The sequence below is a fragment of the Magnolia sinica genome, chromosome 4 (genome assembly GCF_029962835.1).
Source record: "Magnolia sinica isolate HGM2019 chromosome 4, MsV1, whole genome shotgun sequence".
Taxonomy (NCBI): domain Eukaryota; kingdom Viridiplantae; phylum Streptophyta; class Magnoliopsida; order Magnoliales; family Magnoliaceae; genus Magnolia; species Magnolia sinica.
The window spans coordinates 19,718,167-19,862,345 of NC_080576.1; the positions used below are offsets into that span (position 1 = coordinate 19,718,167).

Consider the following 144,179-nt stretch of genomic DNA (forward strand, 5'->3'; position numbering starts at 1 on the left):
ACATAGGCGACAACACAAATTATCATATTAAATTAATAAAGTGATACAATTGATAATCTAATCGTTTTGGGATATCATCAGTGGACCATGTACCCAATAGATCAATAGTCTACAGACACATGTTACACATGCAACTCTTGAAATGATTTTAGATGTAATCCAAGCTTTCACCTTGGATTTCAAACCCCCCGGGGTATTTGAAACCTCTAGTTACTGCATGGTGCCAAACATACCAAGGGATTTAAAATTCCCTCAAACCCTGTCCAAATCCATGGTACCAAACGAACCCTAGAATCCAGCTCCAATAAACAGATTCCATTACTGAGGGGCTGAATTTATGTTAGTGTTGGGAAAGGAGTTGAAAATGAATTCCAACATAATCCAATTCTCAAAATTTGCTATTTTCTTATCATTTTCCATTCCTAAGATGGTTTGCAACATTCAAGAGATTTGTAAGTTCAAATTGGATTTAATACAATATTTTTGTTAGAGAAATTATTTAGATAGCCAAATCCTTCCTTCTTTTCCATCAGTGAATAATTTTAATTTATTCAATCAACAGAAAAAAGTAAATAAATAGAAAAAATTACAAAAGACGAGAAAAATATTTCAAACTCCAGATATAAAGATTAGTCCTAACAAGACAAGTTATGAATATCAATTACCACAGCCGCATCATGAGTCATCATTTCCAAGTTCACACCAACATGTCACGTGTAGAAAATCCAATCCGTCCAAAGGTTGGAAACACCATGATGATCAACCGAAATGAAATCCAGGCTGATTCAATTGGGACATAAAATAAACAAATCGATGGAAAATCAATGTTATGGCCCACCCAATAAGTGGATCAGCCCACATTTTGTATGGATTCAATATTCTACAGATGCGACATTTTGACAAGGAAAGTGGCAATATCATAACTTATGATACAATCATTCTATCTTATCAGTTCTGGTTTGTTAATGTTCTATCTGATCAGTTCTAATTTGTCCTACTTAGTAATTTTTATAAGACGACAGGCGATGCCTGTCGGTAGTGTGCCACGCACCAAACACATTCCATCTATTGTACCATGTCCAGGATCCGCATTGCACATCGCCAATCACAAAAGACATTTTGAATAAAAGCAAAGCTAGTGCTTTTCAAGCCTTTTTCCTGAGTAGTGCTTTTCAGTTCCTCTGTTTTTTTTTGGTTTTGTTTTTTTTCAATCTCAGGCTCTTGTTCCATCTTTCCTTGGAGGTTTGTTAAGCCCACATGCTTGTGGAGCAGTTCCCACTCAGGCAAGTGGGTATGCCCCATGTGGCACACATGTAAGGGATCTGAGCTTTCCATCAGGTGGCCCACAGGGTTATGATCTCCTGGCCTAAAATCAGGTTGCTACAGTGAACAAAACAGAAGGATGCTTTTTCCCCTCTTCTTAGCTTATTTGTTGGCCACCTAATGAAGGGGTTAAGAATATTTTCATTTGGGATATTCTTTGGGCATGCGCGGTCCAAGGTGGGGCCCAAAATACCAACAACTGAGATTTGAACCATGGGTTCCACTCATGCAACCTGAAAAGAAAATAGTGCCCAAATAAACTTTCAGCCTAAATACTATACAACCAACCACTCACTTTGATTTTTGAAAAATGCATTCTTAACATCCAACTGATAGTTAATTCACTAGAAAGAAAAAGTCATACAACTTATAACAATTCATTAATACTCTACTTGTATCACATATTTCCTCATCCCTACGGGGATGTGAGGTCGAGACCACATTTATCACCATCGCTATAGAAGTTAGACAGGGCTAGCTAGAAACATACCTGATATTTATTTCTTTTCATAACAAAATCTTAAATCTACATTGGTTATGCATTTGAAAAAGCAGCTCTCGTTTCCCCTCTTTATGATTTGTGAGTGTATGCTTGTGTATATTTACAAAATAAGAAAGAGGAATGGAGCTCCTGTCTTTATTGTTTTATTCTATCTATATTGGTTTGTTTGGGAGGATAAGTTGCAGGATGCTCATCTGTCAAGATTCCCATGCTTGCAACATAAGGCTGAGAAAAATCATCGCTGAAGCCATCATCACCCCCATCGTCGGCGCTGTCAACTAAACATAGGAGAGCGGCTAAGAATCTCCTCTGTGCATGTCCACGTAAAAAGGAAGGACATCAGAAGAGAGCGGTTCCAGACTTGGGGAGCCTGTCGCAATTTGCACAAACCCATCCAATCTGCTTCTTCTCGTTGTCATAGATTACCATGAGATCTTGTAGTGAGATGTCTGTGAGATTGCCATGAAGAGGAAAAGCAATCAATTCGCAGGCATGTAGAATTAGAGAGTTATTAAATGTGCTACATTGGAAGAAACTTTTTTTTTTCCATTCGACCAGCAATGGTATGGGATTTTAAGTACCAAAGCCAGTGATCTGTGGACCCCATCATGGGATGGTGGACCATTACTTAATATCTCCAATATCCAATGATCCACATAACAGGGAAGCCAATCAGGTGTGGCCCTTACCATGGGGCACACATGCATGTATTCTACATCCATGCCGTCCATTCGTTTTTCCAGATCATTTTAGGGCATGATCCCAAAAATGAAGCAGATGCAAATCTCAGGTGGACCATACTCAAGGAAACAGTGGTGATTGAACGTCCCAACATTAAAAACTTCCTAGGGTCTCGAGAAGTTTTTAATGATCAATCACCACTGTTTCCAATGGTATAGTCCACCTGAGATTTGGATATGTTTCATTTTTAGGTTCATGCCCTAAATGATCTAGCAAAACGGATGGACAGTGTGGATATAGAATACATGCATCAAGGTGGGCGCCACAGTAAGGGCCTCACCATCTTGGGTGAGGCTGGGGCCACACTTAATCCGCTCCCACAAAACAGGTCCATCAGATGGACAATTTGGATCACTAAAGCTGGCCCCACATGTACAGTTTACTAGGTGGATGAGAGAATGCTCAGTGCTAAGCATAGTTCAAAAACTTGAAATCTCAACTCGACTCTATGTTCGGCAGGGTTGGGTTGACTCGAAGACTTGGGTAAGTCTTTTATCTGACATTAGTTGCATGTGGATAAAATATAAAAGTTTTGAAGAAACATCAAATAACCAGCCTTTGGCATGCTGTTTGGACACGTCAGTTCACCTCGAACAGGTTTCAGTTTCAACTCCCATCTCTTACCTTTTGTAAGCAGACAAATTTCCAGCAAGTGACTTGATTCAAATCATTGCAATCCTGACTTGCGAGTTCCATGGTGACTAGGCCCAATATCTCATCAAGTCAAGTCGGTTCAGCTTAGATTCGAGTTGAGTTAACAAGTTTTAGAACTATGGTGCATCTTTTGTGCAAGTTTTTACCTCCAATGAGGTTGAGATCTTGCAGTCCAATTTCAGTGCCATTCAGAATCCCCAAGCAAACATTGCCATGCTTCTGAAGAAAACAACAACAACAACAGCTTTTAGAAGTCAGTTGAGCAAGATGCAGCAGCAGTCATTCACTTTCTGCTTTTTTTGCTTTTTTCTTTTTCTTGCTTAATCTTTGAAGTTTGAGAAGTGCTTACTGAGATGATCAGATAACCTTCAGGAGGTATTTCAAGCACAGCTTTCTTGCCATTTGCAAATACCAGTATCAAGGGCTTGAAGTATTTCTTGACTTCGCGTATGGATTTGAACCTCGTAGCACCTTTCCAACACAATGGAAGTTCCCTGTCTTTGACCTCTTCCAATGGTTTTTCAGATAAACTTTTCTTCAACTTGAAACAGTAGCATTGAGTCAGTTCCCATCTAGATGGAGTAGAAAATAAAGTTGATAAGACTTGCAGGCCGCATTTGGATTCACTATCTAATCAAATTGCAATAACTAGTTTGATGAAGAGGAATTAGCAAAATTCACAATGAGAAAGCAGCCCTCAAGTTGCAGTTGCATTACTTTCAAGCCCCAAATTGAGAGCAAGTAATTGTGATTGGAGCCGTAGCAACCCTCATCGAACTAATTGTTGCATCTGGATTCAGTAATGCATCCAAACGAAGATCAACATCCATCCTTGTTTTCACTCACTGCGTAAACAAACGCTTGGTAAGGCTGCGAAGCGAAGTAAGTGTAGGTGCTCCCACTGTCAAAAACTACCAGAATATAAACACCCATAGGCTGCTCTCCAAAGAAGATATTAGTGGGACCTGGAGTGTAGTGTGTACTGGAAGAAAGAACGTGGGACCCGTTAAAGGAATAGAGATTTTGAGTAACAAACAAAAAAGTACTGGTGGAGGACGACGAGGCTTACTGAAATAGATTGCGAGACATTGGTGTCCAAGTAACCCCTGAAGAAGGCACAATGCTGTCTCCAATGAATAGATATCCATCACCTTTTCTGCTGAAACAGTGGCCAATCACATTTCTTACAAGCCTGAGAGCTCGCAGCTGAGATACAATGCTAGATTTGCCATTTCCAAGGCCAAGAACTCCATCAATCAAAGTGGAAGTTGAACTGGAACCTCTTTGGTTGTACCCACATCTGTAGATGAGAACCAGAAAACAATGTCTTATATAAGAGAGAGGAGATAGCACAGCAGTGGCAGCACAGAACTCAAATGACTGTTTGGACATCCGCACATTCACGAATTAGGCGATCCATGAATCAACTCATCTGTGAAACTGGGGCAGATGTTTGGCAAAATACAAAGGGACAAGTTGAATGATTATTTCAATTGTGAATTGAGCATTCAAGAATTGCGTGGGAGTACAAAAATGACAAAATGTAGTTAATTGTTCATTACCCAAAAGCTAGAGTTTGAGCGAGAGAGCCGTAGGACATGCGGAGTTTGAAAGTGTCCTGTGTAAGGAAACCAGCAGAGGAGCCATGGTCAGCATACACGACCTTGTAGTAACATTTATCATGAGGATTCTCGCATTTGTTAGGGATGGTGGAGGGGACGGAGGCACAAAGGGCTTCCTCACAGAAGACGAACTTGTTCTTCACAGGCTTGTAAGGTGGGTGGGGACCCTGCCAAACCAGAAAAAAATAACAGAGATAAGAGATAGGGATAGGAAGCAAGGACTAGAGAAATAGCACCATTTATGCAGGCAATGAAGATTGTGTTTATTTTACCGTGGAGCAGCTGACACAGGGGGCATCACATTGGACCCATGTAAGGTCGCTGCCTGTGTCGACATCAAGAAAGTACGTCTTGGGTGGATTTCCAATGCTGACACTAGCGTAGTATAACCTGCATGGTATTGTGATAGCAGGGGCTGTTTGATTTTCTAATTACATATGTAAATACAGGTAAATATGCAATCATTACTTACCTCCACAAAAAGCAAAAAAAAAAAATCATGCCTTGTGTCGTATTTTGTGTTTCAAAGTGAAATAAATCATTATTTTAAATAATAGAAAATTTTCCTTCAAAATGATTTTAAAAAACAACAGGTTTTTTGTCTTGTGATGTTGCAGGTTTAGTCCCACATCAGATTGGCAAAAGAAATTTGTTGAGTATATAAGAAGAGGTTTTTGCATTGGACTTGAGCCCCTTTCAAGAGGCATGTGAATTTGGTTGTGTGGGGGACAATGCCATTAGCTCCAAAATATGTCATGAACCATGCACGCGTTGGGCTGGGCCCTGGACGTGGCACGGTGTGGTGTCTGTGTGCCAACGGTTGGCCAGAACAATCATATTTCCCAACAGTCGCCTCTTTCGAAAACCAGGGGATGCTTCTACACCCTTTCATGGCAACCATTGAAGTCTATAAAAGAGACCTCTCTGGTTCGTTTTTTGTACACATTCAAATCATTAAAATCATTTTGTTTTCTACAATTGCTGCTTTCAAATCAACTTCAAGCCGAGTGATTAATCACACCTCAATTCCAATAAGTTCTATCATTTATTTTACTCAATTTTCTTCTTTCTAATTATTTTCTTTTATTATCACTATTTATTGCTTTGGAATTTCCAAAATTACAGATCTACAACCTTCAAATTCCAACAGTTTGAAGCCCGGATTTTGAACTGTTTGGTCTGGGCTTTCAAGCCACACATATTCAAAAATTTGCATTTGCTAGGCCTAGGCCTGGCCCATTGATAGCCCTAGTGGCCCACCTTATGAGTGGAATAACCTGATTTTTGTCCCCAATTATCTTCATGGTGGGTCCAACCATTTTAATGGTATTAATGTGCTACATAAGTAGCATGATGTCTGGAAAGACAGTACAGTACCACTTCTTGTTCATTGAATTTTGCAATTCGATTCACTTGTGCGTCCAAACCCACTTTTGAGATCACCCTAAACGTACAGCAGAACCATTATGGGGGCGTTTAGATACATATAAAATCATTTAGTTGTAAAGGGTATAAAGGTAAAGGCATTACAAGGGCTACTCGGATGCCTATAATTGCATGTAAACACTTCACAACTTGTAAAGCCTTTACAAACTTCGATTCTAAAGAGAAACCTGGCAACTTCGTAAAATTGGATTGTAAAGGGAGCATTGGAGCTCCACCATGAACTATGTATTACATCCAATCCTTTCATTATTATTATTTTCCTTTAAAAAAAAAAAAAAAATTTTGCCTCCGGCCCCAAAATTTAGAAAATCTAGAAATCAAGTGGGCCCATAACAACAATCTAGACAATTTTATTGGTAACATATGTGTCACAACTGTTCCTTTTGGTGTAGACTACGTAACTGCCGAATGGCCATCTAACCAGACCACAACCGGAAATACAACCCACATTGGTTCCCACAAAAAATCAGAATTTTTTAATGGTAAGCATCCCCTTCCAAATATCGCTTGTGGTGTGGCCCACCTCATCATTAGAATGGCCCATCTATGTATGATGCTTCTTACACGTGCACAAAAAAAAATGTACACTTGGCATATTGTTATTAGTGGCATACCTAGTAGAAGTTTCTCCTCAAAAAAGGGCATTTGAATCCGTGGGCCCACTTTTGTGGTCCACTTAATGCCTGGTTTAGTATAAGGATCAGCCTTTGCTTTATTTTATTAAGATGGATTCAACCCAATGATCCTTCTTAAATGAAATCCTTATATGTCATTTGAAAATTTTATAGGGACTTCCCGCTATAAGCTTAGTGTGAATAGCCCGTTATAGACTACAAACACTTTATCAATTATCCAAACATGGATAAGTATTTCCCCAGGGAAATGGAATTGGAGGTAAAAATGAATTGGGTGTAAATAGCTTAATTAGTTGTGTTTGGATGGAAGTAGGTGAATTGCATTTGAAATTCAAATATTCGCTTTGTTGGATGGGAGTAATGAAAGAAATTAGAACGCATTAGAATTTTTTAATATATTCACATGAACATATGTGATATCCCAAGTTAGCTTTGACATCCCTGATTAGTGTACAAATGTGATATTTAACAAAATGATTGTAATAAGCCCATTGAAATATATACTTTTCCCAAAAATGAGGAAATTTCAAGCCTCGGGTGGGCTACAAACTTAAGTATCACAAACAAGCAACTTGCTAACATTTTTAAACAGTTCATTTAGATGGACAACCTTTGAACAGTTTAGATCATTCTATTGGTGTGATTTTAGTGATGTAACCAATAATTGGATTGTTTCAGAGTATCGTCAAGGTGTCACATATATGGCGAACATATGCGCAGTAACACCTTTGTTTACTCATGCGCCTTTCCAAAAGAGCTCAAAAAACACATTTCAATTCATTTACTTCCTAATCTTCATTTCATATATATGCCCAATTGCCCATTTTCTCAATGCCATTTCATTTTCACACATTTACTCCCATCTAAACACACCTCAAATGTCATTTACCCCAATTTACTCCCAATTCCCCCAATTTATCTCCATCTACTCCCATATAAACAGCCAAAGCTCAAAGCTAAAATAGCTTGATTGTTTTAGGCATCAAAGTGAGTATCTATTCCATGAGTATATCTTTTAAAAAAAAAAAAAAAATCAATTTGGAAATAGTGGGCCCTAATCTCGATCGGGTAAAAACAAGATCTATACCAATTGCAAATCGAGGCAGAAAAACAGAGTAAAATGAAATTCGACTTTACATTGTTTCCATTTTGCAACTGACCCGAACGGAAAGCAGACGGGTAAATCCCAATTAGCAGTGATTCCAAACAAGCCCTTACTCGACCGCTTGGATGCTTGCCAAAACGGACGTGGATTCCCTGCGACAGGAAGCTAGGTGTGGCCCACCATGATGTTTGTGAGAAATCCACCCCGTCCATCTGTTTTCCAGATCATGTTAGCACAAAAATGAGGCAGATCTAAAACTCAAGTGGGCCGTACGACAAAAAACAGTTAGGATTGAACTCCACCGTTGAAACATTCATGAGGCCACAGAAGTTTTGAAGCAGGCTAATATTTCTTTCGTTTTCAGTTAATCCCAGTATTAATGACCGTATATAAACATCACCGTAGACCCCAGGGAGGTTTCAACGGTAGGAATTTCCCTACCTACATTTCCCTGTCGTGCGGCACACTTGAGTTTCGGATCTTCCTCTGTTGGTGTAACATGATCTGGGAAAACGGATGAACGGTGTGGATTTCTCAGAAACATCATGATGAGCCGCACCTAGCTTCCTGTCGCAGGCAATCCGCGTCTGCCAAACCCGCAATTTCGGCACGAATTTTGAAGTGACCCACAAAAAATCAAGGCCAGATAACTCCTCTGATCACGTTTTCGGACCAACCCAAACGCCGAGAGAATCAGTTCGGCATCCGTTTCACAACACTAACATCACAAAAATCACAAAATCGGATTTAGAAGGACATCCAAACACGCCCCTTTAACTTCCAATTGAAAATAATAACATCACTTCTAATATACAAGAAAGAGTGCTTTTACTTGGATTGAGAGAGAAGAGAGTACCCGGCTGGGTATACATTCCCAATGATGGGGAAGACGGATGAACCTAGACCGTTGGATGATGAAGATGAAGATGAAGATGAAGATGATGATGGTGATACAGTCTGCCTTTTCTGCGTGTTGGTTGCAGCCGAGCACGTTTGGAATGTCAGCAGCAGCAGCAGCAGCAGCAGCAGCAGAAGAAACGGAAAAGACTCTTTCTCGTCCCTGCTCATTTCTCTCCCCGTTTTTAAAGAAATAACCCCACGAGAACTCACTTGCCTTCCTCTCTCTACGACACGAGTCCTAGAAATGCGCTTTGTACGAGGGATTGCAACTCTCTTGTCAGTGCTTCTTCATTTATACGATGAAGTGGGCCCCACATCAGTATCTGTCTTGGACCACAAGAAAAGAGCACGCGGTGCGGTACTATGAGATCTGGACCATCCATCACGGGAGAGGAGGTTCTCGTTTTGCATCTAACGCGGCTTGGGATTCTAATGTGTGTGTTGAAGCCCACTGGGGCCCATGAGTAGTCCAGTGATCGCAACCGTCCATGTTTTGAACTCTACGCTACACAGACTGCCGAACGGGTGATTGTGACCATCGGTGTCAAAAGAAAACATACTATGGTTGATTGGACGTTCAACGCTGGCTTGTTTAAACCGTAAATAATGGTAAACGCACCATCAAGACACTTGCCAGGGCTTGGAAAAGAGGGGCGCCTGTGCTTTTTTACGCTTTTTACAGACGCCCCCTGTTATCCATCCACGGAAGGACCTAAAATTGAGAAGATTGGATAATTTTATCCTAGATATTTTCAGCCCCATACATCTATGATGAATCCGAATAGACCAACGGTCCGGATTAGAAAATAATGGGACCCAGTTGTAGAAACTAAAAATCTGAGCATACTAAGTTATCCGCAGCCGACGACCATATAATTACTTGTGGCGGCTGCCGCGTGCCGAGGACGCGGATTAGCTACTGAACCCGACAGTAGCCTGTCTAGCTACCGAAGTGACGTCACCACGTTCTTTGGGCCCCACCATGATGTATGTATTGTATCCACACCATCCATCCATTTTTAGAGATCATTTTAGGGTATAATCCAAAGAATGAGGCAGATCTAAATTTCAAGTGGACCCCACCAAAGCAAAGAGTGGGGACAGTTTCCACCGTTGAAACCTTAATACTGGGCCATCATAATGTTTATTTGATATCCAACCTGTTTATAAGTTAATACAGACATGAAAGAAGGGAAAAAATAAATATTAGCTTGATCGAAAACTTCTATTGCCCAAGGAAGTTTTTAATGGTAAGCGTTCAATCCCCACATTTTTCTGCGGTGCAGTCCACTTGACATTTTTACCTTCCTCATTATTTGTCTTATACCCTCAAATGATCTTTACAAATGGATGGACGGTGTGGATACAACACATACATCATGGTGTGGCCCACGGAGCGTGATGACGTCACTTCAGTAGACTGGCGATTTCAGCAGCCAATCGGCGTTCGAGTGCCGGGTGCCGACAGTCAAAGTTACCCTTATTTCACTCCAATCAAACGGGACGCGGATTTCCTGCGAAGGCATTTCGCAAGTTCCCGCGCAAGATGCTGGGTGGGGTCCACCTCCATATTTCCATGTTTGTGCGAAACTTACTCCGTTCATCCGTCTTTTAGATCATTTTATGACATTCGATTAAAAAAAAAAAATGAGTTGATCCAAGACTCAAGGGAATAGTGGGGATTCAGTTAGAACCGTTGAAACATTTTTATGGCCATAACTGCTTTTTTTTTTTTTTTTTTTTTTTTTTTTTCACTTCTTCCAAGTGGTAATGCCCTTATAGACGGTTTTGATGGCATTTAAAAATCATGTGGAGCCCAAGAAAGTTTCAATTGTATATATTTCTTTTACCAAATTTCCCTCTCGTGTGGTCCACTTGAGTATTATATCCACGTCAGTTTTGGTTTTTTTTGTCTAAAATGTGCTCTCAAACGGATGAACGGATAGATTTACTACAAACATGGCGGTGGGCCCTACCCAGCATCCCTGTGCAGAACTTCCGCGGGGAAAATCCGCGTCCAATCAAAGGAAGACAGGAATGATAGCGGATTGGCTGGTGTACCTCACACCGGTTATATAGCTGCTGTATTGACTTCAGTGTCTTATGGGGTCTAATCATGAGATATGTGTCATATCCAAACCATTCATCCATTTGGCAAGCTCTTCTTAAGACTTGAGATGAAAAATAAGACATATCTAATTATCAACTGGACCACACCGCAAAAAGCAGTGGAGGGAGTGAATCGTTTACCATTGACAACCTTTTCAGGGTCACAAAAGTTTTGGATCAATATAAAATTTATTTTTCCTCTTCATTCATTTTTTATGACCTTATGAACTGATTGAATGGAAAATAAATATTATGGTGGGCCCTACAAATTTTTTAACAATGAAAATCACGATCTCTACTATTATTTATGGTGTGGTCCATGTAATCTTTCCAAATGTTTCTTTTTCCGATAATGCTCTAAAATAGATAAATCGATATAACCGTGAGGCTTATAAAGCTTTGATCTCTTTTGAACCGTTAGTACAACTCAAGCTCAAGGAGCATCCGTGCTAATCTTCGCAAGACGCGTACCTACGGCAGCTATATAGCTGGTGTATGGTATACCAGCCAATCCGCTTCCGACAGGAATCGGATTCTGGTGCTACTCGTCCAGTACCAGTACCGAGGCCGGTATCGGTCGGTGCTGGAAGAAGTTGCGGGGGCCACACGATGTGTGTTGTGTATCCAACTGCCCACCCATTGTCCCAGCTAATTTTAATAAGCGGTGATCCAATGCTCACCATTAAAACCTTCTCATGGCCCACTGTAATATTTATTTGCTATCCAACTGGTTGATTAAGTCACTTATATCTAAATAAAGGAAAATTATAAATACCAACTTGATTCAAAACTTTCGTGGCCACTAATTTTTATGGCATAGCTAACCTGAGATTTGGATCTACCTCATGTCTTTATTCACGTCTTAAAATGAGCTGAAGATATGTCAATGGTAGGGCTCATAGATTGGTGGGCAAACCATCTTACCGAAATTAAGTCCAATCCAACAATTTCATTAACAATGACGGGTTATGATGCTATGAGAACATGTTGCGATGTATTTGTTTTATTGCGGCATATCATCCATTTTGCCGGCTTATTTTCAGAAGTCAGATTCAAGTCTCAACTCAAGTGGGACACACCGTTGGAAAGAGTAGTGATCGAATGCCCACCGTTAAAAGTTTCCTGGGGTACAAAAGTTTTACATAACGTCCATGTTTGTTTTCCCTTCAGCCAGGTCAGCTGATGACCTAATCAACGGGTTGAATTGCAAATAAACATGGGAGCAGATTAGCCGTGACCTGGGTAACACCTTAGTGGGTGTTACGCGTACAGTGGGGCCCACCTTGATGATTTATTGTATATCCATGCCATTTATCTGTTTCTCCGGAACATTTTAGGAGGGGCCGGGTCCCAAAAATTATACAGATCCAAATCTCTGGTGGATCACACCACAGGAAATAGTGTTGATTGAGTACCTCACCATTAAAATTTCCAAAGGTCCCATCATAAGGATTCGGTATTGTTTATTTGTAATCCAGCTCGTCGACAATGTCAAGAAAATATAGATGACGGAAAAATACAGAGATGAACTTGATCCAAAACTTGTGTGGCCCATAAAAGTTTTTTTTTTTTTTGGTCATTCATCACCATTTCTAATGGTATGGTTCACCTACGATTTGGATCTTCTTAGGAGTCGTTTCGCACCATGGATTAGAGGGGGTTAGAAGGGATTGGAGGGGGTTTCAAATCCCCTTGGTTGTTTGGCGCATAAAGTAATTGGGGGTTGCAAATCCAGGGGGTTTCCAATCCCCTCTTTGAGGGGGTTTGCAATCCACGGTGAGACCTTGGATTACACCTAAAATCATTTCAATAGTTGCAGGTGTGACGTGTGTCATTGTACACTATCATTCTATTGGGCACATGACCCACTAATGATGATTAACACTGTCTAAACATTGTCCAAGTAAATCAGCATCGTCCAAACAATGTTTAGCATCATCCAAACATTATCTGTCACGCCCCAAAATTCGAGTACAGAGTGTGCACCCTGTAACATCCTGGATTTTCACTGTTTTAAAATTTCAAAAATCCTTGAATTTTTTTTAATTAACTTATATTATCACTTACTGACCGTTAGCACTCAACGTTAGCTTATACACGAGTGGTCCAGTCTGGTCACGATCAGACCGTGTGTAGGCCATCAAGTTAGATGATCGGTTTGTACTCGGCGACAACTTGTGTAGGCCGTGCAGCAGCCGAGGAAGGTCAGAAAAATCTAAAAATTTGATAAAGCATAGATCTTATTGGGCTTGTGATCTATCGCGGACCACGGACCCAGTGGACACCCAAAAATAAACTATTCAGGCCGTCCCAACGGCACTTGCCAAATGCAACCCACCAATGCCAGAATTGGAATCTGGCACTGGTAAATAAAACTGAGATTTCAGGCATTTCAGCCGTCGGATTTCTTCCAAATTTACGGTAAAGGTCTAATGTATTTGTCTACGCCCACCCACAAAATCTGGGTCCCGATCGTGGTATGGTGACCGTTGATCGCGAATCGGACCCGTGCGACCAAACCTCATATCCGATCATCCCCAAATTTTGCATGACCCTTCATCAGGTCATGGAGCACTTATCCTATAAGTTTCATGGCCTGATGGCCACCAAAACTGCCCCATCAAATCAGAATGGACCCCACAGGGTCATTTAGAGACCGAAACCATATGATCAAACCCTATATCCGTTAATTCGTTTGTTCCCAAACTTTGCATGACCCCTCATCGGGCCATGAATCACCTACCCACCAAATTTGATGGCTAAGGGGGGTGCTAGGGCTGCCCCAACGCCAATAGGGAGTCCTAGAGCGCCATTGTGGGCATTTTAGGAAACTTGGGGCCAATGGGCCCAATTCTAGGAAATAAACCCTATCTCTCTCCCTCATAACTTCTACCATTCTCTCCCTCATAACCTCCACCATTCTCCAACAACTAGGTTCTCTCCCTCATAACCTCCATCATTCTCCAACAACCAAGTTCTCTCCCTCATAACCTCCACCATTCTCCAACAACAAAGCTCTCTCCCTCGTAACTTCCACCATTCTCCAACAACCAAGGAGAGTAAAGAGAGAGAGAGTGAGGGAGAGCAAGGTGGACCATAGATAAGGTGGGACATGATTGTTAGAATTGTACGGAATTGTACGTTTGGTTTTCTTATGATGTTGTTCTTGCCTATCACATGATTTTGTGTATGGATGATTATATGCTCATGCCTTGTTGATTTTTTCCATGTAGTATTGCTTCTTAGTATGTATGATTCATTACTCTTGTGCACATGATTTCTTAAGAGGAGGGAAGTGCGTAACTTCCTCACCAACCCACACAATTCACATACACCTTGTTTCATAATAATGATAGCTTGTTTGTGAGAAGTATGTAATTCGTATGATTGAAATGCATGAAAACGTGATATTGTTATGCTAGTTGATGACCTGGATAGTAGGCAGGATATGGATCATCATCATACCCTTGGGTTGGTCAGGAACTTGAGAAGAGTGAAAGTGGTTCCGTTGGTAGGACCGCCTTGAGACTAAACTCATGGATATGGGCAAGTGCGTGTGGGCGACAGTAGTTAGACTACATGGGTCGCTTGCACCTGATGCCGTCCTGCCACGTACTTGCCTGGACTAGTGTGGTATAGTCTACGTGCTGACCAACCTTGTTTGTTAACCCTGAATGCTCACATATGTATGGAATCTGGAACACCCTACTATCGTTGTAGCCCATTGATAGCGAGTTGAATATCGATCCATAGTCTCGTGAGCTGGGCATAGTGGAATGAGACACTGTGTCTGAGCTGTCGACCTATACTAGGGTGACGTGTCTCCCCGTAGTGACCGCGAGCTATCCCAGTTCTCAGTACTCCCCATGTGCTTGAAGTCGGGGATGGAAAACCCGACGGGATCAAGGATTGCGGAGTCTCCGCCTCACACGTTGGGAGTCTTGGCCTCGCAACTAGTTCAAGGCATTGATACGTGGGGTGTATCAGATTCCTCAACCTGCTGGATGAATGGACTTAACTAATAACTCAATTAACACAATCGCATTGCATCACACTAGTTAGGGTGGCGACTCGGTAGTCGAGGTCGCTCTGAGGGAGTGTGGTCATAAGCGATCGTTAGATGGAGTCGTTTGAGGGAGTGTTGTGGTGAGGGCATGCATCATATCATATATCATGCATACGCATTAATAAGATTAGTTAGGTGTTTATGAATGATTGTCTTTCATTAAACGCATAATATAATTGATGCCTGTTACAATTTAAGACTAATAGCACCCACTGAGTTGATCACTCCCACTCTGGGATGGTGTTTTAAAACACCAACCAGACTCTCTCATAGACGCAGGTGATGCAGAGTATGAGGATCCTGGCGGTGCGAGTCTTGAGGAGGAGGACAAGTTGTCTTACTTCCAGTCGATGGGCGGTTCTCCACCGGCCTAGTAGACAGATTTGGAATGCTGGGTGTTGGACTCAACTCATCATTCTTTTTTGACATATTTTTGTGATTTTGTTGGGCAACGCCTTGTGCGACTCATTCATATTATTTTGGACTTGTATATTTAGCCTTTTTCATCTCAGTAGACTACTAGTTGTGGTTGTGTTTCATGTTTCAAGAAATTCCATATTTCGCATCTAAACCTGATTAAGCGTAAATTAGTAAAATCGATTATAAGTGATACCCGGGAACTTGGGAGTCGAGTGTATGCACAACCCCCAATTTCTAAGGCATTACAAGATGGTATCAGAGCAATAGTTTGGAATCCCTTGGGCCATGGGTCATGAACTCACTAATGCATCCGCTGACTTGAGAGAATACACAATATAAAACTCAACAGGGACTTAGAACGTTAGGAACCATCCCATACCCTGAACCAACAATTGTAAACGAATAGTAGGACTTCCAAGGAGTTAGGAATGGGTAGCGAGAGAGGGAATAGTGATGCTAGAGAAGGAGATCCAAGAGTCTTACAGTGCCACGACTCATTCTCAGGCAAGAAATTGGGAACTTGGCGGTAAGATTCGATTCGATTAACTAGAAAATTTACCTAGTTTAGTCCACCAAGTTCCTAGGGCCCGTTGGGCCAACTGAAATAGGTGGGATCAGGGTGGAATGAATTTTAGAGTAACGATAAATGCAGGTAAGGTATTGTCCCTGGAATGAGTGCATCCCATGTTCTATAATGCCCCGTTGGAATGTATTCAATTAAAAGTAAATCCCGGGTCTTCCTTCCCAATTATGCTTAGAAATTCGTCATCCTGGGATTTGGAAATCCCACATTACACCTTCCAACGCAAGGCTCATTTAGCAAAACCTGTGAAGTAAATTTGAGTCACATCCCACACTCGTTCCAGACATGTCATTCCCAATCTTGAGTTAGGATTGGCATCGTAATCCCATTAGTACAGCTTAATATCACTGGCCAAATAGGCCTAAGTCCAAATTTCTCTCCCCAACCTATCCCCTTAAAATCTTCACCTATCAACACTCTGTCCTTTAGTTTTTCTGGGACATTGATAGAAACGAGCCGGTGACTGAACGATTCGACAGTCAAAACCATCGTCCAAAATCAAATGAGTGAGTATCGGGCCAAATTTGATAGTTTCGACCCATTTGGGGGTAAAGAGTTAGGGGTGAACAAAAATTTACCGAAAATAGTAAAACTGAAGAAAAATCAAATTTTAGCCCCTAAAAGGGAGAAATTTTACAAAAATATAGGCCCATTGCGTAGAGTAGCTTCTCCTACCCCAAATTCATATATGGCAAGTCGAATAACTCATTCCAGTTTGCAAGATATGCTCATCGCAAGTTGCCCCCGCCGGGAGATAGAGGGCTGGCGGGACCCCGCCCGCACGACCCCGGCTGACCGCCAGACCCCACCCGTGGACCCCGCCTAGGTGTCCAGTGACTTGGTGGGACCCCGCCGGAAATTATTGTAATTTTTGGTCAACTTCAAAAATCTATATCTCCTTTGATATAACTCCAATTTAGGTGATTCGAAAGCTAGATTGAAGCTTAACAAGTTTAGTTTCATATAAAAATAAAATAATAATAAAATAAAAATTATAATATAGTTAAATTTAGAGTGAATTGACAACTATCTAAAAATTATTAGTTTTAGACGGTGGTTACTTCTAGAATTTTTATAATTTATTTACAACTCCAAATGATATAAAATTTGGTGGGATGACTTAAAACTTGATGGTAAATCATTATAAAAATTTTAAAAATAATCCAGTTACTAAAAGTATAAGAAACGTTACAAGATGGGTCCCCTCCTCCATTTCAATGCACACACGAGTGAGGCCCATTTTCCTTGCTATTTAGGACTATATAGAGTCCATAAAACCTATCTCTACTACTCCCATTACCCTCCACCATCCCTTCTAAACCCTAGAGAAAACTCTCCCTCTCCCAATCTCAAAACCCAATCCCCAAACCCACCATCTTCTTCTTCACTCTAACCCATCTCAATCCTCATTCTCTCAAACCCTTTCCAAACTTTTCTCAATATCATTTCTTCAACTCATTCCTAATCACTTCTCAACTTCCATCCCTCAAATTCATTTTCTTAAAATCATCTCATTCAACATCTTCAAACCTATCTTCTCCTCCTTCACAAACCCATCACCAAATCCATTCTCAACACCATCTCAAACTCATTCACCAAACCTATTCTCATTACCTTCCCCTTCAACAAAACCCATTCAAAACCATCCACTCATTCACTCCCATAAGCTTATTTACAAAACCCGATGATTTGTAAAAATTGATTTTATATACTTTAGCATAGATTGATCATTAGATTGTTGCAATTGAAATTTTTTTATATAAGGTTTGATAATAATCAAGAGGCAACAATTTACTATCCATTTTCAACTTCATTTTACCCCAATTATTAATCTTTTCCATTCTCTTCCTTTCATGGGCCAATTTGGGTTGTTGCCACCACACAAGCACACCCTTTGAGGTTTGTGGCCATAAACTTTAATTAATTTCTTTCCATTCTCCAAAGCTTTCTAGATAAAGAAAGTTGTTATAGATGTTATGTAGTCCACATAATCAATGGGAATTAAGTTGCCTCTAGGATCCAAAACATCGACCTGGATGATGTGATCTGACCCTTCAATAGCTTAAGCTAGGTATTCCATCCGATAAGTTGCCCTTGTTGTCTTGTTGGAGCTGTAGTAGAAGTTGAGTCTTGATTGACTCTATTAACTCTCTCCAAATCACCTTCATCACTTCCTGAGCCTTGATTTGCTGCAGCAAAGGGGAGGAGGCACCCCCGTCTGCGTCCGACCCAGAAGAATAGTAGCTTAACCTAACGGAAAATTAGTAGTTTGTTCGAGTCAGATAGAATTGCTTTCATATGTTGAAGGATAGTTGTAACCTTTCTTGCTTTGATTAGGCTATATTTCCCTTAAGTTTGTGGTATCTAGTGATACATGTAATCCATACTGTAGGATGTAACTGGCCATGTCAATGGTTTTTTTTTTTTCAATTCAACGTGAATGTATGGATTGAAATTCTCTTGTCATTTTGTAAATGTTTGCATGTATTATTGCCAATAGACTAGTCATGTCTTTTCATATTAAAGTTTAACATTGGGTGTCTATTTGAGAAATAATTATAATCGTGCTAGGGATCATCCCGTGATTGAGTTTGATTACATATATATATATATATATATATATATATATATATATTTGTTTAAGTTATTTTGGTGTAATTAAGTTAGGACCCTTAAGTAGGATTGAGTTTCATAGTTTAATACTCTGTAAGCTCATGTTAGAGGGAGACTACTGTAAAATATATTGAGTTTTCCTATTTTCTTATGAACTTAAGGTTTAAGCAACATCGAGAAGATAATATCCTTCATCTTTGCCTTCCTGCGTCTTTACTAGCGTAATTAGCACTCCAAACCTCCAGAATACCTTAGAACCTCAACTATTCCTTCATTTTTGAAATTTATGAAACCAAAGTGTAGTATGCAATTAATCCACTACCCATAAGATTGAAATGATAATTCATATAAAATTTTGTGCCTTTAAAAAAAAACTTTTTAGGATGATCGTTGCCCATAGGCATGTTGGGAGAATTATTAAACTCCAAATTGGATATAAATTAAAACGAGGACTCTTGTAGACCAAGACCCAAAGGACAACCTTATAAATAGGAGATTTAAACTTTCTAACGATGGTCGTTCCGTAAACATTTAGATTGATTAGACTACGGAATTACGGAAGTATACGTCTGCGAAGCATTCACGGCTTGACCCAATTCTCAATTCTAGGCGACTACCAATGGATTCACTACTTTGACCGAGCAGAAGACCAGGACCCATCAGGACGAAGAAGGGATACGATGAGCCTTCTACCCTGGTCAGGTAGATGATCGACGTATCAGGTTCAAGCCCACTGCAACCGTCTCTCTGTATTAATCTAACATTAAAAATAAATATTTCACTCTAGATAGAGGGAAGCCATCGCCATGAATCTAAATCTTTAAAAATAAATAGGTAAATAAATAAATTTTAGTAAATCATCAGGGTGAAAAAGTTTTAAGGGGGGTAGATCACAATGAGCTAGGGTAGCGTATTTATTATATACCCTAAAACGTATATAAACCCGAAACTAATAAAACTTAAGCAAACGAACTAATAATATCTTTATTTATTACCTTTAGGCAATTTCGGGGATGAAATTGTTTTTAAGGGGGGTAGATTGTAACATCTTGAATTTTTACTGTTTTGGATTTTCAAAAATTCTTGAATTTTTTTTTAATTAACTTATATTATCACTTACTGACCGTTAGCACTCAACGTTAGCTTGTACATGAGTGGTCTAGTCTGGTCACGATCAGACCGTGTGTAGGCCATCAAGTCAGATGATCAGTTTGTACTCGGCGACAGCTTGTGTAGGTCGTACAGCAGCCGAGGCAGGTCAGAAAAATTTAAAAATTTGGGAAAGCATATATCTCACTGGGCTTGTGGTCCATCGCAGGCCACGGACCCAGTGGACACCTAGAAATAAACTATTCAAGCTGTCCCAATGGCACTTACGAAATGCAACCCACCAATGCCAGAATTGGAATCTGGCATTGGTAAATAAAATTGAGATTTCAGGCATTTCAGCCGTCAGATTTCTTCTAAATTTACAGTAAAGGTCTAATGTATTTGTCTACGCCCGCCCACAAAATCTGGGTCCCGATCGTGGCATGGTGACCGTTGATCGCGAATCGGACCCGTGCGACCAAACCCCATATCCGATCATCCCCAAATTTTACATGGCCCTTCATCGGGCCATGGAGCACCTATCCTATAAGTTTCATGGCCAGAGGGCCACCAGAACTACCCCATCAATCAGAATGGACCCCACATGGTCATTTTGAGACCGGAACCATATGATCAATGTAAGACCCGTGTCCTAATCCGTACCATTCCGTTGGCTTCCGCGGTTCTTTCGGTCAAATTTTGGCAACCTTCGCACCATATCCGACGTTTGTGCGCGATCTTAAGCCAGGTCCTGCACACCGACGTCGGCTCGATCCAAAACTTATGTCTTGGCGATCGCGTCATCACCGCGGTTCCAACGCTGTGACTTGCGCACCGAACTGATACCCAGGTAAGAAGATGCCGATCTACTTTTATTCCGAAGAAACACCGTGTGTTACGGATTTCGAGGGAATCTCTACACAATTAGTCCCATCAATCAACCATTAATGCAACCATACCTCAAGTACAACAACCCATCCCTCTTTCTCCTCAAAGTCAACTCTCTCTCTCTTCACCCATCCCTCTTTTACTCACTTTTTAAACCAACCCATGCTTCATTAATTACACCCATCACTCCATCACCTCATATCACTCCCATCCTCTCATTTTCTCTCTCATTTTCTCAAATCTCTCCAAGCAACCAAGCCTCTCACGTCCAACACTTCTCTCCCAAACCACAAGTGTGGTCCACCTTCTCATCTTCCATCTCAACCATCTAAACCCCATCAACCTCCATCAAAGTTGAAGTTAAGGAGCATTGGAGTCTAAGGGACCAAGAAGAAGGAAGATAAGGTGGGTGATTTGCCATTATTTTAAATTTTAGGGCCCACTTGTTGGTGGGACCCATTTGGATGTATGTGATTTAATCAAGAGGGCCCATAGTGGCGGGGTTCCTCTATCTCACCGTGTATCTCTCTCTCTATCTCTCTCTTTTTCTTTCTTTGTAATGGTGTGGATCCCACCAATATGTGTTACATCTCCCCCGTCCATCTACATCAGACGGTGTGGCCCACTCTATTACAGGTGATGATCCGCACCATCCACTGTTTGGATGGGCCCAATGCATCTTTATAAATATATATATACATATATGTTATATTTTATATAATATATGTATATAATATATAATATAATATGTATTTATATACATATATAATATAAGGTATGTATTATATATATATATATATATATATATATATATATATATATATATATATATATATATATATATATATATATATGTATGTATTTATATTGGTGGGCCACATCCACGTGGGGCTCACTACAATGAAGTGATTATGTAAGTCGTCCAGCGTCCAGGGACGCTGGACGTTGGCAACGTAAAGTGTAAACTGGCATTGCTGTGTGCTTTGAAAAAAAAAAGGAGAGAGAGAAAGAAGTGGTGGACCACTCATGCAGGCCCCACCTTGATGTTTTTATGCAATCCAAGCCGTCCATCCTCTTCCTCAGATCATTTTAGGCGTTGAGCCGAAAAATGATCTCAATCTGAACTTATGGTGGGCCATAGCATAGCAAACCAGTTTCCTACCATTGAAATACACCCCGATGCTGCTGTACATCAGAAAGCTATTCAATATTGGTCTCGATAGATTTCGAGCCATAGGGGCCAATGAATGGTGTGGATCTGGCTGATGTGGGCCCCGTCTGTGAAAAACCACAGAAAATCGATTTTAAAAAAAAAAAAAGAAAAGAAAAGAAGAAGAAGTAGCAAGCAGCAGTACTGCTGCTGCTGTCAGCGCTTACGCAGGCGCTGCCTGCGCTGGACGCGGACGGACGGACAGGCTGGGGTCACGGCCCCATCTGTGGGCCCCACTTTGATGCGTTCAACCATCAGCACCGTGCATTTGATGGGTCCCCACGGACTAGCCGTCCATCCTAAAAATCAGCCTTATACGGAACTCATGTGGGCCATACCATTTAAAATCATGTGAAGACATGCCAAAACATATAAAATCACTTGGTGAGGCCTACCTGAGTTTTGAACGTTGCTAAAACTTGGTTTGGACCGTCAACTAGGTGGGACTCACCTAATGGGCGGGCTGGATCTGTGGACCACATCACAGTGGGCCCTAGGTTGGGTGGCCTCATCAACGTTAATGGCAAATAAACATTACTGTGGGCCCCGGTCTGAATGACCTTAACAATGGGTTGGATGGGAAATAAACATTATGGTAGGCCCCTCATGGGACCCACTTATGTATGTGTTGTAAACCATACCCTCCATTAGAGTGGGCTCCATCATGATGCATGTATTTCATCCAACTGTCCAACCATTTTGGAGATAATTTAAGGCCCATTTTATGAGGCCCATTGTGATGTATGCAAGCCCATGTGACTAGGCCCATGTGGATGCATTTGTGGCCCGTCATTGAGGCCTACCTTGATATGTATCTGTGAGACCCATGTATGAGGCCATTTGATGTATTAGAGGCCCAATGGGATGTACATGAGGCCCATTTCATGATTTATGTGTTGACCCTTATAACGGGTCACGCCTTGGGAGCAATGCTGGTTTGACGTCCACATTGATAATGTTGGTTAAATGTCCGCATTATAACTCTCCCCAAGGCCCACTGATAGGCCCATACTTGTGGTAAGTAGGCCGTCTAGGCCCATCTCCGTTATACACAGAGCTCATCTCTTTATACATGTTTAGTATAGATCCATGATTCATGATCATCCGCATCATATGTATGCCTGATGTGAGGAGTGACCGATCATATCATATGCCTTCAGGCGGACTGTCTATGGGCTCCCTGATAGGCGGAGTTGCCCCATATAAATGCATGGTACACACAGGACTGTTGCATGACTGATAATATGATTCATACACTTGCATTTGTGTGATTGTAGTTACTATATGCCCTAGCAACATCAGGGCCATAGCCTTCACAGACACATCGTGGATGGTTGGGTCGGATACCGGAAATGTTTGGTTCTAGCATACGGGCGCCATAGACGTCCCTGGGTGAAAATTCCTAAACCCGATGGTACCAGAGGATGACTCCAACGTCGAGACCGAGTGGATATATGAGCGCATGAGGGCCGAATACTAGGAGGCCGTGTCTCCCACTGTGTCGTGGTCGGTTGGAAAGGAGTGTGGCCTTACTCGCCCGAGGGTAGGGGGCAATACTAGGCTGAGTTTGACCAGCTCGCGAATGGGTCCGCTATCGACGTGCCGGATAGGTATTGGTAGACTATTGGCCAGGCGGATAGTGAGGTTTCTTACGCTCACTTGGACTGTGCGGCTAGGAGAGCGACAGTGACATTTGGAGTGTATTGAACCCTGGTGATTATCCAGAATGAAAACTGTACTGATACATGATGAGGACTGGCATGCTTGAGTTGCATCTCGCATCGCATGGCCGTATTATGGCCGATAGCATTCATATCTTGTACCGCATAGCCTTGGTACGGCTGATTGTATTCATGTGCTTATTACCATGATTTTCGCATTACTCTGACCTTGCATTTTGAGCACGCTTATATTGCGCACATACTCACACCACCCTCTAAGCTTTCTGTAAGCTTATGCACGATTGATGCGTGCAGGTGACGCCAGGACGCAGTTGCAGCCATAGTCTCGCTATAGTTGGAGCGTGCAGCCGAGCTTCTGGAGTTTTGTTTCTTTTGTTACATTGTATTTTTCCTTTCAGTCGCTTTGTACTAAAAAGTTTTTGATCATATTGGATTTTGTGGTGGTGTTCTTGTGGTTATTGTTTGTGGGTTATGCTTTTGTTATGCTCATTATGAATCAGACTGATGACTTGAAATCCTCCTTGTAGTATCCCAGGATCGGAACCTGGTGAATGGGTGCCGGGATCCGAAAATGGGGTTCTACGGAGGCTGTCGGCGCCGGATTCGACGATCGGGAATTTTGTGAGCTCGGTTTCCGAGTTCGGGGCGTGACAGAAGTTGGTATCAGAGCATAACTCGGGAATAACCAAGAACAATATTACATGTCTACTATAAATGATTAAGTCCTGAGTTCGGATAGCCTAGCGATATTTTATTACCGACCCTTAACGAGCGTGCCTTCGAGAGTTTTCAAAGTTGATAGGCGCCTTTGCTCTTTCCAAAATTCCAAGGTCGTTACAGAGAGTGACCCGATCGACTCCCGCACCACCACCGGATACTTCAGCTCCACCACCTGCGGCTCCCGCATTACCACCTACGACCCCCGCTCCACCATCAGAGATTCCCCATCCTGAGGATGTCGCTCCTCTACCAGAGATTCATACCGCACATCCTGAGGGTGCCGCTCCTCCACCAGAGACGAGTGCGGATCCGACCGTATCCGTGAGTGCTTCCCGATTGCAGCAGATGTTGCAGGCCGTGACGGCCGCAGGGGCAGAGCAGACACCCGGTTGTTTCACCGGCCCAGAGAGCAAGAGCGCGCGAGTGCCCTACTTCGAGAGTTCCTACAGCTTGATCCTCCAGAGCCTGATCCGACTGTGGCCGAGAGATGACGCTCCGATATGGAGAAGATCTTCGATACCATATCATGCACGACCGATGAGTTCGGTTGGCGGTTTCTTTTCAGTGGCGAGGCCGAGCACGTGGACCTCGGTTACCCACGCGTAGGACCCGACTATGTCCGGACATGGGATGATTTCATAGACCGATTTGAGGAGCAGTATTTCCCGACCATGTCGAACAACAGCGCGCACTGGAGTTCAAGACTCGTGCAGGGGGACATGACCGTGGCACAATACGCGGCTGCTTCATGGCGCTATCGAGGCTCGCGCCATATACGGTTGATGATGAGGGGCGGAAGGCCCGCCGCTTCGAGAGGGCTTACGTTACGGCCTTCGAGGCCGTGTGATTGACACGAGCTTCCGACCTTTCAGTCAGAGTGCGGAGGGCTGATCTACGAGACAGAGTGGGGTCGGCGCGCAGCCGACAGAGGTCGAGGAGGGGTCGAAGAGGCAGACTCCTCCGAGCTCCCAGCAGCCGACGACCACAGAGGTATAGGAGCCACCCACTGCTAGAGCACCAAAGAAATCGAGCACCTCCGCGCCACCCCGGCAGTGCCATTCAGGACTTGTTTTGATGTGGTGGGACAGGCATCGCTTGTGAGTGTCCTCGCCTCATCTGCAGGCCGAGAGGATCACAGGCAGCCTCATCTACATGCCGAGAGCACCACGGCGGCCACGGCGGCGACCTCAAGAAAGCGGATCCTCCAAAGGAATGACCCCACAAGGACCACAGCCACCTCAGCCGCCGAGACCCCAGCAGCAGCAGAGGCAGCAGTATAGGCCGCCACAGAGGCGGCAACAGCACCAGGGACCGCAGAGGGGACATGCACCTCCCCAGCCAGCTCAGGCTAGATTTTACGCGGCTCAGCAGAACACGCAGTCATCCGGAGGAGTCGTCGAGGGTATACTTCCCGTCTCTTCATACATCGCTCGAGTATTATTTGATTCTGGCGCTTCTCACTCATTCATGTTTGAGGATTTTTGCCGATCGACTAGATTGCCGACAGAGTCTACTAGTGAGGGATTGACTATATCGACGCCCTTGGGGAGGACCTCAGTATTGGGCCGTTTCTGTTCATCTTGCCCGGTTCTTGTTGGTGATATCTTTTTGCCCGCTGACTTGTTTGTGCTGCCGATGACAGATTTTGACGTTATCTTGGGCATGGATTGGCTTGCCGAGTACCACGCTATCTTGGACTATTCTGCGAGGACAGTCACATTCTGCATACCAGGCTTGCTGCAGTTCCAGTTCATTGCCGAGCCCAGAGGAGAGCCGTTATCTTGCTTGATGTCTTGCGCCGTTGAGGAGCCTGTTGCCATTTGTATTGATCAGTGGCCGATTGTCTGTGACTTCCCCAACATGTTCCAGGAGATTCTGGGATTGCCTCCGCGCCGTCATATTGAGTTCCAGATAGACCTTGTGCCCGGTACTGCGCCTATCTCAAAGGCCCCGTACCGTATGGCACCGATGGAGTTGCGTGAGCTGCAGCGTCAGTTGGACGAGTTACGTGAGTTGGGATTTATTCGTCCGAGCAGTTCGCCTTGGGGAGCGCCGGTACTCTTCGTTAGGAAGAAGGATGGCTCGTTGAGGCTCTGCGTAGATTACCGCGAGCTCAACCGGGTCACGATTAAGAACAAATACCCGCTGCCGAGGATAGACGATTTATTTGATCAGCTGCAGGGTGCACAGTTCTTTTCGAGGATTGACCTATCATGATGTATGTGTTATATTAAAATCGCCTATCAATTTAGCGGGCTCATCTTAACGCTTGAGATGAAAATTAAGACAGATACAACAATCAAGTAGACCACACTGCAAAAAGCAGTAGGGGATTGAACGTTTGCCATTGAAATCCTTTTGGGGTCACAAAAGTTATGGATCTGAATGAAATTTGTTTTTCCTCTTCGTCTAGGTTTTTTTGGCCTTATGAACAAATTGGATGGAAAATAAACGTTATGGTTACCTATGAATGTTTTAACATTGAAATTTATTATCCACGCTACTATTTGTGGTGTGGTCCATTTGAGCTTTTGATTGCTCTAAAATGATTTTGAAAAAGTGGGATAAAATAAATACATTATTTTGAAGGGCATGTAACTTTCTCCTTTGAACTGTTCATACAACTCAGAGCTCGAGGAGCGTCAGCACTTGCCTTCACAGAACACGTAAGTAATCCAGCTATATAGTTGGTGTGTGGTACACCAGCCAATCCGCTTCCCCTGAAATAATAATCCAAAATGGATGGATCAAACACGTACATAAATGTGGGAGTCAACACCCAGATCCACAGCTCAACTGGTAGACCACCATGGTGTGTACTAACAAGCTAACCCAAAAAAAAATGATAAAATAATAATAAAATAAAATAAATAAATAATGTGGGAGTCACATAGCACCGTCCAGTAGACACGTAGCCACTCGCAGTGTTACTACGCAATCCCTTGTATCCATCCTTAACCCTAAGGCAAGGACCTTCCCAACCATCTATTCCCACTCACAAGGTGGGGCCCACCACCCTTTCCCACGCGTCTTCTACTTTTCAGATTCTGTCGGATGGACGCGGCCTTCCTGCGAAACGCTTTGGCAGGAAGTTCCCGCGCTGGGAACTAGTTGGGGCCACTGCAATGTTTACGAGAAATTTACCCCGTTCATCCGTTTTTTGTGTTCGTTTTACGATATTGGGTAAAAATGAACCGGATCCATTGCTTAAGTGGGCGGATGATGTGAGAATTGAACGTAGTTGAAATATTAGTGTGGCTAAAGAAGTTTTGAATCATGTTAATATTTGTGTTTTCAGTTAATCCCAGTAGGAATTAGGTTACGAATGGTATAGATGGCATGTAAACATCACTGTCGACCCCGGGAAGGTTTCAACGGTAGGAATTTTCCTCACCACCTTCTCTTTTAGTGCGGCCCACTTGATTCTTGAATCCTGATCAATTTTGGTTTGACATTCGAAAATGAGCTCAGAAAACGGATGGACGGAGTGGATTCCTTATAAACATAACGGTGGGCAACATCTTAGTTTCCAGCGCAGGAACTTCATGCGAAAGGCTTTCGCAGGAAATCCTCTGTCACTGGGCGGACTTGTCTCTTAGTGGCGGACCACTGAGTCCCGTGTCCTATATCCAGAAGCTATACACGCGGTACATCTGTACAAGATCCTGACCGTTCATCAGACAGATCCTGAAGCAGATGGTTTGAAGATGAATAAAAAAAGAAAAGACAAAAAGATCACGCTTGTGGGATGATCCAAAGCCCAATTTTGGCCACCGATCAGATGGTTCAAATTGTCCGATCGGATTGACTTTTGATCCATGGGTCGAAGAGGTATGTGCGCGTCGTGTAGCCTTACTCATCTATGCATGCACACATGCTAAATATGGAACATGTGTACAATATCTGAGCCTTCAACTGGGATCCTCAGGTAGGCCCCACCGTACAAAAATAAACTGACCGTCAAAGCATTTTTATTTTTTTTTCTCTGGCCATTTTTTTGTTTTGTACTGTGGCCCAACTAGCTTTCAGGTCATAAAATATAAAAACCTACATGAGTAAAGCTCACGTCCTGCGCGCCGATGTGCAGTGCTACAAACACGTGTGGAAAAGAGTCCCGTTTTACATCCGATACGGCCAGCGTGATGCTTGTGCGGTCATCCACCTTACGTTAGGTCAAGCGGTTAGCGTAGCGAGTTATTCACTACGCTTAGTCGTACTGAGTAAACTCTATGAGGTCTACCATGATCTATGTATTTTATCCTATCCATCCATCCATTTTATGGGATATATTCATGACTTGAGAAAAAAAAGAGGTATACTCAATGTTCAAATGGACCACATCACAGGAAACAGTTGAATTGAACATCTACCCTTGAAAATTTTTTAGGGGCTACTGAAGTTTTGGATCACGATTATATTTGTTTATTCTCTTTACCCATGTTTGTATGATCTTATCAACAGGTTGGATGACAAATAAATACCACTATGGGGCCTAGAAAGGTTTCAACGGTTGGTATGATCCACTTGATCTTGGGATATTCAACAACTTTGGGTTCAACCCCTTGAATGAGATGAAAAAACGGATGCGCGGCATGAATAGACTACATACATTCGCCTCACTGAGTTTACTTAGGGCGTGTTTGGACAGGCCCATCCCACGGGATTAGATTGTAATAGGGTGGATTGCATTCAATGATGGCTGTGTCAGTGGATTGCAGGCAATCCCATGGGATTGCTAAATCCAGAGAATCTACCACCAAGTATGTTTGGCTCGCCTGGTCGATCCTGGGATTACGCCCAGCCAATCCCTTCCAATTTGTTCATCCAAACATGTCCCAGGCAAAAATCATGGGATTAGGTGGGATTAGGAGGGATTGGGTGGATTTCAAGGTAATGATGGTGATGTCAGTGGATTGCTGGCAATCCCATGGGATTACTCCAATCCAAGCAAAATTTCATCGTGCTTGTTTGGCACGCCCGGCCAATCCCGGGATTACTCCTTCCAATCCCTTCTAATACAATCTAATCCAATCCAGCCTGCCCGGCCAAACAGGCCCTTAGGGGATTCATCTGGTCCTGTGCCAATTCCACTCCATGTTTGGGAAGAATGGGAAAGCTTGGAATTACATTAAATGGAATTGCATTGGGTTCTGTGCCAATTTTATTCAATGTTTAGCAAGTTGTGTAGGTCCCACCATGATGTGTGGGCTATATCCACACCGTCCACCCATTTATTGAGATTATTTTAAAGCATGGGCCAAAAAATGAGGTAAATCTAAAGCTCAAGTGGACCCCACCATAGAAAGCAACAGGAATTGAATACTTACCGTTGAAAACTTCTTTGGGGCCACATAAGTTTTAGATCTACCTCATTTTTACGCCAATGCCATAAAATGAGGTTACAAAACAAATGAACAGTTTAGATATAACACGTGTATTATTCTCAATAATTTCAAATGATGGTGGGTATATTCATTCAATATACCACCATATTATCAACAAAGCATGGCATTAATTTTATACCATGGTATTAGGGGACAATCCCTACCATGGGTAATAATTACGTTTTGGGACGCGGATTTCCTGCGAAAGCCTTTGGCAGTAAGTTCCTGCGCACGGAACTTAGGTGGGGCCACTGATGTTTGTGAAAAATCCTCCCCATTCATCCGTTTTGGGAGTTTATTTTAGGGCATATTGCCCAGAATGAACAGTATCGAAAGCCCAAGTGAGCCATACTAAAGTAAAATGTGGTTAGAGAAATTATTACCGTTGAAACCTTCCTGAGTTCAACAGCGATGCTTAGATGCCATCCATACTGTTAATAATGTCATTACTATTGGGATGAACTGAAAACAAAAATATTAGAAGAATCAAAACTTCTATAACCCCACAAATATTTCAACTGTGGAAGTCCAATTATCAAGTTTTTGGCTCACTTGAGATTTGTATACGGTGCATTTTTGGCAACATGTCCTGAAAGGAACTAATAAAAAAACGGAGTGCAGGAACTTCCTGCGAGAAGCTTTGGCAGGAAATCAGCGTCCTACCCCTACCGTCTCTAGCCGCGAACGGGCAGTCTTGTGGGCAAGCGGATCGTGATGTATCTGTTTATCCACACCATCCATCTCTTCTCTCAGATTATTTTAAGGTATGTGCAAAATTAATGCAACCCAAGATTATTATTTGGTGTGGTCCACTTGAGCGTTGGATCTGCCTCAGTTTTTTGCACATACCTTGAAATGATACGAGAGAATGGATGAACGGTGTGGATAAACAGATACATCACGATGGGTCCGCCCATCGTTATCCCCACTGTTTTCTGTGGTGGGGTCCACTTGAGCTTTGGATATGCCTCAATTTTGGGTTTGAGATGAAAAAATTTGATGGACGGCATGGATAAGCCACATACATTCAAGGTGAGCCCAATAAAGTTTACTCAGTACAAATCCACTTCTATTTCTCATTACCCAAATACAACACCCTCAATCTCTTTCACTACAAAAGGATTTTTCATTTTTATTTTTTTCTCTAAGTGAATAATTTATCAAATCCACGTATGAGAAGAATATATCTAACTCTAGATATAATATCAGTCCCAATGAGGCTGGTTGTGAATATCAAATACTCGGGCTGCATCATAAGTTAGTAATGAAATCTAGGCTGATCCAATTTTCCCTGAGCAATGTTTTTCAGTTCCTCTGTTTTTTCAATCTCAGGTTCTTGTTCTTTCTTTAGAGGTTTGTTAAGCCCACGTGCTTGCGGAGCAGTTCCCACTGTTAGGCAAGTGCAGACGCCCATGTGGCACACAGTCGAGGGATCTAAGCTTTCCATCAGGTGGCCCACACTGTTCTGATCTCCTGGCCTGAAATCAGGTGGCTACCAGTATACAAAACAGAAGGATGTTTTCCCCCTCTTTTTTTGTTCATTTGTTGCCCACTTATCTTTCCTTCAGGCATCATACAGTTTTAGCATTCCTAATCCATTTAAGAGATTGTGCGTGTATCACAGGCTAAGCGTATCCCACAAATTTGAGACCAATCAGTGGGGCCGCCATTGATGAGTGTTCGATACCGTCGAAAATTTCTGAAAAATCATGTTTTGTCTCTGAATAATTGAAGTGTTAGTTCGATGCCATCGACAGGGCTTTGATGGTATCGACAGATTCTGCACAGATTTTTCGCTCCTATGATTTCAAAGGGTGTAGTAAGTGTGAGATTCGAGATTGTTTGAATCGAAGAAAATCTTTTTCTTTGTAATTTCTGTAATTTCTACTTTCATAGTAATCATCTGTCGTTTCGTGCCATGGTTATTTTTCGAAAGGGTTTTTCCAAGTTAAATCACTACATCTCCCTTTTGCTTAGTACTTTTAGATTGCTATCATTGATTCATCTATGTGTGCTTGTGCAGTTCCCCTAACATCTAGACCGTTGAGCAATTACGCCCACCTTATAAAACTCTTATACTCCACTCATGCAAACCTTTTTTTTAAAAAAAAATAGTGCCCAGATAAACTTTCAACCTAAATATTATACAATCACATCTTTTTTATTTTTTCGAAAATGCATTTTTAACATCCAATTGATTTATTATAAAAGAAAGAGCTATACAACTCCTCACAATTTACAAAAGTTCACTTGCTTGATGCATTTGATTCTTTCTTTTTCATTCACAAAGATGGCAACTGATGTCATTAATACTACTTGTATCGCATATTTCAGCATGCCTACGGAGATGTGAGATCGAGACCAAATCCATCACCATCTCTATCCATATTAGACAACACTAACTAGAAACAGACCCAACATTTATTTCTTTTCATAAAGACATCTTAAATACACGTTGCCTAATGCACTTATGAATGTATACATATGAATTTGCAAAAATAAGAAAGAGGAATGGATCTCCTGTCTTTATTGTTCTGCTCCATCCGTATTGGTTCGGTCAGGAGGGTAACTTGCAGGATGCTCATCTGTCAAGATTCCCATGTCTGCAACATAAAGGCTGAGAAAAACCATGGTTGAAGCCATCATCGCCGTGATCGTCAGTGGTGTTGGATAAACATAAGAGAGAGGCTAAGAATCTCCTCTGTGCGTGTCAACTTAAGAGGAAGGAAATCAGAAGAAAGCGGTTCCAGATGTGGGGAGCCTATTGCAATTTTCACGAACCCATCCAATCTTCTGCTTCTCGTTGTCATAGATTACCATGAGATCTTGGAGCGAGATGTCTGTGTGATTGCCATGAAGGGGAAAAGCAATCAACTCAAAGGCAAGTAGGATTAGAGAGTCATTAACTGTACTCCATTGGAAGGTTTTTTTTTTTTTTTTTGGGTTCGACCAGCAATAGTATGGGCTTTTAATAAACAAAGCCAGAGAACTGTGGGCCCCATCATGGGATGGACCATTACTTAATATCTCCAATATCCAATGATCATAGCCAACAGAATGGACAACTACTGTCAAACAACCATTTACTTCAAAAGCTTAAGCTGTCAGAGTGTGGTATATCAATGTATATCAAAGGACTTTATCACTTTAACACCCCCCCGCACGTTAGCGAGGCATATTTGCTGCTCTTAAGATTCGAACATAGGACCTTCCGCTCTGATACCATGTCAAACAACCATTTACTCCAAAAGCTTAAGCTGTCAGAGTGTGGTGTATCAATGTATATCAAGGGACTTTATCACTTTAACAACTACAAACAAACATCCACACTTAATAGGTGCCCACTTGGGTTATCTCCCACACAACAGGTCCATCAGATGGACAGTTCATATCACTAAAGCTGGCCCCACATGTACAGTTTACTAGGCAGATGAGAGAATGCTCAGTGCTAAGCATAGTTCAAAAACTGGAAATCTCAACTTGACTCTATGTTCAGGCAGGTTGGGTTGACTCAAAGACTTAGAGCCTTTATTTGACTCGACTCGATATCTAAAAATCAACTTAATAATGTTTATAAATATTTTACATTTGTTGTATGTGGATACAATCATCTAGAGTCACATCGAGTTGAGATTGAGTCACGCTGACTTGTGAGTTCCATGGTGACTCAACCTGAAATCTCTTCGAGCCAAGTCAGTTCAGCCGAGTTTCAAGTCAAATCACCAAGTTTTAGAACTATGGTGCTTTGCTTCTTTTGTTAAAGTTCTTACCTCCAATGACGTTGAGATCTTGCAGTCCAGCTTCACTGCCATTCAGAATCCCCAAGCAAACATTGCCATGCCACTTAAGAAAACAAAACATCAACAACAACAGCTTATTAGAAGTCAGTTGAGCAAGATGCAGCATCAGTCATTCATTTTCTGTTTTTTTTTTTAATTTTATTTATTTATTTATTTATTTAAATTCTTATTATTTATTTATTTTTTCTTCCATAATGTTTGAAGGTTGAGTAAGTGCTTACTGAGATGATCAGATAACCTTCAAGAGGTATTTCCAGCGTAGCTTTCTTGCCATTTGCAAAGATCAGAATCAAGGGCTTGAAGTATTCCTTGACTTCGAGTATAGATTTGAACCATCTCGAACCTTTCCAGCACAAAGAAAGTGTTTCGTCTTCGTCTTCGGACACTTCTTTCAGTGGTTTTCCAGATAAACTTTTCTTCAACTTCAAACAGAAGCATTGAGTCAGTTCCCATCTAGATGGAGTAGTTCATAAAGATGATAAAACTTACAAGCTGCATTTGGATTCACTATTGAATCAAATTGTAATGATTAGTTTGATGAAGAGGAAATTACTAAAATGAATGAGGAAGCAGCCCTCAAGTTGCAGTTGCATTACTTTCAAGCCCCAACTTGAGAGTATGTAATTGTGATTTGGAGCCTAAGCTGCCCTCAGTATGAATGCTAAGAAAGGTACCATTTCCACTCATTGAACTAATTGTTGCAACTGGATTCAGTAATGCATCCAAACAAGGATCAACATCCATCCTTGTTTTCACTCACCGTGGAGACGAATGCTTGGTAAGGCCGCGAAGCGAGGTAAGTGTACGTGCTTCCACTGTCAAAAACAACCAGAAGATCTTTCACACCAATAGGCTGCTTTCCAAAGATGATATTCATGGGACCAGGAGAGTATTTTCTGCAAGAAAGAACACGGGACCCATTAAAGGAAGAGGGATTTTGAGTAAGAAACAAAAGTACCAGTGGAGGACGATGAGGCTTACTGAAATCGATTGCGAGACATTGGTGTCCAAGTCACCCCTGAAGAAGGTATGATGCTGTCTCCGAAGAATAAATATCCTCCACCTTGTCCGCTGATACAGTGGCCAATCACATTTCTTACAAGATTGAGTCCTCGCAGCTGAGATAAAATACTAGATTTGCCATTTCCAAGGCCAAGAACTCCATCAGTCATACGAGTGGAGATTGAACTGGAGCCTCCTTGGTTGTATCCACATCTGTAGATGAGAACCAGAAAAAGACATCTTATATAAGAGAAAGGAGATAGAACAGCAGTGGCAGCACATAACTCAAAAGACTGTTTGGACATCCGCGCATTCATGAATTGGGCAATCCATGAATCAACTCATCAATGGGGCAGATGGAACATTTGAGAATTGCATGGAGTACAAAAAATACTGAAAGTGGTTAATTGTTCGTTACCCAAAAGTTAGACTGGGTTGAGCGAGAGAGCCGGAGGACATGCGGAGTGAGAAAGTGTCCCGCACAAGGACACCATCAGAGAAGCCACCGTCAGCATACGTGATCTGGTAGTCACATTGATCATGAGGCTCCTCGCATGTATAAGGGATGAGGGAGGGGACGGCTGGACAGAGGGGGTCCTTACAGAAGACAAGCTTGTTCCTCGCAGGTTTGTAAGGTGGGTGGGGACCCTGCCAAACCAGAAAATATAACAGAGATAAGAGATAGGGATAGGAAGAATTTAGGACTAGAGAAATAGCAACATCTAAACAGGCAATGAAGATTGTGTTTGTTTTACATCGTAGCAGCTGACACAAGGGGCATCGCATTGGACCCATGTAAGGTCACTGCCTGTGTCGATGTCGAGGAAGTACTTCTTGGGCGGATTTCCAATGCTGACGCTAATGTAGTATAACCTGCATAGTATTGTCATATTAGGGGCTGTTTGTTTTTCTAATTACATATGTAAATACAGGTAAATACGCAATCATTACTCAACTTCACAAAAAGAAAGAAATCATGGCAAGATAGAAATGTGTCGGACTATAAAAATTAGGTAAGGGTTCAACCCAGTTTTTATCAATTTCTGATAGATGGAAGAGCTCTGAAATTGAATTGCAATTTAAGTTCTAATAAAGTGGAAATAGCTGAATTTGTAATTTCCTTCTATAGCATTCATGTTGAGGATCTGCTCTCCAAATTGAAATCTTGTTAATTTCAGGTTGGAATTGAAAGAAATGTAACTGTAATTTAACTGTAATTTGAGGGATACTTCCTCACTATGGATACTAGGAAATGTTGTTAATTGAAAACTGAAACTACACAGACAATGGTATTGGCATCTTTTCCACCAACATTCCACGTCTGTGGGACTAAGTACCATGAAAATGGAATGGGAATGCCCCCCCACCCAGAAGATAATCCTCCTTGAAAATCAGGCTGATTTACCCATTAGGTGGGCCACACTTGAATCTTAATCCAGACTGTAGACTGTATGTTGATTTCATAGGTGGGGCTTACTGTGATGTTTATGAGAAATCCACCCCGTCCATCTGTTTTGTTAGATCATGTTATGACATTGGCCAAAAATTGAGGTAGATCCAAAAATCAAGTGGGCGGCACGACAGGAAACAGTGATGATTGAACTCCAACGTTGAAACATTCATGGGGCCACAGAAGTTTTGAATGAGGCTAATATTTTTGCGTTTTCAGTTCATCCCAGCAGGAATGACTTTATTAACGGTATGGATGGCATAAAAACATCACCGTCGACCCATGGAGGTTTCAACGGTTGGCATTTCCCTACCCACTTTTTCCTGTCGTTCGGCCCACTTGAGTTTCGGATCTGCCTCAATTTTTGGGCCCTCGGCGTAAAATGATCTGGGAAAATGGATGGACGGGGTGGATTTCTCACCAACATCACAATCGGCCTCCTCCCCAAACCCGCAATTTCGACCCGAATTTTTGAAGTGAAAGAAACCCACAAAAAATCAAGACCCGATAACTCCACTGATCACATTTTCGGACCAACCCAAACGCCGATAGAATCAGTTCGGCATCCGTTTCACCACACTAAAATCACAAAATCAGATTTAGAAAGACATCCAAACACACCCCTTCACTTCCAATTGAAAAGAACAAAATCACTTCTACTATGCAAGAAAGAGTGATTTTACTTGGATTATGAGAGAGAGAGAGAGAGTACCCGGCGGGGTATACATTCCCGAAGATAGGGAAGACGGAGGAACCTGGACTGTTGGATGATGAAGATGATGATACTGATAGAGACTCCCTTCTCTTGGGTTGCTGCGTGTTTGATGCAGCCGAGCAGGTTTGGAATGTCAGCAGCAGCATCAACAACAGAAACACAAAAGCCTCTTTCTCCTTTCTGCCCATTTCTCTTTCCCTTTTTTTACAGAAATATCCGAAGCAGAGATCACTTGTTTTTACTCTCACGGACACGAGTCCTGGAAATTCGCTTTGTACGTGGGATTGCAGGTACTCTACTCAGCTCTTCTTCATTTATAGCGAGTGACGCGACGATGATGTGGGCCCCACATCAGTTTCCGTCTTGTTTCCATGACTTAGACATTGCGGATTTTCTTCGAAAGTCCTTCCCACGAAGTTCCTTCGACGGGAAGCCAGGCTAGGTAGGATTGCGGATTGGCTGGTGATATGGTTGGTGTGGGTACGTGTCGCGCGAAGAAGAGCGTTGCTGCTCCTCGAACTCCGAGTTTTACGAACGGTTCAAAGGAGATCAAAGTTACATGGCCCCCAAAATGATGTATTTATTAAATCCATACCGTTGATTCATTTTGTGAGATGATTTTAGATCATTTTATAAAAAATTATTCATATCCAAACCTTGAGTGGACCACACCAGAAATAGCAGTGGAACAATGATTCTCACCGTTAAAACATTCTCAGCGCTCATCATAGCGTTTATTTTCCATCCAATCTGTTCATAAGGTCACAAAGACCTAGATGAAAAGGAAAAACCAAGATCATATCGATCCAAAACTTCTATGACCCCAAAAGGGTTTCCATGGTAAATGTTTAATACCCCTGTGCTTTTTTTTGTTTTAATGTGGTCCACTTGATCGTCGGATCTATCTTAATTTTCAGTCGAAGCCTTAGTAAGAGCTCGCCAAGTGAAATGACGGTTGTGATATAACACATACCTCATTATGGGACCCACATAACTTGGTGACGTCAACACACCAGCCACATTGGTGGTGTGTGGTACGCCAGCCAATCCGCTTCCAGATAGGTGGGACTGGCTATTGAACTGACGTTACCAAGTTCTGTCGACCCAACATGATGTATGTTTTGCATCTACACCGTACATCTATTTGGAGAGATCATATTAAGGCATGAGCAAGAATGAGTAGATCTAAAGCTCAAGTGGACCCACCACGGAAAACGGTGGGGAGAGTGACGCCCGCCGTTAAAAACTTACAAAGGCCACAAAAGTTTCCGATCAAGCTGATATTTGTATTTTCCCCTCTTTCATGTGTGCGTTAACACATGAACAGGTTAGATCTCAAATAAATAAAGATAGACCTTTGTAAGATTTCAAGGGTGAGCGTTACTCTCCTCACTGTTTTCTGTGGTGGGTCCACTTTATCTTTGGATCTGAATCATTCGTTTGATCTTTTGATCTCTCCAAATGAACGAACGGTGTGAATATAACACATACATCATGGTAGCCCACACATACGTCATGGTGGCCCCTACAGAACTTGGTGAAGTCAATTCGGCAGTAAGTCTGGCTACTCAACCTAATCCACATCGATTTATGAGAAATCGACTCAGCTTTTTCATTCTTAGAAAATCATATGAGGATATGTATAAAATCTAAAACTCAAGTGAGATACGGGTAAGGAAATAGCTACAGTTGAACTTTCTCTGTTTCTACGGGGATGGGTATATGTCATCCATGCGGTACATAAGGTCCCAATGGGATGAACCGAAAACATAAAAATAATACCTTGATTCAAAACTACCGTGGACTTATAAATGTTTCAACATGGATACCACTTGCGTTTTGGATATGCCTCAATTTTAACATCATGTCCTAAAATGATCTAGAAAAGCGATGTGCTGGATCTACTTCTTGTAAACATCATATTAGGACCCACCTAGGTTCCCAGAGGAACTAGTGGGAAAGCATAAGCAATTAATCCATTTCCTCCTTAAGTTGGCAATAGGTTTGTTATCTGTCATATGCGGTGTGCATGCATGCTAGAATTGATATAGCGGCTCAATTCAAACCGATCAATTTTAATCCCATGTGTTGAAATAAGCTAATATGCACAATAGGAACATATATGACAAGAATATGAGAAGATTGATCGCCTACTTAACCACTTTTAGAATTTTCTAATGATCAGGTTATCATCGAAGGGTGAGTTTTTTCTTTCGAAAGTAGGTTGCGTTTTGTTTTTCACAAGAAACTATTTTTTTAGTATATTAGTGCAATCAGATAAAAGAAAAAACTTAAAATTAATCATTAGAAGTGATTGTAAGAATGTATCTCTTAAAAGAATGGTTTAATATTGAATAAGGATTAAGTCCAATGTATGAGCGTTGAAATAAGCTAATATGCACAATAGGAACATATATGACAAGAATATGAGAAGATTGATCGCCTACTTAACCACTTTTAGAATTTTCTAATGATCATGTTATCATCGAAGGGTGAGTTTTTTCTTTCGAAAGTAGGTTGCGTTTTGTTTTTCACAAGAAACTATTTTTTTAGTATATTAGTGCAATCAGATAAAAGAAAAAACTTAGAATTAATCATTAGAAGTGATTGTAAGAATGTATCTCTTAAAAGAATGGTTTAATATTGAATAAGGATTAAGTCCAATGTATGAGCGTTGAAATAAGCTAATATGCACAATAGGAACATATATGACAAGAATATGAGAAGATTGATCGCCTACTTAACCACTTTTAGAATTTTCTAATGATCAGGTTATCATCGAAGGGTGAGTTTTTTCTTTCGAAAGTAGGTTGCGTTTTGTTTTTCACAAGAAACTATTTTTTTAGTATATTAGTGCAATCAGATAAAAGAAAAAACTTAGAATTAATCATTGGAAGTAATTGTAAGAATGTATCTCTTAAAAGAATGGTTTAATATTGAATAAGGATTAAGTCCAATGTATGAGCGTAGACCTGTATTACAACTAAGAACTATCACTAAGAATTACTACTAGTGGATTACCGCTACTTTTATGATAAACCAAGATAAAAGATAGATTTGTTTTGATTTGACGGTATGTTGTTGATTGGGTTCCTTGCTCTATTGATTTCCTTTATTACCTATAGATTTCTCATGTTACTCTTCTTTAAATGTTTTTGTCATTCAATTCATCAGTTATGGTAATTGAAGAGTCTTCTCTCTAGATAATTTTTTTGTTACATTTCTTCTTTTTTATTGTTCATCTCCTCTCAGTCAAGCTCTATGTAACGACCTAAATTTTGAGAGCCAAGTAGATACTCGACTCCCAATATTCTGGGCATCACTTATGTTTTGCAGAAGTGAGTTTTATGCTTCATTTACTTGACATGTGAGCATTTGATGAATTAAAATGGATCATGCAACGTACACTAAAAGGAATGTAACTTTAATTCAAAATACGACTATCAATAAGACATGTATAGGCTTAGTGAATGAGACCGCGTCCCAGCAAAACTCCTCCTTTGATTCCACGGTCGCCTCCTCTAGCGCATTGGACTCCAAGGTACTTGCATATAAGATAGAGTCTGTTTGGTGTTTTAAAACACCGTCCCAAAGTGGGAGTGAGTGATCAACTCAATGGTTCCATTAACATCAAGTTATACAAGTTATCAATTCCGCAAGTACAATTAACGATAAAACAACTTAAACGTTCAGTTCCTAGATACTCTTATTAATGCACATGCATGCTATTATGAGATTATGCGTGTCTTCTCAATCTAACACTCCTTCATAGTGACTCTGACTCCTCATTCGTAAATTGTTAACACTCCATCATCACGCGACCACAACGCTCGAGTTGCCATACATATACTAATGCAATTCGATAAGTGATCATGTTAGCCGAGTATTTAGTTAAGTCCATTCGTCCAGCAAAATTGGGGAAGCTGAGACGCATCCACTTAATCAATGGCCTTAACCTGATCGCTAGGTCCAGGGTGGTCGTGGCGGCCCCATGTTTGTGATCCTTGATCCGTTTGAGTTCGTCATTCCCAGTTGAACACATATGATAGGCAATGTTTGTTAATAAAGTTTGCTCGCGGTCACTACGGAGATGCTCGTCACCACAGCGTAAACCAACAGTGCGGATACGGTTTTCCATACTACCATGCCCGGCTCTCGAGACTTGGGGATCGTATTGCTAACAGTTATAAGTGGGTCTTTTAAGGGTGTGGGGTGCCCCAGATTCAAGCAAATGTGATCATACATGGTAAACACATATAGTTGGTCGGCTAGTAGATTAGTTTAGCTGACTTAAGTGAATTACGACGCAACCGGCGTTGGGTGCGAGAATCCCGTGTAGTCCGACTACTGTCACTTGTTCACATTCGGCCTGGATCAGTCCGCCTGACCTAGGTTAGCCGACCTAATGGAGCTACCCTCGCGAGTTTTACAATTAGCTGGCCAAACCAATTATCCAATTAGCTGCAATAAAACAGTATGCCTCATACATTACTTATTTCAAGAGCATGAAAGAGTTCGTATCAGTAAATCAGGATGTCCTATTTAATTCAGGCATTCTATCGAACATATGAGTGCACTACTCAATTTGTCACAAATTGCAACGTTAAAACAAGTAAGTGCATGTGTCAGGGGATAATGTAGAGCATGGGCAAAATTTTTAGTAAATCCAGCCTACTCTAGCATTAAATTCATGGAGGACAATCAATATAAGGGGTGCTCACTGATTAGTATGCAATCACATTTTCACTGCACAATCATTATTTGCGACATAGGTTTAATAATTGACAACCTAAAGGTAATGGTCCGCACCTATAAGTGGTTTGTCAAATTTCTAACACTGCTCCTAGGATTTGGGTCCATAGATCGACGCATTAGTGCCCTGCACCGATGAGAATAGTTTGCAGGGGCGTATGCAAATGGCCTCTAAGGCCCAAATCACGAGATGGGTTCGGTAATTACCTCTTTCTTATTGTCAAGTCGTTTCCTATAGCGTGACGCGGTTGTAGGTTATGTTGCAACCCGTGGTGGTAGGAAAAATCTCTCAATTCATCTCCCTCACATGCCCCTTCTCACCTTCTCTTCTCTCTCCCTCTCCCCGCTACAATAAAATTCGCATGGGTGTGAGGGAGTGAAAATTCGGGCTATTTATAGCCCCAGATAGGCGTGCAAATGACCCTGGAGTCTCTTTCTTATGAAACTTGTCCCTAGGAGGCTCTCTTTGGCCTATAAGGCCCCCTTTGGGGGCCAGCTGGCCTATCTGTACCAAGGGGCAGGTGCCTCACCATGGGATCTATGGTTAGTCATGGTTGGGCAGAGATCGAATGTTTCGATTAACTGCGGGGACTATTCACGATAGACAGTCGTCGATGATCAATCGAGGATGCGGCTATACCTATACGGATGCAATCGGGGAAATATCTTTAACTCGTCATTTTAGTCGAAAAATATTGGATTCAAGTGTCTTGGTTGAAAAATGTTAAATTCTGCCATCTTGATCGAATTTAGCTGTTCGAATTTGACTATTTTAGTTGAAATTGATTACCTAGACCGAAAAACATTAAACTCAGCTATAGCAATGGAGAATGTTGGCTAATCCATTCCAAATAATACTCATGGTAGAATGAAGTGATAGTATCATCGAGAATTTATATGTATTTCCAATCCTCACTTTTTACTGTAGTGCAGCCCACTTGAGTTCTGGATCTCCCTCGTTTCCGGGAGCCATGTCATCGGTAGATTTCTCACAAGCGTTATCATGGCCCCTAACTAGCTTCTTGTTGCTGGAGGTTCCTTAATTAGAGTGGTTTTCGTAAGCAATCCATATCCAGAAAAAGTAGACGCGGCGTCATCCAATGAGAGCTGGACCATCCATCACGGGAGCGCGGAGGTTCTCGTCTGGCCTCTATCGCTATTTACGATTCTAACGTGTGTTGCCACGCACTGGAGCCCACATGCTGAGTAGTCCAGTAATCGGAACTGTCCGTCTTATGACCTCTATGCTACATAGACCACCGAACGGGTGATTGCGATCATTAGTGTCAAAAGAATAAATTCGATGGTTGGTTGGACGTTCTAACCTGGCTTGTTTTAACCGTAAGCAAGGCCTTCCAAAAGAGAGTGACCCCTCTGTATTTTGCAAGCTTTTTCATTGGCGCCTTTGTTTTCCATCCACTGAAGGTTCTAAAATTGAGAGGATAGAATTGTTTTATCTTAGAGAAATTTCATCCATGGTACATCCATGATGAATCTGAATAGACCAACGGTCTCGATTAGAAAATCATAGGGCCCAGTTATATAAACTTAAAATCGGAGCATACTGAGTTAATCCCCAGTCGAAGACCATGAAAATACACGTGGCGGCTACCGACAAGTAAAGAAAATCTTGTTATTATGAATTTACATTCCCAATTTCACTCCCAATCAGACAGGACTCGGATTCGGTAGTGACTCGGATTCGATCGGCACTGGCTGCAAACCTGTTACCAGTTACCACTTACCAGGGTGAGACCCTGACCGTATGTGGGGCCCACCTTGATGTATTTGTTGTATATCAATGCCATCCATCTGTCTTTCCATCTTATTTTAGAATGTGATCCCAAAAATTAAGATCCAAATCTCAAGTGTACCATAGCACTAGAAACAGTGATGAATGATCATTAAAAACTTTTTGTGGGATACAAATGTTTTGGATCAAGCTGATATTTGTATTTTCCCTTCATTCAGTTCTTCTTGACATTATCAAGAGATTAGATGGCAAATAAACATTGCTCGAGTGGTCACCCCGGAGCCCAACTTGGGTAAGACCTCAGAACTAGTAATGTGGGTGAGATCCCGATGGCAGTGACTACCTTAGTGTGTTCATCATATATTCAGGCTGTTCATCTATAGATGCAAATTTCAAGTGAACCACAGCACCAGAAAGAAACAGTAGTCATTGAAGACTCACCATTAAAAACTTCACCGTGTCTACCATAATGTTTATTAAACATTCAAACTATAGATAAGTTTGCACAAATCTAGATCAAATGAAAAAACAAATATCAACTCCTGTAAAACTTAATTATTTTATAAAAAGTTTTTAATGATCAATAATTATTGTTTCTTATAATGTGGTCTACTTGAAATTTGAATCTAGTTCAGTTTTAAAACGACGGGCTAAAATAAACTAAAAAAATAAATGAATAGCATGAATATACAATGAATAGATCGATGTGGGCTTCTATAGTGAGGATCTCACCCCCATCCCTTGTTCTAGGTGCAACTCAACTTTATCCATACATTCCATCAAATTTCCCAACTCATAATGAGTGATCTAAATCGCATGAGAATCACACCATAGAAATATTGGTGATTGAATACTCACCATTAAAAAATTTCTAGAGCCCACTGTAATATTTATTTGCAGTCTGACTTGCAACCCTAAATGAAAGGAAAACATAAATATCAGCTTAATACCAGACTTTAGTGAGCCCCCGTGCATTTTTAATGGTGGCCGTTCACTAACCTTTGTTTCCCATGGTGTGGCCCACCTTAGATTTGGATGTACCTCATTTTTAACACACGTCCTAAAATAAGCTGGAAAAATGTATGGATAAAGCGGATAAAACATATATATCATGGTAGGGCCACAAGGCTTTTTAAGCACCGTCCTCCGTGTTCCAAGGGTCTCACTACCAATCCAGATCTCGTGCACATGTTTTAAATTTGGCATGTGTGCGTGCATATGGATGAGTAAGGCTGCACGTCGTGCATATGAAGTTTTAGTAGACCTCTTCGACCCATCTATCAAAAGTCAATCCCAATGAACAATTTGAACCATCTGATCGGTGGCCTAAAATTGGAAGCGGATTTGCTGGTGTACTACACACCAGCAATATAGCTGGTGTGGGTAGGCGTCGTGCGAAGACGAGCGCTGATTATCCTCGAGCTCCGAGTTGTACTAACGGTATAAAGGAGATCAAAGTTAAATAGGCTCCAAAATGATGTATTTATTATATCCACACCGTTCATTTTTTGAGATCATTTTATAGCATGAGCAAAAACATTAAGCATATACAAAGCTCAAATGGACCACACCAGAAATAGCAGCGGGGATGATGATTTTCACCATTAAAACGTTTGTAGGCCCAACATGACGTTTATTTTCCATCCAATCTGTTCATAAGGTCAAAATGATTTAGATGAAGAGTAAAAATAAATATCATATTGGTCCAAAACTTCCATGACCCCAAAAGGGTTTCAATGGTAGACGTTCAATCCCTTGCTACTTTTTCCAGTGTGGTCCACTTAATATTTAGATATGTCTTATTTTTTGGTTCAAGCCTTAAGATGATATCTAAAAGTGAATGGACAGTTTGGACATAACAGATACCTCATCATGGAACCCACAGAACTTGCTGACGTCAATACACCAGCTATGTGTGGTACACCATCCAAACCGCTTCCCTAAAATTGGGCTTTGTTAGATTTTGAAAGTTATGGTCCAATTTCGGAGGAGAAGCTCTTCCACTTAAATTGTTTGGATCGTCCGACGAGCATGATTTTTTATCTACAAACCATTTGCTTCCGGACTCGTCTGATGAACGGTGAGGATGTTACACACATGTTCCGAGTACAGCTTGCGGGTATAGGACCCGAGACTCGGGTTCCTCCACTGGGAGCTGATTATAGGGTAGTTAGTAAACTCTGTGGGCCCACCGGGACATATCTGTCTTATCCACGCCATCTATACGTTACAAGTTCATTTTCGGGCATGAGCTCAAAATTGAAGGATATCAAAAGCTCAGGTGGGCCACACCACAGCAAACGGTGGGTATTCAATACCCACTGTTGAAAACTTCGTAGGGCTGCATAAGCTATTGATCAAGCTGATATTTGTGTTTGCCTTTCATCCATGTCGATGTGACCTTATTAACGGATTCGATGACAAAAAACATGCCCTAAAGATTTCAACGGTGGGTGTCAGGCGAGGGCTGGTGGGTCCCACATTCTGACGTGGGAGAGATGGATGGAGAGCTTGGGGACTAAGTATGGTACTTTGACTTGCTACAGGGATTGGGGACCTTTTCTTAATGGGTGCTTATGCATTCACGGCGCGGATTAGCTGCGGCCTATGATCTAGACCGTCGGTGAGACCTAGACTGTGGGGCCCAATAAACAGGTTGGATGGCAAATAAACATCGTGAGCCCTAGGAAGTTTTTAACGGTGGACGTTTAATTACCACCGTTTCTTTCCTATGTTGTGGTCCACTTGAGATTTGGATCTTCTTGGGTTCATGCTCTAAAATAATGATCCAAAATGGATGGACGGCATAGATGAAACACATACATCACTGCTGGGCCCACAGAGCATCGTCCAGTAGTGACATCCCTACTGTCAGTGTCACTACGCAAATCCCCATCCCTTGTATTCATCCTTGATCCCCAAGGAAAGCCGTACATCCATTTCTCTCCACTCACAAGGTGGGGCCCATCAGCCCTCTCCACGCATCTTCCGTTGGCTGCTTTTCAGATTCTGTCAAAGGAAGACTTGTCAGTTAGTGTAGGAGTCCTTAGTTCCGCGTCGAATATCTAGAAGCTGTACACGCGGACATTTGTAGAAGATCCTGACCGTTCATCGGACGGGTCCTGAAGCAGATGGTTTGCTGATAAAAACAGATCACGCTCTCAGATCATAAGATATAAAAGCCCATGTGTGAAGAAAGCTCTTATCCTGCGTACATATGGTCAGTGTTACAAACAAGCGTGGAAAAGAGTCCCTTTTCCCTCCGTCACCTTAAGCGGATCGTGTCCTGCCCCTGCAGTCTAGGAAGCGGACTGGCTAGTGTACCTTACACCAGCTATATAGCTGGTGTATTGACGTCAGCAAGTTCCATGGGTCTGATACGAAGTATGTGTTATATCCAAACCCTCCATCCATTTGGTGATCCAGTCTTAAGGCTTGAGACGAAAAATATGACAGATCTAACTATCAAGTGGACCACACTGCGAAAAGGAGTGGGGGATTGAACATCTACCATTGAAACCCTTTTTAGGGTTACCAAAGTTTTGGATCAATATGAAATTTGTTTTTCCTCTTTATTTCGGTTTTTATGACTTTATGAACAAATCGGTTGGAAAATAAATGTTTTGGTGGGCCTTACAAATTGTTTAACAGTGAAAATCATTATCTCCACTGCTATTTGTGGTGTGGTTCAAATAATTTTTGGATATGATTTATTTATTACATAATGCTCTGAAATGATCTTTAAAAATAATTGAACAATGTAGGTATAAGAAATACATCACTATGAGGCCATGTAACTTTGATTTCTTTTGAAACATTCATACAACCTGGAACCCGAGGAGCATTAGCGTTCTTCTTTCACTAGACGTACCTCCAGCAGCTATGTTACTGGTGTGTGGTAGACGATCCAATCCGCTTATGCAGTCTCTAGCCCGGAACGTACTATATACGTGGGGGAAGCGGATTGGCTGGTGTACCATACACCAGCCATATAACTGCTATATTTTTGTCAGTAAGTTTTGGGGATCTCATAATGAGGTATGTATTATATCCAAACTGTCCAATCATTTGGTGAACTTATCTTAAGGCTTGAGACGAAAAATAAGACAAATCTAAAAATCAAGTGGACCACACTGTAAAAAGTAGTAGGGGATTGAATGTCTACCATTGAAACCTTTTTAAATAGAAGTTTTAGATCAATATGAAATTTGTTTTTCCTCTTAATCCGGGTCTTTGTGACCTTATGAACAAATTGGATAGAAATAAATGTTATGGTGGGCCTACAAATGTTTTAACGGTGAAGATCATTATCCCGCTACTATTTGTGGTGTGGTTCATTTGATCTTTGGATATGATTCATTTTTATGGATAATGCTCTAAAATGATCTCGAAAAATGAATGAGCAGTGTGGATATAATAAATACATCACTATAGGGCCCATGTAACTTTAATCTCCTTTAAACCGTTTGTACAACTCGGAGCTTAGGAGTGTTAGTGTTCATCTTAGCACGACAAGCGCCTACACCAGCTTTACAGCTGATGTGTGGTACACCAGCCAATCGGCTTCGGTCTATTGGAATTGGTGTGCCACACAGGGCTGGTGTGTTGACATCACCAAGTTCTATGGGTCTCATCACGAGTAGTGTTATATTAAACCATCCTTTTATTTGGCAAGCTCATCTTACACCTTAAATCAAAAAATAAGACAAATCCAAATATCAAGTGGACCACGCTGCAAAAAGCTGTGCGAGATTGAACATTTACAATTGAAACCCTTTCGACGGTAACAGAAGTGTTGGTTCATGCTGAGATTTGCTTTCCTCTTAGTCCAAGTCTGTGTAACCTTGTAAATGGATGGGAAATAAACATTATGGTGGATCCTATGTGTGTTTTAACAGTGAGAATCAATGTTTTAATGTAAGAATCATTGTCACCACTGTTATTTCTGGGTTGGTCTGCTCAAGCTTTAGATATTAATCATTTTTGATGATATTAATCATTTTTGATAACATGCTCTAAAGTAATCTGGATGAAAGGTCTAAACATGATAAATACATCATTTTACAATCCATGTAACTTTGATCCATCTGAGCTGTTCGCACAACTGGAAGCTCAATGAGTTACAGCGGGAAGCGGATTAGCTGGTGTACCATACATCAGCTATATAACTCATGTATCGATGTCAACTGTAGGTCCCATCAAAAGGTATATGTTTTATCCAAATTGTTCATCCATTTGGCAAGCTAGTCTTAAGGCTTGAGCCTAAAAATAAGACAGATCTAAGGATCAAGTAAACCACACTGCAAAAATGCAGTAGGGGATTGAACTTCTACCATTGAAACCCTTTTGGGGTCATAGAAGTTTTGGATCAATATGAAATTTGTTTTTCCTCTTCATCCAGGTCATTGTGACCTTATTAACAGATTAGATGGAAAGTAAACGTTATGGTGGGCCCTATAAAATTTTTAACGGTTAAAATCATTATCTCCGCTGCTATTTGTAGTGTGGTCCATTTGATCTTTGAATATGATTTATTTTTTGGATAGTAATCTAAAATAATCTCGAAAAAATGGATGAACGGTGTGGATATAATAAATACATCAATGTGGGGCCATGTAACTTTGATCTCCATTGAACCGTTCGTACAACTCGGAGCTCGAGGAGAGTCGGCACTCGTCTCCGCAGCAGCACGACATGTATTTACACCCGTGTGTGTTTAAAGCATAAGCCCAAAAAAATAAAACAAATCCAAAGCTCGAGTAGGCCATATCAAATATGACTCTTGCATTTAATTCAGCAGAATTTTCTATTTTGGTGCGGTTAACTAGAGCATTGGTTAGTTATTTTCGAGCTTATACCTTAAAAATGATTTCAAAAAATGGATGGACAATATAGATAGATAAATACATCAAAGTAAGCCTCACACAGATCTGCCAGCAATGTAAAATGCATTTAGCTTCCAACAGATTTTCCGTACACCCATTTCCCATTTTGAGAATTTAAATACATAATCATCGATTACAAATCCTTTAATATATTAAAAACTGAAATACAAAGCAAAACCCGCAGTTCTACAAAACTACACACGTAAGTAGATAATAGGGGTGTACACGAACCGAGTTAGCTCAGTTAGCTCGCGGACTTAACTTGAAAAAGCTCGATTCAACTCGGTTCTAAGCTAAGTTCGAGCCAAGTCGAGCTGATTTTTTAAGCTCGAAAAAATTTCAAATGGAGTTCGAGCTTGCCTGAGCTCGACGTGACTCAGATCGAACCCCAACTTGAATCGAACTTAGATCGAACTAGTTTAATGACTCGTTCACTTTGATATTGATGTTGCTCACCAAGTGTTTGATGAAACGACTCAATGAAGTGTTGGCTAATGGTAAGGAAGGTATGTATATGAAACAAATACTATTTTTTCTTGATTTTGATGTTGCCTACAAGGTGTTTGATAAAATACTTGTAAAACGGTTGTTGCTGTTTTACATACAGTGAGAAATTGAAAGTGCACAGCATGTGTTTGTGAAAATGTTGCAGAGGCTCGATTTTGTCTCGAACTCGGCTTGAACTGGCCCAATCTGTTGACTGAACTGAGTCGAGTTAGTCAGTCAAGCTCGAAGTCGAAGCCGAGCCGAGTTCGAGCTGGGGTCAGCTAGTGGCCGAGCCGAGAGTAGCTCGACTCGGTGTACACCCCTAGTTGATAGGAGCTTCGATCATATCAAGTGTCATTGATGTCTGTTGATAGGATTAAATCCATCTTTGATCATATCAATTTAAACTTAGAAATTTTCTAATAAGCAAAGGCCAAAATTCATAATTTTTCCAATGGAATCAAGATCAACAAACCCGGTGGTTACAGGAAGATTTAAGACATCAAACAACACTGATGAATGACCCATATTCCCATAGATGTGCCTTGCCAGCATGTTTGAGATGAATATGTTTGGGGGTGGAGCTATGGCATGACATCAAATATTATAAGTTTACTGGCCCAACACACGATTTACGACATCATGTGTGCCATGTACAGGACTTGGACCCCACCACGAAGATGATCAGTTGCTAAAAGATCAGGCAGGTACGCTCATCAGATGGCCCTCACCCTATACAAAGAACAATGGACAGTTCAAAAAGAAATTCCCCATGCCAAACACATGGCGTGCATGTGTGCCCCGCTTGGTAAATGAACTGCCTGGAAATTTGTGCTAGTGAGGCCCACGCCATGCTAAGTTCAGATGTCCCACACACTTTCTAAGTTGGACCTTGTGCATAATGTAAAGGTGCGCGTTGGGAGACTAACATAACAAGTAGGAGTGGCAAGGGTGTATCTGTTTATCCATGCCGTCCATCCCTTTTCTGACATCATTTTGGGATCCAACGCTCAAGCAGACCGTGCCAAGCTTACTATTTGGTGTGGTCCACTTAAGCATTGGATCTACCTCATTTTTGGGCTCATAGAAAAGGGATGGACGGTGTGGATAAATAAATACATCACAGTAAGCCCCCATAGATCTACCATTTGTGTTAGAGATGGGTAGGGTAGGACATAGTTTGCATCCGTGGCAATGGTCGCCACTTGGATTCGGTAGTGTCCCATTGGTGCTAGAAATGCTGTGGGCCCTACCATCATGTATGTGTTTTATCCACGCCATTCATCCATTTTCCTAGCATATTTTATATAATGAGCCCAAAAACGAGGCAGATCCAGCGTTAAAAACTTCCCAAGGGCTACAAAAGTTTACAAAAGTTTACATCAAGCTGATATTTAATTGCGTTTTCCCTCCCGTTATGTAGGTTGTACATCGAGTTGAGTGAGTTGAGGTGGGCTAAGGTTGGCTTGACTCGTCCATGCTCTCTTCGAGCTCGCCCTCGAGCTTACCATTGGAGCTTGGCTTCACTCCCCCGTGCTCCCCTTGAGCTCGAGCTCAAGCTCGAGTTAGGGCCCACCCTCGACCTTACCATTCGAGCTCTCAACCCCAACCTAATCTCAACCTTATTCAACATGATCCCCAAACCTTTCAATTTGCAAACTATATCTTTAAAAACCCAAATCTCAATTTTGGGATTTAAGGTTTTTCTATTTTCTGTGAGAGTCCAAAGAGCTCCAAGGATTTTGAATAGATATCCACCGAGGAAGATGGTGATCCACTCCCTGCGTCGTTGCATTGTTACTAATGATACACTGTTCTATCTGATCTTTTTCAACAGGCGATGCAATCAGCATCTAAACTTACACTGCTCACCATGGATTACAAAGGGCCTCAAAATGCGATATCATCGTGTGATTCTGACCTTTTGTCTTGTGGGCCCCTAGGCTCAGATAAGATACTCTTATAAGAAATCGGACCATCGCAACATTCTTTAACTTTCTCGGTGATGGCTACAAACGGGACAGCATATGCAAAAGAACGATCGAATATAAGCAAAGGTAGTGCTTTTCATGCCTTTTTTCCTGACCAACGCTTTTCAGTTCTGTTTTTCAAATCTCAAGTTCTTCTTCTTTCCATGGGAGGTTTGTCAAGCCAGCGCACTTGTGGAGCCCTTCCCATTGTGAGGCAAGTGCACATGCCCATGTGGCAGACGTGGAGGAGATCTGAGCTTTCAGTGAGGTGGCCCACACGGTTCAGATCTCCTGGCCTAAAATCAGGTGGCTAAAGTGTACAAAACAAAAGGATGTTTTCCCCCCTTTTTAGCTCATTCGTTGAATACCAATAGAAAGGGCCGTCCAAAGTGGGGCCCTAAACACCAACAATTGAGATCTGAACCATGGGCTCCACTCATGCAAATTGTCTGATCGGATTGACTTTCGATACATGGATCGAAGAGGTACGGGCGCGTCGTGTAGCCTTACTCATCCATATGCATGCACACATGCTAAATATGGAACATGTGCACAAGATCTGAGCCTTCAACTGGGGCGGACGCGGATTGCGTCCTACCCCCACACGTCTCTAACCACGAACGGTCAGTTATGTGGGCGAGCCCACCGTGATGTATCTGTTTATTGGCGCCGTCCATCTCTTCTATTAGATTATTTTAAGGAATGTGCACAAAATTAATGCAACCCAAGCATATTATTTGGTGTGGTCCACTTGAGCGTTGGATCTGGCTCAATTTTTTGCACTTACCTTGAAATGATACGAGAAAATGGATGAACGGCGTGGATAAACAGATATCACGACGGGTCCAGCCATCATTATTCCCACTGTTTCCTGCAGTGGGTCCCCTTGAGCTTTGGATATGCTTCAGATGAAAAAGTGGATGGACGGCGTGGATAAGCCACATACATTCACGGTATGCCCAACAGAGTTTACTCAGTACACAATACACTTCTATTTCTCGTTACCCAAATACAATATCCTCAATCTCTTTCACTACAAAAGGGTCTTTCATTTTTCTTTTTTTCTCTCGGTGAATATTTTATCAAATCCACGTATAATAAGAAGAAGAAGAAAAAATAAATAAAATCAAAGACAGGGAAAATATATATCTAACTCCAGATACAATATCAGTACCAACGAGGCTGGTTGTGAATATCAAATACTCGGGATGCATCATAAGTTAGTAATGAAATCTAGGCTGATCCAATTTTCCCTCAGCAATGTTTTTCAGTTCCTCTGTTTTTTCAATCTCAGGTTTTTGTTCTTTCTTTAAAGGTTTGTTAAGCCCACGTGCTTGTGGAGCAGTTCCCACTGTCAGGCAAGTGCAGATGCCCATGTGGCACACAATCAAGGGATCTGAGCTTTCCATCAGGTGGCCCACACTGGTCTGATCTCCTGGCCTGAAATCAGGTGGCTACTAGTATACAAAACAGAAGGATGTTTTCCCCCTCTTTTTTTGCTTATTTGTTGCCCACTTATTTTTCCTTCAGGCATCACGCAGTTTTAGCATGCCTGATCCACTTAAGAGATTGAGCGTGTATCACAGTCTAAGCGTATCCCTGCAAATTTGAGACTGATCAGTGGGGCCCACCAGTATGCCCTTAGGAAAATCTAGTGTTGTAATAGATGTCTTAAATCAAGTTTGTTATTGGGTCTGTCGATGCAATCGTCAATCTATTGAACAGTCCTTGATCCCATCGATGTTTTTTGGATTTTCTTCAGTTGGTCGCTGGACTAACTGGGCTCTATTTCGATGCCAATGATGAGTGTGGCATCAAGAATTTCTGAAAAATCATGTTTTGTCTCCAGACAATTGAAGTGCTAGTTCGATGCCATCGATAAATTCTGCACAGATTTTTCACAAAATTGCGAAATTGCGGAATTTGTTTCTGATTTCATTTGTGATTCTTTCCAAAGCCACACACACACACACACATAGTATTCTAAAGGTTTCTAAATTTTCCTAGGGTTTCAAAGGGTGTTGCAAGTGTGAGATTCGAGATTGTTCGAATCAGGTAGGCTCTTTCTCTTTGTAATTTCTGCTGTCATAACGATCATCTGTCACTTTGTACTGTGGTTTTTTCACAAAAGGGTTTTTCCATGTTAAATCACTGCGTACTTCTCCCTTTTGCTTGGTGCTTTTGAATTGCTATCCTTGATTCATCTGTGTGCTTCCGCAGTTTCCCCAACATCTAAACCGTTGACCAATTAGGCCCACCTTATAGAACTCTTATACTCCACTCATGCAAACCTTTTATATATTTAAAAAAAATAGTGTCCAAATAAACTTTCAACCTAAATATTATACAATCACGTCTTTTTTATTTTTTTTGAAAATGTATTCTTAACATCCAGTTGATTCACTATAAAGAAGGAGCTATAATACTCCTAATAATTTACAAAAGTTCACTTGCTTGATGCATTTGATTCTTTCTCATTCACAAAGATGGCAACTGATGTCATTAATACTACTACTTGTATCGCATATTTCAGCATGCCTATGGTGATGTGAGACGGAGACCAAATCCATCACCATCTCTACCCATGTTAGACAGCACTAGCTAGAAACAGACCCAACATTTATTACATTTCATAACAACATCTTAAATATACATTGCCTAATGCACTTATGAATGTATACATATGAATTTGCAAAAATACGTAAGAGGAATGGATCTCCTATCTTTATTGTTCTGCTACATCCGTATCGGTTTGTTCGGGAGGGTAACTTGCAGGATGCTCAACTGTCAAGATTCCCATGCCTGCAACATAAGGCAGAGAAAAACCATCGTTGAAGCCATCATCGCCGCGATCGTCAGTGGTGTCGGATAAACATAAGAGAGAGGCTAAGAATCTCCTCTAGGCATGTCAACTTAAGAGGAAGGAAATCAGAAGAGAGCGGTTCCAGACGTGGGGAGCCTATTGCAATTTTCACGAACCCATCCAATCTTCTGCTTCTCGTTGTCGTAGATTACCATGAGATCTTGGAGCGAGATGTCTGTGTGATTGCCATGAAGGGGAAAAACAATCAATTCAAAGGCAAGTAGAATTAGAGAGTCATTAACTTGTACTCCATTGGAAGATTTTTTATTTTATTTTATTTTATTTTTTGGGTTCAACCAGCAATAGTATGAGCTTTTAATAACCAAAGCCAGTGATCTGTGGGCCCCATCATGGGATGGACCATTACTTAATATCTCCAATATAAAATAATCATAGCCAACAGAATGGACAACTGCAAACAAACATCCACACTTAATAGGTGCCCACTTGGGGTATCTCCCACACAACAGGTCCATCAGATGGACAGTTCAGATCACTAAAGCTGGCCCCACATGTACAGTTTATTAGGCAGATGAGAGAATGCTCAGTGCTAAGCATAGTTCAAAAACTCAAAATCTCGACTTGACTCCATGTTCAGCCAGGTTGGGTTGACTCAGAGACTTAGGTGAGTCTTTATTTGACTCGACTTGATGTCTAAAAATCAACTTAATAATGTTTATAAATATTTTACATTTGTTGTATATGGATAAAATCATCTCGAGTCACATCGAGTTGAGATTGAGTCACACTGACTTGTGAGTTCCATGGTGACTCAACCTGAAATCTCGTCGAGTCAAGTCAGCTCAGCCGAGTTTCAAGTCAAATCACCAAATTTTAGAACTATGGTGCTTTGCTTCTTTTGTTAAAGTTCTTACCTCCAATGATGTTGAGATCTTGCAGTCCGCCTTCACTGCCATTCAGAATCCCCAAGCAAACATTGCCACGCCCCTGAAGAAAACAAAACATCAACAACAACAGCTTATTAGAAGTCAGTTGAGCAAGATGCAGCATCAGTCATTCATTTTCTGTTTTTTATTTATTTTTATTTTTTTTTAAATTCTTATTATTATTAATTTTTTTTCTTCCATGATGTTCGAAGGTTGAGTAAGTGCTTTCTGAGATGATCAGATAACCTTCAAGAGGTATTTCCAGCGTAGCTTTCTTGCCATTTGCAAAGATCAGAATCAAGGGCTTGAAGTATTCCCTGACTTCAAGTATAGATTTGAACCTTCTCGAACCTTTCCAGCACAAAGAAAGTATTTCGTCTTCGGACACTTCTTTCAGTGGTTTTCCAGATAAACTTTTCTTCAACTTCAAACAGAAGCATTGAGTCAGTTCTCATCTAGATGGAGTAGTTCATAAAGATGATAAAACTTACAAGCTGCATTTGGATTCACTATTGAATCAAATTGCAATGATTAGTTTGATGAAGAGGAAATTACTAAAATGAATGAGGAAGCAGCCCTCAAGTTGCAGTTGCATTACTTTCAAGCCCCAACTTGAGAGTATGTAATTGTGATTTGGAACCTAAGCCGCCATCGGTATGAATGCTAAGAAAGGTACCATTTCCACTCATTGAACTAGCTGTTGCAACTGGATTCAGTAATGCATCCAAACAAGGATCAACATCCATCCTTGTTTTCACTCACCGTGGAAACGAACGCTTGGTAAGGCTGCGAAGCAAAGTAAGTGTAAGTGCTTCCACTGTCAAAAACAACCAGAAGATCTTTCACACCAATAGGCTGCTTTCCAAAGATGATATTCATCGGACCAGGAGAGTATTTACTGCAAGAAAGAACACGGGACCCATTAAAGGAAGAGGGATTTTGAGTAAGAAACAAACGTACCAGTGGAGGACGACGAGGCTTACTGAAATCGGTTGCGAGACATTGGTGTCCAAGTCACCCCTGAAGAAGGTATGATGCTGTCTCCGAAGAATAAATATCCTCCACCTTGTCCGCTGATACAGTGGCCAGTCACATTTCTTACAAGATTGAGTCCTCGCAGCTGAGATAAAATACTAGATTTGCCATTTCCAAGGCCAAGAACTCCATCAGTCATAAGAGTGGAGGTTGAACTGGAGCCTCCTTGGTTGTATCCACATCTGTAGATGAGAACCAGAAAAAGACATCTTATATAAGAGAGAGGAGATAGAACAGCAGCGGCAACACATAACTCAAAAGACTGTTTGGACATCCGCGCATTCACAAATTGGGCAATCCATGAATCAACTCATCAATGGGGCAGATGGAACATTTGAGAATTGCATGAGAGTACAAAAAATACTGAAAGTAGTTAATTGTTCGTTACCCAAAAGTTAGACTGGGTTGAGCAAGAGAGCCAGAGGACATGCGGAGTGAGAAAGTGTCCCGCACAAGGACACCATCAGAGAAGCTACCGTCAGCATACGTGATCTGGTAGTCACATTGATCATGAGGCTCCTCACATGTGTAAGGGATGAGGGAGGGGCTGGCCGCACAGAGGGGGTCCTTACAGAAGACAAGCTTGTTCCTCGCAGGTTTGTAAGGTGGGTGGGGACCCTGCCAAACCAGAAAATATAACAGAGATAAGAGATAGGGATAGGAAGCATTTAGGACTAGAGAAATAGCGACATCTAAGCAGGCAATGAAGATTGTGTTTGTTTTACATTGTAGCAGCTGACACAAGGGGCATCGCATTGCACCCATGTAAGGTCGCTGCCTGTGTCGATGTCGAGGAAGTACTTCTTGGGCGGATTTCCAATGCTGACACTAACGTAGTATAACCTGCATAGTATTGTGATATTAGGGGCTGTTTGTTTTTCTAATTACATATGTAAATACAGGTAAATACACAATCATTACTCAACTTCACAAAAAGAAAGAAATCATGTCAGACTATAAAAATTAGGTAAGGGTTCAACCCAGTTTTTATCAATTTCTGATAGACACAAAGGCATGTATGCTCGCCTTGGAAGAGCTCTGAAATTGAATTGCAATTTTAAGTTCTAATAAAGAGAAAATAGCTGAATTTATAATTTCCTTCTATAGCATTCATGTTGAGTATCTGCTCTCCAATTTGAAATCTTGTTAATTTCAGGTTGGAATTGAAAGAAATGTAACTGTAATTTGAGGGATACTTCCTCACCATGGATACTAGGAAATGCTGTTAATTGAGAACTGAAACCACACAGACAATGGTATTGGCATCTTTTCCACCAACATGCCACGTCTGTGGGACTGAGTACCATGAAAATGGAATGGGAATGCCCCCCCACCCAGCAGATAACCCTCCTTGAAAATCAGGCTGATTTACCCATTAGGTGGGCCACACTTGAATCTTAATCCAAACTGTTGATAGTCCGTTGATTTCATAGGTGGGGCCCTATGAGATGTTTGTGAGAAATCCACCCCGTCATCCATTTTGTAGATCATTTTAAAACATTGGCCAAAAATTGAGGTAGATCCAAAAAAACAAAAGTGGGCCGCACGACCGGAAACAGTGAGGATTGAACCCCACCGTAGAAACATTCATAGGGGCACGGAAATTTTGAATCAGGCTAATATTTTTGCGTTTTCAGCTCATCCCAGTAGGAATGACCTTATGAACGGTATGGAGAGTATAGTCACATCACCGTGGACCCCATGGAGGTTTCAACGGTAGGCATTTCCCTACCCACTTTTTCCTGTTGTTTGGCCCACTTGAGTTTCAGATCTGCATCAATTTTGGGGCCCTTGCCGTAAAACGATCTGGGAAAATGGATGGACGGGGTGGATTTCTCACCAACATCACAATGGGCCGCACCTAGCTTACTGTCGCAGGCAATCCGCTACTGCCAAAACCCGCAATTTCGACCCGAATTTTTGAAGTGAAAGAAACCCACAAAAAATCAAGACCCGATAACTCCTCTGATCACATTTTCGGACCAACCCAAACGCCGATAGAATCAGTTCGGCATCCGTTTCACCACGCTAAAATCACAAAATCAGATTTAGAAAGATATCCAAACACACCCCTTCACTTCCAATTGAAAAGAACAAAATCACTTCTACTATGCACGAAAGAGTGATTTTACTTGGATTATGAGAGAGAAAGAGAGAGTACCCGTCGGGGTATACATTCCCGAAGATGGGGAAGACGGAGGAACCTGGACCGTTGGATGATGAAGATGATGATACTGATAGAGACTCCCTTCTCTTGGGTTGCTGCGTGTTTGATGCAGCCAAGCAGGTTTGGAATGTCCGCAGCAGCATCAACAACAGAAACAGAAAAGCCTCTTTCTCAATTCTGCCCATTTCTCTTTCCCTTTTTTACAGAAATATCCGAAGCAGAGATCACCTGTTTTCCTCTCTCGGACACGAGTCCTGGAAATTCGCTTTCTACGTGGGATTGCAGGTACTCTATAGTCAGCTCTTCTTCATTTATAGCGAGTGACGCGACGATGATGTGGGCCCCACATCAGTTTCCGTCTCGTTTCCTTGACTTAGACATTCCGGATTTTCTTCGAAAGTCCTTCTCAGGAAGTTCCTTCGACGGGAAGCTACGTGGGATTGCGGATTGGCTGGTGTGGGTACGTGTCGTGCGAAGACGAGCGTTGCTGCTCCTCGAACTCTGAGTTTTACGAGCGGTTCAAAGGAGATCAAAGTTACATAGCACACGGAATGATGTATTTATTATATCAATACCGTTCATTCATTTTTGGAGATCATTCTAGATAATTATACCAAAAATGATTCATATCCAAAGCTTAAGTGGACCACACCTGAAATAGCAGTGGCACAATTATTCTCACCGTTAAAACATTCGTTGGGCTCATCATAGCGTTTATTTTCCATCCAACCTGCTTATAAGGTCACACAGACCTGGATGAAGAGTAAAAACAAATATCGTGTCGATCCAAAACTTCTGCGACCCTAAAAGGGTTTAAATGGTAAACGTTTAATCCACCGCAGCCTTTTTCAGTGTGGTCCACTTGATTTTTGGATCTGTCTTAATTTTCAGTTAAAGCCTTAGGACGAGCTTGCCAAATGAAATGACGGTTGTGATATAACACATACCTTATTATGGACCCACAGAACTTGGTGACGTCAACACATCAGCGACATTGGTGGTGTGGTACACCAGCCAATCCGCTTCCAGATAGGTGGGACTGGCTATTGAACTGACGTCACTAAGTTCTGTGGGCCCCACCGTGATGTATGTTTTGTATCTATACCGTTCATTTATTTGGAGAGATCATGTTAAGGAATGAGCCAGAGAATGAGTCAGATCTAAAGCTCGTGTGGAACCCCTACAGAAAATGGTGGGGAGACTGATGCCCGGCCTTATAAACTTATAAGGGCCACAAAAGTTCTCCATCAAGCTGATATTTGTGTTTTCCCTTCTTCTTCTTTAATGTGTGCATTAACGCATGAACAAGTGATCTCAGATACAGATCACGGTGGACCTTAGAAAGATTCCAAGGGTGGGCGTCACTCTCCCCATTGTTTTCTGTGGTGGGTCCACTTCAACTTTCGATCTGCCTCATTCTTTTGATTTTTTGATCATGCCTTAAAATGATCTCTCCAAATTAATGGACGGTATGGATATAACACATACATCATGGTGGCCCCCATATAACTTAGTGAAGTCAATTCAGCTACTCAACCTAATCCGCGTCCGTTTGCGAGAAATCGACTCAGCTTTTCATTTATACAAATTCATTTAAAGATATGGATGAAATCTGAAACTCAAGTGATACACAAGTAAGGGAAGTTGAAATTTTCCTATTTCCACGGTGATGTTTATATGTCATCCATATGCTAATAAAGTCCCAATGAGATAAACGGAAAATATAAAAATAATACCATGATTCAAAACTTATATAGACTTATAAATGTTTGAACAATGGATACCACTTTTTTAGATATGTCTCGATTCTAACATCATATATTAAAATGGTCTAGAAAAACGATCTTCTCTCATAAATAGCAGATTAGGACCACCTAGCTTCCAGAGGAACTACGGGAAAGCTTAAGCAATAAATCCCCTTCCTCCTTATGTTGGCAATAAGTTTATTCTTAGTCACATGTGATGTGCATCCATGTTAGAATTGATATCAGGGCTTGATTCAAACCGATCAACTTTGATCCTAAAATTGATAGCCTACTTAACCACTTTTGAAACTTTGTAATAATCAAGTTATAATCAAAGTGTGTGGTTTTTCTTTCGAAAGTAGGCTGTGCTTTAACAAGAAAGTATTTTTTAGTATACTAGTGTAATTACTCCAAATAAAATAAAAAACTTACAATCAATCACTAAAAACAACTGCAAAAATGCATCTCTTAAAAGAATGACGTAATATTGAATAAGGATCAAGTGTAAACGTAGACCTGTATTACAGCTAAGAACTATCACTAAGAATTACTACTATTGGATTATTGCTACTCTTAGGATAAACCAAGATAAAAGATAGATTTGTTTTAATTTGATTGTACGTTATTGATTGGGTTCCTTGTTCTATTGATTTCCTCTGCTACTTATAGATTTCTCATGCCGCTCTTCTTTAAATGTTTCCGTCATTCAATTCGTAAGTTATAATAATAGAAAAGTCTCACTCTAGATCATTTTTGTTACATTTCTTCTTTTTTATTATTCATCTTCTCTCTGCCAAGCTCTGCCTCTTGCACATTTTGGCTGTGTACCCACCCAACTACTCTCCGCATCTTTTTGCTCGTCCTTTGTTCATTGTGCTTCTCTCAGCCATCTTCCATGTTTCATATCTTAACCACACCAGCTTCTGAATTCTTGGTCATAATTAGCTTCATGATATCCCAGTACTCTCTGAAAGATATATATTTCTTGCATGGACACGTTTCATTTCCCAATTAACTTGGCCATAATTAGGCTAATTAGTTGAAAAGGTAAGGTCAACGTTGATTTGTTGATTTTTATTTTTTTTACACTGACGCTTGTGGAATTTCACCACATATGGATACTCAAATCCTTGACCGGGTGTTGAAACTCCTGAGAGTCTACCTCCCGAGCAAGAGTAAGGATCCAGATTCTTTAGCACAATGTAGCTGTTTGGCTTTTGGCTTTGTAAAAAAAAAAAAAAATGCCAATCTCGACTATCTTAATTGAACTTATCATTTTGGTTGAAAAAGTATTGAATTGGATTATCTTAGTTGAAAATTGTCAAATTCAGCTATTTTTGTTAAATTTAACCATCTTAATTGAAAAATGTCAAATTTAACCATCCTGGTTAAAATTAATTATCTTAACTGAAAACATCAAATTTAGCTATAGCAATGAAGATTATTTTTTCAGTACATTATAGACAAAGCTTATAGAGACTAGGGTGATAGTAAGATCGGAGGTTTCTGTGTATTTCAAATCCTCACTTTTTACTATTGTACAACCCACTTAGTTTCGGATCTACCTCATTTCGAGGAGCCATGTCATGGCATCACCAGGCAAAAGACGGTGGGTGGATTTCTCACAAACGTCATCGTGGCCCCACCTAGCTTCCTGTTGCTAGAGGTTCCTTAAGAGTGGATTTCGCAAGCAATCCACATCCAGAAAAAGTACACGCGGCGTCGTCCGATGAGATCTGGACCATCCATCACGGGAGCGCGGAGGAGATCTGGACCATCCATCGCGGGAGTGCGGAGGTTCTCGTCCGGCCTCTATCGCCTCTTACGGTTCTAAAGTGTGTTGCCGCGCACTGGACCGAGTAGTCCAGTAATCGGAACCGTCCATCTTATCAACTCTATGCTACACAGACCATCGAACGGATGATTGCAACCATTAGTGTCAAAAGAAAAAAATTTGATGGTTCGTTGGACGTTCTACCCTGGCTTGTTTTAACCGTAAGCAAGGACTTCCAAAAGAGAGTGACGCCTCTGTATTTTAGAAGCTTTTCCATTGGCGCCTTTGTTATCCATCCATTGAAGGCCCTAAAGTTGAGAGGATAGAATTGTTTTATCTCAGAGAAATTTCATCCATGGTACATCCACGATGAATCTGAATAGAACAACGGTCTGGATTATAAAATCATGGGGCCCAGTTATATAAACTTAAAATCAGAGCATACTGAGTTAATCCCCAGTCGATGACCATAAAATACCTGTGGGCCAGCGGCGGCTACCGACAAGTAAAGAAAATCTTGTTATCATGAATTTACATTCTCTGTTTCACTCCAATCAAACAGGACTCAGATTCGGTAACGACTCGGATACGATCGCGATTGGCTGCGAACCTGTTACCATTCACCAGGGTGAGACCTGACCGTATGTGGGGCCCACCTCGACGTATTTGCTGTATATCAGTGTTATTCATCTGTCATTCCATCTCATTTTAAGGACCTGATCCTAAAAATTAAGATCCAAATCTCAGGTGGACCATAGCACTAAAAACAGGATGAATGATCATTAAAAACTTTTTGTGGGTTACAAATGTTTTGGATCAAGCTGATATTTGTATTTTCCCTTTATTCAGTTCTTCTTGATCTTGAATGGAGAATAAACATTGCTAAAACCTAAAACTCTTATTTCCTATGGTGTGGTTCTCCCGACATTTGGATCTACTTAATTTTCAGGACCACATTCTAAAATAGCCTGGAGAAATGGATAGACGTAGACCCTGACTGTAGGCCCCCATGTTGGTTCCAGGTTGCGTCATCAAGGTGGGCCCTACAGTCAGGGTCTCATCCACATCGTTAATTCCAGGTTGCAGCCAAATCACATTCCTCGATTACCCATGTCCATAGTGGTCAGTGCTCGAATGGTCACACTGGAGCATGACTTGGGTAAGACGCTAGAACTAGTGATGTGGGTGAGACCCAGATGGTAGAGACTACCTCGGTGTGTTCATGGAATATTCACGCTGTTCAGCTGTAGATACAAATTTCAAGTGAGCCACACTACTAGAAACAGTAGTCATCAAAAACTCACCATTAAAAACTTCATAGCGTCTACTACAATATTTATTAAACGTCGTGCATATGAAGTTTTAGTAGACCTCTTTGGCCCATCTATCAAAATTCAATCCCACCGGACAATTTGAACCATCTGATCGGTGGCCTAAAATTGGAAGCAGATTGGCTAGTGTACTACACACCAGTGATTTAGCTGGTGTGGGTAGGTGTCGTGCGAAGAGGAGCGCTGACAATTCTTGAGCTCCGAGTTGCACGAACGGTTCAAAGGAGATCAAAGTTAAATAGGCCCCAAAAATGATGTATTTATTACATCCACACCGTTCATCCATTTTTCGAGATCATTTTATGACATGGGAAAAAACATTAAGCATATACAAAGCTCAAATGGACCACACCAGAAATAGCGGCGGGGATGATGATTTTCACCGTTAAAACATTTGTAGGCCCAACATGACGTTTATTTTCCATCCAATCTATTCATAAGGTCAAAATGATCTAGATGAAGAGTAAAAATAAATATCATATTGATCCAAAACTTCCATGACCCCAAAAGGGTTTCAATGGTAGACGTTCAATCCTTCGCTACTTTTTCCATTGTGGTCCAGTTAATATTTAGATATGTCTTATTTTTCGGTTCAAGCCTTAAGATGATATTGAAAAATGAATGGACAATTTGGATATAACACATACCTTATCATGGAACCCACATAACGTACTGACGTCAGCTATGTGTGGGCTTTGTTAGATTTTGAAAGGTATGGTCCAATTTCGGAGGAGAAGCTGTTCCACTTAATTTGTTTGGATCATCCGACGAGCATGAATTTTTTTTTTCTACAAACCATTTGCTTCCGGACTCGTCTGACGAACGGTGAGGATGTTACACACATGTTCCGAGTACAGCTTGCGGGTATAGGACCCGAGACTCGGGGTCCTCCACTGGGAGCTGATTATACGGTACTTAGTAAACTCTGTGAGCCCACCGGGACATATCTATCTTATCCACGCCATCTATACGGTGGGACATATCTATCTTATCCACGCCATCTATACGTTACAAGTTCATTTTCGGGCATGAGCTCAAAATTGAAGATATCAAAAGCTCAGGTGGGCCACAACACAGCAAACTGAAAACTTCGTAGGGCTGCATAAGCTATTGATCAAGCTGATATTTGTGTTTGCCTTTCATCCATGTCGATGTGACCTTATTAACGGATTCGATGACAAAAAACATGGCCTAAAGATTTCAACGGTGGGTGTCAGGCGAGGGCTGGTGGGTCCCACCTTCTGACGTGGGAGAGATGATGGAGAGCTTGGGGACTAAGTATGGTACTTTGACTTGCTACAGGGATTGGGGACTTTTTCTTAATGGGTGCTTATGCATTCACGGCGCGGATTAGCTGCGGCCTATGATCTAGGCCATCGGTGCGACCCAGACCGTGGGGCCCAATAAACAGGTTGGATGGCAAATAAACATCGTGAGCCCTAAGGAAGTTTTTAACGGTGGACGTTTAATTACCACCGTTTGTTTCCTATGTTGTGGTCCACTTGAGATTTGGATCTTCTACTTTCTTGGGTTCATGCTCTAAAATAATGATCCAAAATGGATGGACAGCATAGATGAAACACATACATCACTGTTGGGCCCACAGAGCCTCGTCCAGTAGTGACATCCCTACTGTCAGTGTCACTACGCAAATCCCCATCCCTTGTATTCATCCTTGATCCCCAAGGAAAGCCGGACATCCATCTCTCTCCACTCGCAAGGTAGGGCCCACCAGCCTTCTCGACGCGTCTTCTGTTGACTGCTTTTCAGATTCTGTCAAGGGAAGACTTGTCTGTTAGTGTAGGAATCCTTAGTTCCGCGTCGAATATATAGAAGGTGTACACGCGGACATTTGTAGAAGATCCTGACCGTTCATCAGACGGGTCCTGAAGCAGATGGTTTGCTGATAAAAACAGATCACGCTTGTTGGATCACCCAAAAGCCAATTTTAGGTAACGGATCAGATGGTTCAAATTGCCCGATCAGAATGACTTTTGATACACGGGTCGAAGAGGTCTACTAAAACTCCATATGCGCAGCGTGCAGCTTTACTCATCCACACACACACATGCCAAATACGAAACATGTGCGCAAGATATGAGACTTCTACTGGGATCATCAGGTAGGCCCCACTGTACAAAAATAAACTGATCCTCAAAGCATTCTTTTTCCCTGGCCATCTGTTTATTTTGTATTGTGGCCCACCTGAGGAAAGCTCGCATCCTGCGTACATGTGGTCAGTCCCTTTTGCCTCCGTCACCTTATTCCCGTCTCTTTTGTAAGCGGACTGTGTCCTACCCCTGCAGTCTCGGAAGCAGATCGGCTGGAAGTTTTGGATCAATATGAGATTTTCTTTTCCTCTTCATTCGGGTTTTTATGACCTTGTGAAAGGATCGGATGGAAAATAAGCCTTATAGTGGGCTTTATGAATTGTTTAACCGTGAATATCATTATCTCCACGGTTATTTGTGGTGTGGTCCAGATGATCTTTAGATATGATTCATTTTTTACATAATAGTCTATAATGATCTCTAAATATGAATGAACGGTGTAGAAATAATAAATACATCACCATGGGGCCATATAACTTTGATCTCCTTTGAACCGTTCGGATAACTTGGAACCCGAGGAGCGTCAATACTTGTCTTCTCACGACACATACCTATAGCAGCTAGCTGGTGTGGGGCAGACGACCCAATCCGCTTCCTTCAGTCTCAAGCCTGGAACATACATATACGTGGGGTAAGCGGATTGGCTTGTGTGGTACCGGCTATATAGTAGTTGTATTTCTATGAGTGAGTTTTGTGGGTCTCATCATGAGGTATGTGTTATATCCAAACCGTTCATCCATTTGGCAAGCTTATCTTAAGGCTTGAGATGAAAAATAAGATAGATCTAACAATAAAGTGGACCACACTGTAAAAAGTATTAGGGGATTGAATGTCTACCAGTGAAACCCTTTTAGATAGTAGTTTTAGATCAATATGAAATTCATTTTTCCTCTTAATCTAGGTCTTTGTGACCTTATGAACAAATTGGATAGAAATAAACGTTACGGTGAGCCCTACTAATGTTTTAATGGTGAAAATCATTATCCCGCTGCTATTTGTGGTGTGGTCCATTTGATCTTTAGATATGATTCATTTTTTGGATAATGCTCTAAAATGATTTCGAAAAATGGATGAACGGCGTGGATATAATAAATACATCACTGTGGGGCCCACATAACTTTAATCTCCTTTGAACCATTCGTACAACTCAGAGCTCGAGGAGCGTCAACATTCATCTTAGCACGATAAGTAGAGTTGGGCATAATTGACCCGATCCGATAGATCCGACCCGATCAGACTTGATCTGGCCCGTTCCGAACCGAACTAATGGCCTAATCGGTGCGGATTGGGTAGGACCATCCAGATTCGACGTTTTTTCAGATCGAGATCGGGTTGGGGTCAATCCGGACCGATCCGATCCGGAAATCTGGTGTGAATGGAACCAGACCGATCCGATCAGATTCGATCCGGAGTTGTTCTTACCAATAATTCTACTTTTGTTAGTGGTATGGTCCACTTGACCTTTGGATATGCATCAGTTTTGAATGCAACCACTGAAATCATCTGAAAAAACGAATGGATGGCGTGGATAAAACACACGCATTCACGGTGGGCCCCAACAGATTTTACTTAGTATAATAAATAGATGATTTGTTGGTGTACCATACACAGCTGTATAACTGCTATAGGATAGCTGATGCAGGCGTAGGCGCGTAGCTTAGGTACGTGTCGTGTGAAGACGAGCACTGACGCTCCCTCGAGCTCCGAGTTGTACGAACGGTTCAAACGAGATCAAAGTTAAATGGGCCCTACAGCGATGTATTTATTATATCTACACCGTTCATCTATTTTTAGAGATCATTTTAGAACATTATCCAAAAAATGAATCATATCCAAAGATCATCTGGACCATACCATAAATAGCAGTGGAGATAATGATTTTCACCATTAAACAATTCGCAGGCCCACCATAACGTTTATTTTCCATCTAATCTATTCATATGGTCACAAAGACCTGAATTAAGAGGTGAAACAAATTTCAAATTGATCCAAAACTTCTATGAAGTTGTGACCCCAAAAAGGCTTTCAATGGTAGACGTTCAATCCCTTCAGTGTGGTCCACTTGATAGTTAGATCTACCTTATTTTTCATCTCAAGCCTTAAAACAAGCTCGCCAAGTGGATGGATGGTTTGGATGTAACACATGCCTCATGATCAGATGCACAAAACTTGTTAACGTGACCTGTCAATGCAGCAATAGCCTTTCGTGCACGGCACGTTACAGCTGCAAGCCGTGTATAGCACGTCAATGCAGCTGTAACACCTCAAACTCCAAGTTGTACGAACGGCTCAAATGGGGAACAGTGTGGTCGGTGGTCTGTGGGCCCTAACATGATGTATGTGTTTCATCCATGCTGTCCATCTATTTTTCCATGTCATTTTATGGTATGAGATAAAAAAATGAGATATATCGAAATCTCAAGTGGAACATATTACAGGAAACAGTGTTGAATGAACGTTGACCATTAAAAAACTTTTGGGGGCCATAAAAGTTTTGGATCAATCTGATCTTTATTTTTTCCATTCATCTGGACCTCTATGACCTAATCAACGGATTGGATTTCAAATAAACAGTACATTGGGCCTTAGGAGGATTTTAATTGTGGATATCCAATCACTATTGTTTTCCTATGGTGCGGTCCACTTGAGATTTATATCCCTCTCATATTTTGGGCAAAGTGTTAAAATGATCTTTAAAAATGGATGAATGGAATGGATTAAAAACACACATCATGGTGGGTCCCACAGAGCATTGACCACTAGCCACAGGCAGGTGGCAGGGAGTAGCCCATCCGTTTCTGCTGAAATGAGATAAACATTACATGGGCCTCATAATGAAATATTTATTATATCCATACTGTTTATCCATTTTTCATGATCATTTTAGAGCATTTAGAAGAAAAAAAAAAAAGAAGAAGAAGAAATCATATCTAAAGCTCAAAAGAACCACACTGAAATTTGCAGCGAGGATAATGATTTTCACTGTTAAAAAAGTCGATCTAAAACGTATGCAACCCTATCCGAGTCAGACTCGGTTCAAGTGATGCCAACCGTGTGTCGGATTAGTTCGACTTCTATGTCCTGGATCCGGACCCAGATCGGATCGGGTTCGGATCAACCTAACTACGTTTTAGACTGAATCGGGTTGGACTCAATCTGGTTCGACTCAGTCCAATGCCCAACTCTAATGACAAGTGCCTACACCAGCTTTACAATGGGTGTGTGGTAGACCAGCCAATCAGCTACGGTCTAGTGGGGTTGGTGTACCACACACTACCAATCTAGCTGGTGTATTGACATCGCCAAGTTCGGTGGGTCTTGTAATGAGGTGTGTTATATCAAACCATACTTTTATTTGGCAAGCTTGTCCTAAACCTTAAACCAAAAAATAAGACAGATCCACATATCAAGTGGACGACGCTGCAAAAAGCTGTGCAAGATTGAACGTTTACAATTGAAACCCTTTTGGAGGTCACAAAAGTGTTGGTTCGCTCTGATATTTGTATTTTCCTCTTCATCTAGGTCTGTGTAACCTAAGTGAACAAATTGGATGGAAAATAAACATTATGGTGGGCCCTATGAATATTTTAATGGTGAGAATCAATGTTTTAATGTGAGAATCATTGTCACCACTGTGATTTCTGGTTTGGTCCACTTAAGCTTAGATATTAATCATTTTTGGTAACATGCTCTAAAGTGATCTCATAAAATGGATGAAAGATGTGAATGTAATAAATACATCATTTTACAGTCCATGTAGCTTTGATCTATCTGAGCTGTTCGTACAACTGAAAGCTCAATGAGCTACAACGGGCCGGAAGCGGATTGGCTGGTGTACCACACACTAGCTATATAGCTCATGTATCGATGTCAACTGTAAGTACCATCACGAGGTATGCGTTTTATCCAAACGGTTTATCCATTTGGCAAGTTAGTCTTAAGGCTTGAGCCTAAAAATAAGATAGATCTAAAGATCAATGGACCACACTGCAAAAAGCAGTAGGGAATTGAATTTCTACCATTGAAACCCCTTTTGGGGGTCACAGAAGTTTTGGATCAATATGAAATTTGTTTTTCCTCTTCATCCAGGTCTTTGTGACCTTATTAATAGATTAGATGGAAACTAAACGTTATGGTGGGCCCTATAAAATTTTTAACAGTTAAGATCATTATCTCTGCTGCTATTTGAGGTGTGATCTAGTTGATCTTTGGATATGATTTATTTTTTGGATAGTAATCTAAAATGGTCTCGAAAAATATATGAACGGTGTGGATATAATAAATATATCAATGTGGAGCCATGTAACTTTGATCTCCATTAAACCGTTGGTACAACTCAGAGCCTGAGGAGAGTCAGCGATCGTCTGCACAGCATGTGCTTACTAATTGTGTGCGGTACACCAGCCAATCTACTTTCAATCCAATACTTACTATTTTGGCCGAAAACCTCACGCACTAGTAGACATCACAACCGTCTATAAATAGTAAGTTTACTATTTATAGTAAGTTGCGAATTCTAGGTGTTTTAGTTGTAATTTGCTTCTGATTTCTCTCGTATCGTATTTAAAGAATTGTGAACTCGTTTATTTTATTCGTTAATCAATTCGGAATTTTATAGAATTTATCTTCTATTTTGTCAGCTTTCTTTCTTGTGGATTCAGTTTCGTGGATGCGGGAGACCGTGCTCGACCTCATCACCGACACTGAGCCATGGGCAGATCAGCTTGGTCCGACTCAGTGTACACCCTTAGCTGGTAGGAGCTTCGATCATATCGAGTGTCATCCATGTTTGTTGGTAGGATCAAAGCCATCTTTGATTATATCAATTTAAAATTAGAAATTGTCTAACGAGCAAAGGCCAAAAATCATAATTTTCTTGATGGAATTGAGATCAACAAACCTAGTTACAGGAAGATTTAAGACATCAGACGACACTGCTGAATGTCCCATATTCCCATAAATGTGCCTTGTCAGCATGTCTGAGATGAATATGTTTGGGGGTGGAGCTATGGCATGACATCAAATATTACAAGTTTGCTGGCCCAACACACGATTTACAACAGCATGTCTGCCATGTTAAGGACTTGGACCCCACCACGAAGATCATCAGATGCTAAAGATCAGGCAGGTACGCTCATCTGATAGCCCTCACCCTGTACAAAAACAATGGACAGTTCAAAAAGAAACTCCCTATGGTAAACACATGGCGTACATGTGTGCCCCACTTGGTAAATGAACTGCCTGGAAATTTGTGCTAGTGAGGCCCACGCCATGCTAAGTTCAGATGTCCCACACATTTTCTAAGTTGGACCTTGTGCATGATGTAAAGGTGCGTGTTGGGAGACTAACATAACAAATAGGAGTAGCATGTATCTGTTTATCCATGCCGTCCATTCCTTTTCTGACATCATTTTGTGATCCAACGCTCAAGCAGATCACACCAAGCTTACTATTTGGTGTGGTCCACTTGAGCATTGGATCTACCTCATTTTTGGGCTCATAGAAAAGGAATGGACAGTGTGGATAAATAGATACATCACGGTGAGCCCCCACAGATCTACCGTTTGTGTTAGAGATTGGCAGGGCAGGACACAATCTGCATCCGTGGCAATGGTTGCGACTTGGATTCGGTGGTGACCCATTGGTGCTAGAAATGCCGTGGGCCCCACCATCATGTATGTGTTTTATCCATGCCATCCTTCCCTTTTTTTTTAGCATATTTTATATAATGAGCCCAAAAATGAGGCAGATCCAGCGTTAGAAACTTCCCAAGGGCCACAAAAGTTTACATCAAGCTGATATTTGTGTTTTCCCTTCGTTCGCATAGGGTTGTACATCGAGCTGAGTGAGTTGAGGTGGGCTAAGCTTGGCTTGACTCGTCCATGCTCTCTTTGAGTGCTCCCCTTGCGCTCGAGCGAGCTCACCCTCGATCTTACCATTGGAGCTTGGCTTCACTCGCCCATGCTCCCCTTGAGCTCGAGGTCAAGCTCGAGTTAGGCACCCCCTCGACCTTACCATTCAAGCTCCCAACCCCAACCTAATCTCGACCTTATTCAACATGATCCACAAATCTTTCAATTTACAAATTATATCTTTAAAACCCCATATCTCAATTTTGGGATTAAAGGTTTTTCTATTTTCTATGAGAGTCCAAAGAGCTCCATGAATTTTGAATAGATATCCACTGAGGAAGACAGTGATCCACTCCCTGCGTTCGTTGCAATGTTACTAATGATACACTTTCTATCTGATCTTTTTTTCTTTGTTGTTGTTACAAGACAACAGGCGATGCAATCAGCATCTAAACGCACACTGCTCACCATGGATTACAAAAGGCCTCAAAATGCGATATCATCGTGTGATTCAGACCTTTTGTCTCGTGGGCCCCTAGGCTCAGATAAGATACTCTTATAAGAAATCGCTCCGTGGCAACATTCTTTAACTTTCTTGGTGATGGCTACAAAAGGGACAGCATATGCAAAAGAACGATGGAATATAAGCAAAGTAGTGCTTTTCATGCCTTTTTCCTGAGCAATGCTTTTCAGTTCTGTTTTTCAAATCTCAAGTTCTTCTTCCCTTGGGAAGTTTGTTAAGCCAGCGCACTTGTGGAGCCCTTCCCATCGTGAGGCAAGTGTACATGCCCATGTGGCAGACGTGGAGGAGATCTGAGCTTTCAGTCAGGTGGCCCACGCGGTTCAGATCTCCTGGCCTAAAATCAGGTGGCTAAAGTCTACAAAACAAAAGGATGTTTTCCCCCCTTTTTAGCTCATTCGTTGAATACCAATAGAAAGGGCCGTCCAAAGTGGGGCCCTAAACACCAACAATTGAGATCTGAACCATGGGCTCCACTCATGCAAATTGTCTGATCGGATTGACTTTTGATACATGGATCGAAGAAGTACGGGCGCGTCGTGTAGCCTTACTCATCCATATGCATGCACACATGATAAATATGGAACATGTACACAAGATCTAAGCCTTCAACTGGGATCCTCAGGTAGGCCCCACCCTACAAAAATAAACTGCCCGTCAAAGCTTTTTTTTTTTTTTTTTTTCTCTGGCCATTTTTTAAAAATTTTGTATCGTGGCTCACTTGGCTTTCAGGTCATAAAATAAAAAAACCGACATGAGTAATGCTCACGTCCTGCACGCTGATGTGCAGTACTGCAAACACGTGTGGAAAAGAGTCCTGTTTTACATCCGTCACGGCCAGTGTCATGCTTGTGCCGTCATCCACCTTACGTCTGGTCAAGCAGTCAGCCTAGTGAGTTACTCATTACGCTTACTGTACTGAGCAAATACTGTGAGGTCTACCATGATCTATGTATTTTATCTGATCCATCCATCCATTTTATGGGATATATTTATGGCTTGAGAAAAAAATTGAGGCATACCCAATGTTCAAATGGACCACACCACAGGAAACAGTTGAATTGAACATCTACGGTTGAAAATTTCTTGGGGGCTAATGAAGTTTTGGATCAAGATTATATTTGTTTATTCCCTTCATCCATGTTTGTATGATCATATGAATAGGTTGGATAACAAATAAACATCACTGTGGGGCCTAGAAAGGTTTCAACGGTGGAAATCATTATCCCCACTGTTTCCATTGGTATGATCCACTTGATCTTTGGATATTCTTCAATTTGAGTTCAACCACTTAAATTAGATGGAAAAACGGATGGACGGCGTGGATAGACCATACATTCAAGTTGAGCCCAACTGAGTTTACTCAGTACGATAAGAGGTTCTGAGTAACTCAGTACCCAATGTGACTTCCGGTGGATGTGGGGCGGACGCGGATTGCGTCCTACCCCCACCCGTCTCTAGCCACGAACGGTCAGTTATGTGGGCGAGCCCACCTTGACGTATCTGTTTATCGTTGCCGTCCATCTCTTCTCTCAGATTATTTTAAGGTATGTGCACAAAATTAACGCAACCCAAGCATATTATTTGGTGTAGTCCACTTGAGCGTTGGATCTGCCTCAATTTTTTGCACTGACCTTGAAATGATACGAGAGAATGGATGAACGGCGTGGATAAACAGATATCACGATGGGTTCCCCCATCATTATCCCCACTGTTTCCTGTAGCGGGGTCCACTTGAGCTTTGGATATGCTTCAGATGAAAAAATGGATGGACGGCGTGGATAAGCCACATACATTCACGGTATGCCCAACAGAGTTTACTCAGTACACAGTACACCTCTATTTCTCGTTACCCAAATACAATATCCTCAATCTCTTTCACTGCAAAAGGGTCTTTCATTTTTATTTTTTTCTCTCGGTGAATATTTTATCAAATCCACGTATAATAAGAAGAAGAAGGAAAAAAAAAAAAAAAAAAATCAAAGACAGAGAAAAATATATCTAACTCCAGATATAATATCAGTACCAACGAGGCTGGTTGTGAATATCAAATACTAGGGATGCATCATAAGTTAGTAATGAAATCTAGGCTGATCCAATTTTCCCTCAGCAATGTTTTTCAGTTCCTCTGTTTTTTCAATCTCAGGTTTTTGTTCTTTCTTTAAAGGTTTGTTAAGCCCACGTGCTTGTGGAGCAGTTCCCACTGTCAGGCAAGTGCAGATGCCCATGTGGCACACAATCAAGGGATCTGAGCTTTCCATCAGGTGGCCCACACGGGTCTGATCTCCTGGCCTGAAATCAGATGGCTACTAGTATACAAAACAAAAGGATGTTTTCCCCTCTTTTTTTGCTTATTTGTTGCCCACTTATTTTTCCTTCAGGCATCACGCAGTTTTAGCATGCCTAATCCATTTAAAAGATTGAGCGTGTATCACAGTCTAAGCGTATCCCTGCAAATTTGAGACTGATCAATGGGGCCCACCAGTATGCCCTTAGGAAATCTAGTGTTGTAATAGATGTCTTAAATCAAGTTTGTTATTGGGTCTGTCGATGCAATCGACAATCTATTGAACAGTCCTTGATCCCATCGATGTTTTTTGGATTTTCTTCAGTTGGTCGCTGGACTAACTGGGCACTATTTCGATGCCAATGATGAGTGTGGCATCAAGAATTTCTGAAAAATCATGTTTTGTCTCTAAACAATTGAAGTGCTAGTTCGATGCCATCGATAAATTCTGCACAGATTTTTCACAAAATTGCAAAATTGCGGAATTTGTTTCTGATTTCATTTGTGATTCTTTCCAAAGCCACACACACACACACACACACATATATATATAGTATTCTAAAGGTTTCTAAATTTTCCTAGGGTTTCAAAGGGTGTAGCAAGTGTGAGATTCGAGATTGTTCGAATCGGGTAAACTCTTTCTCTTTGTAATTTCTGCTGTCATAGCGATCATCTGTCACTTTGTGTTGTGGTTTTTTCACAAAAGGGTTTTTCCACGTCAAATCGCTGCGTACTTCTCCCTTTTGCTTGGTGCTTTTGAATTGCTATCCTTGATTCATCCGTGTGCTTCCGCAGTTTTCCCAACATCTAAACCGTTGACCAATTATGCCCACCTTATAGAACTCTTATACTCCACTCATGCAAACCTTTTATATATTAAAAAAAATAGTGTCCAAATAAACTTTCAACCTAAATATTATACAATCACGTCTTTTTTATTTTTTTTGAAAATGTATTCTTAACATCCAGTTGATTCACTATAAAGGAGCTATAATACTCCTAACAATTTACAAAAGTTCACTTGCTTGATGCATTTGATTCTTTCTCATTCACAAAGATGGCAACTGATGTCATTAACACTACTACTTGTATCGCATATTTCGGCATGCCTATGGTGATGTGAGATGGAGACCAAATCCATCACCATCTCTACCCATGTTAGACAGCACTAGCTAGAAACAGACCCAACATTTATTTCATTTCATAACAACATCTTAAATATACATTGCCTAATGCACTTATGAATGTATACATATGAATTTGCAAAAGTACGTAAGAGGAATGGATCTCCCATCTTTATTGTTCTGCTACATCCGTATCGGTTTGTTCAGGAGGGTAACTTGCAGGATGCTCATCTGTCAAGATTCCCATGCCTGCAACATAAGGCAGAGAAAAACCATCGTTGAAGCCATCATCGCCGCGATCGTCAGTGGTGTCGGATAAACATAAGAGAGAGGCTAAGAATCTCCTCTAGGCATGTCAACTTAAGAGGAAGGAAATCAGAAGAGAGCGGTTCCAGACGTGGGGAGCCTATTGCAATTTTCACGAACCCATCCAATCTTCTGCTTCTCGTTGTCGTAGATTACCATGAGATCTTGGAGCGAGATGTCTGTGTGATTGCCATGAAGGGGAAAAACAATCAATTCAAAGGCAAGTAGAATTAGAGAGTCATTAACTTGTACTCCATTGGAAGATTTTTTATTTTATTTTATTTTATTTTTTGGGTTCAACCAGCAATAGTATGAGCTTTTAATAACCAAAGCCAGTGATCTGTGGGCCCCATCATGGGATGGACCATTACTTAATATCTCCAATGTAAAATAATCATAGCCAACAGAATGGACAACTGCAAACAAACATCCACACTTAATAGGTGCCCACTTGGGGTATCTCCCACACAACAGGTCCATCAGATGGACAGTTCAGATCACTAAAGCTGGCCCCACATGTACAGTTTACTAGGCAGATGAGAGAATGCTCAGTGCTAAGCATAGTTCAAAAACTCGAAATCTCGACCTGACTCCATGTTCAGCCAGGTTGGGTTGACTCAGAGACTTAGGTGAGTCTTTATTTGACTCGACTTGATATCTAAAAATCAACTTAATAATGTTTATAAATATTTTACATTTGTTGTATATGGATAAAATCATCTCGAGTCACATCGAGTTGAGATTGAGTCACACTGACTTATGAGTTCCATGGTGACTCAACCTGAAATCTCGTCGAGTCAAGTCAGCTCAGCCGAGTTTCAAGTCAAATCACCAAGTTTTAGAACTATGGTGCTTTGCTTCTTTTGTTAAAGTTCTTACCTCCAATGATGTTGAGATCTTGCAGTCCGCCTTCACTGCCATTCAGAATCCCCAAGCAAACATTGCCACGCCCCTGAAGAAAACAAAACATCAACAACAACAGCTTATTAGAAGTCAGTTGAGCAAGATGCAGCATCAGTCATTCATTTTCTGTTTTTTATTTATTTTTATTTTTTTTAAAAATTCTTATTATTTATTTATTTTTTCTTCCATGATGTTCGAAGGTTGAGTAAGTGCTTACTGAGATGATCAGATAACCTTCAAGAGGTATTTCCAGTGTAGCTTTCTTGCCATTTGCAAAGATCAGAATCAAGGGCTTGAAGTATTCCCTGACTTCAAGTATAGATTTGAACCTTCTCGAACCTTTCCAGCACAAAGAAAGTATTTCGTCTTCAGACACTTCTTTCAGTGGTTTTCCAGATAAACTTTTCTTCAACTTGAAACAGAAGCATTGAGTCAGTTCTCATCTAGATGGAGTAGTTCATAAAGATGATAAAACTTACAAGCTGCATTTGGATTCACTATTGAATCAAATTGCAATGATTAGTTTGTTGAAGAGGAAATTAATAAAATGAATGAGGAAGCAGCCCTCAAGTTGCAGTTGCATTGCTTTCAAGCCCCAACTTGAGAGTATGTAATTGTGATTTGGAACCTAAGCCGCCCTCGGTATGAATGCTAAGAAAGGTACCATTTCCACTCATTGAACTAACTGTTGCAACTGGATTCAGTAATGCATCCAAACAAGGATCAACATCCATCCTTGTTTTCACTCACCATGGAAACGAACGCTTGGTAAGGCTGCGAAGCAAAGTAAGTGTACGTGCTTCCACTGTCAAAAACAACCAGAAGATCTTTCACACCAATAGGCTGCTTTCCAAAGATGATATTCATCGGACCAGGAGAGTATTTACTGCAAGAAAGAACACGGGACCCATTAAAGGAAGAGGGATTTTGAGTAAGAAACAAACGTACCAGTGGAGGACGACGAGGCTTACTGAAATCGGTTGTGAGACATTGGTGTCCAAGTCACCCCTGAAGAAGGTATGATGCTGTCTCCGAAGAATAAATATCCTCCACCTTGTCCGCTGATACAGTGGCCAGTCACATTTCTTACAAGATTGAGTCCTCGCAGCTGAGATAAAATACTAGATTTGCCATTTCCAAGGCCAAGAACTCCATCAGTCATAAGAGTGGAGGTTGAACTGGAGCCTCCTTGGTTGTATCCACATCTGTAGATGAGAACCAGAAAAAGACATCTTATATAAGAGAGAGGAGATAGAACAGCAGCGGCAACACATAACTCAAAAGACTGTTTGGACATCCGCGCATTCACAAATTGGGCAATCCATGAATCAACTCATCAATGGGGCAGATGGAACATTTGAGAATTGCATGAGAGTACAAAAAATACTGAAAGTAGTTAATTGTTCGTTACCCAAAAGTTAGACTGGGTTGAGCAAGAGAGCCAGAGGACATGCGGAGTGAGAAAGTGTCCCGCACAAGGACACCATCAGAGAAGCTACCGTCAGCATACGTGATCTGGTAGTCACATTGATCACGAGGCTCCTCGCATGTGTAAGGGATGAGGGAGGGGCTGGCCGCACAGAGGGGGTCCTTACAGAAGACAAGCTTGTTCCTCGCAGGTTTGTAAGGTGGGTGGGGACCCTGCCAAACCAGAAAATATAACAGAGATAAGAGATAGGGATAGGAAGCATTTAGGACTAGAGAAATAGCAACATCTAAGCAGGCAATGAAGATTGTGTTTGTTTTACATTGTAGCAGCTGACACAAGGGGCATCGCATTGCACCCATGTAAGGTCGCTGCCTGTGTCAATGTCGAGGAAGTACTTCTTGGGCGGATTTCCAATGCTGACGCTAACGTAGTATAACCTGCATGGTATTGTGATATTAGGGGCTGTTTGTTTTTCTAATTACATATGTAAATACAGGTACATACGCAATCATTACTCAACTTCACAAAAAGAAAGAAATCATGGCAAGATAGAAATGCATCTGACTATAAAAATTAGGTTAAGGGTTCAACCCAGTTTTTATCAATTTCTGATAGACACGAAGGCATGTATGCTCGCCTTGGAAGAGCTCTGAAATTGAATTGCAATTTTAAGTTCTAATAAAGAGGAAATAGCTGAATTTGTAATTTCCTTCTATAGCATTCATGTTGAGGATCTGCTCTCCAAATTGAAATCTTGTTAATTTCAGGTTGGAATTGAAAGAAATGTAACTGTAATTTGAGGGAGACTTCCTCACCATGGATACTAGGAAATGTTGTTAATTGAAAACTGAAACCACACAGACAATGGTATTGGCATCTTTTCCACCAACATTCCACGTCTGTGGGACTAAGTACCATGAAAATGGAATGGGAATGCCCCACCCAGAAGATAACCCTCCTTGAAAATCAGGCTGATTTACCCATTAGGTGGGCCACACTTGAATCTTAATCCAGAATTGTATGTTGATTTCATAGGTGGAACCTACTGTGATGTTTATGAGAAATCCACCCCGTCCATCTGCTTTGCTAGATTATGTTATGACATTGGCACAAAGTTGAGGTAGATCCAAAGATCAAGTGGGCCACACGATAGGAAACAGTGAGGATTGAACTCCACCGTTGAAACATTCATGGGGCCACAGAAGTTTTGAATGAGGCTAATATTTTTGCGTTTTCAGTTCATCCCAGCAGGAATGACTTTATTAACGGTATGGATGGCATATAAACATCATCATGGACCCCATGGAGATTTCAACAGTAGACATTTCCCTACCCACCTTTTCCTGTCGTTTGCCCCACTTGAGTTTCGGATCTGCCTCAATTTTGGGGCCAATGCCGTAAAATGATCTGGGAAAATGGATGGACGGGGTGGATTTCTCACCAACATTACAATGGGCCGCACCTAGCTTACTATCGCAGGCAATCCGCTACTGCCAAAACCCGCAATTTCGACCCGAATTTTTGAAGTGAAAGAAACCCACAAAAAATCAAGACCTAGTAACTCCTCTGATCACATTTTCGGACCAACCCAAACGCCAAGAGAATCAGTTCGGCATCCGTTTCACAACGCTAACATCACAAAATCAGATTTAGAAAGACATTCAAACACACCCCTTCACTTCCAATTGAAAAGAACAACTTCACTTCTACTATGCAAGAAAGAGTGATTTTACTTGGATTATGAGAGAGAGAGAGAGAGAGAGAGAGAGAGAGAGAGAGAGAGAGAACCCGTCGGGGTATACATTCCCGAAGATGGGGAAGACGGAGGAACCTGGACCGTTGGATGATGAAGATGATGATACTGATAGAGACTCCCTTCTCTTGGGTTGCTGCGTGTTTGATGCAGCCAAGCAGGTTTGGAATGTCCGCAGCAGCATCAACAACAGAAACACAAAAGCCTCTTTCTCAATTCTGCCCATTTCTCTTTCCCTTTTTTACAGAAATATCCGAAGCAGAGATCACCTGTTTTCCTCTCTCGGACACTAGTCCTGGAAATTCGCTTTCTACGTGGGATTGCAGGTACTCTATAGTCAGCTCTTCTTCATTTATAGCGAGTGACGCGACGATGATGTGGGCCCCACATCAGTTTCCGTCTCGTTTCCTTGACTTAGACATTCCGGATTTTCTTCGAAAGTCCTTCTCAGGAAGTTCCTTCGACGGGAAGCTACGTGGGATTGCGGATTGGCTGACGTGGGTACGTGTCGTGCGAAGACGAGCGTTGCTGCTCCTCGAACTCTGAGTTTTACGAGCGGTTCAAAGGAGACCAAAGTTACATAGCACACGGAATGATGTATTTATTATATCAATACCGTTCATTCATTTTTGGAGATCATTCTAGATAATTATACCAAAAATGATTCATATCCAAAGCTTAAGTGGACCACACCTGAAATAGCAGTGGCACAATTATTCTTACCGTTAAAACATTCGTTGGGCTCATCATAGCGTTTATTTTCCATCCAACCTGTTTATAAGGTCACACAAATATCGTGTCGATCCAAAACTTCCGCGACCCTAAAAGGGTTTTAATGGTAAACGTTTAATCCACCACAGCTTTTTTCAGTGTGGTCCACTTGATTTTTGGATCTGTCTTAATTTTCAGTTAAAGCCTTAGGACGAGCTCGCCAAATGAAATGACGATTGCGATATAACACATACCTTATTATGGGACCCACAGAACTTGGTGACGTCAACACATGAGCGACATTGGTGGTGTGGTACACCAGCCAATCCGCTTTCAGATAGGTGGGACTGGCTATTGAACTGACGTCACTAAGTTCTGTGGGCCCCACCGTGATGTATGTTTTGTATCTATACGGTTCATTTATTTGGAGAGATCATGTTAAGGTATGAGCCAGAGAATGAGTCAGATCTAAAGCTCGTGTGGACCCCCTACAGAAAATGGTGGGGAGACTGGTGCCCGCCCTTATAAACTTATAAGGGCCACAGAAGTTCTCCATCAAGCTGATATTTGTGTTTTCCCTTCTTCTTCTTTAATGTGTGCATTAACGCATGAACAAGTGATCTCAAATAAAGATCACGGTGGACCTTAGAAAGATTCCAAGGGTGGGTGTCACTCTCCCCATTGTTTTCTGTGGTGGGTCCACTTCAACTTTCGATCTGCCTCATTCTTTTGATCTTTTGATCATGCCTTAAAATGATCTCTCCAAATTAATGGACGGTATGGATATAACACATACATTATAATGGCCCCCATATAACTTAGTGAAGTCAATTCAGCTACTCAACCTAATCCGCGTCCGTTTGCGAGAAATCGACTCAGGTTTTCATTTATACAAAATCATTTAAAGATATGGGTGATATCTGAAACTCAAGTGATACACGAGTAAGGGAAGTTGAAATTTTCCTATTTCCTAAGTGATGTTTATATGTCATCCATCAGCTAATAAAGTCCCAATGAGATAAACGGAAAACATAAAAATAATACGATGATTCAAAACTTACATAGACTTATAAATGTTTGAACAATGGATACCACTTTTTTAGATATGTCTCGATTCTAACATCATATCTTAAAATGGTCTAGAAAAACGATCTTCTCTCATAAATATCAGATTAGGACCACCTAGCTTCCGGAGGAACTACGGGAAAGCTTAAGCAATAAATCCCCTTCCTCCTTATGTTGGCAATAAGTTTATTCTCAGTCACATGTGATGTGCATCCATGTTAGAATTGATATCAGGGCTTGATTCAAACCGATCAACTTTGATCCTAAAATTGATAGCCTACTTAACCACTTTTGAAACTTTGTAATAATCAAGTTATAATCAAAGTGTGTGGTTTTTCTTTCGAAAGTAGGCTGTGCTTTAACAAGAAAGTATTTTTTAGTATACTAGTGTAATTACTCCAAATAAAATAAAAAAGTTACGATCAATCACTAAAAACAATTGCAAGAATGCATCTCTTAAAAGAATGACATAATATTGAATAAGGATAAAGTGTAAACGTAGACCTGTATTACAGCTAAGAACTATCACTAAGAATTACTACTAGTGGATTATTGCTACTCTTAGGATAAACTGAGATAAAAGATAGATTTGTTTTAATTTGATTGTACGTTATTGATTGGGTTCCTTGTTTTATTGATTTCCTCTGCTACTTATAGATTTCTCATGCCGCTCTTCTTTAAATGTTTTCGTCATTCAATTCGTAAGTTATAATAATAGAAAAGTCTCACTCTAGATCATTTTTGTTACATTTTTTTCTTTTTTATTGTTCATCTTCTCTCTGCCAAGCTCTGCCTCTTGCACATTTTGGCCGTGTACCCACCCAACTACTCTCCACATCTTTTTGCTCGTCCTTTGTTCATTGTGTTCCTCTCAGCCATCTTCCATATTCCATATCTTAACCACACCAGCTTCTGAATTCTTGGTCATAATTAGCTTCATGATATCCCGGTACTCTCTGAAAGATATATATTTCCTGCATGGACACGTTTCATTTCCCAATTAGCTTGGCCATAATTAGGCTAATTAGTTGAAAAGGTAAGGTCAACGTTGATTTGTTGATTTTTATTTTTTTTTCACGCACACACACCCCACACACTGACGCTTGTGGAATTTCACCACATATGGATACTCAAACCCTTGACCGGGTGTTGAAACTCCTGAGAGTCTACCTCCTGAGAAAGAGTATTCTTTAGCACAATGTAACTGTTTGGCTTTTGGCTTTGTAAAAAAAAAAAAAAAATGCCAATCTCGACTATCTTAATTGAACTTATCATTTTGGTTGAAAAAGTATTGAATTGGATTATCTTAATTGAAAAATGTCAAATTCAGCTATTTTTATTAAATTCAACCATCTTAATTGAAAAATGTCAAATTTAACCATCCTAGTTAAAATTAATTATCTTAACTGAAAACATCAAATTTAGCTATAGCAATGAAGATTGTTTTCTCAGTACATTATAGACAAAGCTTATAGAGACTAGGGTGATAGTAAGACCGGAGGTTTCTGTGTACTTCAAATCCTCACTTTTTACTATCGTACAACCCACTTAGTTTCGGATCTACCTCATTTCGAGGAGCCATGTCATGGCATCACCAGGCAAAAGACGGTGGGTGGATTTCTCACAAACGTCATCGTGGCCCCACCTAGCTTCCTGTTGCTAGAGGTTCCTTAAGAGTGGATTTCGCAAGCAATCCACATCCAGAAAAAGTACACGCGGCGTCGTTCGATGAGATCTGGACCATCCATCACGGGAGCGCGGAGGAGATCTGGACCATCCATCGTGGGAGTGCGGAGGTTCTCGTCCGGCCTCTATCGCCTCTTACGGTTCTAAGGTGTGTTGCCGCGCACTGGACCGAGTAGTCTAGTAATCGGAACCGTCCATCTTATCAACTCTATGCTACACAGACCACCGAATAGATGATTGCAACCATTAGTGTCAAAAGAAAAAAATTCGATGGTTCGTTGGACGTTCTACCCTGGCTTGTTTTAACCGTAAGTAAGGACTTCCAAAAGAGAGTGACGCCTCTGTATTTTAGAAGCTTTTTCATTGGCGCCTTTGTTATCCATCCTCTGAAGGCCCTAAAGTTGAGAGGATAGAATTGTTTTATCTCAGAGAAATTTCATCCATGGTACATCCACGATGAATCTGAATAGAACAACGGTCTGGATTATAAAATCATGGGGCCCAGTTATATAAATTTAAAATCGGAGCATACTGAGTTAATCCCCAGTCAAAGACCATAAAATACCTGTGGGCCAATGGTGGCTACCGACAAGTAAAGAAAATCTTGTTATTATGAATTTACATTCTCTGTTTTACTCCAATCAAACAGGACTCAGATTCGGTAACGACTCGGATACGATGGCGATTGGCTGCGAACCTGTTACCATTCACCAGGGTGAGACCTGACCGTATGTGGGGCCCACCTCGACGTATTTGCTGTATATCAGTGTTATTCATCTGTCTTTCCATCTCATTTTAAGGACCTGATCCTAAAAATTAAGATCCAAATCTCAGGTGGACCATAGCACTAAAAACAGGATGAATGATCATTAAAAACTTTTTGTGGGTTACAAATGTTTTGGAGCAAGCTGATATTTGTATTTTCCCTTTATTCAGTTCTTCTTGATCTTAAATGGAGAATAAACATTGCTAAAACCTAAAACTCTTATTTCCTATGGTGTGGTTCTCCCGACATTTGGATCTACTTAATTTTCAGGACCACATTCTAAAATAGCCTGGAGAAATGGATAGACGTAGACCCTGATTGTAGGCCCCCATGTTGGTTCCAGGTTGCGTCATCAAGGTGGGCCCTACAGTCAGGGTCTCATCCACATCGTTAATTCCAGGTTGCAGCCAAATCACATTCCTCGATTACCCATGTCCATAGTGGTCAGTGCTCGAATGGTCACACTGGAGCATGACTTGGGTAAGACGCTAGAACTAGTGATGTGGGTGAGACCCAGATGGTAGAGACTACCTCGGTGTGTTCATGGAATATTCACGCTGTTCATCTGTAGATACAAATTTCAAGTGAGCCACACCACTAGAAACAGTAGTCATCAAAAACTCACCATTAAAAACTTCATAGTGTCTACTATAATATTGATTAAACGTCGTGCATATGAAGTTTTAGTAGACCTCTTTGGCCCATCTATCAAAATTCAATCCCACCGGACAATTTGAACCATCTGATCGGTGGCCTAAAATTGGAAGCAGATTGGCTGGTGTACTACACACCAGCGATTTAGCTGGTGTGGGTAGGTGTCGTGCGAACAGGAGCGCTGACAATCCTTGAGCTCTGAGTTGCACGAACGGTTCAAAGGAGATCAAAGTTAAATAGGCCCCAAAAATGATGTATTTATTACATCCACACCGTTCATCCATTTTTCGAGATCATTTTATGACATGGGAAAAAACATTAAGCATATACAAAGCTCAAATGGACCACACCAGAAATAGCGGCGGGGATGATGATTTTCACCATTAAAACATTTGTAGGCTCAACATGACGTTTATTTTCCATCCAATCTATTCATAAGGTCAAAATGATCTAGATGAAGAGTAAAAATAAATATCATATTGATCCAAAACTTCCATGACCCCAAAAGGGTTTCAATGGTAGACGTTCAATCCTTTGCTACTTTTTCCATTGTGGTCCAGTTAATATTTAGATATGTCTTATTTTTCGGTTCAAGCCTTAAGATGATATTGAAAAATGAATGGACAATTTGGATATAACACATACCTTATCATGGAACTCACATAACGTACTGACGTCAGCTATGTGTGGGCTTTGTTAGATTTTGAAAGTTATGGTCCAATTTCGGAGGAGAAGCTGGTCCACTTAAATTGTTTGGATCATCCGACGAGCATGAATATTTTTTTCTACAAACCATTTGCTTCCGGACTCGTCTGACGAACGGTGAGGATGTTACACACATGTTCCGAGTACAGCTTGCGGGTATAGGACCCGAGACTCGGGGTCCTCCCCTGGGAGCTGATTATAGGGTACTTAGTAAACCCTGTGGGCCCACCGGGACATATCTGTCTTATCCACGCCATCTATACGTTACAAGTTCATTTTCGGGCATGAGCTCAAAATTGAAGGATATCAAAAGCTCAGGTGGGGTCACACCACAGCAAACGGTGGGAATTGAATACCCACCGTTGAAAACTTCGTAGGGCTGCATAAGCTGTTGATCAAGCTAATATTTGTGTTTGCCTTTCATCCATGTCTATATAATCTTATTAACGGATTAAATGACAAAAAATATGCCCTGAAGATTTCAACGGTGGGTGTCACTATCCTCCCTGTTTCCTGTGGTATGACCCACTTAAACTTTGGATATCCGTCAATTTTTGGGCCTATGCCCTAAAATGATCTCATAAAACGGATGAACAGCAGGGATAAGACACATACATCACGGTGGGCCCCACATAATTTACTCGGTACGGAATCTTTGTCACTGAATCTCTAAAGCAAAAAAGCGCATGGCCAGCGGTGGTGGGTCCCACCTTCTGACGTGGGAGAGATGGATGGAGGGCTTGGGGACTAAGTATGGTCCTTTGACTTGCTACAGGGATTGGGGACCTTTTCTCAATGGGTGCTTATGCATTCACGGTGTGGATTAGCTGCGGCCTACGATCTAGGCCGTCGGTGCGACCCAGACCGTGGGGCCCACTAAACAGGTTGGATGGCAAATAAACATCGTGAGCCCTAGGAAGTTTTTAACGATGGACGTTTAATTACCACCGTTTGTTTCCTATGTTGTGGTCCACTTGAGATTTGGATCTTCTACTTTCTTGGGTTCATGCTCTAAAATAATGATCCAAAATGGATGGACGGCATAGATGAAACACATACATCACTGTTGGGCCCACAGAGCCTCGTCCAGTAGTGACATCCCTACTGTCAGTGTCACTACGCAAATCCCCATCCCTTGTATTCATCCTTGATCCCCAAGGAAAGCCGGACATCCATCTCTCTCCACTCGCAAGGTAGGGCCCACCAGCCTTCTCTACGCGTCTTCTGTTGACTGCTTTCAGATTCTGTCAAGGGAAGACTTGTCTGTTAGTGTAGGAATCCTTAGTTCCGCGTCCAATATCTAGAAGCTGTACACGCGGACATTTGTACAAGATCCTGACCGTTCATCGGACTAGTCCTGAAGCAGATGGTTTGCTGATAAAAACAGATCATGCTCGTTGGATCATCCAAAACCCAATTTTAGGTAACGGATCAGATGGTTCAAATTGCCCGATCAGAATGACTTCTGATACACGGGTCGAAGAGGTGTACTAAAACTCCATGTGCGCAGCGTGCAGCTTTACTCATCCACACGCACACATGCCAAATACGAAACATCTGCGCAAGATCTGAGCCTTCTACTGGGATCATCAGGTAGGCCCGACTGTACAAAAATAAACTGACCGTCAAAGCATTCTTTTTCCCTGGCCATCTGTTTATTTTGTATTGTGGCCCACCTGAGGAAAGCTCGCATCCTGCTTACATATGGTCAGTGTTACAAACACGCGTGGAAAAGAGTCCCTTTTGCCTCCGTCACCTTATTCCCTTCTCTTTTGTAAGCGGACTGTGTCCTACCCCTGCAGTGTCGGAAGCAGATTGGCTGGTGTACCTCACACCAGCCTGAGATGAAAAATAAGACAGATAATGGACTACACTGCGAAAAGGAGTGGGGGATTGAACATCTACCATTGAAAACCTTTTTGGGGTCGCGGAAGTTTTGGATCAATATGTAATTTTCTTTTCTTCTTCATTTAGGTTTTTATGGCCTCATGAATAGATTGGATGGAAAATAAGCGTTATGGTGGGCCTTATGAATTGTTTAACGGTGAAAATCATTATCTCCACTGTTATTTGTAATGTGGTCCAAATGATCTTTGGATATGATTCATTTTTTACATAATACTCTAAAATGATCTCTAAATATGAATGAACGGTGAAGAAATAATAAATACATCAGTATGGGGCCATGTAACTTTGACCTCCTTTGAACCGTTAGAACAACTTGGAACTCAAGGAGCGTCAATACTTGTCTTCTCACGGCACATACCTATAGCAGCTAGCTGGTGTGTGGCAGACGAGCCAATCCGCTTCCTTCAGTCTCTAGCCTGGAACATACATATACGTGGGGTAAGCGGATGGGCTTGTGTACCACACACCGGCTATAAAGCAGTTGTATTTTTGTTAGTGAGTTTTGTGGGTCTCATCATGAGGTATGTATTATATCCAAACTGTCGATCCATTTGGCAAGCTTATCTTAAGGCTTGAAATGAAAAATAAGATAGATCTAACAATAAAATGGACCACACTGTAAAAAGTATTAGGGGATTGAATGTCTACCCGTGAAACCCTTTTAAATGGAAGTTTTAGATCAATATGAAATTTATTTTTTCGCTTAACGTAGGTCTTTGTGACCTTATGAACAAATTGGATAGAAATAAACGTTACGGTGAGCCCTACTAATGTTTTAATGGTGAAAATCATTATCCCGTTGCTGTTTGTGGTGTGGTCTATTTGATCTTTAGATATGATTCATTTTTTGGATAATGCTCTAAAATGATCTCGAAAAAAGGATGAACGGCGTGGATATAATAAATACATCACTGTGGGGCCCACATAACTTTAATCTCCTTTGAACCATTCGTACAACTCGGAGCTCGAGGAGCGTCAACATTCATCTTAGCACGATAAGTAGAGTTGGGCATAATTGACCCGATCCGAAAGATTCGACCCGATCAGACCCAATCTGGCCCATTCCAAACCGATCCAACGGCCTGATCGGTGCCGATTGGGTAGGACCATCTAGATCCGACGTTTTTTCGGATCGATATCGGGTTGGGGTCAATCCGGACCGATCCGATCTGATCAGATTCGATCCAGAGTTGTTCTTACCAATAATTCTACTTTTTCTAGTGGTATGGTCCACTTGACCTTTGGATATGCATCAGTTTTGAATGCAACCACTGAAATCATCTGGAAAAATGAATGGACGGCGTGGATAAAACACACGCATTCACGATGGGCCCAACAGAGTTTACTTACTATAATAAATAGATGATTTGCTGGTGTACCATACACAGCTGTATAACTGCTATAGGATAGTTGATGCAGGCGTAGGCGCGTAGCTTAGGTACGTGTCGTGTGAAGACGAGCACTGATGCTCCGTCGAGCTCCGAGTTGTACGAACGGGTCAAACGAGATCAAAGTTAAATGGGCCCTATAGCGATGTATTTATTATATCTACACCGTTCATCTATTTTTAGAGATCATTTTAGAACATTATCCAAAAAATGAATCATATCCAAAGATCATCTGGACCACACCACAAATAGCAGCGGAGATAATGATTTTCACCATTAAACAATTTGCAGGCCCACCATAACGTTTATTTTCCATCTAATCTATTCATATGGTCACAAAGACCTGAATTAAGAGGCGAAACAAATTTCAAATTGATCCAAAACTTCTGTGAAGCTGTGACCCCAAAAAGGCTTTCAATGGTAGATGTCCAATCCCTTCAGTGTGGTCCACTTGATAGTTAGATCTACCTTATTTTTCATCTCAAGCCTTAAAACAAGCTCGCCAAATGGATGGACGGTTTGGATGTAACACATGCCTCATGATCAGATGCACAAAACTTGTTAACGTGACATGTCAATGCAGCAATAGCCTTTCGTGCATGGCACGTTACAGCTGCACGCTGTGTATAGCACGTCAATTCAGCTGTAACACCTCAAACTCCAAGTTGTACGAACGGCTCAAATGGGGTACGGTGTGGTCGGTGGTCTGTGAGCCCTAACATGATGTATGTGTTTCAGCCATGCTGTCCATCTATTTTTACATGTCATTTTATGGTATGAGATAAAAAATGAGGTATATCGAAATCTCAAGTGGAACATATTACAGGAAACAATGTTGAATGAACGTTGACCATTAAAAAACTTTTGGGGGCCATGAAAGTTTTGGATCAATCGGATCTTTATTTTTTCCATTCATCTGGACCTCTATGACCTAAGCAACAGATTGAATTTCAAATAAACAATACATTGGGCCTTAGGAGGATTTTAATTGTGGATATCCAATCACTATTGTTTTCCTATGGTGCGGTCCACTTGAGATTTATATCCCTCTCATATTTTGGGCAAAGCGTTAAAATGATCTTTAAAAATGGATGAATGGAATGGATTAAAAACACACATCATGGTGGGTCCCACAGAGCATTGAACACTAGCCACAGGCTGGTGGCAGGGAGTAGCCCATTCGTTTCCGCTGAAATGAGATAAACATTACATGGGCCCCATAATGAAATATTTATTATATCCATACCGTTTATCCATTTTTCATGATTATTTTAGAGCATTTAGAAAAAGAAGAAGAAGAAATCATATCTAAAGCTCAAAAGAACCATACTGAAATTTGCAACGAGGATAATGATTTTCACCATTAAAAAAGTCGATCTGAAACGTACGCAACCTGATCCGAGTCAGACTTGGTTCAAGTGATGCCAATCGTGTGTCGGATTAGTTCGACTTCTATGTCCTGGATCCGGACCCGGATCGGATTGGGTTCGGATCAGCCCAACTACGTTTCAGACCGAATCAGGTTGGACTCAATCCAGTCCGACTCGGTCCAATGCCTAGCTCTAATGACAAGTGCCTACACCAGCTTTACAATGGGTGTGTGGTACACCAGCCAATCAGCTACGGTCTAGTGGGGTTGGTGTACCACACACTACCAATCTAGCTGGTGTATTGACATCACCAAGTTCGGTGGGTCTTATAATGAGGTGTGTTATATCAAACCGTATTTTTATTTGGGAAGCTCGTCCTAAACCTTAAACCAAAAAATAAGACAGATCCACATATCAAGTGGACCACACTGCAAAAAGCTATGCAAGATTGAATGTTTACAATTGAAAGCCTTTTGGAGGTCACAAAAGTGTTGGTTCGCTCTGATATTTGTATTTTCCTCTTCATCCAGGTCTGTGTAACCTAAGTGAACAAATTGGATGGAAAATAAACATTATGGTGGGCCCTATGAATATTTTAAGGGTGAGAATCAGTGTTTTAATGCGAGAATCATTGTCACCACTGTTATTTCTGGTTTGGTCCCCTTAAGCTTTAGATATTAATCATTTTTGGTAACATGCTTTAAAGTGATCTCATAAAATGGATGAAAGATGTGAATATAATAAATACATCATTTTACAGTCCATGTAACTTTGATCTACCTGAGCTGTTCGCACAACTGAAAGCTCAATGAGCTGCAACTGGAAGCGGATTGGCTGGTGTACCACACACTAGCTATATAGCTCAGGTATCGATGTCAACTGTAAGTACCATCATGAGGTATGTGTTTTATCCAGACTGTTTATCCATTTGGCACGCTAGTCTTAAGGCTTGAGCCTAAAAATAAGATAGATCTAAAGATCAATGGACCACACTGCAAAAAGCAGTAGGGGATTGAACTTCTACCATTGAAACCCCTTTTGGGGGTCACAGAAGTTTTGGATCAATATGAAATTTGTTTTTCCTCTTCATCGAGGTCTTTGTGACCTTATTAATAGATTAGATGGAAACTAAATGTTATGGTGGGCCCTATAAAATTTTTAACAGTTAAAATCATTATCTCCGCTGCTATTTGTGGTGTGATCCAGTTGATCTTTGGATATGATTTATTTTTTGGATAGTAATCTAAAATGGCCTAGATGAACAGTGTGGATATAATAAATATATCAATGTGGGGCCATGTAACTTTGATCTCCATTGAACCGTTGGTACAAGTCGGAGCCTGAGGAGAGTCAGCGATCGTCTCCACAGCATGTGCTTACTAATTGTGTGCGGTACACCAGCCAATCTACTTTCAATCCAATACTTACTATTTTGGCGGAAAACCTCACGCACTAGTAGACATCACAACCGTCTATAAATAGTAAGTTTACTATTTATAGTAAGTTGCGAATTCTAAGAGTTTTAGTTGTAATTTGCTTCTGATTTCTCTCATATCCTTATTTAAAGAGTTGTGAACTTGTTTATTTTATTCATTAATCAATTCCGAATTTTATAGAATTTATCTTCTGTTTTGCCGGCTTTCTTTCTTGTGGATTCGGTTTCGTGGATGCGGGAGACGGTGCTCGACCTCATCACCAATACCGAGCCATGGGCAGATCAGCTTGGTCCGACTTAGTGTACACCCCTAGTTGATAGGAGCGTCGATCATATCGAGTGTCATCCATGTTTGTTGATAGGATCAAAGCCATCTTTGATTATATCAATTTGAACTTAGAAATTGTCTAACGAGCAAAGGCCAAAAATCATAATTTTCTCAATGGGATTGAGATCAACAAACCTAGTTACAGAAAGATTTAAGACATTAGACGACACTGCTGAATGTCCCATATTCCCATAGATGTGCCTTGTCAGCATGTCTGAGATGAATATGTTTGGGGGTGGTGCTATGGCATGACATCAAATATTATAAGTTTGCTGGCCCAACACACGATTTACGACAGCATGTCTGCCATGTACAGGACTTGGACCCCACCACGAAGATGATCAGATGCTAAAGATCAGGCAGGTACGCTCATCAGATGGCCCTCACCCTATACAAAAACAATGGACTTCAAAAAGAAACTCCCTATGGCAAACACATGGCGTACATGTGTGCCCCACTTGGTAAATGAACTGCCTGGAAATTTGTGCTAGTGAGGCCCACGCCATGCTAAGTTCAGATGTCCCACACATTTTCTAAGTTGGACCTTGTGCATGATGTAAAGGGGCGTGTTGGAAGACTAACATAACATATAGGAGTAGCATGTATCTGTTTATCTATGCCGTCCATTCCTTTTCTGACATCATTTTGGGATCCAATGCTCAAGCGGACCACACCAAGCTTACTATTTGGTGTGGTCCACTTGAGCATTGGATCTACCTCATTTTTGGGCTCATAGAAAAGGAATGGACGGTGTGGATAAATAGATACATCACGGTGAGCCTCCACAGATCTACCGTTTGTGTTAGAGATTGGCAGGGTAGGACGCAATCTGCATCCGTGGCAATGGTAGCGACTTGGATTTGGTGGTGACCCATTGGTGCTAGAAATGCTGTAGGCCCCACCATCATTTATGTGTTTTATCCACGCCATCCATCCATTTTTTTAGCATATTTTATATAATGAGCCCAAAAATGAGGTAGATCCTGCGTTAAAAACTTTCCAAGGGATACAAAAGTTTACATCAAGTTGATATTTGTGTTTTCCCTTCATTCGTGTAGGGTTGTACATCGAGCTGAGTGAGTTGAGGCGGGCTAAGCTTGGCTTGACTCGTACATGCTCTCTTCGAGTGCTCTCCTTGCGCTCGGGCTCGCTCACCCTTGAGCTTACCATTGGAGCTTCTCTTCACTCCCCCGTGCTCCCCTTGAGCTCGAGGTCAAGCTCGAGTTAGGCGCCCCATCGACCTTACCATTCGAGCTCCCAACCCCAACCTAATCTCGACCTTATTCAACATGATCCACAAATCTTTCAATTTGCAAATTATATCTTTAAAACCCCAAATCTCAATCTTGGGATTAAAGGTTTTTCTATTTTCTATGAGAGTCCAAAGAGCTCCATGGATTTTGAATAGATATCCACTGAGGAAGACGGTGATCCACTCCCTGCGTTCGTTGCATTGTTACTAATGATACACTGGTCTATCTGATCTTTTTTCCTTTGTTATTGTTAGAAGACAACAGGCGATGCAATCAGCATCTAAACACACACTGCTCACCATGGATTACAAAAGGCCTCAAAATGCGATATCATCGTGTGATTCAGACCTTTTGTCTCGTGGGCCCCTAGGCTCAGATAAGATACTCTTATAAGAAATCGCTCCGTGGCAACATTCTTTAACTTTCTCGGTGATGGCTACAAATGGGACAGCATATGCAAAAGAACGATCGAATATAAGCAAAAGTAGTGCTTTTCATGCCCTTTTCCTGAGCAATGCTTTTCACTTCTGTTTTTCAAATCTCAAGTTCTTCTTTCCCCGGGAGGTTTGTTAAGCCAGCGCACATGGAGCCCTTCCCATTGTGAGGCAAGTGCACATGCCCATATGGCAGACGTGGAGGAGATCTGAGCTTTCAGTCAGGTGGCCCACACGGTTCAGATCTCCTGGCCTAAAATCAGGTGGCTAAAGTGTACAAAACAAAAGGATGTTTTCCCCCCTTTTTAGCTCATTCGTTGAATACCAATAGAAAGGGCCGTCCAAAGTGGGGCCCTAAACACCAGCAATTGAGATCTGAACCATGGGCTCAACTCATACAAATTGTCTGATCGGATTGACTTTTGATACATGGATCGAAGAGGTACGGGCGCGTCGTGTAGCCTTACTCATCCATATGCATGCACACATGCTAAATATGGAACATGTGCACAAGATCTGAGCCTTCAACTGGGATCCTCAGGTAGGCCCCACCCCACAAAAATAAACTGACCGTCAAAGCATTTTTTTTTTCTCTGGCCATTTTTTTTTAAAATTTTGTATCGTGGCTCACCTGGCTTTCAGGTCATAAAATATAAAAACCTACATGAGTAATGCTCACGTCCTGCGCGCTGATGTGCAGTGCTACAAACACGTGTGGAAAAGAGTCCTGTTTTACATCCGTCACGGCCAGTGTCATGCTTGTGCCGTCATCGGAAGCGGATTGCGTACTGAGTAACTCAGTACGGTAAGCGTACTGAGTAAACTCCGTGGACCCTAGTGTCATTCATGCATTATATCCACTCCGTCCATCTCTTTTAACACATAATTTTAGTGCTTCATTCCAAAAATGGAGTATATATGAACCTCAAATGGACCACACCACTGGAAACAGTGTGAATTGAACATCTGCCGTTGAAATATTCTTGGGGACAACAGAAGTTTTAGATCAAGCTGATATTTGTTTTTTCCCTTCATCCATATCTTTCTGATATTATGAACAGGTTGGATGACAAATAAACATCACTGGGGCCTTAGAAAGTTTTCAACGGTTGAAATCAATACTTCCACTTTTTCCAGTGGTATGGTTCGCTTGAGGTTTGTATATGCATCAATTTTGGTTTGAACCCATAAAATGATCCGTAAAAACGAATGGACTGCGTGGATAAACCACATGCATTCGTGGTGGGCCCAACCGAGTTTACTCAGTACGATCAGAGCGTACTGAGTAACTCAGTACGCAATCCGATTTCGCCGTCATCCAATTTACGTCAGGTCAAGCAGTCAGCGTAGTGAGTTACTCATTACGCTTACCGTACTGAGCAAACTCTGTGAGGTCCACCATGATCTATGTATTTTATCTGATCCATCCATCCATTTTATGGGATATATTTATGGCTTGGGAAAAAAAATGAGGCATACCCAATGTTCAAATGGACCACACCACTGGAAACAGTTGAATTGAACATCTACCGTTGAAAATTTCTTGGGGGCTAATGAAGTTTTGGATCAAGATTATATTTGTTTATTCCCTTCATCCATGTTTGTATGATCATATGAACAGGTTGGATAACAAATAAACATCACTGTGGGGCCTAGAAAGGTTTCAACGGTGGAAATCATTATCCCCACGGTTTCCATTGGTATGATGCACTTGATCTTTGGATATTCTTCAATTTGGGTTCAACCACTTAAATTAGATGGAAAAACGGATGGATGGCGTGGATAAACCATATACATTCAAGTTGAGCCCAACTGAGTTTACTCAGTACGATAAAAGGTTCTGAGTAACTCAGTACCCAATGTGATTTCCGGTGGATGTGGGGCGGACGCGGATTGCGTCCTACCCCCACCCGTCTCTAGCCACGAACGGTCAGTTATGTGGGCGAGCCCACCTTGACGTATCTGTTTATCGATGCCGTCCATCTCTTCTCTCAGATTATTTTAAGGTATGTGCACAAAATTAATGCAACCCAAGCATATTATTTGGTGTAGTCCACTTGAGCGTCGGATCTGCCTCAATTTTTTGCACTTACCTTGAAATGATACGAGAGAATGGATGAACGGCATGGATAAACAGATATCACGATGGGTTCCCCCATCATTATACCCACTGTTTCCTGTAGTGGGGTCCACTTGAGATTTGGATATGCTTCAGATGAAAAAATGGATGGACGGCGTGGATAAGCCACATACATTCAAGGTATGCCCAACAGAGTATACTCAGTACACAGTACACCTCTATTTCACGTTACCCAAATACAATATCCTCAATCTCTTTCACTGCAAAAGGGTCTTTCATTTTTATTTTTTTCTCTCGGTGAATATTTTATCAAATCCACGTATAATAAGAAGAAGAAGAAAAAAAAAAAAAAATCAAAGACACAGAAAAATATATCTAACTCCAGATATAATATCAGTACCAACGAGGCTGGTTGTGAATATCAAATACTAGGGATGCATCATAAGTTAGTAATGAAATCTAGGCTGATCCAATTTTCCCTCAGCAATGTTTTTCAGTTCCTCTGTTTTTTCAATCTCAGGTTTTTGTTCTTTCTTTAAAGGTTTGTTAAGCCCACGTGCTTGTGGAGCAGTTCCCACGGTCAGGCAAGTGCAGATGCCCATGTGGCACACAATCAAGGGATCTGAGCTTTCCATCAGGTGGCCCACACGGGTCTGATCTCCTGGCCTGAAATCAGATGGCTGCTAGTATACAAAACAAAAGGATGTTTTCCCCCTCTTTTTTTGCTTATTTGTTGCCCACTTATTTTTCCTTCAGGCATCACGCAGTTTTAGCATGCCTAATCCATTTAAAAGATTGAGCGTGTATCACAGTCTAAGCGTATCCCTGCAAATTTGAGACTGATCAGTGGGGCCCACCAGTATGCCCTTAGGAAAATCTAGTGTTGTAATAGATGTCTTAAATCAAGTTTGTTATTGGGTCTGTCGATGCAATCGACAATCTATTGAACAGTCCTTGATCCCATCGATGTTTTTTGGAGTTTCTTCAGTTGGTCACTGGACTAACTGGGCACTATTTCGATGCCAATGATGAGTGTGGCATCAAGAATTTCTGAAAAATCATGTTTTGTCTCTAGACAATTGAAGTGCTAGTTCGATGCCATCGATAAATTCTGCACAGATTTTTCACAAAATTGCAAAATTGCGGAATTTGTTTCTGATTTCATTTGTGATTCTTTCCAAAGCCACACACACACACACACATATATATATAGTATTCTAAAGGTTTCTAAATTTTCCTAAGGTTTCAAAGGGTGTAGCAAGTGTGAGATTCGAGATTGTTCGAATCGGGTAAACTCTTTCTCTTTATAATTTCTGCTGTCATAGCGATCATCTGTCACTTTGTGCTGTGGTTTTTTCACAAAAGGGTTTTTCCATGTCAAATCGCTGCGTACTTCTCCCTTTTGCTTAGTGCTTTTGAATTGCTATCCTTGATTCATCTGTGTGCTTCCGCAGTTTTCCCAACATCTAAACCGTTGACCAATTAGGCCCACCTTATAGAACTCTTATACTCCACTCATGCAAACCTTTTATATATTAAAAAAAATAGTGTCCAAATAAACTTTCAACCTAAATATTATACAATCACGTCTTTTTTATTTTTTTTGAAAATGTATTCTTAACATCCAGTTGATTCACTATAAAGGAGCTATAATACTCCTAACAATTTACAAAAGTTCACTTGCTTGATGCATTTGATTCTTTCTCATTCACAAAGATGGCAACTGATGTCATTAACACTACTACTTGTATCGCATATTTCGGCATGCCTATGGTGATGTGAGATGGAGACCAAATCCATCACCATCTCTACCCATGTTAGACAGCACTAGCTAGAAACAGACCCAACATTTATTTCATTTCATAACAACATCTTAAATATACATTGCCTAATGCACTTATGAATGTATACATATGAATTTGCAAAAGTACGTAAGAGGAATGGATCTCCTATCTTTATTGTTCTGCTACATCCGTATCGGTTTGTTCGGGAGGGTAACTTGCAGGATGCTCATCTGTCAAGATTCCCATGCCTGCAACATAAGGCAGAGAAAAACCATCGTTGAAGCCATCATCGCCACGATCGTCAGTGGTGTCGGATAAACATAAGAGAGAGGCTAAGAATCTCCTCTAGGCATGTCAACTTAAGAGGAAGGAAATCAGAAGAGAGCGGTTCCAGACGTGGGGAGCCTATTGCAATTTTCACGAACCCATCCAATCTTCTGCTTCTCGTTGTCGTAGATTACCATGAGATCTTGGAGCGAGATGTCTGTGTGATTGCCATGAAGGGGAAAAACAATCAATTCAAAGGCAAGTAGAATTAGAGAGTCATTAACTTGTACTCCATTGGAAGATTTTTTATTTTATTTTATTTTATTTTTTGGGTTCAACCAGCAATAGTATGAGCTTTTAATAACCAAAGCCAGTGATCTGTGGGCCCCATCATGGGATGGACCATTACTTAATATCTCCAATGTAAAATAATCATAGCCAACAGAATGGACAACTGCAAACAAACATCCACACTTAATAGGTGCCCACTTGGGGTATCTCCCACACAACAGGTCCATCAGATGGACAGTTCAGATCACTAAAGCTGGCCCCACATGTACAGTTTACTAGGCAGATGAGAGAATGCTCAGTGCTAAGCATAGTTCAAAAACTCGAAATCTCGACCTGACTCCATGTTCAGCCAGGTTGGGTTGACTCAGAGACTTAGGTGAGTCTTTATTTGACTCGACTTGATATCTAAAAATCAACTTAATAATGTTTATAAATATTTTACATTTGTTGTATATGGATAAAATCATCTCGAGTCCCATCGAGTTGAGATTGAGTCACACTGACTTGTGAGTTCCATGGTGACTCAACCTGAAATCTCATCGAGTCAAGTCAGCTCAGCCGAGTTTCAAGTCAAATCACCAAGTTTTAGAACTATGGTGCTTTGCTTCTTTTGTTAAAGTTCTTACCTCCAATGATGTTGAGATCTTGCAGTCCGCCTTCACTGCCATTCAGAATCCCCAAGCAAACATTGCCACGCCCCTGAAGAAAACAAAACATCAACAACAACAGCTTATTAGAAGTCAGTTGAGCAAGATGCAGCATCAGTCATTCATTTTCTGTTTTTTATTTATTTTTATTTTTTAAAAAAATTCTTATTATTTATTTATTTTTTCTTCCATGATGTTCGAAGGTTGAGTAAGTGCTTACTGAGATGATCAGATAACCTTCAAGAGGTATTTCCAGCGTAGCTTTCTTGCCATTTGCAAAGATCAGAATCAAGGGCTTGAAGTATTCCCTGACTTCAAGTATAGATTTGAACCTTCTCGAACCTTCCCAGCACAAAGAAAGTATTTCGTCTTCAGACACTTCTTTCAGTGGTTTTCCAGATAAACTTTTCTTCAACTTGAAACAGAAGCATTGAGTCAGTTCTCATCTAGATGGAGTAGTTCATAAAGATGATAAAACTTACAAGCTGCATTTGGATTCACTATTGAATCAAATTGCAATGATTAGTTTGATGAAGAGGAAATTACTAAAATGAATGAGGAAGCAGCCCTCAAGTTGCAGTTGCATTACTTTCAAGCCCCAACTTGAGAGTATGTAATTGTGATTTGGAACCTAAGCCGCCCTCGGTATGAATGCTAAGAAAGGTACCATTTCCACTCATTGAACTAACTGTTGCAACTGGATTCAGTAATGCATCCAAACAAGGATCAACATCCATCCTTGTTTTCACTCACCATGGAAACGAACGCTTGGTAAGGCTGCGAAGCAAAGTAAGTGTACGTGCTTCCACTGTCAAAAACAACCAGAAGATCTTTCACACCAATAGGCTGCTTTCCAAAGATGATATTCATCGGACCAGGAGAGTATTTACTGCAAGAAAGAACACGGGACCCATTAAAGGAAGAGGGATTTTGAGTAAGAAACAAACGTACCAGTGGAGGACGACGAGGCTTACTGAAATCGGTTGCGAGACATTGGTGTCCAAGTCACCCCTGAAGAAGGTATGATGCTGTCTCCGAAGAATAAATATCCTCCACCTTGTCCGCTGATACAGTGGCCAGTCACATTTCTTACAAGATTGAGTCCTCGCAGCTGAGATAAAATACTAGATTTGCCATTTCCAAGGCCAAGAACTCCATCAGTCATAAGAGTGGAGGTTGAACTGGAGCCTCCTTGGTTGTATCCACATCTGTAGATGAGAACCAGAAAAAGACATCTTATATAAGAGAGAGGAGATAGAACAGCAGCGGCAACACATAACTCAAAAGACTGTTTGGCCATCCGCGCATTCACAAATTGGGCAATCCATGAATCAACTCATCAATGGGGCAGATGGAACATTTGAGAATTGCATGAGAGTACAAAAAATACTGAAAGTAGTTAATTGTTCGTTACCCAAAAGTTAGACTGGGTTGAGCAAGAGAGCCAGAGGACATGCGGAGTGAGAAAGTGTCCCGCACAAGGACACCATCAGAGAAGCTACCGTCAGCATACGTGATCTGGTAGTCACATTGATCACGAGGCTCCTCGCATGTGTAAGGGATGAGGGAGGGGCTGGCCGCACAGAGGGGGTCCTTACAGAAGACAAGCTTGTTCCTCGCAGGTTTGTAAGGTGGGTGGGGACCCTGCCAAACCAGAAAATATAACAGAGATAAGAGATAGGGATAGGAAGCATTTAGGACTAGAGAAATAGCAACATCTAAGCAGGCAATGAAGATTGTGTTTGTTTTACATTGTAGCAGCTGACACAAGGGGCATCGCATTGCACCCATGTAAGGTCGCTGCCTGTGTCAATGTCGAGGAAGTACTTCTTGGGCGGATTTCCAATGCTGACGCTAACGTAGTATAACCTGCATGGTATTGTGATATTAGGGGCTGTTTGTTTTTCTAATTACATATGTAAATACAGGTACATACGCAATCATTACTCAACTTCACAAAAAGAAAGAAATCATGGCAAGATAGAAATGCATCTGACTATAAAAATTAGGTTAAGGGTTCAACCCAGTTTTTATCAATTTCTGATAGACACGAAGGCATGTATGCTCGCCTTGGAAGAGCTCTGAAATTGAATTGCAATTTTAAGTTCTAATAAAGAGGAAATAGCTGAATTTGTAATTTCCTTCTATAGCATTCATGTTGAGGATCTGCTCTCCAAATTGAAATCTTGTTAATTTCAGGTTGGAATTGAAAGAAATGTAACTGTAATTTGAGGGATACTTCCTCACCATGGATACTAGGAAATGTTGTTAATTGAAAACTGAAACCACACAGACAATGGTATTGGCATCTTTTCCACCAACATTCCACGTCTGTGGGACTAAGTACCATGAAAATGGAATGGGAATGCCCCACCCAGAAGATAACCCTCCTTGAAAATCAGGCTGATTTACCCATTAGGTGGGCCACACTTGAATCTTAATCCAGAATTGTATGTTGATTTCATAGGTGGGGCCTACTGTGATGTTTATGAGAAATCCACCCCGTCCATCTGCTTTGCTAGATCATTTATGACATTGGCCCAAAGTTGAGGTAGATCCAAAGATCAAGTGGGCCACACGATAGGAAACAGTGAGGATTGAACTCCACCGTTGAAACATTCATGGGGCCACAGAAGTTTTAAATGAGGCTAATATTTTTGCGTTTTCAGTTCATCCCAGCAGGAATGACTTTATTAACGGTATGGATGGCATATGAACATCATTATGGACCCCATGGAGATTTCAACGGTAGACATTTCCCTACCCACTTTTTCCTGTCGTTTGCCCCACTTGAGTTTCGGATCTGCCTCAATTTTGGGGCCAATGCCGTAAAATGATCTGGGAAAATGGATGGACGGGGTGGATTTCTCACCAACATTACAATGGGCCGCACCTAGCTTACTATCGCAGGCAATCCGCTACTGCCAAAACCCGCAATTTCGACCCGAATTTTTGAAGTGAAAGAAACCCACAAAAAATCAAGACCCAATAACTCCTCTGATCACATTTTCGGACCAACCCAAACGCCAAGAGAATCAGTTCGGCATCCGTTTCACAACGCTAACATCACAAAATCAGATTTAGAAAGACATCCAAACACACCCCTTCACTTCCAATTGAAAAGGACAACTTCACTTCTACTATGCAAGAAAGAGTGATTTTACTTGGATTATGAGAGAGAGAGAGAGAGAGAGAGAGAGAGAGAGAGAGAGAGAGTACCCGTCGGGGTATACATTCCCGAAGATGGGGAAGACGGAGGAACCTGGACCGTTGGATGATGAAGATGATGATACTGATAGAGACTCCCTTCTCTTGGGTTGCTGCGTGTTTGATGCAGCCGAGCAGGTTTGGAATGTCAGCAGCAGCAGCAACAACAGAAACACAAAAGCCTCTTTCTCCATTCTGCCCATTTCTCTTCCCCTTTTTATCAGAAATATCCGAAGCAGAGAGCACTTGTTTTCCTCTCTCGCACACGAGTCCTGGAAATTCGCTTTGTAAGTGGGATTGCAGCTACTCGACTGAGCTCTTCTTCATTTATAGCGAGTGACGCGACGATGATGTGGGCCCCACATCAGTTTCCCTCTTGTTTCCTTGACTTGGACATTGCGGATTTCCTTCGAAAGTCCTTCCCACGAAGTTCCTTCAACGGGAAGCTACGTGGGATTGCGGATTGGCTGGTGAGCGTTGATATGGCTAGTGTGGGTACGTGTCGTAAGAAGACGAGCGTTGCTGCTCCTCGAACTCGGAGTTTTACGAACGGTTCAAAGGAGATCAAAGTTACATGGCACCTAAAATGATGTATTTATTATATCCAAACTGTTCATTCATTTTTTGAGATCATTCTAGAGAATTATACCAAAAATGATTCATATCCAAAGCTTAAGTGGACCACACCAGAAATAGCAGTGGGACAATGATTCTCACCGTTAAAACATTCGTAGGGCTCAAAATAGCGTTTATTTGCCATCTAATCTGTTCATAAGGTCACATAGACATCGATGAAGAGGAAAAACATATATCGTGTCGATCCAAAACTTCCGTTACCCTAAAAGGTTTTAAATGGTAAACGTTCAATCTACCACAGCTTTTTTCAGTGTTATCCACTTGATCTTTGGATCTATCTTAATTTTCGGTTGAAGCTTTAGTAAGAGCTCGCCAAATGCAATGACAGTTGTGATATAACACATACCTCATTATGGGACCTACAGAACTTGTTAACGTTAACACACCAGCCACATTGGTGGTGTGTGGTATGCCAGCCAATCCGCTTCCAGATATGTGGGACTGGCTATTGAACTGACGTTACCAAGTTCTGTCGACCCAACATGATGCATATTTTGCATCCCCACTGTACATCTATTTGGAGAGATCATATTAAGGTATGAGCAAGAATGCGTCAATCTAAAGCTCGAGTTGACCCACCACAGAAAACGGAGGGGAGAGTGACGCCCGCCGTTAAAAACTTACAAAGGCTACAAAAGTTTTCGATTAAGCTGATATTAAAGATTTTCGGTCAAGTTGATATTTGTGTTTTCCTTTCTTTCATGTGTGCGTTAACACATGATCAGGTTAGATCTCAAATAAATAAAAATTGACCTTAGTAAGATCTCAAGGGCGAGCGTTACTCTCCTCACTGTTTCCTGTGGTGGGTCCACTTTATCTTTGGATCTGACTCATTCTTTTGATCTTTTAATAATGCCCTAAAATGATCTCTCCAAATAGATAAACGGTGTGGATATAACACATACATCATACATCATGGTGGCCCACACAAAACTTGGTGAAGTCAATTCAGCAACAAGTCTCACTGCTCAACCTACTCCGCGTCAATTTATGAGAAATCAACTCAGCGTTTTCATTCTTAGAAAATCACACAAGGATATGTATAAAATCTAAAACTCAAGCAATATACGGGTAAGGAAATACCTACATTTGAAATTTCTCTGTTTCTACGAGGATGGGTATATGTCATCCATGCGGTTCATAAGGTCCTAATGAGATGAACTGAAAACATAAAAATAATAGGTTGATTCAAAACTTCCGTAGACTTATAAATATTTCAACATGGATACGAGTTGAGTTTTGAATATGCCTCAATTTTAACATCATGTCGTAAAATGATCTAGAAAAAACGATGTACTGGATCTATTTCTCGTAAACACCCACCTAGCTTCTTGGAGGAACTACTGGGAAAGCATAAGCAATTAATCCGTTTCCTCCTTATGTTGGCAATAGGTTTTTTAACTGTCATGTACGGTGTGCATGCATGCTAGAATTGATATAGCGGCTCGATTCAAATAGATCAACTTTGATCCCATGTGTTGAAATAAACTGATATGCCCAATAGGAACATATATGACAAGAATACGAGAAGATTGATCGCCTACTTAACCACTTTTAGAATTTTCTAATGATCAGGTTATAATCGAAGGGTGAGGTTTTTCTTTCGAAAGTGGGTTGCGTTTTGTTTTTCACAAGAATCTATTTTTTTAGTATATTAGTGCAATCAAATAAAAGAAAAAAACTTATAATTAATCATTAGAAACGATTATAAGAATACATCTCTTAAAAAAATGGCTTAATATTGAATAAGGATCAAGTCTAACGTATGAGCATAGACCTGTATTACAATTAAGAACTATCACTAAGAATTACTACTAGTGGATGATTGCTACTTTTATGATAAATCAAGATAAAAGATAGATTTGTTTTGATTTGACTGTATGTTGTTGATTGGGTTCCTTGCGCTATTAATATCCTTTTGCTACTTATAGATTTCTCATGTTGCTCTTCTTTAAATGTTTCTGTCATCCAATTCATCAGTTATGGTAATTGAATAGTCTTCTCTCTGTATAATTTTTTTGTTACATTTCTTCTTTTTTATTGTTCATCTTCTCTCGGTCAAGCTCTGTATAACGACCTAAATTTTGAGGGCCAAGTAGATACTCGATTCCCGATATTCTGGGCGTCACTTATGTTTTGCAGAAATGAGTTTTATGCTTCATTTATTTGGCATGTGAGCATTTGATGAATTAAAATGGATCATGCAACGTACACTAAAAATGAATGTAACTTTAACTCAAAATATGACCATCAATAAGACATGTATAGGCTTAGTGTATGAGACCGTGTTCCAGCAAAATACATACGATTCCAAAATACAAAATGACTCGACCTTAATGTCTCGTCGCTAGCCCTGGGGCAGCCTATGGTGGTTTGCTCAACAGCTGGAAATACGAGAGCTCCTCCTTTGATTCCACGGTCGCCTCCTCTAGCGCGTTGGACTCTAGGGTACTTGCATATATGATAGAGTCTGTTTGGTTATTTAAAACACCGTCCCAGAGTGGGAGTGAATGATCAACTCAGCGGTTCCATTAACATCAAGTTACATAAGTTATCAATTCCGTAAGCACAATTAATGATAAAGTAACTTAAATGTTCAATTCTTAGATACTCTTATTAATGCACATGCATGCTATTATGAGATTATGCATATCCTCACAATCCAACACTCCCTCATAGTGACTCCGACTCCTCATTTACAGATTGCTAACACTCCATCATCATGCGACCACAACACTCAAGTTGCCATATATATACTAATGCAATTCGATAAGCGATCATGTTGGCCGAGTATTTAGTTTAGTCCGTTCATCTAACAAAATTGGGGAAGCTGAGACGCATCCACTTAATCAATGGCCTTAACCCGATCGCTAAGTCCAGCGCGATTGTGGCGACCCCATGTTTGCGATCCTTGATCCGTTTGAGTTCGTCATTCCTAGTTGAACACATATGATAGGCAATGTTTGTTAATAAAGTTTGCTCGCGGTCACTACAGGGACGCTCGTCACCACAGCCTAGACCGACAGTGCGGACACGATGTCCCATACTACCATGCCCGGCTCTCAAGAGTTGGGGATTGTATCGCTAATAGTTATAAGTGGGTCTTCTAAGGGTATGGGGTGCCCCAGATTCAAGCAAGCGTGATCATACATGGTAAACACACATAGTTGGTTGACTAGTGGATTAGTTTGGCTCACTTAAGCGAACTACGACGCAACCGGCACTGGGTGCGAGCATCCCATGTAGTCCGACTATTGTCGCTTGTCTGCATTCGGCCTGGATCAGTCTGACTGACCCGGGGTAGCCGGCCCAATGGAGCTACCCTCGCGAGTTTTACGATTCGTTAGCCAACCCAATTATCCAATTAGCTATAATAAAACAGTATGCCTCATACGTTACTTATTTCAAGAGCATGAAAGAGTCTGTATCGGTAAATTAGGATGTCCTATTTAATTCAGGCATTCTATCGAACATGTGGGTGCACTACTCAATTTGTCACGAATTGCAACATTAAAACAAGCAAGTGCAAGTGTCAGGGGATAATGTAGAGCATGGGCAAAATTTTTAGTAAATCCAGCCTACTGTAGCATTATATTCATGGAGGACAATTAATATAAGGGGTGCTCACTGATTAGTATGCAATCACATTTTCACGACACAATCATTATTTGCAACATAAGTTTAATAATTGGTAACCTAAAACACCCAGATCCATAGCTCAACTGGCAAATTAAGTGGAGATACCTCATTTCAACACTTGAGGTCTTGGTATCGATCCCTAGTGGGGGTGGCTAACATGGAGTGTGTGTACTAACAAGCTAACCACCAAAAAAAATAAAATTGGCAACCTAAAGGTAATGGTCCGCACCTATAAGTGATTTGTCGAATTTCTAACGCCGCTCCAAGGATTTGGGTCCATAGATCGACGCATTGGTGCCCTGCACCGATGAGATTAGTTTGCAGAGGCGCATGCAAATGGCCTCTAAGGCCCAAATCACGAGATAGGTTCGGTAATTACCTCTCTCTTATTGTCGAGTAGTTTCCTATAGCGTGATGCAGTTGTGGGTTATGTTGCAACCCGTGGTGGTAGAAAAAATCTCCCAATTCAGCTCCCCCACATGGCCCTTCTCACCTTCTCTCCTTCCTCCCTCTCCCTGCTACAATAAAATTTGCATGGGAGTGAGGGAGTGAAAATCCGGGCTATTTATAACCCTAGATAAGTGTGCAAATGGCCCTTGAGTCTCTTTCCTATTAAACTTCTCCCTGGGAGGCTCTCTTTGGCCTATAAGGCCCCCTTTGGGGGCCAGCTGGCCTATCTTTACTATGGGGCAGGTGCCTCACCATGGGATCTATGGTTGGTCATGGTTGGGCGGAGATCGAATGCTTCGATCAACCTTGGGAACCCCATTCACGATGGGCGGTCGTCGATGATCAATCGAGGATGCGGCTATACCTATACGGATGCGATCAGGGAAATATCTTTAACTCGTGCCTCGAGTTTGGTCACAATACGACGGTCGGAAAGTTGCAACTTCGTGAAAGAGCGGGGGGACCTATTTTACTTAATTTTCAAATTCATGCCTAGAACAATGTAATTGTTCAGCCATGTAAAAACATCAATTTCGACTATCTTGATCGAACTTGGCCATTTTGGTCGAAAAATATTGAATTCGACTATCTTGTTTGAAAAATGTTAAATTTTGCCATCTTGATCGAATTTAGCCGTCTTGATCGAAAAATGTCGAATTTGACTATTTTGGTTGAAATCGATTATCTGGATTAAAAAACATTAAACTCGGCTATAGCAATGGAGAATGTTGGTCAATCCATTCAAAATAATACTCATGGTAGAATGAAGTAATAGTAAAATCGATAATTTATATGTATTTCCAATCCTCACTTTTTACTATAGTACAGCCCACTTGAGTTTTGGATCTCCCTTATTTCTGGGCGCCATGTCATCGGTGGATTTCTCACAAACGTTATCGTGGCCCCTAACTATCTTCCTGTTGTTGGAGGCTCCTTAATAAGAGTGGTTTTCGCAAGCAATCCATATCCAGAAAAAGCACACGCCGCGTCATCCGATGAGAGCTGGACCATCCATCATGGGAGCGCGGAGGCTCTCGTCGGGCCTCTGTCGCTATTTACGATTCTAACGTGTGTTGCCACGCACTGGAGCCCACATGCCGAGTAGTCCAATAATTGGAACTGTCCATCTTATGAACTCTATGCTACATGACCACCGAACGGGTGATTGCGACCATTAGTGTCAAAAGAATAAATTCGACGGTTGGTTGGACGTTCTACCCTGGCTTGTTTTAACCGTAAGCAAGGCCTTCCAAAAGAGAGTGACGCCTCTGTATTTTGGAAGCTTTTTCATTGGCGCCTTTGTTTTCCATTCACTGAAGGCCCTAAAATTGAGAAGATAGAATTGTTTTATCTTAGAGAAATTTCATCCATGGTACATCCATGATGAATCTTAATAGACCAACGGTCTCAATTAGAAAATCATAGGGCCTAGTTATATAAACTTAAAATCGGAGCATACCGAGTTAATCCCCAGTGGAAGACCATAAAAATACGTGTGGCGGCTACCGACAAGTAAAGAAAATCTTGTTATTATGAATTTACATTCCCGTTTTCACTCCCAATCAAACAGGACTCCAATTCGGTAGTGACTCGGATGCGATCAGCACTGGCTGCGAACCTGTTACCAGTTACCACTTACCAGGGTGAGACCCTGATTGTATGTGGGGCCCACCTTGACGTATTTGTTGTATATCAGTGCCATCTATCTATCTTTCCATCTCATTTTAGGACGTGATCCCAAAAATTAAGATCAAAATCTCAGGTGTACCATAGCACTAGAAACAGTGATGAATGATCATTAAAACTTTTTGTGGGATACAAATGTTTTGGATAAAGCTGATATTTGTATTTTCCCTTCATTCAGTTCTTCTTGACATTATCAAGAGATTGGATGGCAAATAAACATTGCTAAAATCTTACCATAGATTCTTTGGAATTTTTAATGATGAGGCACTCAAACACTATTATTTCTTACATTTGAATCTACTTAATTTTTAAGACCATAGGCTGGAGAAATGGATGGACGTAGACCCTGACGGTAGGGCCATGTTGGTTCCAGGTTACATCATCAAGGTAGGCCCTACAGTCAGGGTCCCATCCACATCGTTAATTCCAAGTTGCAGCCAAATCACGTTCCTCGATTACCCATGTCCATAGTGGTCAGTGCTCGAATGGTCACACTAGAGCCCAACTTGGGTAAGACCTTAGAACTAGTAATGTGGGTGAGACCCTGATGATAGAGACTACCTTGGTGTGTTCATCATATATTCAAGCTGTTCATCTATAGATACATATTTCAAGTGAACCACACCACCAGAAATAGTAGTTATGGAAGACTCACCATTAAAAACTTCATCGTGTCTACCATAATGTTTATTAAACGTTCAATCTATTGATAAGTTCACACAAATCTAGATCAAACGAACAAACAAATATCAATTCATGTAAAACTTATTTATTTTATGAAAAGTTTTTAATGATCAATAATTACCGTTTCCTATAATATAGTCCACTTGAAATTTGAATCTAGTTCAATTTTAAAATGACAAGCTAAAATAAGCTAAAAAATACATGAACAACATGAATATACAATACATACATCGAGGTGGGCTTCTATAGTGAGGATCTCACCTGCATCCCAAGTTCCGGGTGCAGCTCTATTTTATCCATACATTCAACTCATAACGAGTGATCTAAATCTCATGAGAATCACATCATAGAAATAGCGGTGATTGAATACTTACCATTAAAATTTTCTAGAGCCCACTGTAATACTTATTTGCAGTCTCACTTGCAACCCTAAATGAAAGGAAAACATAAATATCAACTTAATACAAGACTTTAGTGAACCACTATGAATTTTTAATGGTGGCCGTTCACTCACATTTGTCTCCCATGGTGTGGTCCACCGTCCACCTTAGATTTGGATGTACCTGATTTTTAGCCCATGTCTTAAAATAAGTTGGAAAATGTACGGATAAAGCGGATAAAACATATATATCGTGGTAGGGCCACAAGGCTTTTTAAGTACTGTCCTCCGTGTTCCAAGGGTCTCACTACCAATCGAGATCTCGTGCAGATGTTTCATACTTGGCATGTGTGCGTGCATATGGATCAGTAAGGCTGCACGTCGTGCATACGAAGTTTTAGTAGACCTCTTTGACCCGTCTATCAAAAGTCAATCCCAACGGACAATTTGAACCATCGGATCGGTGGCTTAAAATTGGAAGCGGATTGGTTGGTGTACTACACACCATTGATATAGCTGGTGTGGGTAGGTGTCGTGCGAAGACGAGCGCTGACAAACCTCGTGCTCCAAGTTGTACGAACAGTTTAAAGGAGATCAAAGTTACATAGGCTCCAAAATGATGTATTTATTACATCCATACGGTTTATTTTTCGAGTTCATTCTATAGCATGAGCAAAAACTTTAAGGGCTTGTTTGGCCGTGCAGTTTGGATGGAATTGAAAGGGATTGGAAGATAGATCCCGGGATTGGCTAGGTGTGCCAAACAGACATGGGATCCTGATCCCAAGACATAGCAATCCGATGGATCTTAAGACAATCCACTGGCATCACCATCATTACCTTTAAATCCCATCCAATCCACCCTAAGCCCTTCAAAATTGCCTGGGACGCGTTTGGTTGGAGGGATTGAAAGGGATTGGAAGGTTTAATCCTGGGATTGGATGGGCATGCCAAACAAATCAGATATAGCAATCCCATAGACCTTGCACTAATCTACTAACCATCATTACCTTTAAATCCCATCCAATCCATCCTAAGCAAAATTGCCTGGGACGCGTTTGGTTGGAGGGATTGAAAGGGATTGGAAGGTTTAATCCTTGGATTGGATGAGCATGCCAAACAAATCAGATATAGCAATCCCATAGATCTTGCACTAATCTACTAACGCAGCTAACATTACCTTGAGATCCGTGCAATCCACTCTAATACCATCCAATCCCATCCAATCTGCCCGGCCAAACAGGCCCTAAGCACATACAAAGCTCAAATGAACCACACCAGAAATAGCAGCGGCGATGATGATTTTCACCATTAAAACATTTGTATGATTTTCACCATTAAAACATTTGTAGGCCCACTATAACGTTTATTTTCCATCCAATCTGTTCATAAGGTCAAAATGATCTAGATGAAGAGTAAAAATAAATATCATATTGATCCAAAACTTCCATGACCCCAAAATGGTTTCAATGGTAGATGTTCAGTCCTTTGCTACTTTTTCCAGTGTGGTCCACTTAATATTTAGATATGTCTTATTTTTAGGTTCAAGCCTTAAGATGATATCGAAAAATGAATGGACGGTTTGGATATAACACATACCTCATCATGGAACCCACGGAACTTATTTGACGTCAATACACCAGCTATGTGTGGAGCACCATCCAATCCGCTTCCCTACAATTGGGCTTTGTTAGATTTTAAAAGTTACGGTCCAATTTCGGAGGAGAAGCTCTTCCACTTAAATTGTTTGGATCATCCGACGAGCATGATTTTTTTATCTACAAACCATTTGCTTCCGGACTCGTCTGACGGACGGTGAGGATGTTACACACATGTTCCGTGTACAGCTTGCGGGTATAGGACCCGAGATTCAGGGTCCTCCACTGGGAGCTGATTATAGGGTACTTAGTAAATTCTGTGGGCCACCGGGACATATCTATCTTATCCACGCCATCTATACGTTACAAGTTCATTTTCGAGCATGAGCTCAAAATTGAAGGATATCAAAAGCTCAGGTGGGCCACACCACAGCAAACTGTGGATATTCAATACCCACCGTTGAAAACTTCGTAGGGCTGCATAAGCTATTGATCAAGCTGATATTTGTGTTTGCCTTTCATCCATGTCGATGTGACCTTATTAACGGATTCGATGACAAAAAACATGCCCCAAAGATTCCAACGGTGGGTGTCAGGCGAGGGCTGGTGGGTCCCACCTTCTGACGTGGGAGAGATGGATGGAGAGCTTGGGGACTAAGTATGGTACTTTGACTTGCTACAGGGATTGGGGACTTTTTCTTTAATGGGTGCTTATGCATTCACGGCGCGGATTAGCTGCGGCCTACGATCTAGGCAGTCGGTGTGACCCAGACCGTGGGGCCCAATAAACAGGTTGGATGGTAAATAAACATCGTGAGCCCTAAGGAAGTTTTTAACGGTGGACGTTTAATTACTACCGTTTTTTTCCTATGTTGTGGTCCACCTGAGATGTGGATCTGCTACATTCTTGGGTTCATGCTCTAAAATAATGATCCAAAATGGATGGACGGCATAGATGAAACACATACATCACTGTTGGGCCCACAGAGCCTCGTCCAGTAGTGACATCCCTACTGTCAGTGTCACTACGCAAATCCCCATCCCTTGTATTCATCCTTGATCCCCAAGGAAAGCCGTACATCATCTCTCTCCACTCACAACGTAGGGCCCACCAGCCTTCTCTACGCGTCTTCTGTTGACTGCTTTTCAGATTCTGTCGAGGGAAGACTTGTCTGTTAGTGTAGGAATCCTTAGTTCCGCGTCCAATATCTAGAAGCTGTACACGCGGACATTTGTACAAGATCCTGACCGTTCATCAGACGAGTCCTGAAGCAGATGGTTTCTGATAAAAACAGATCACGATGGTTGGATCATCCAAAACCTAATTTTAGGTAACGGATCAGATGTTTCAAATTGCCCGATCAGAATGTCTTTTGATACACGGGTCGAAGAGGTCTACTAAAACTCCATATGCGCAGCGTGCAGCTTTACTCATCCACACGCACACATGCCAAATACGAAACATGTGCGCAAGATATGAGACTTCTACTGGGATCATCAGATAGGCCCCACTGTACAAAAATAAACTGACCGTCAAAGCATTCTTTTTCCCTGGCCATCTGTTTATTTTGGATTGTGGCTCACCTGAGGAAAGCTCGCATCCTGCGTACATATGGTCAGTGTTACAAACACGCGTGGAAAAGAGTCCCTTTTGCCTCCGTCACCTTATTCCCCTCTCTTTTGTAAGCGGATTGGCTGGTGTACCTGACGTCAGCAAGTTCTGTGGGTCTGACTACTAGGCATGTGTTATATCTAAATCCAGCTCGTCTCACGGCTTGAGATGAAAAATAAGACAATTACTAAACCACACTGCGCAAAAGGAGCAGGGGATTAAACGTCTTCCATTGAAACCCTTTTTGGGGTCACGGATGTTTTGGATTGAAAGTAATTTTCTTTTACTCTTCATTTAGGTTTTTATGACCTTATGAAGAGATTGGATGGAAAATAAATGTTCTGATGAGCCTTATAAATTATTTAATAGTGAAAATCATTATCTCCACTGTTATTTGTGATGTGGTTCAGGTGGTCTTTGGATATGATTCATTTTTACATCATGCTCTAAAATGATCTCTAGGAATGAATGAACAGTGTAGAAATAATAAATACATTACCGTGGGGCCATGTAACTTTGATTGCCTTTGAACCGTTCGAACAACTTGGAACTCGATGAGCGTTAATGCTGGTCTTCCCACGACACGTACCTACAGCAGCTGGCAGATGAGCCAATCCGCTTCCTTCGGTCTCTAGGCCGGAACATACATATACGTGCGGAAAGCGGATTGGCTTGTGTACCAAGCACTGGCTATATAGCAGATGTTTTTTTGTCAGTGAGTTTTGTGGGTCTCATCATTGAATATGTGTAATATCCAAACTGTCCATCTCTTTGGCGAGCTTATCTTAAGGCTTGAGATGAAAAATAAGATAGATCTAACAATCAAGTGGACCACACTATAAAAAGTATTAGGGGATTGAATGTCTACCATTGAAACCCTTTTAGATAGAAGTTTTAGATCGATATGAAATTTATTTTTCCTCTTAATCTAGGTCTTTGAAACCTTATGAACAAATTGGATAGAAATAAATGTTATGGTGGGCCCTACTAATGTTTTAATGGTGAAGATCATTATCCTGCTGCTATTCGTGGTGTGGTCCACTTGATCTTTATTTATGATTCATTTTTTTGGATAATGCTCTAAAATGATCTCAAAAAAGGGATGAACGGCGTGGATATAATAAATACATCACTGTGAGGTCCACGTAACTTTAATCTCCTTTGAACCATTCGTACAACTCGGAGTTCAAGGAGCGTCAACATTCATCTTAGCACGGCGAGTGCCTACACCAGCTTTACAATGGGTGTGTGGTACACCAGCCAATCGGCCACGGTCTAGTGGGGTTAGCGTACCACACACTACCAATCTGGCTGGTGTATTGACGTCATCAAGTTACGTGTGTCTCGTAACGAGGTGTGCTATATCAACCTTACATTCATTTGGCAAGCTCGTCTTAAACCTTAAACCAAAAAATAAGACAGACCCACATGTCAAGTGGACCACACTGCAAATAGCTGTGCGAGATTGAACGTTGACAGTTGAAACACTTTTGGAGGTCACAAAAGTGTTGGTTCGCTCTGATATTTGTATTTTCCTCTTCATCCAGGTTTGTGTAACCTAAGTGAATAAATTGAATGGATAATAAACATTATAGTGGGCCCTTATGAATGTTTTAATGCTGAGAATCAATGTTTTAATGTGAGAATCATTGTCACCACCTTTATTTCTGGTTTGGTCCACTTAAGCTTTAGACATTAATCATTTTTGGTAACATGCTCTAAAGTGATCTCATAAAATGGATGAAAGATGTGAATATAATAAATACATCAGTTTATAGTCCATGTAACTTTGATCTATCCGAGCTGTTCGTACAACACCGGAAGCAGATTGGCTGGTGTTCTGCACACTAGCTATATAGCTGATGTATCGATGTCAACTGTAGGTCCCATCATGTGGCATGTGTTTTATCCAAACTGTTCATCCATTTGGCAAGCTAGTCTTAACGCTTGCGCCTAAAAATAAGACAGATCTAAAGATCAAGTGGACCACACTGCAAAAAGCAGTAGGGGATTGAACTTCTACCATTGAAACCCGTTTGGGGGTCACAGAAGTTTTGGATCAATATGAAATTTGTTTTTCCTCTTCATCCAGGTCTTTGTGACCTTATTAACAGATTAGATGGAAACTAAACGTTATGGTGGGCCCTATAAAATTTTTAACAGTTAAAATCATTATCTCCGCTGCTATTTGTGGTGTGATCTAGTTGATCTTTTGATATGATTTATTTTTTGGATATAATCTAAAATGGTCTCGAAAAATAGATGAATGGTGTGGATATAATAAATACATCACTGTGGGGCCATGTAACTTTGATCTCCACTGAACAGTTCGTACAACTCGGAGCTTGAGGAGAGTCAGCGATCGTCTCCACAACATGTGCTTACTAATTGTGTGCGGTGCACCAGCCAATCTTCTTTCAATCCAATACTTACTATTTTGGCCGAAAACCTTGCGCTCTAGTAGACATCACAACCATCTATAAATAGCAAGTTTAGTAAGTTGCGAATTCTAGGAGTTTTAGTTGTAGTTTGCTTCTGATTTCTCTCTTATCCCTATTTAAAGGGTTGGAAACTCGTTTATTTTATTCATTAATTAATTTTGAATTATATAGAATTTATCTTCTATTTTGTCGGCTTTCTTTCTCGGGAGACGGCGGTGCTCGACCTTATTACGTTCATCCCTGCGTCTGACGCAAGCCGAGGGCAGAATTGAGCGTACACCCCTATGATAGGAGCTTCGATCATATCAAGTGTCATCCATGTCTGTTGATAGGATCAAAGCCATCTTTTATTTTATCGATTTAAACTTAGAAATTGTCTAACGAGCAAAGGCCAAAAATCATAATTTTCACGGTGGGATCGAGATCAACAAACCCAGTTGCAGAAAGATTTAAGACATCAGACGACACTGCTGAATGTCCCATATTCCCATAGATGTGCCTTGTCAGCATGTCTGAGATGAATATGTTTGGGGGTGGAGCTATGGCATGACATCAAATATTATAAGTTTGCTGGCCCAACACACGATTTACGACAGCATGTGTGCCATGTACAGGACTTGGACCCCACCACGAAGATGATCAGATGCTAAAGATCAGGCCCACGCCATGCTAAGTTCAGATGTCCCACACATTTTCTAAGATGGACCTTGTGCATAATGTAAAGGCGCGTGTTGGGAGACTTACTTAACAAATAGGAGTGGCAATGGGACGCAGGTTGCATCCTAAGCCAGCCCAATTCTGGCCCGAATGGTGTGGTCCACTTGAGCATTGGATCTACCTCATTTTTGGGCTCATAGAAAAGGAATGGACGGTGTGGATAAATAGATACATCATAGTGAGCCCCCACAGATCTACCGTTTGTGTTAGAGATGGGCAGGGTAGGACGCAATCTGCATCCGTGGCAATGGTCGAGACTTGGATTCGGTGGTGACCCATTGGTGCTAGAAATGCTGTGGGCCCCACCATCATGTATGTGTTTTATCCATGCCATCCATCCATTTTTCTAGCATATTTTATATAATGAGCCCAAAATGAGGCAGATCTAGCGTTAAAAACTTCCCAAGGGCTACAAAAGTTTACATCAAGCTGATATTTGTGTTTTCCCTTCGTTCGTGTAGGGGTGTAGGGTTGTACATCGAACCGAGTGAGTTGAGGTGGGCTAAGCTTGGCTTGACTTGTCCATTCTCTCTTCGAGCTTACCATTGGAGCTTGGCTTCACTCCCCCATGCTCCCCTTGAGCTTGAGCCTCGAGCTTACCATTGGAGCTTGGCTTCACTCCCCCCCATTCAAGCTCTCAACCCCAACCTAATCTCGACCTTATTCAACATGACCCACGAACCTTTCAATTTGCAAACTATATCTTTAAAACCCAAATCTCAATTTTGGAATTTAAGGTTTTTCTATTTTCTGTGAGAGTCCAAAGAGCTCCATGGATTTTGAATAGATATCCACTGAGGAAGATGGTGATCCACTTCCTGCGTCATTGCATTGTTACTAATGATACACTGTTCTATCTGATCTTTTTTCCTTTCTTATTGTTACAAGACAACAGGCGATGCAATCAGCATCTAAACGCACACTGCTCACCATGGATTACAAAAGGCCTCAAAATGCGATATCATCGTGTGATTCTGACCTTTTGTCTTGTGGGCCCCTACGCTCAGATAAGATACTCTTATAAGAAATCGCACCATCGCAACATTCTTTAACTTTCTCGTTGATGGCTACAAAAGGGACAGCATATGCAAAAGAACGATCGAATATAAGCAAAGGTAGTGCTTTTCATGCCTTTTTCCTGAGCAACGCTTTTCAGTTCCGTTTTTCAAATCTCAAGTTCTTCTTCTTTCCATGGGAGGTTTGTCAAGCCAGCGCACTTGTGGAGCCCTTCCCATTGTGAGGCAAGTGCACATGCCCATGTGGCAGACGTGGAGGATATCTGAGCTTTCAGTAAGGTGGCCCACACGGTTCAGATCTCCTGGCCTAAAATCAGGTGGCTAAAGTGTACAAAACAAAAGGATGTTTTCCCCCCTTTTTAAGCATATTCGTTGACCACCAATAGAAAGGGTTAGGTATCTTTTCTTTTGGGAAATTTCTTTTGGCATGGGCCGTCCAAGGTGGGGCCCCAAACACCAACAATTGGGATCTGAACCATGGGCTCCACTCATGCAAACTGAAAAGAAAATGGTGCCCAAATAAACTTTCAGCCTAAATACTATACAACCACCCATCTCTTTGATTTTATTTTTTTCAGAATGCATTCTTAAGATCCAGATGATAGCTGATTCACTGGAAAGAAAAAGTCATACTACACAACAATTTGCGAAGTTACTAGCGTGTGTTTTTTATTCTTTCCTTTTCATACACAAAGATTGCTACTGGTTCAGATGTCATTAATACTACTAGTATCACATACTTCCCCATGCCTACAGTGATTTGAGGTCGAGATCCATCACCATCCCTATACATGTTAGCCAGCACTAGCTAGAAACAGACCCAACAGGTATTTCTTTTCGTGACAATATCTTAAATCTACATTGGTTATGCATTTGAAAAAGCAGCTCCTGTTTCCCCTCTTTATAATTTGTGAATGTGTGTGTGTATATTTGCAAGTGAAGAAAAGAGGAATGGAGCTCCTCTCTTTATTGTTTTGTTCTATCCATATTTGGTTTTTTTGGGGGGATAAGATGCAGGATGCTCATCTGTCAAGAAACCCATTCTTGCAACATAAGGCTGAGAAAAACCACCATCGAAGCCATCATCGCCATGACCGTCAGCGCTGTTGAATAAACATAAAATGGTGGCTAAGTAAGAATCTCTCCTGTGCATGTCCACATAAAAAGGAAGGAAATCAGAAGAGAGTGGTTCCGGACTTGGGGAGTCGGTCGCAATTTTCACGAACCCATCCAATCTGCTGCTTCTCGTTGTCATAGATTACCATGAGATCTTGGAGTGAGATGTCTGTGCGATTGTCATAAAAGGAAAAGCAATCAATTTCACAGGTAAGTAGAATTAGAGAGTCGTTAACTGTACTCCATTGGAAGAAACTCTTTTTCTTTTCTTTTTTTCTTTTCAACCAGCAATAGTATGGGCTTTGACCTAATATCTCCAATATCCAATGATCCCAGCCATCAGAAAGGACAATTACAAACAAACGTCCATGTTTAATAGGCGCCCACTTGGGGTAGCTCCCATATAACAGGTCCATTGGCTGGAAATTTTGGATCACTAAAGCTGGCACCACATATACGATTTACCAGGCAGTACGATTTACCAGGCGGATGACAGAATGCTCAGAGCTAAGCATAGTTCAAAAACTTGAAATCTCGACTTGACTCTATGTTCAGCAGGGTTGGGTTGACACGAAGACTCGGGTAAGTCTTTTATCGGACGTTAGTTGCATGTGGATAAAATATAAAAGTTTTGAAGAACATCAAATAACCAGCCTTTGGCATGCTGTTTGGGCATGTCAGTTTACCTCAAACAGGTTTCAGTTTCCACTCCCATCTCGTGCCTTTTGTAAGTACACAGCAAGTGACTTGGTTCAAATCATCGCAATTCTGACCAGCGAGGTCCATGGTGACTAGGCCCGATATCTCATCGAGTCAAGTTGGCTCAGCCAAGATTCGAGTCAAGTTACCAGGTTTTAGAACTATGGTGATTCTTTTGTGTAAGTTTTTACCTCCAATGAGGTTGAGATCTTGCAGTCCAATTTCAGTGCCATTCAGGATCCCCAAGCAAACATTGCCATCCTTCTGAAGAAAACAACACAACAACAACAGCTTTTAGAAGTCAGTTGAGCAAGATGCAGCAGCAGTTCTTCACTTTCTGTTTTTTTTTCTCTCTCTCTCTTTTTTCCTTCTTCTTTTTCTTGCTTAATCTTTGAAGGTTGAGAAGCGCTTACGGAGATGATCAGATAACCTTCAGGAGGTATTTCAAGCACAGCTTTCTTGCCATCTGCAAATATCAGTATCAAGGGCTTGAAGTATTTCTTGACATCGGGTATGGATTTGAACTTTTTCGCCCCTTTCCAGCACAATGGAAGTGTTTTATCTTCAGGCGCTTCTTTCAATGGTTTTCCAGATAAACCTTTCCTCAACTTGAAACAGCAACATTGAGTCAGTTCCTATCTAGATGGAGTAGATCATAAAGATGATAAGAGTTACAGGCTGCGTTTGGATACACACTATCAAATCAAATTGTAATAATTAGTTTGATGAAGAGGAAATTAGCAAAAATTCACAATGAGGAAGCAGCCCTCAAGTTGCAGTTGCATTATTTTCATGCCCCAACATAGTGTGAACTTGTGATTTGGAGCCTTGGCTGCCCTCAGTATGAATAATAAGAAAGGTACCACTTCTACTCATCGAACTAATTGTTGCAAGTGGATTCAGCAGTGCATCCAAATGAGGATCAACATCTGTCCTTGTTTTCACTCACTGTGGAAACGAATGCTTGGTATGGCTGCAACGCAAAGTAAGTGAAGGAGCTCCCACTGTCAAAAGCGACCAGAAGATCTTTAACACCCATAAGCTGCTCTCCAAAGATGATATTTGTGGGACCAGGAGAGTAGTATTTACTGGAAGAAAGATCACAGGACCTGTTATAGGAAAAGGGATTTTGGGTAAGAAACAAAAGTACCATTGGAGGATGATGAGGCTTACTGCAATGGGTTGTGAGACATTGGTGTCCAAGTCACCCCTGAAGAAGGCATGATGCTGTCTCCAAAGAATAGATACCCTCCACCTCGTCCGCTGAGACAGTGGCCAATCACATTTTTCACTAGACCCAGATCTCGCAGCTGAGATACAATGCCAGAATTGCTATTTCCAAGGCCAAGAACTCCATCAGTCAAAGAAGTGGAGCTTGCGCTAGGACTTTGTTGGTCATACCCACATCTGTAGATGAGAACCAGAAAACGACATCTTCTATTACGAGAAAGGAGATAGCATAGCAGTGGCGGCACAGAACTCAAACAACCTGTTTGGACATCCGCGCATTCATAAATTGTGCAATCCATGAATCAACTCATCTGTGAACAGGGGCAGTGGATATGTTTGGCAAACCACAAAGACAAGTGTTGAATGGTCATTTCAATTGCAAATTGGAGCATTCACGAATTGCCCGCAAGTCCGAACATTACCAAAATTAGTTAAATTGTTTGTTACCCAAAAGCTAGACTGGGTTGAACGATAGAGCCGTTGGCCATGTGGAGTAAGAAAGTGTCCCGCATAAGGACACCAACAGAGGAACCCTGATCAGCGTACTCAATCTCATAGTCACATTGATCAAGAGGCTTCTCGCATCTGTAAGGGCTGAGGGTGCGGATGGACGCACAGAGGGGGTCCTTACAGAAGACGAGCTTGTTCTTCACGGGCGTATAAAGAGGGTGGGGACCCTGCGAAACCAGAAAAAAAATAATAGAGATAAGATAGGAATAGGAAGCAGGTTAAGGACTAGAGAAATAGCACCATCTAAGCGAACAATAGAAATTGTGTTTGTTTTACCTTGGAGCAGCTGACGCAGGGGGCGTTACATTGGATCCATGTAAGGTCGCTGCCTGTGTCGACATCAAGGAAGTATGGCTTAGGGGGATCCCCAACGCTGATGGAAACATAGTATAACCTGCATAGTGTTGCGATATTAGGGAAAGTTTGGATTTGTCAGTAGATGCTCATGGAAGCAGTCCACTTTTTGCCAAAATCATGGGCAAGATAGAAATGGGTCCATAAAAATTGGGTAGGGTTCAACCCGTTTTTATCAATTTGTGATAGAGATCAAGGCATGGATGCTGGCCCTTTAGGTGCGTTCAGAAGAGCTTTCATATTGAATTGCAGCTGCAAGTCTAATAAAGATGAAATAGCTGAATTTGTAATTTCCTTCATAGCATTCATGTTGATTTCAAGTTTGAATTGAGGATCTGCTCTCCAAATTGCAATCATGTTAATTTCAAGTTAGAATTGAAAGAAACATAACTGCAATAGGAGGGCTACTTCCTCACCACAGATACTAGGAAGCACTGCTGATTGAGAACTGATCACACACAGGCAATGGTATTGGTATCACAACTTGCTGGACTTTCTGGCTGAGCCTATTCAAAATTGTGCATTTGCTAGGCCCAGGCCCAGCCCATTGTCAGCCCTAGTAGCCCACCTAATGAGCAGAACAGACTGATTTTTGTCCCCAGTGATCTCCATGGTCGGGCCAACAATTTTAATGGTATTAATGTCCTACAAAAGTGGTCTGATGGCTGGAAAGATGGTACAGTACCATTTCTTGTTCATCATATTCTGTGATTTGATTCACTTGTGAGTCCAACCGCAGTGTTCTAGGTCACCCCAAACATACAGTGGAACCATTAAGGGGTGGTTTGGATGCATGTACAACCCTTTAGTTGTAATGGGTTTACAGGTTAAGACATTCCAAAGGCTGTTTGGATGTCTGCAATTGCCAGTAAACCTTTAACGAACGGCTAGATTTTTTTAAATTGGATTGCAAAGTAAGCATCTCTCTCTCCCCTTTCCAGTGAGCACCACTGTCTTATTTCTTTCAGTGAGCTCCCACTTCAGGTACATGTGTTTCTTTTCCTGCGTTTATATATATATATATATATATAAATTTTTTCAGAGGGCTACACGAGAGGGTGTTGAAGAAGACAAGGGTTTGGTTGCATGTAACACTTCAGGAACGAGGACAGTGTCCCCAGTAGCAGTGTGAGGCCCACCACATGTCTGGATGACATCCACTTTTTTTTAGAGATGTCTGGCATCCACTTTGTCTATCAGCTTTGCCAAATCGTTGTAGGAAGTGAGCCCAAAAATAAGGCTGATCCAAAACTCAAACAGACCACATCACAAGAAACTGTGTGGATTGAACGCCCACCAATGAAATCCTACTGGGGCCACAGAAGTCTTGGAGCAGGCTGATAGTTGTGTTTCCCTTCATCCTGGAGAGAATCACCTTACAAACGGTCTGGATTAGAAGTAAAAAAAGGCCATGGGCCCTAGGAAAGTTTAAATGGTGAGTGTTTCTCTCCCCACTAATTAGAATGGTGTGGGCTATTTGAGTCTTGGATCAGCCTCATTTTTTGTCTCTCATCCTAACATGCATTGGCAAAGCTGATGGATCAAAACGGACAGCCTGCAGACATCATGGTGGACCCCGGCAGAGCTTTGGATCGTTCATGGCCCACCATGTATTACATCGAATCCTTCATTATTATTTCCCCCCTTTTTTTTTAGGCCCCAGAATCAGGTGGGTCACAGCAACTATCTGGACAATTTTATTGGGAGCATACGCATCATGACTATTCCTTTTGGTGTGAACCACCTGACTATTGGAATGGCCCGATTCCCATTAAAGCCAATAATCCTGGTTAAATGACCCATCTGACTAGACTGGATGGCATATACAGCCCACAATGGGCCCCTCAAAAAATCAAAATTTTTTAATGGCAAGCATCCTCTTTCCAACCATCACTTGTGGTTTGGCCCACTTGATCGTTAGAATGGGCCATCTGCATATGATGCTTTGTACGCACACTAAAATAAAATAGTATGCATGGCATACTCTTATTGTTGAGCATACCCATCAATGGTTTCTCCTCATAAAAGCGCATTTGAATCAATGGGCTCACTTTTGTATCTTGGTTTAGCCTAAGGATCGGCCTTAGGCTTTTATTAAGATAGGCTCAACCCAATGATCCATCTTAAATGAAACCTTTGTATGTTATTTGAAAATTTTATAGAGATTTACAGCGGCTCCATGGTATGAATGCTCCATCACAGGCTATAAACACTTTACTGGTTATCCAAACACAGACAGGTGTTTGTCTATAAACATTTTACAGCTTAAAGCCAAACAGGATATCAGTAAACACTTCACACCTGAAACTCTTTTCAGGTGTGAAGTGTTTGCAACTTAAATTTGTATAGGCATCCAAACGACCCCTAGGTATCTGTTCCATAAGTATATCTAAACAAAAATCAATTTAGAACATCCAATAGTGTGAGGTGGAAGGGGCGTATTCTCCTCCGCCCCAGATCTCGATTGGGGTAAAAACAATATCTATCCCAATCACAATTCCAGGCAGAAAAAAGGAGTAAAACGGAATCCAACTGGACATTGTTTCCATTTTAAACACTGCCCCAAACAGAAAGCAGACAGGTAAGTCCCAATTCAGTGGTACTTCCAAACAGGCCCTTACCCAGCGCTTGGATGCTTGCCAAAACCCGCAATTTCGGCCCAAATTTTGAAGTGAAACAAACCCACAAAAAATCAAGGCCTGATAACTCCGCTTATCACATTTTCGGACCAACCCAAACGCAAGAGAATCAGTTCCGCACCCGTTTCACCACAGAAACATTACAAATTCGGATTCAGAAAGACATCCAAACACAACCTTAAATTCCAATTGAAAAGAACAACATCACTTCTACCATGCAAGAAAAGTGCTTTTAAAGAGAGAGAGAGAGAGAGAGAGAGAGAGAGAGAGAGAGAGAGAGTACCCCTCGGGGTATACATTCCCGGAGACGCGGAAGATGACGGAGGAATCTACACCGTAGGATGATGAAGATGATGATGGTGATAGGGCCTGCTTTTTCTTGGATTGCTTCGTGTTTGCTGCAGCCGAGCAGGTTTGAAATGTCAGCAGCAGCAACAGCAACAGAAACGCAAAAGCCCCTTTCTCCTTTCTACCCATTTCTCTCTCCCTTTTTACAGAAATAACCCCAGATCTTCTTCTTCTTCTTCTATATCCTCTCTTTCTCTATCTATATTTCACGAATCCAACAGCAGATATCGGTTGTTTTTCTCTCTCGCGGACACGACTCCGAGAAACGCGACTTGTACGCGGGATTGCTCGTTGCGAGTCTTTCTCAGGTCGTCGGGAGGAGGTATTCTCGTCAGCTGCTCCTCTTTATAGTGAGTGAAAAGGACGAAGTGGGCCCCACAACAGTATCCGCCTTGGACACCGAAAGAAAAGATCACACGCGTTGCGGTACGATGAGATCCGTACCATCCATCGCGTGAGCGGCGGAGATTCTCAAAAGATCCGTACCATCCATCGCGTGAGCGGAGGAGATTCTCCTTTAGGGAAGCGAATTGCATAATGCCCCCGTCCAGGCAGGGGCTCTGTGGAGCCCACCGTGATGTATGGTTTTTATCCACTCCGTCTATCCACTTTTTCAGATCATTTTAGATTATAAATACAAAATTAAGGCAGATCGAAGGCTCAAGTGGACCACACCATAGGAAGTGATGGTGATAATGATGCCCACCGTTGAAAGCTTCTTAGGGCCCACTGTTATGTTTATTTGCCATCCAACCTGTTAATAATATTACATCGACTTGGATGAAGGGAAAACACAAATATCAGCTCGATCAAAGCTTCTGCGGCTCTCAAGAAGCTTTTAATGGTGGATGTTCAATTTCCAATGTGTGGTCCACTGGAGAATTGGATCTGCCTCATTTTTTATCCCATAGACTAAAATGATCTGAAAAAATAGACGGACGGTGTGGATAAAACCCATACGTTGATTTTGGCCCCAGAGAGCCCCTACTTGGACCGAATCCATCCTGGCGACACAATCCGCGTCCCTCGTTTTACCTCTGTACCCACATGCTTAGTTCAGTGATCATAACCGTCCACGTCTTGAATTCTATGCTTACAGACCACCGAACCGGTGATCGTGGCCATCAGTGTTAAAAGAAAACAGTCGATGGCTGGTTCGACGTTCAACGCTAAATTTCAAAGGTTGTGATAATCACTGCAATAACATTATGGCCCAATAGCCTGCTTCTGGTGGCGACGAAAATTTGAACGGCTCAGATCATCGGACATTCTCATCAAATATGCTGGATGGCGGGCGGACTCTTTTCCACGCGCTTTTGTAGCCGTGCCCGTCTACGCGTAGAGTGTAGCTTCCCTCCGGCAGGCATGTATATTTTATGACCTGAAGTCAGTGGGCCACAGGACCAAACAAACAGACGGCCTGAGGGAAAAATTTGTTTTGACGGTCGGTTTATTTTTGTACTGTGGGGCCTACCTGAGGATCCCGGTAGCCTCATTTTTTAAGATGAAGATCTAATCGTGGCTTCCAACCAGATAGAAGGCTCAGATCTTGTGCACATGTTCCATATTTGGCATGTTATATTGATGGGCAAGGTTCCACGTGGCGCATGGAAATTGGACGAAATCGGTTCAGGCAGGGGCTCTGTGGGGCCACCGTGTTGTATGGGATTTATCCACGCCGTTCATTCATTTTTAAAGATCATTTTAGAGTATTAGAGAGAAAATTGGAAAGATCCAATTCTCAAGTGGACCACACAGTGAGGATTGAACGTCCATCATTAGAAACTTCTTCGGAGCCGTAGAAGTTTTGATCGAGCTGATATTTATTTTTGCCTTCATCCAGGTCCATATGACCTTATGAACAGGTTGGATGGAAAATAAACATTACTGTGGGCCCTAGAAAGCTTTCAACAATGGGTGCCGTTATCACCACTGATTCCTGTGGTGTAGTCCACTTGAGTATTGGATCTCCCTTATTTTTTGGTTTATACACTAAAATGATCTGAGAATATAGATGGACGGCGTGGATAAAATCCATACATCACAATGGACCCCACAGAGCCACTGCCTGGACCGATTTGCGTCCAGGCGGGGCAGAACACAGTCCACTTCCGCCGCGCATATGAAGTTTTTTAGGGCCTGTTTGGCCGGACCGATCCCACGGTATTAGGTGGGAGGGGATTCAAAAAACATCATTATTACCCATGGCAGGGACTGTTACGTGTAACCATGGGATAAGATTAATTTCCTTTTTTGTTTGCAGTAGGGTGGTACATTGAAAGGATATATCCACCATCATTTGAAACTATTGAAAATAACACACATGTGTTATATCTAAACCGTTCATTTGTTTTGTAACCTTATTTTATGGAATGGGCCTAAAAATGAGGTAGATCCAAAACTTATGTGGCCCCAAAGAAGTTTTCAACGGTAAGTATTCAATCCTCATTGCTTTCTATGGTGGGGTCCACTTGAGCTTTAGATCTACCTGTATTTTTGGCCCATGCTCTAAAATAATCTCGAAAAATGGGTGGACGGTGTGAATATAGACCACACATCATGGTGGGACCTACACAACTTGCTAACATTGAGTGATATTAGCACGGGACCGATACGATTCCATCTAGCCTACTTCCAAGCTTTTCCACTCTCCCCAAACATGAGTGGAATTGGCACAGGACCAGATGCAATTCCATCCCACCTAAGCCCATCTAATCCAGCCGGCCAAACAGGCTGTGTACACTGTACACCTCTTGCGACTCAGCCATCAAAAGGCAATCCAATCGGACAATTTGAACCATCTAATCAGTGGCCTAAAATTGGCTTTGTTAGATTATGAAAGTAACGGTCCAGGTTCGGGGGAGGTCTTCCGCTCAGATTGTTTTTGAATCATCCGTCGAGCATGAGCCTTTTAATCTGCAAACCATCTGCTTCAGGACCCGTCTGATGAACGGTCAGGATCTTGTACACATGTACCGCGTGTACAGCTTCTGGATGTAGGACACGGGACTCTAGGTCCTCCACTAACACGCAAGTCCTCCCCTGTGACAGAATCTACGACGTCGAAGACGCGGGGGAAGGGCTTGTGGGGCCCACCTTGTGAATGGGGGGAAATGGACGGAGGGCTTTTCTTGGAGATTAAGGATAGATACAATGCCTTGCTTTTATCGCTGCTTTGCCTTTCTATAGGGGTTGGAACAATTTTTTTTTTGTTTTTAAAACTTGAGTGCTTGTGCATGAATGCGTGCTCTCAAGCTTTATTCCTCTCTTCCATTCGCAGTAATGACTAAGGAAAACATCGAGACTAATGAATTTATATTAACACATGCCCAATTGATTTTCATATACCTATTTTCTACATTTTGGGTGTTTAAATACTGCACTTAATTGGACCTTCTTTTCTTTTCTTTTTTTTTACAAAGTAGAAAATGGGAAAGTTGGTGAGTGTATGAATAAAAGTTGGACCTAGGTTCGACCCGGCCTGGCCCAACACTCTAAGGCCCGAACCCATCATGAGCCTAGTACTTGGGGTTGTCACTAGGAACCAGACTTGCGGGCATCAGATGGCTTATTAGGTTTCTCAAAGCAATGGAGAATTAAAGGGAAGTAGTAAATCACAATGAAGTTTTCTTTTCGATTGTGAAACATACATTAATCAAAGTGCTATTGGCTATAATAGCGGAATTCATTTTCGAATTGGAGCAACTTGATATAAAAATAGTATTCCCTTATGGAAAATTGGAGAGAGTTATTTACATAAAACAAACGGAAAGATTCTATAAGCTTGGTAAAGAAGATAATGTGTGAGAGCTGAATAAGTCATTTTATGTGCTAAAAAGGTTTATGAGACAATGATACAAGCGGTTCAATTCCTATGTAATAGATATTTATTATATCAAATATGAGTAAAATTGTTGCATATATTATAGGGTACTTGAGGATATGTCCTATATTCTATCAATGTCATATGTTGATGATATGTTGATTGCTATGAAAGGCAATGAGATACTCTTGCTTAAGTCTCTTTTAACCAATGAATTTAACATGAAGGATCTGCACACTGCGAATAAAATCCTAGGTATAGAGATTCACGAAAACAGAGAATCTAAAAGTTGTGGCTTCTTGTAAAGGACATGTGCATAAGGTGCTAAGCTACTTAACACGCATCTAGCAAATCACTTTGCCAGTCAAGTCATGTACAGCACAAAGGAGATATTTTCAAACATGTCCCAGGTACCATACGTGGGTGAAGTGGGGAGTGTCATGATGCGACTTGAGGTCGAATATCTCACAAGTAGTTAGCGTGGTCAGTAGATATGTGGAGAATTCAGGAAAAGAGCATTGGAATGTAGTTAAGTTGATTCTCGGGTATCTCAAGGGCATAATCAATATTGGGATCATGTTCGGGGGACATGAAGCTTCAAGTAGAATTGTAGGCTACGAGGATATAGATTATGTAAGAGATCTAGATAACATGAGGTCCATTACAAGATATGTTTTCACATTAGTTGGTGAACTCATATGTTGGAGATCTATGCTACAATTTACAATAGTGTCGTTTACAACAAATATGGAATATATGGCCACAACAGAGGCGTCAAAAGAGGCATTATGGTTAAAGAGTCTAATAGGAGAAGTCGAGTTGAAGTAGGGGGCGATTCAGTTGCATTACGATAGTTAGAGCACTATCCACATCGTTGAATCAAATGTATCATGCAAGAACCAAGCACATTGACATGAGGTTCCACAAGATACGAGAACTCATTGCTTCGAGAGATTATATTCCAGAACATTCACATGTATGAGAATGTTGTTGACATGTTAATGAAGCTAGTGATCACATACAGGTTCAAGCACTACTTGGACTTGATTAATCTCATCGTCTATTGATTAGATGGGGCATCATTGCACGGGAGTGCGGAAGGAGTTGCGTTTTAGGTGGAGGATGTAAGGAGCGATTTACGCTTAAGGTAGAGGCTAGCATGTGAGATCTTTAGGGTGACTTGACAAAATACAAATCAATGTGGAGATTGTTGTGTGGATGCCTTTGATTATGCAAGTCTGAGAATCATAACAAGGTTTTGTTGGTCGGATTGACCTACAGAGTGCAGGTTTTTCTTGGGAGTAAAGCAGACTCTATCTGACTGACTAACAATGCAGCTAGTTCGATCAACAGATACCGATTAGTTATGCAGTTTTGCACAAATTGGGGTATTTAAGGCTTAATGTGATTTGGACTTTGTATAGACGAGAGTGTTTTCTCTCATACGGCAAGTGTTTTGCAAGTTGAGAGGGTTTTCTACACTTATAAGTATTTGTAAAATGATTTTCTCAAGGTGTTGGGGTTTTTTGCACATTGCACAGGGAGAGCAGATTGCTTCTATAATATGAGAAGGTGAGTGGTGTGATTATAAAGTTTTGATTATAGTAGATATCTCTGTTGTTTTGTGTCATTGATTTCCCCCCAAGAAATTTTTATGTAAATTTTGTGTGTTTATATTTTGCTTTTGTTGGTTATTTATATTGGTTGTTTTATCTTTATTGAACGTGCTTCTGCAAAGCGCACGATTAACTATGGTATTAGATCCAAATTTCTAATATACAAGGTTAATCCAGATTTGTTGTGGATTTGAAATTACAACATTGTATGTTGTCAGTAAGCTACTTATAAGGTTGATATGCTAGACAAAGTTCCATTACCTCTTGAATGGTTCTCCAAAATAAGACCCTCTTAATAGTTATTTTGAATTATAAATAAATAAATAAACTATTTTTAGTAAGTTCCATATTTACTGCTTGTTTGTGGGGTTTTGAGAGTCCTACCATGGTATAAAGTGTTTGTTTAAGCCATTCAAGAGTTGTTTACGAATTAATGGATTATATGTATTTTTACCATTAAAAAAAAATCCTATTTCAAATCAAATTATTAATACATAATTTCTTTTATTTATATAAGCACATAAAATAAATTACAATTGACATATTCATCCATAACATAGATTTCTCTCAATTTTCTCCCCGTGGATAAATGGTCTTATAAAGAACATAGTAATCTCTTCTTTTTTATCCTCGCATTACAATGGCATCCTTTAAAAAATGAATTGGATCTACTACCTATGTGTCGTGTTGACACATGTATAGCATATGCATGACCTGCATTGTACTAGTACACGTGTGCACTCAACATAGCTCTTAGATTTAGAACTCCATGTTTGTATGAAATGCTCACCTAACTAGAGATAATTTCCATCCAATCATATTTGTAGGGCATCTAACCCATTTAAAAGGTTGGCCTTATAATAATGAAGATTGGGTGCAAAATTCAAACTAATTAACTAATAAAGTAAGCAACATTTTATCATAAGAAATACTTAGTGATTATTTGGATGCTTGTAAAATTATTTGATTATAAAAATTTACAGGTAAAGACAATAAAATAAACGTTTAGATATTTGAAATTGCACCTAAATGTTTATAAGTTGTAAAAAAAAATTATGGAGAATGGAAACTCATTAAAAACGAAGGATTTGGAGACTTTGGTCCATTCATGGTGGGGCTCGTCATATCAATCGTCTGAATTTCGAACCATGGTTTATATTCATTAGACTACGAATAAGATTAAATGTCAGGTCGGGTCCAACCCTTTTGATGGTCAGGCTTTAAGATGATAGATGTTTTTTTTTTTCAGGCTTGAGTAGGGCTGTAGGCAGGGGTGTACACGAACCGAGCTAGCTCGGTTAGCTTGCTAGACTCGACTCGAAAAAGCTTGATTCGACTTGGTTTGAAGCTGAGTTCAAGCCTAGTTGAGTTGATTTTTTGAGCTTGAAAATGAGTTTGAGCCGAGTTCGAGTTGGCCCTAGTTTGATTATGCAAGGCATGAATATTTAATGCATCAGTAATTACATAAATTGTCTCATGAAGTAAAAAGGGTACTTAAATGTATCCAAATGGAAAAAGAATCACAAGTCTCTAAGATCCGTAGTGATCATGGTTCGAAATTTAAAAATAACGGTTTTGAGAAATTTTGTAGTGATCAGGGAAATCACATGAATTTTCCGCGCCTAAAACACCACAACAAAATGGTGTAGTGAAAAAAAAAATAGAATGCTTCAAGAAATGACAAATGTAATGTTAAATAGTATGAAGCTTCCTAAAAATCTTTAAGCCGAAGCAGTAACTACTGCTTGTTATATAACTAACCGCATTTATACTAGAAAATCAAATGGCAAAACGGCTTATGAAATATGGTTTGATAAGAAGCCTACTGTCAAATACTTTCGAGTTTTCAACAGCAAGTGCTACATTCTACGTGACCGTGAAAATCTGGGTAAATTTGACACTAAAAGTGATGAAGGGATATTTTTAAGGTATGCTCTGAATAGTCGAGTGTATCGAGTTCTTAACAAGATGACTGGTGTAATTCAAGAGTCCATTATTGTGGTTATAGACGATGACTTGAATACACCTACTTCAAGTTCAGAAAATGATGAAGTTCTTTTAATTAATAAACCAGACTCATCATCAACTCAAAATAACACTAAACTGAGGACTGTTAAAGACCATCCATCTAATCAAATCCTTGGAAACCCTCTCACTGGTGTGCTCACTCATAAACAACTGGAAGATATGTGTAACTACGTATGTTTTACATCTTAGATAGAACCAGCTAACGTAAAAGAAGCTCTTACTGACGAAAACTGGATTGTTGCAATGTAAGAAGAGCTCAATCAATTTGTTAGAAATGATGTTTGGAATTTAGTTCTAAGACCGAAAGATAAACACATTATCGGAACAAAATGGATTTTTAAAAATAAATCTGATGAACTTGGGAATATTATTATAAATAAGGCTAGGCTGGTTGTACAAGGGTACACTCAAATTGAAGGCATCGATTATGATGAGACCTTTGCCCCAGTAGCTCGTCCTGAATCAATCAGACTATTTATATCCATTGTATGCTTTAGAAAGTTTAAAATATATCAAATGGATGCAAAGAGTGCATTCTTAAATGACAATTTGCATGAAGAAGTGTATGTTGAACAACCAATGGGTTTTGAAGACCCTAAGCATGCTAATCATGTCTACCGCCTGAAAAAGGCACTCTACGGTTTGAAACAAGCTCCTAGGGCATGGTACGAAAAGTTGACTAAGTTTCTACTAAGTCATAACTTTATAATGGGAAGTGTTCATAAGACATTATTTGTAAAGAAACATAATGATCATATTTTAATAGTTCAAATCTATGTTGATGACATTATCTATGGATCTACCTGTGTTAAAATGACTGTTCAGTTTGCAGATCTTATGAAATCTAAATTTGAAATGAGCATGGTTGGAGAAATAAACTATTTTTTAGGGTTGCAAGTCAAACAGTTACCTGAGAGTTTCTTTATCTCTCAAACCAAATGTGCTCTGAACTTAGTTAAAAAGTTCGGATTTGAGAGTGGCAAAAATTTTGATATTTCAATGAGTACTACTCTAAAACTCTCTAAGGATTCAACAGGTAAAAGTGTGGATCCTAAGTTGTATCGCAGTATGATAGGTAGTTTGCTTTATTTAACTGCGAGTCGACCTGATATTGCATTTAGCGTAGGAATTTGTGCTAGATATCAGTCGGATCCTAAGGAGTCTCATCTGATAGTTGTTAAGCGCATTTTGCGATATGTCGCTAGTTCAGCTAATCTTGGTCTATGGTATCCACATAATACTAGTGTGCAATTAGCTGGTTACACGAATGCTAATTGGGCTGGTAACATTAATGATCGAAAATCAACCAGTGTTGGTTGTTTATATATAGGAAATTGTTTAGTTTCTTGGCTAAGTAAGAAACAAAGTTTCATATCGCTCTCAACAGCTGAGGCTGAATACATTGCTGCAGGTAATGCATGTACTCAGCCTGTATGGATGAAAAGAATGCTAAGTGATTACGGAATTGCGCAAGAATCCATGGTTTTATATTGTGATAATTCAAGCACAATTAATATCTAAAAATCCAATTCAGCATTCACGAACTAAGCATATTGACATTAGATATTACTATATTCGAGAATTAGTGGAAGACAAGACAATTTCTTTGGATTATATTCCGACCGAGACTCAACTTGACAAAACTGCTTGATAAAAGTAAGTTTGCTAAATTGAAAATTGATCTTCGTATGTGCTATATGAACTAATGATTCATGTTTCTCTGTATCATAACATATATAATTATTGTGTTGAAATTTTTAGAATTTAAATTTTATGAATAATTGCAAATTTTGTGAGGTGCACGACCAATCGAGTACAAACTCGACCAGTCGTGGCACGACCGATCGAGCCATCGCTCCCAATAAAACTAAACCAATAGCTCTGATACCAGTTGTTGCGCAGCACGCCAACAACGTAGTGAACCGAGATCTAATCTCCGGTCTCACCTACAAATGATAAACAGAAAGAAATATAAACTAGAAAAAGAATCTAAGCATTCCAAATGAACCACAAGACAAGATATATATGAAAAAACCCCAACAAAGGTAAAAAACCATGGATGCAAACTTCCACTATGAAGAAAAATGAAGATTACAAGACAATATACTAACCTCTCCCTTGGAAGTATAGAGAAAATCATTTGCCTACACCTTAGAATTATTTCTCATACCCTAGAAAAGTCCTAGGGACACCTATTTATAGTTTAAGCAACTTCCCTTTTGCACCTCTGCGAAAATCGACTCAAAAATCCGTAGTCCGCATCAACTTCAGAAACGAATCTACGTAACCTCGACTGGTCGAGCATGGGCTACGATCGGTCGAGCACCTTGGAACCCAAAACCTGATGCTCGCTGGACTTTGTGTCGAGCCAGTCCTCGACTAGTCGAGTGGGACACGACCGGTCGAGCGGCCCCCAGATGTGGCTCCACATCTCAATAAGGCAGTACCAGACCCCAATCAAAATTCTCGATCAAGGCCACAAAGATACAATCCAGAAGGTGAAATTCTCCCCACATCGTGGGTATGAGATTGGCTCTTGTTCATCAGATTCAACAGTGGTTCTATGGGATTATGGCCCAGCCATTGACACACTGGTCTTTACCCCTTACAGTCAACACACGAGACTAGTCACTGGTTTAGACATGAGTCCACGAATTGAAAGCCTAATGGCCAGCACATGACAAGATGGACTGGTATGTATATGGCTACATGCACAGCCCCGATCCTGTAGGTTGATATGAGATGCAGCCAGGTGCTTTTCTTTTTGGATGATTTTGTAAACAACGCAATTTCTTACATTGATATGGAATTTTGATCAATTTGCTCCATTTTCTTCCCCCCGTTTTTTCTAGTATTTGTCTATAAACATTCAATGGACATGTTTTTTTCACATATCCGCTCCGACCATTAGATACCACACCAAAATAGAGGTCTTGGGCCCAAATATCAGGTCCATCCATTATTCATATGGGCCATATAAAGGAAAATAATTTGGAAGGTGAGCATTGTCCTGTACGCTGTTTCCATTTGTGGGGCCAATGTGGCCGAATTTTGGGCTCTATACCTAACATGGGGTGACAAACCTAATGGTGAGGGGTGGATTTCATGAAAACCCCATGGTGGGCCGAGCTAAGCTGGCAATCCCTCTTACGTTCTGAAATAACCTTACTCTCTGTTTGTTTTTTTTTTCACTACAACGCATAACCCATGAAATTTTAAACTGTTTAAATCATGCTGGGCCAGGCTGCGCCTACAGGATTTGGACATTTCGTCCAAGCCCGATCCGTTTAGAAACAGGATCAAAATTGGAGCTGAACCCAACCCTCAGGCCTGATTTTCCAGCTCCAGCCCAACTCGGGTTAGGCACAAATGATCGACAAACCAGTCCTCCGGGCCCAACGTTAGAGCTTACCTTGTATTAGAAGCGGCCTCTTGCCAAATTCTATTCAAAAGAGGTAACGGTCATAACAGCAACTTAAAGAACAAGAACTACCATTCGGTTTCCTTTCTTCTCCCTCCACACCTACAGAAGAAGAAGATCTACCATTCGGTTTTTTTCTTCTTCTCCCTCTATAGCTATAGAAGAACTACCATTCGGTTTCTTTTCTTCTTCTCCCTCCACAACTACAAAAGAAGAAGAACTACCATTCGGTTTCTTTTCTTCTTCTCCCTCCACAGCTACAAAAGAACTACCATTCGGTTTCTTTTCTTCTTCTCCCTTCACAACTACAGAATTCAAGATCCTCGTCTTGCAAAAGAAAGTTCATTGTCATCACATTCTTCCTTTTTCCATCGCTGAAGAATTCATTTGCTACCAGCCATGGCCATCTACGCAGGTGATATGGATGGCATTTCCGTCAAATTCAACCCACTACTGAATTTTTTAATCGCAATTACAGCAAGGAACCGTGTCCTTGACTGGGCCCTGGTCAACATTCATGATCTCTCAGACATGTCCGTTCCAATTGCATCAGACATTTGAGGAGCCACTGATTTGATAAAGGACATCTCGTGGTCGAATTACGATCCCAACCATGTCGTTGTCGCAGGCCAAGACAAGGCGACTCACCTCATCTATGTAAGTCTACAATCAAATCTGACAAAATCATTCCATGGACACAACAGATCGATTCAAGCTGTAGAATGGAAGCCTGAGGGGAGAGGATTCTTGACCGGTTCTCAAGATGGTACTGCAAAATATTGGGAGATTGAGCAAGATAATTTTGTAGAAAATTTTTCACATCTTGCCAGTGTTCATTCGATATCTTGGAATCCAACAAATTCATCTGAGTTTGCAACCGCGTCATCTGATGGGAGTCTGAGAACGTTCGACCAACGCACCACGAGTTCTTCACCGACACGTTTCATTCATGCTGATCAATTCTGAATCCGGGTTCTATCATGCGATTGGAGCAGACGAAATGTACATTGCTTGGCATCGGCAAGCAATGGCTGCATTAAGATTTGGGACGTGAGGCATTACCGAACCCCAATCAAAATTCTCGATCAAGGCCAGTAAGATACAATCCAGAAGGTGAAATTCTCCCCACATGGTGGGTATGAGATTGGATCTTGTTCATCAGATTCAACAGTGGTTCTATGGGATTATGGCCCAGACATCAACACACCGATCTTGACCCCTTACAGTCAACACGCGGGACCAATCACTGGTTTAGACATGAGTCCACGAATTGAAGGCCTAATGGCCAACATAGGACGTGATGGACTGGTATGTATGTGGCTACATGCACAGCCCCGATCCTGTAGGTTGATATGAGATGCAGCCAAGTGCTTTTCTTTTCGGATGATTTTGTAAACAGCATAATCTCTTACATTGATATGGAATTTTAATCAATTTGATCCCCCCCCCCCCTTTTTTACTATTTATCTATAAACATTCAATGGACATGTTCTTTTCACAGATCCGCTCCGACCATTAGATACCACACAAAAACAGAGGTCTTGGGCCCAAATATCTGGTTCGTCCATTATTCAGATGGGCCATACAAAGGAAAATAATTTGGAAGGTGAGCATTGTCCTGTACGCTGTTTCCATCTGTGGGGCCAATGTGGTCGAATTTTGGGCTCTATACCTAACATGGGGTGACAAACCTAATGATGAGGGGTGGATTTCATGGAAACCCCATGGTGGGCCGAGCTAAGATGGCAATCCCTCTTACGTTCTGAAATAACCTTACCCTCTGTTTGTTTATTTTTTTTCACTACAACGCATAACCCATGAAATTTTAAACTGTTTAAATCATGCTGGGCCAGGCTGCACCTTCAGGATTTGGACATCTTCGTCCAAGCCGGATCCGTTTAGAAACAGGCTCAAAATTGGAGCTGAACCCAACCCTCAGGCCTGATTATCCAGCCCCAGCCCACTCGGGTTAGGCACAAATGATCGACAAGCCAGTCCTCCGAGCCCAACGTTAGAGCTTACCTTGTATTAGAAGCGGCCTCTTACCAACTTCTATTCAAAAGAGGTAACGGTCATAACGGCAACTTAAAGAACAAGAACTACCATTTGATTTCTTTTCTTCTCCCTCCACACCTACAGAAGAAGAAGAACTACCATTCGGTTTTTTTTCTTCTTCTCCCTCCATAGTTATAGGAGAACTACCATTCAGTTTCTTTTCTTCTTCCCCCTCCACAGCTACAGAAGAACCACCACTCGGTTTCCTTTCTTCTCCCTCCACACCTACAGAAGAAGAAGAACTACCATTCAGTTTTTTTTTCTTCTTCTCCCTCCATAGCTATAGAAGAACTACCATTCGGTTTCTTTTCTTCTTCCCCCTCCACAGCTACAGAAGAACTACCATTCGGTTTCTTTTCTTCTTCTCCCTCCACAACTACAAAAGAAGAAGAACTACCATTCGGTTTCTTTTCTTCTTCTCCCTCCACAGCTACAAAAGAACTACCATTCAGTTTCTTTTCTTCTTCTCCCTCCATAGCTACAGAATTCAAGATCCTCGTCTTGCAAAAGAAAGTTCATTGTCATCACATTCTTCCTTTTTCCATCGCTGAAGAATTCATTTGCTACCAGCCATGGCCATCTATGCAGGTGATATGGATGGCATTTCCGTTAAATTCAGCCCACTACTGAATTTTTGAATCGCAATTACAGCAAGGAACCGCGTCCTTGACCGGGCCTTGGTCAACATTCACAATCTCTCAAACATGTCCGATCCAATTGCATCAGACATTTGAGGAGCCATTGATTTGATAAAGGACATCACGTGGTCGAATTACGATCCCAACCATGTCGTTGTCGCAGGCCAGGACAAGGCGACTCACCTCATCTATGTACGTCTACAATCAAATCTGACAAAATCATTCCATGGACACAACAGATCGATTCAAGCTGTAGAATGGAAGCCTGAGGGGAGAGGATTCTTGACCGGTTCTCAAGATGGTACTGCAAAATATTGGGAGATTGAGCAAGACAATTTTGTAGAAAATTTTTCACATCTTGCCAGTGTTCATTCGATATCTTGGAATCCAACAAATTCATCTGAGTTTGCAACCGCGTCATCTGATGGGAGTCTGAGAACGTTCGACCAACGCACCATGAGTTCTTCATCGACACGTTTCATCCATGCTGATCAATTCTGAATCCGGGTTCTATCATGCGATTGGAGCAGATGAAATGTACATTCCTTGGCATCGGCAAGCAATGGCTGCATTAAGATTTGGGACGTGAGGCATTATCGGACCCCAATCAAAATTCTCGATCAAAGCCAGTAAGATACAATCCAGAAGGTGAAATTCTCCCCACATCGTGGGTATGAGATTGGATCTTGTTCATCAGATTCAACAGTGGTTCTATGGGATTATGGCCCAGCCATCAACACACCGGTCTTGACCCCTTACAGTCAACACGCGGGACCAGTCACTGGTTTAGACATGAGTCCACGAATTGAAGGCCTAATGGCCAACATAGGACGTGATGGACTAGTATGTATGTGGCTACATGCACAGCCTCGATCCTTTAGGTTGATATGAGATGCAGCCAAGTGCTTTTCTTTTTGGATGATTTTGTAAACAGCACAATCTCTTACATTGATATGGAATTTTAATCAATTTGATCCCCCCCCCCCCTTTTTTTACTATTTGTCTATAAACATTCAATGGACATGTTCTTTTCATAGATCCGCTCCGACCATTAGATACCACACAAAAACAGAGGTCTTGGGCCCAAATATCTGGTTCATCCATTATTCAGATGGGCCATACAAAGGAAAATAATTTGGAAGGTGAGCATTGTCCTGTACGTTGTTTCCATCTGTCGGGCCAACGTGGCCGAATTTTGGGCTCTATACCTAACATGGGGTGACAAACCTAATGGTGAGGGGCGGATTTCATGGAAACCCCATGGTGGGCCGAGCTAAGATGGCAATCCCTCTTACGTTCTGAAATAACCTTACCCTCTGTTTGTTTTTTTTTTTCACTACAATGCATAACCCATAAAATTTTAAACTGTTTAAATCATGCTGGGCCAGGCTGCACCTACAGGATTTGGACATCTTCGTCCAAGCCCGATCCGTTTAGAAACAGGCTCAAAATTGGAGCTGAACCCAACCCTTAGGCCTAATTTTCCAGCTCCAGCCCAACTCGGGTTAGGCACAAATGATCGACAAGCCAGTCCTCCGGGCCCAACGTTAGAGCTTACCTTGTATTAGAAGCTACCTCTTGCCAACTTCTATTTAAAAGAGGTAACGGTCATAACAGCAACTTAAAGAACAAGAACTACCATTCGGTTTCCTTTCTTCTCCCTCCACACCTGCAGAAGAAGAATAACTACCATTCGATTTTTTTTTCTTCTTCTCCTCCATAGCTATAGAAGAACTACCATTTAGTTTCTTTTCTTCTTCCCCCTCCACAGCTATAGAAGAACCACCATTCGGTTTCCTTTCTTCTCCCTCCACACCTACAGAAGAAGAAGAACTACCATTCAGTTTTTTTTTCTTCTTCTCCCTCCATAGCTATAGAAGAACTACCATTCAGTTTCTTTTCTTTTTCCCCCGTCACAGCTACAGAAGAACCACCATTCGGTTTCTTTTCTTCTTCTCCCTCCACAACTACAAAAGAAGAAGAACTACCATTCGGTTTCTTTTCTTCTTCTCCCTCCACAGCTACAAAAGAACTACTATTCAGTTTCTTTTCTTCTCCCTCCACAGCTACAGAATTCAAGATCCTCGTCTTGCAAAAGAAAGTTCATTGTCATCACATTCTTCCTTTTTCCATCGCTGAAGAATTCATTTGCTACCAGCCATGGCCATCTATGCAGGTGATATGGATGGCATTTCCGTTAAATTCAGCCCACTACTAAATTTTTGAATCGCAATTACAGCAAGGAACCGCGTCCTTGACCGGGCCCTAGTCAACATTCACGATCTCTCAGACATGTCCGTTCCAATTGCATCAGACATTTGAGGAGCCACTGATTTGATAAAGGACATCTCATGGTCGAATTACGATCCCAACCATGTCGTTGTCGCAGGCCAGGACAAGGCGACTCACCTCATCTATGTAAGTCTACAATCAAATCTGACAAAATCATTCCATGGACACAACAGATCGATTCAAGCTGTATAATGGAAGCCTGAGGGGAGAGGATCCTTGACCGGTTCTCAAGATGGTACTGCAAAATATTGGGAGATTGAGCAAGACAATTTTGTAGAAAATTTTTCACATCTTGCTAGTGTTCATTCGATATCTTGGAATCCAACAAATTCATCTGAGTTTGCAACCGCATCATCTGATGGGAGTCTGAGAACGTTCGACCAACGCACCACGAGTTCTTCACCGACACGTTTCATCCATGCTGATCAATTTTGAATCCCGGTTCTATCATGCGATTGGAGCAGACGAAATGTACATTGCTTGGCATCGGCAAGCAATGGCTGCATTAAGATTTGGGACGTGAGGCATTACCGAACCCCAATCAAAATTCTCGATCAAGGCCAGTAAGATACAATCCAGAAGGTGAAATTCTCCCCACATCGTGGGTATGAGATTGGATCTTGTTCATCAGATTCAACAGTGGTTCTATGGGATTATGGCCCAGCCATCAACACACCGGTCTTGACCCCTTACAGTCAACACGCGGGACCAGTCACTGGTTTAGACATGAGTCCACGAATTGAAGGCCTAATGGCCAACATAGGACGTGATGGACTAGTATGTATGTGGCTACATGCACAACCCCGATCCTTTAGGTTGATATGAGATGCAGCCAAGTGCTTTTCTTTTTGGATGATTTTGTAAACAGCACAATCTCTTACATTGATATGGAATTTTAATCAATTTGATCCCCCCCCCTTTTTTTACTATTTGTCTATAAACATTCAATGGACATGTTCTTTTCACAGATCCGCTCCGACCATTAGATACCACACAAAAACAACGGTCTTGGGCCCAAATATCTGGTTCGTCCATTATTCAGATGGGCCATACAAAGGAAAATAATTTGGAAGGTGAGCATTGTCCTGTACGTTGTTTCCATCTGTCGGGCCAACGTGGCCGAATTTTGGGCTCTATACCTAACATGGGGTGACAAACCTAATGGTGAGGGGCGGATTTCATGGAAACCCCATGGTGGGCCGAGCTAAGATGGCAATCCCTCTTACGTTCTGAAATAACCTTATCCTCTGTTTGTTTGTTTTTTCACTACAATGCATAACCCATAAAATTTTAAACTGTTTAAATCATGCTGGGCCAGGCTGCACCTACAGGATTTGGACATCTTCGTCCAAGCCGGATCCGTTTAGAAACAGGCTCAAAATTGGAGCTGAACCCAACCCTCAGGCCTGATTTTCCAGTCCAGCCCAACTCGGGTTAGGCACAAATGATCGACAAGTCAGTCCTCCGGGCCCAACGTTAGAGCTTACCTTGTATTAGAAGCTGCCTCTTGCCAACTTCTATTCAAAAGAGGTAACGGTCATAATGGCAACTTAAAGAACAAGAACTACCATTCGGTTTCCTTTCTTCTCCCTCCACACCTACAGAAGAAGAATGACTACCATTCGATTTTTTTTTCTTCTTCTCCCTCCATAGCTATAGAAGAACTACCATTTAGATTCTTTTCTTCTTCCCCCTCCACAGCTATAGAAGAACCACCATTCGGTTTCCTTTCTTCTCCCTCCACACCTACAGAAGAAGAAGAACTACCATTCAGTTTTTTTACTTCTTCTCCCTCCATAGCTATAGAAGAACTACCATTCAGTTTCTTTTCTTTTTCCCCCTTCACAGCTACAGAAGAACCACCATTCGGTTTCTTTTCTTCTTCTCCCTCCACAACTACAAAAAAAGAAGAACTACCATTCGGTTTCTTTTCTTCTTCTCCCTCCACAGCTACAAAAGAACTACCATTCAGTTTCTTTTCTTCTTCTCCCTCCACAGCTACAGAATTCAAGATCCTCGTCTTGCAAAAGAAAGTTCATTGTCATCACATTCTTCCTTTTTCCATCGCTGAAGAATTCATTCGCTACCAGCCATGGCCATCTATGCAGGTGATATGGATGGCATTTCCGTTAAATTCAGCCCACTACTAAATTTTTGAATCGCAATAACAGCAAGGAACCGCGTCCTTGACCGGGCCCTGGTCAACATTCACGATCTCTCAGACATGTCTGTTCCAATTGCATCAGACATTTGAGGAGCCACTGATTTGATAAAGGACATCTCATGGTCGAATTACGATCCCAACCATGTCGTTGTCGCAGGCCAGGACAAGGCGACTCACCTCATCTATGTAAGTCTACAATCAAATCTGACAAAATCATTCCATGGACACAATAGATCGATTCAAGCTGTAGAATGGAAGCCTGAGGGGAGAGGATCCTTGACCGGTTCTCAAGATGGTACTGCAAAATATTGGGAGATTGAGCAAGACAATTTTGTAGAAAATTTTTCACATCTTGCCAGTGTTCATTCGATATCTTGGAATCCAACAAATTCATCTGAGTTTGCAACCGCGTCATCTGATGGGAGTTTGAGAACGTTCGACCAACGCACCACGAGTTCTTCACCGACACGTTTCATCCATGTTGATCAATTCTGAATCCCGGTTCTATCATGCGATTGGAGCAGACGAAATGTACATTGCTTGGCATCGGCAAGCAATGGCTGCATTAAGATTTGGGACGTGAGGCATTACCGGACCCCAATCAAAATTCTCGATCAAGGCCAGTAAGATACAATCTAGAAGGTGAAATTCTCCCCACATCGTGGGTATGAGATTGGATCTTGTTCATCAGATTCAACAGTGGTTCTATGTGATTATGGCCCAGCCATCGACACACCGGTCTTGACCCCTTACAGTCAACACGAGGGACCAGTCACTGGTTTAGACATGAGTCCACGAATTGAAGGCCTAATGGCCAACATAGGACGTGATGGACTGGTATGTATGTGGCTACATGCACAGCCCAGATCCTATAGGTTGATATGAGATGCAACCAAGTGCTTTTCTTTTTGGATGATTTTGTAAACAGCACAATCTCTTACATTGATATGGAATTTTAATCAATTTGATCCCCCCCTTTTTTACTATTTGTCTATAAACATTTAATGGACATGTTCTTTTCACAGATCCGCTCCAACCATTAGATACCACACAAAAACAGAGGTCTTGGGCCCAAATATCTGGTTCGTCCATTATTCAGATGGGCCATACAAAGAAAAATAATTTGGAAGGTAAGCATTGTCCTGTACGCTGTTTCCATCTATGGGGCCAATGTGGCTGAATTTTGGGCTCTATACCTAACATGGGGTGACAAACCTAATGATGAGGGGTGGATTTCATGGAAACCCCATGGTGGGTCGAGCTAAGATGGCAATCCCTCTTACGTTCTGAAATAACCTTACCCTCTGTTTGTTTTTTTTTTTACTACAACGCATAACCCATGAAATTTTAAACTGTTTAAATCATGCTAGGCCAAGCTGCACCTACAGGATTTGGACATCTTCGTGCAAGCCGGATCCATTTAGAAACAGGCTCAAAATTGGAGCTGAACCCAACCCTCAGGCCTGATTTTTCAGGTCCAGCCCAACTCGGGTTAGGCACAAATGATCGACAAGCCAGTCCTCCGGGCTAAACGTTAGAACTTACCTTGTATTAGAAGCTGCCTCTTGCCAACTTTTATTCAAAAGAGGTAACGGTCATAACGGCAACTTAAAGAACAAGAACTACCATTTGGTTTCCTTTCTTCTCCCTCCACACCTACAGAAGAAGAAGAACTACCATTCGGTTTTTTTCTTCTTGTCCCTCCATAGCTATAGAAGAACTACCATTCGGTTTCTTTTCTTCTTCCCCCTCCACAACTACAGAAGAACCACCATTCGGTTTCTTTTCTTCTTCTCCCTCCACAACTACAAAAGAAGAAGAACTACCATTCGGTTTCTTTTCTTCTTCTCCCTCCACAGCTACAAAAGAACTACCATTCGGTTTCTTTTCTTCTTCTCCCTCTACAGCTACAGAATTCAAGATCCTCATCTTACAAAAGAAAGTTCATTGTCATCACATTCTTCCTTTTTCCATCGCTGAAGAATTCATTTGCTACCAGCCATGGCCATCTATGCAGGTGATATGGATGGCATTTCCGTCAAATTCAGCCCACTACTGAATTTTTGAATCGTAATTACAGCAAAGAACTGCGTCCTTGACCGGGCCCCAGTCAACATTCACGATCTCTCAGACATGTCCGTTCCAATTGCATCAGACATTTGAGGAGCCACCGATTTGATAAAGGACATCTCGTGGTCGAATTACGATCCCAACCATGTCGTTGTCGCAGACCAGGATAAGGCAACTCACCTCATCTATGTAAGTCTACAATCAAATCTGACAAAATCATTCCATGGACACAACTGATCGATTCAAGCTGTAGAATGGAAGCCTGAGGGGAGAGGATCCTTAACCGGTTCTCAAGATGGTACTGCAAAATATTGGGAGATTGAGCAAGATAATTTTGTAGAAAATTTTTCACATCTTGCCAGTGTTCATTCGATATCTTGGAATCCAACAAATTCATCTGAGTTTGCAACCGCGTCATCTGATGGGAGTCTGAGAACGTTCGACCAAAGCACCACGAGTTCTTCACCGACACGTTTCATCCATGCTGATCAATTTTGAATCCCGGTTTTATCATGCGATTGGAGCAGACGAAATGTACATTGCTTGGCATCGGCAAGCAATGGCTGCATTAAGATTTGGGACGTGAGGCATTACCGGACCCCAATCAAAATTCTCGATGAAGGCAAGTAAGATACAATCCAGAAGGTGAAATTCTCCCCACATCGTGGGTATGAGATTGGATCTTGTTCATCAGATTCAACAGTGGTTCTATGGGATTATGGCCCAGCCATCGACACACCAATCTTG

General features: G+C 41.3%; 7 protein-coding genes across 12 annotated transcripts in view; all 7 read right to left on the reverse strand.

The window, feature by feature from the left end:
* Positions 1-1,668: 1,668 nt before the first annotated feature.
* LOC131242688 (aspartic proteinase Asp1-like) lies at positions 1,669-37,083 on the reverse strand. Of its 2 annotated transcripts, XR_009169689.1 has the most exons (9): positions 36,657-37,083; positions 35,250-35,367; positions 34,913-35,142; positions 34,474-34,707; positions 34,253-34,388; positions 33,714-33,914; positions 33,463-33,535; positions 32,107-32,532; positions 1,669-1,813 (listed from the first exon to the last, which is right to left on the reverse strand). XR_009169689.1 is itself a non-coding variant. In XM_058241497.1 (8 exons), the coding sequence occupies exons 1-8, from the start codon at positions 36,845-36,847 to the stop codon at positions 32,423-32,425; spliced, it is 1,293 nt and encodes a 430-aa protein (XP_058097480.1). In that variant the 5' UTR covers positions 36,848-37,083; the 3' UTR covers positions 32,092-32,422. The 2 variants fall into 2 exon arrangements, 1 of the variants encoding a protein (XP_058097480.1); XM_058241497.1 differs by lacking the exon at positions 1,669-1,813 and having other exon boundaries at positions 32,092-32,532.
* Positions 1,799-9,179, reverse strand: LOC131242687 (aspartic proteinase Asp1-like). Of its 2 annotated transcripts, none has more exons than XM_058241496.1 (8): positions 8,885-9,179; positions 5,115-5,232; positions 4,783-5,009; positions 4,290-4,520; positions 4,133-4,202; positions 3,570-3,761; positions 3,367-3,439; positions 1,799-2,274 (listed from the first exon to the last, which is right to left on the reverse strand). In XM_058241496.1, exons 1-8 carry the CDS (start codon positions 9,094-9,096, stop codon positions 2,165-2,167), a joined length of 1,233 nt encoding a protein of 410 aa, XP_058097479.1. In that variant the 5' UTR covers positions 9,097-9,179; the 3' UTR covers positions 1,799-2,164. The 2 variants fall into 2 exon arrangements, with proteins under 2 accessions (XP_058097479.1, XP_058097478.1); XM_058241495.1 differs by having other exon boundaries at positions 4,067-4,202.
* Positions 37,084-54,115: 17,032 nt separating the features above from the next.
* On the reverse strand, positions 54,116-58,798 carry LOC131242690 (aspartic proteinase Asp1-like). Of its 2 annotated transcripts, XM_058241500.1 has the most exons (8): positions 58,452-58,798; positions 57,016-57,133; positions 56,679-56,908; positions 56,239-56,472; positions 56,018-56,153; positions 55,502-55,679; positions 55,244-55,316; positions 54,415-54,543 (listed from the first exon to the last, which is right to left on the reverse strand). In XM_058241500.1, the coding sequence occupies exons 1-7, from the start codon at positions 58,640-58,642 to the stop codon at positions 55,276-55,278; spliced, it is 1,128 nt and encodes a 375-aa protein (XP_058097483.1). In that variant the 5' UTR covers positions 58,643-58,798; the 3' UTR covers positions 54,415-54,543; positions 55,244-55,275. The 2 variants fall into 2 exon arrangements, with proteins under 2 accessions (XP_058097484.1, XP_058097483.1); XM_058241501.1 differs by lacking the exon at positions 55,502-55,679 and having other exon boundaries at positions 54,116-54,543; positions 58,452-58,787.
* A 16,448-nt stretch (positions 58,799-75,246) lies between these two features.
* LOC131242689 (aspartic proteinase Asp1-like) lies at positions 75,247-79,934 on the reverse strand. Of its 2 annotated transcripts, XM_058241498.1 has the most exons (8): positions 79,628-79,933; positions 78,159-78,276; positions 77,822-78,051; positions 77,382-77,615; positions 77,161-77,296; positions 76,628-76,822; positions 76,387-76,459; positions 75,247-75,686 (listed from the first exon to the last, which is right to left on the reverse strand). In XM_058241498.1, exons 1-8 carry the CDS (start codon positions 79,816-79,818, stop codon positions 75,577-75,579), a joined length of 1,287 nt encoding a protein of 428 aa, XP_058097481.1. In that variant the 5' UTR covers positions 79,819-79,933; the 3' UTR covers positions 75,247-75,576. The 2 variants fall into 2 exon arrangements, with proteins under 2 accessions (XP_058097481.1, XP_058097482.1); XM_058241499.1 differs by lacking the exon at positions 76,628-76,822 and having other exon boundaries at positions 79,628-79,934.
* A 17,281-nt stretch (positions 79,935-97,215) lies between these two features.
* Positions 97,216-101,935, reverse strand: LOC131242692 (aspartic proteinase Asp1-like). 2 transcript variants are annotated; one of them, XM_058241503.1, is made up of 8 exons: positions 101,584-101,913; positions 100,116-100,233; positions 99,779-100,008; positions 99,339-99,572; positions 99,118-99,253; positions 98,585-98,779; positions 98,344-98,416; positions 97,216-97,643 (listed from the first exon to the last, which is right to left on the reverse strand). In XM_058241503.1, the coding sequence occupies exons 1-8, from the start codon at positions 101,772-101,774 to the stop codon at positions 97,534-97,536; spliced, it is 1,287 nt and encodes a 428-aa protein (XP_058097486.1). In that variant the 5' UTR covers positions 101,775-101,913; the 3' UTR covers positions 97,216-97,533. The 2 variants fall into 2 exon arrangements, with proteins under 2 accessions (XP_058097486.1, XP_058097487.1); XM_058241504.1 differs by lacking the exon at positions 98,585-98,779 and having other exon boundaries at positions 101,584-101,935.
* Positions 101,936-116,966: 15,031 nt separating this feature from the next.
* On the reverse strand, positions 116,967-123,634 carry LOC131242691 (aspartic proteinase Asp1-like). The gene is made up of 9 exons (XM_058241502.1): positions 123,261-123,634; positions 120,261-120,378; positions 119,922-120,151; positions 119,418-119,651; positions 119,194-119,332; positions 118,658-118,852; positions 118,436-118,508; positions 117,627-117,714; positions 116,967-117,532 (listed from the first exon to the last, which is right to left on the reverse strand). Exons 1-9 carry the CDS (start codon positions 123,452-123,454, stop codon positions 117,409-117,411), a joined length of 1,395 nt encoding a protein of 464 aa, XP_058097485.1. The 5' UTR covers positions 123,455-123,634; the 3' UTR covers positions 116,967-117,408.
* Positions 123,635-134,315: 10,681 nt separating this feature from the next.
* LOC131244071 (uncharacterized) overlaps positions 134,316-144,179 on the reverse strand; it is a 15,492-nt gene continuing 5,628 nt past the window's right edge. The window contains exons 5-11 of the mRNA XM_058243732.1: positions 143,040-143,269; positions 140,867-141,218; positions 138,793-138,972; positions 138,546-138,722; positions 136,564-136,746; positions 136,416-136,493; positions 134,316-134,518 (exon numbers count right to left, since the gene is read on the reverse strand). Of these exons, the coding sequence (XP_058099715.1) occupies positions 134,316-134,518; positions 136,416-136,493; positions 136,564-136,746; positions 138,546-138,722; positions 138,793-138,972; positions 140,867-141,218; positions 143,040-143,269 (1,403 nt within the window). The remainder of the gene's footprint in view (positions 134,519-136,415; positions 136,494-136,563; positions 136,747-138,545; positions 138,723-138,792; positions 138,973-140,866; positions 141,219-143,039; positions 143,270-144,179) is intronic.

Excerpts from the sequence above, each read along its gene's own strand:
- LOC131242692 (XM_058241503.1), bottom strand. The coding sequence starts at position 101,774 with ATGGGCAGAATGGAGAAAGAGGCTTTTGTGTTTCTGTTGTTGCTGCTG. Across the intron at positions 98,780-99,117 it reads ACCAAGCGTTCGTTTCCATG|TTGAAGAAAAGTTTATCTGG; the intron begins GTGAGTGAAAAC and ends TTCTGTTTCAAG. Across the intron at positions 97,644-98,343 it reads AGATCTCAACATCATTGGAG|ACATCTCGCTCCAAGATCTC; the intron begins GTAAGAACTTTA and ends GCAATCACACAG.
- LOC131242688 (XM_058241497.1), bottom strand. The coding sequence starts at position 36,847 with ATGGGCAGAAAGGAGAAAGAGGCTTTTGTGTTTCTGTTGTTGATGCTG. Across the intron at positions 35,143-35,249 it reads CTTGTGTCAGCTGCTACGAT|GGTCCCCACCCACCTTACAA; the intron begins GTAAAACAAACA and ends CTGGTTTGGCAG. Across the intron at positions 34,389-34,473 it reads ATGTCTCGCAATCGATTTCA|AAAATACTCTCCTGGTCCCA; the intron begins GTAAGCCTCATC and ends TCTTTCTTGCAG.
- LOC131242687 (XM_058241495.1), bottom strand. The coding sequence starts at position 9,096 with ATGAGCAGGGACGAGAAAGAGTCTTTTCCGTTTCTTCTGCTGCTGCTG. Across the intron at positions 5,233-8,884 it reads GGGAATGTATACCCAGCCGG|GTTATACTACGCTAGTGTCA; the intron begins GTACTCTCTTCT and ends AATACCATGCAG. Across the intron at positions 5,010-5,114 it reads CCTGTGTCAGCTGCTCCACG|GGTCCCCACCCACCTTACAA; the intron begins GTAAAATAAACA and ends CTGGTTTGGCAG.
- LOC131242691 (XM_058241502.1), bottom strand. The coding sequence starts at position 123,454 with ATGGGTAGAAAGGAGAAAGGGGCTTTTGCGTTTCTGTTGCTGTTGCTG. Across the intron at positions 118,853-119,193 it reads ACCAAGCATTCGTTTCCACA|TTGAGGAAAGGTTTATCTGG; the intron begins GTGAGTGAAAAC and ends TGCTGTTTCAAG. Across the intron at positions 118,509-118,657 it reads AAGGTTATCTGATCATCTCC|AAGGATGGCAATGTTTGCTT; the intron begins GTAAGCGCTTCT and ends TGTTTTCTTCAG.
- LOC131242689 (XM_058241498.1), bottom strand. The coding sequence starts at position 79,818 with ATGGGCAGAATTGAGAAAGAGGCTTTTGTGTTTCTGTTGTTGATGCTG. Across the intron at positions 78,277-79,627 it reads GGGAATGTATACCCCGACGG|GTTATACTACGTTAGCGTCA; the intron begins GTTCTCTCTCTC and ends AATACCATGCAG. Across the intron at positions 76,823-77,160 it reads ACCAAGCGTTCGTTTCCATG|TTGAAGAAAAGTTTATCTGG; the intron begins GTGAGTGAAAAC and ends TTCTGTTTCAAG.
- LOC131242690 (XM_058241500.1), bottom strand. The coding sequence starts at position 58,642 with ATGGGCAGAATTGAGAAAGAGGCTTTTCTGTTTCTGTTGTTGATGCTG. Across the intron at positions 57,134-58,451 it reads GGGAATGTATACCCCGACGG|GTTATACTACGTTAGTGTCA; the intron begins GTACTCTCTCTT and ends AATACTATGCAG. Across the intron at positions 56,473-56,678 it reads CAACCCAGTCTAACTTTTGG|ATGTGGATACAACCAAGGAG; the intron begins GTAACGAACAAT and ends TCTCATCTACAG.